The 140824-nt window shown below is 53.3% G+C and overlaps 2 protein-coding genes and 1 long non-coding RNA gene across 6 annotated transcripts; 2 read left to right on the top strand and 1 right to left on the bottom strand.

Moving 5' to 3' along the window:
- The first annotated feature begins 68272 nt into the window (after positions 1-68272).
- RUNX3 (RUNX family transcription factor 3) lies at positions 68273-133333 on the top strand. 4 transcript variants are annotated; one of them, XM_030942210.1, is made up of 7 exons: positions 68273-68377; positions 68724-68875; positions 103415-103677; positions 105562-105718; positions 114417-114521; positions 125491-125649; positions 130220-133333. In XM_030942210.1, the coding sequence occupies exons 2-7, from the start codon at positions 68818-68820 to the stop codon at positions 130762-130764; spliced, it is 1287 nt and encodes a 428-aa protein (XP_030798070.1). In that variant the 5' UTR covers positions 68273-68377; positions 68724-68817; the 3' UTR covers positions 130765-133333. The 4 variants fall into 4 exon arrangements, with proteins under 4 accessions (XP_030798070.1, XP_030798071.1, XP_010354020.2 ...); XM_030942211.1 differs by lacking the exon at positions 68273-68377 and adding an exon at positions 68412-68560 and having other exon boundaries at positions 68727-68875; XM_010355718.2 differs by lacking the exon at positions 68273-68377 and adding an exon at positions 68412-68560.
- On the bottom strand, positions 76798-102150 carry LOC115900710 (protein transport protein SEC31-like). Its single transcript, XM_030942213.1, has 4 exons — positions 101224-102150; positions 94348-101049; positions 92034-92114; positions 76798-78080 (listed from the first exon to the last, which is right to left on the bottom strand). The coding sequence occupies exons 1-2, from the start codon at positions 101500-101502 to the stop codon at positions 100351-100353; spliced, it is 978 nt and encodes a 325-aa protein (XP_030798073.1). The 5' UTR covers positions 101503-102150; the 3' UTR covers positions 76798-78080; positions 92034-92114; positions 94348-100350.
- Positions 102732-103392, top strand: LOC115900711. The gene has a single exon (XR_004060384.1). It is a non-coding gene; the product is annotated as an uncharacterized LOC115900711 (long non-coding RNA).
- Positions 133334-140824: the final 7491 nt, after the last annotated feature.

Below are 140824 nucleotides of genomic sequence, written 5' to 3'. Positions count from 1 at the left end.
GTGGGAACCCTGTGGGGAGCAGTGGCCAGGAGCTGGACTTAAGAGGCAGGGCCGGCCCTCACCAGGGAAAGGAGGAAAGTGAGTAACGGTGACAATAATATGACAACTTCCATGACTGAGCACAGTGAGCTGGAAACTTCTCTCAAATGATCTCCTTTCATCTGCAAGACCGCCTTTCGCATGGCAGGCAGCAAAGGCCAGGGCATCTGGAGTCGGGTGGGTAGGGTTCATGCCAAGCCTCACACCGTCGTCTCCCACTAGGGATCCTCAGAGCCTCTACCCTAGAGGGTGATTGGGACGTGTCAGAGAGGAGTCACTTGGAAGAGTGTCTGGCAGAAAAACGGGGCTCACATCATGTGATTATTATTAGTATTATCAATGCAGATAATACTGGAACCTCAGAGAGGTGAAGTCACTTGCCCAGGGCCACACAGCAAGTAAGTGGTGGGGCCAGCATTTGATTTCAGACTGTCCTGTTCAAAACCTTGGTCCTTCCCCAGTACCCCCTGGCTTGGCCTCTATCTTATATCCCTTCTGGTCCCTCAGAAGGACAAAGCAGTTAAAACCACAGATGGCAGAGAATTGCCCTTAGGTCACATCCATTTCAGAGGAGAGGGACTTGCCAGAAGTCACACAGATAGGCCCGGCCAGGACGGAACCCTCAATGGGCAGACTCTCACGCCAGAGCCCCACAAGTGTATCTGTGGAACCTGACAACAAGGTCACCCCCTTTCTGGCCCCCTGTTCCGCTACCACCTCCCATGGGGCACGGGAAGTGATGGCTGAGATCCATTTCAAACCACAGGGGAAATTTTTTGTCTGGGCTATACTGGAATCCAGCCAGGGCTTCAGGTCAGAGGATCTCAGTCATATGCAAAAGACAGGGGATGTAGAATGGGCTGGGGAGGGGGCATTGCATTCCCACAACTACTTGGCCTTGGGATTCCCCTCGCCTGATCCGGCAGCTCTGAGCTAGGCAGGCTTCCGAGCCTCCATCCCAGACCTGACTGCCCAGATCTTCCTGAGGTCGTGGTGGAGTCAGGCCCTGGGTCATCTCAGCTCTACCTCTGATCAGAGCTGAGTGCTGGGTGAGGCATGGCAGACCAGCCTCCCCTGCTGGCTCTGCACACTTGCTGTGGGACCCTGGACAGGTCTCTTATCCTCAAAATCATCCACTCCCCACTATCTCAGAAACCTTCCCAAACTTCCCTTCTGGGATTTCCAGGGAAGCTCGTCACAAGCACTTCTGCTTCTTCAGGACCAGCCTCCTGAACCCCAGCACCAAAAGATAAGCCAAAGACCATTTTTAAATTTTTTTATTTTAAGCAGAGTAGGTGCCTGTGGCTTCTTTCTTGTCCACCCTCCTAGCGGGCATGAGGATGCAATGAGCTTGGAGGAGAAATCTTTGCTCTATAAACTGTAAAGGGCTGGAAAAGAACTGCAGACCGTTTCTTCTTAGGCTGAAAACTTCTGGAGGACAGCTGTTGGCTCCCTGCCGAGGCCTAACAGAGCACTGACACTCAGGGCTTTCCTGGGGGCAGCTTGGCTGGCAATGGGCAGTGTCCAAGTCTACAGCACACAGTGTGCCCCTGTCCCTGAGGCTGACAAGGCTGAACCATAAGGCAAGGGTTAGATCAAAGCAGGAATCAAATCTGGCTGGCACAGGTATGAATAGTCCCAGACAGACCAGAGCTAATTTCCAGGGCCCTCGATAAATTTATTATTATTATTTCGAGACAGGGTCTGAGCTCTGTTGCCCAGGCTGGAGTGCAGTGGTGCAATCATGGCTCACTGCAGCCTCGACCTCCTGGGCTCAAACCACCCACCCGCCTCAGCCTCCCAAAGTGCTGGAATCCTAGGTGTGAGCCACTGTGCCTGGCCTGTTGTTATGATGATGATGATGATGATGATGATGATGATGATGAATATTATTTGGTGACCATGGTGGGGGCTACTGGGCGGGGAACCACAAGTCAGGATGCTAGCCCCTGCTTTAGCGTGGCCTCCCTGGGAGGCCTTGGACAAGTCCCATGCCCTTGCTGGGCCTCAGCTTTCCACTCTGTACAATGGGGGATGCCTATGATTCTGGGGCCAGGGCAGAAATTTGGAAATGGGCAGAGCAGGACCTCAAGTTTTCAGTGAATTTCTGACTTTCAGCTTGGAGACAGGCAGCTCTGGCCTTGGTGGAGATGGTTCTCCCAGTGTCTGTGTTTCAGAAGATGGGCTGGGAGTGAGGGTGCTCAGCCGCAGTCTCCCATCCTTCCCCAACATGCCTAAGCCTCCAGGTACTGCCCCGCCCAGTCAAGCAGAGTTCTCCTCCCCAATCCCCCACTGAGTTGCTGTGTGACCTTGGCTAAGTCATTCTACTCTCTGGCTTCCATTTGGGGTAACAGAGTCACAAAGGCATCAGCAAAGGGCAGCCTGTCCTGGCCACCCACTCCCCTCCCTTTGGCCACCTATCATCACTCCTCTTGTAGAACCACTGAACTGGGAGAACCTTGGGGGATGGTGGAGGCCAGGTGTCCAGTTTCACAGGTGAGGAAACTGAGGCCCTGAAAGGTCTGCTCAGGACCAGCCATCTCCAATCCTCATGTCCTGTTTCTCTGCAGCATCGCTCTATAGTAATAAAAGAACGCACCCAAATGATGGCGGCCTGCAGCTGGAGTTCCAGCCGACTTCCAAATCCCCAGTTTCCACATTCCCAGCCTTCTTTGAGCCCCCGTGTCCTTGTCTGTGGAACTGGGATAGCAGCAGACTCTGCTCACAGGCAGGATAAGACCTGGAGGGAGGAGGAGGGCATGAGAAGCATTCTGAGGACACCAGTGTCCAGGATGGCTCTCATTCTCCCCACTCCCCACAGGCCCCGTGCAGCGGCCCAGCCTCTCTCCTGCCATCCTTTGGCTTCCTGACCTCGGTTTCCCCCTCGCGCCTCCCAGCCCGTGCTGCCTCTTGCTAGGCCTCTGAGGCAACCAGGAGAGCCCCACAGAGGAGGCAGCAGTGATGTCAGGTGGTGGGCACTGAAGCCCAAGCCCCTCAGCAGTCCTCAGAGCATTTGATGTCAGAAGGGAGTATTTGTTTCCAAGGCCAGCTACACTACTGCTTGGTGTGCCCCTGCTCCTCTGCACGATTGCTACTTGGCGTGGCTGCTGCTGTGGCCTCTTCCGTGGTCATCTATCCTTTCCCCCCTTGCTGGCCTGGCTGCACCCCAACCACTGCATTGCCCCTGTTGGCGTGGCTGCTGCAGTTACTATAGCCCTTATGCAGGCAGAAAGGGCAGCGCCTTTGCTGACATGGCTGCTCTGTGGTCAGATAAGCTGCTCTCCACCCACCCTGGCGTGGCCACTGGGAAGCACACTGTGGTCCACTGATGGCCTCTGCTGCCAGGATCCAGGTCCGAGGCCACAGCTGTCTGCATCAATGGCAGTGCTCGAGGCACTCACTGGACATCTCTAGACAGCGGTTACTGTTCGTTCAATGGGGGCAGCCCAGCTTCACGCTGAAGTCCGTCACTCAAGGGACCCCATCTCCTCCAAGGTCCTGGACCCCCAAGACTCTCTGTGCCTACCTCTTCCCAGAATCTCTCTCTGGCCCTGGTGATCTTTTGACTCCCAAGGATGGAGCTGAGTGGTCCTTTCTCATGGGACTTCAGGGTAGCAGGGAGTGGCAGCAGGACAGGGGACTCTCCTCCCTGCTCCCATAATGCTCCGAGGCCATCACAAATAGCCCAGGGTCTCCAATAGCCCATGGCCCTGCTGCCCTGGGAGAGTAAGCTCCTCTGAGACCCTCCTGTCTCCCCTAAACCCTCATCAGGCAGCAGGTTCAAGGCCTGTGTTCTTCAGGGGTCATCAAAGGGATTTCTGCATAATGACAGAGAAACTTCTGGAAAATTTTCATCGTGACTGCTGCTCCAGCCTTCTCCCAGCTTCTGACCACCTTGCTGGTGCTTATTCACAAACCTTGGGGGCCTACCGTGTGCCAGGGTCTTTGCTTGCCGTGGGGATGGGGCAATAGGGGGCCAGACTCATCTCTACCCTGAGGACACCCACAGTCTGGGTGAGGACACAGGCGGAAACAGTGATTTAGCTGCCATGGTAGTGAGTACGCAGAGACTCTGTGTGTCACCAGGGTACCTGACAGATACAATCCTGGAGAGCTCCTGGAGGAAGTGACCGTCAAGCCCATCTCTGAGCCTTGGGGAGGATATAGTCAGGCACGTGGGGAAGGGTCAGTGCTTCAGGCAGGGGAACAGCATGTGCAAAGCCTCTGAACAGAAGGGGCATGCCCTTTGTAGCCTCAAGTCCAAATCCTTATTAGCTACTGTTTGCCAGGGACCGGTTGGCACAGTGGCTAATGGCTGGGGCTCTGGCGTCACATGGCCTAGATTTGAATCTCACTTTGCTACTTACTAACTATGACAATGTATAAATTACTTGACCCCCTCCCCATCCCTCAGTTTCTTCATCTATAAAATGGGAATATTACGTTACATGAATGGGCCTGCTGAATCCCAGCAACACTTCGCAAAGCTGTTTCAACGCGACCATTCGTGGAAAGCACTTAGCACATAATAAATGCTCAATAAATCTTAGCACGAGTCTCACCTACTGAGCATCTGCTGTGTGTTCCGCAGTTCATCTTCACACAGATCTGTAAAGCTTGGGCCCACTGCTCCATTTCATAGATAAGAAGACTGAGGGTTAGAGGACTGAGTCGCTAAGGTGGAGGTCGATTGAGGTTTTGGAGAAATCAGGGAGGCTTCTTGGAGGAGGCGGTGGCTGAGCTGGGTGTTGAGAATGGGCACCCCCCGCCCCCCACCAGTCAAGCAGCCTCACCCTAAGCAGAGTATTTCAGCCTCAGGGGCTCCATTGGCCCCGGGCTTCCTGGGTCTGGGGATGGAACAAAAGGGCTGCCCTGGGCACTCCCAAGGCCTCCCAGGAGTCCCAGCAGGGAAGGCCCCATCAGGCCAGGTTCTCAGGCTACAGAGCCTCCAGCGAGCATCAAACAACAAAAAGGCTTTTCTCACTCTGGATGAGTCACCAGAGTGAGCAGACACCCCGTCCCTGTGCTGAAGAAGATGAAACCACACATCTGAAGAAGTTTCCCACGGCCACCACTTGCTTTAAATAGCTGCAGAGAGAAGTGGAGGAGGGAGGGAAGGGGAGAGGGGGTAGGGAAGCAGGGCTGTCCAGACCAGGCCCTGGCTGGGGTCTCCCCCATACCCCAGGACCCTGACACGCACCCCTTGAAGCAGGTTGTTGATGAGAACTCAGGCCCCATGGGTGCCAGGGGAGCCCAGCAGAGGCCCAGAGCCCATGGTGGGCCAGGGCACAGCAGACAGATAGGCAGACAGCGGGAGACACATCCAGCTGGGCCGTGGGGTGCACACCCCTGTGTCAGGGTGCAGGCCCGGGAAGGGGGAAGTTGACCTCACTGTGCACCCCGGTACAGCCTCTAGGCCCCCAGCCAAGCTTCCTCGCAGGTCACCTGACACCCCTGAGTGCTCCGACTGCGCCCCCCTGCCTGGCTAGGTTCGTGACTGAGCCCTGGGCGGCATTTCCGGAGGCAGGTCGGGAGCTGGGGCTGCTGACGCACTTGCCGTCCCCCTCAAGCAGGGCTGGGTGAGAAGAGAGCCCCCCATCCCCCCTTCCCGTAAATGAGCTCACCCCTACCCCAGGGCCTCGCAGGGATTCTAAGAAGTGGAAGCCAGGCACCTGCTCCTTGCCCACAGCAGGGCAGGGGGTGGGGTGGGCTAGGAGTGGGAGGGGCAAGGGAGAGGCTGGGGGTCCTCATAACCCCTTGGCTCAACCCTCAGGCCTAGGCCAGGGTTCAGGGGCGGCCCCAGGGGCTGGCAAAGCTTCTTTCCCTTAGGTACGGAAGAACGCCCTCTCCGTTCTCTATGTGAGACCAGTGCAGTTCAGGATGCCTCCATGGCCTGGGCCCATTTTTCAGAAGGCAGACTGAGGGAATCCCAGAGATGCCTTGGAGGCCAGTCTGGTTCCCTCCCAGGCTGGGAGTAAGATCACCTCCTGGGTGTTCAGGCAGCCCTTGGTGACCATCAGTGGCTCACTAAATATCTGCCTTTAGAGACCCTCTAAGCCAAGGCCCAGGGAGGGCAGTGATTTGTCCAAGGTCACACAGCAGGCCAGGGGAGGCCCAGGCGTACCTCTAGGTGGGTCCATGCCCTGGCCAACCCACCAGTACTGCCAGCAAACATTCATCTGGCATCTACGGGACCCTTTGCAGGGACATGGGATTAAATAAGACAGCATCCCGCTGAGAGGGTCCAAAAAATAATCATGAGCAGTCGCCAGAGCCTGGGCCAAGGGCTCTCAGTTCTGCCTTCTCATCTAGGTCTCCAGGCTTTGAAAAAATACAGATTCCAGGGCTCCAGCCCTGAGATTAGGATTAAGCAGACTGGAAAGGAGCCCAGGAACCTGCATTTTATAAAGTTCCTCAAGTTGATCTGATGGATTGAGAAGCTCAGAACAGACCGTAAGCAACTTGAGGGCAGGGGCTGCCCCGAAGGAGGGGAGGGGGTTTCCAAGGGCTTCCAGCGGGAGGCGCACACCACAGCCTTCCCCTCCCGCACCAACCTCTGCCTATACACAGGGCCCAACCCAAAGAGGCCTCCAGGAACGAGGCATAGCTGAGAATAGTTCCAAGAGGCTGAATGATGGCTCCCACCTCTCTCTGCTGTCCCCATCCCCGAGTTCACATGCAGGACAGGGTGACCATGCTCCAGGCAGCCAATGAGGTGGGCGATCCCGCTGTGGACAGCTCTGCCTGGTGTTAGGGGCCTGGCCTGTGCCCTCCGTCCCCGTCTGCCCCCTCCCTGAGGTCCCTGCGGCCCAGGCTGGGTGGTTCCAGGCCTCTGTAGGCTGCAGGTCCTGGGGTGAGGGGGGGTCTCTTGTCTGTCCAGAGACTATGAGGCTGGGAAAGGCAGAGGTGCTAAGGCCTGCAGCTAAGGTGTATGCTGGCTCTTTTCCTGGCACTCAGGGAGTTTGGTGCTCCCAGGCCTGGTAGCATGGGAAGCAACGTGGAGTCCCTGGGCTGGACTGTCCCTGTGTGCCTGGCACAGCCTCCAGCCAGGACCAGGCTCAGTGAGGACTCATGGACCGATTGATCTGGGGATGTGGGTGGCAGGAGCTGCCCCCTCCCTGTCTCTAACCCTTGTGGCTGAGAGGGCCTGGTCCTGCACGCAGTGCCCAGCTTGGCCACCTCACGAGGCCACTGTCCTCTCAGTCTCTGCGTCTGCTTCTGTGCAATGGGCAGCAGGGGTGGGAAGAGACAGGCTTGTCCAGGGCCACAGTGGGGCAACAGGGAGCAGCCAGGCCCCTCAGCAGGCCCGCTCCTGGCGGCCACATCCCCACAGTCTCCACTTGTGCAGAGGGTGGGGGAGACAGAAGTCACCGAGAGGAAGCAGAGAGCCCTTCCCAGACCCATCTGAGTGGGGCTGCCGCTCGCTGGCTCTGGGGCTTCGAGCAGGGCATGGTGCCACGCCTCTCAGAACCCCATTTTCTCATCTGTGCCTCAGAGAACCCCTGACTCCAGAGGGCTGCTTTGAGGGTTAAATGAGCAAAAGCTCGTGAATGTATGAGGAATCATCATTATTGCGATAGGCATGATTGACCTTTTTCTCACTAGAGCGTGAGTTACAGGGGCGGGGGTTGTGCCTGACACTGGTAGGTGCTCATTTGGTTTGTGGAGTGAATAAATGAGTGTAGAGGGAGCCGTTCTCTCAACCTGTGCTGGAGGCTTCTTGGGGCTTTGTTCAGTATGTGTGTGTGCTCACGTATGTGTGTATGTGCCCGTGTGTGTAGGCATGTATGTGCATGTGTTTGCAGGCATGTATGTGTGTGCACATGTGTGTGCAGGCATGTATGTGAATATGTGTGTGCAGGTATGTGTGTGTGCAGATGTGTGTGTGCAGGTATGTGTGTATTGTGTGTGTGCAGACATGTGCGTGTGTGCAGGCATGTATATGTGTGTGCGGGCATGTATGTATGTGTGCAGGCATATGTGTGTAGGCATGTATGCGAATGTGTGTGTGCAGCCATGTATTGTGTGTGTGCAGACATGTGCGTGTGTGCAGGCATGTATATGTGTGTGCGGGCAGGTATGTATGTGTGTAGATGTGTGTGTGTAGGCATGTATGTATGTGTGTGGGCATGTATGTGTGTGTGCAGGCATATATGTGTGTGTGCAGGTGTGTGTGTGCAGGCATGTATGTGTGTGTGCGGGCATGTATGTATGTGTGCAGGCGTGTATGTGTGTGCAGGCATGTATATGTGTGCGGGCATGTATGTATGTGTGCAGGCGTGTGTGTGTGTGCAGGCATGTATGTGTGCGCACAGGTGTGTGTGTGCAGGCATATATATGTGTGTGCAGAGGTGTGTGTGTGTGAGCGCAGGTGTGTGTGTGTAGGCATGTAAGTGTAACAGTGTGTGTGCATGCATCCACATGCCTGCACACTCCTGCATGCAGGTCTGGCCCCGGTGTGGAAATGTGGGTCTGTGCATGGCCTCTCTGGGTCTGTGTTTTGCATATGGGTCTGGCATGTGGCCATTTGCATGTGCGTCTCAGTCTGTGGGCCTATAGCTATGAGTGTGCTCACCCCACAGGTGTCCAGGCCTGGTCTGGAGTGAGGGTGTCTGATTATTTGTGTATGGGGGTTATGGGAGGTTGCCTCCTGCTCTCCTGACTCCCTCTCCCCGCCCAGGACTCCAAGTTGTGAGCCCACCTGGGAGTGCCAGACTATGCAAAACAGAGGCCAGGCCCAGGGAAGCCCCTGCAGAGTGGCCCCTGGGGACTTCCAGGTCCCTTATCCTTGGGTGCCCCTCCCCTCAGTAAAGCTTTCTGCCCCTTCCAAAGTCCCATGACTCTCCACTCAGGGGCTTCCTCTCATATCTGGGGGCTGCATGCAGTGCTCAGATTTCCCTGCCTGCCCTCCCTCCCACCACGGCTTTCAGCCCCTCTTGCAAGGCCAGGTCTGGCATCTCCCTCCTTCCTTTCTGAGGCCCCCCGCTTCACTTCTGCACAGTTCCCCGAGCTGCTTTTGTGAACTCCACTGTGTGCCAGGTGCTGGGCCCTGGCCATTCCCCTGTGTCACGGTTACCACTGAGAGAGCTGCTGGCAGGAGCCCTCATTTTACCAATGAGGAAACTGAAGCTCAGAGAAGTTAAGGAACTTGTCCAAAGTCACACAGCAAGTGAGTGAGAATCAGACACAAACAAGACTCCAAATCCAGGTCTCTTTCCCATACAGCCACACCACTACCATGCTTCAAGTCACATCAATGGCCGAGCCTCCCTGGGAGAACAGTGTAAACCCCTCCCCCAGGTGGACCCCAGGGGTTCAGGCACCTCCCATATCCATGGCTCATAGGATGAAGGCTCCTGGCTCTGGAAAAGGCCTCCTGGCCTCCTCATGGAGGAACTCAGGCTCACCCTCTGCTCCTGGGCTGAGCCATATTTGGGCCTGGAAACCTCCAAGCCCAAATTGGGCCAACTTGAAGCCCCCAGGCCTTCTCAATGCCACATAGCATTTGCCTGGTGGGCCCCATGGAGAGATCAGAATCCCCTTCCGCAGGGTCATTACTGTTTCCCCAGAACACGCTTCCATTTGGCAAGGACATGTGTGTTGGGGGAGCCATGTGGCTTTGATTTAAATTTCACCCTGGAAAAACAATGGTTTGGATTAAGGGAAGAAACAGTTGGTGAAATGTCATGGAAAGAAAGGAGGGGAGAATGGGGAATCTTTGTGGCAAAAGCAGGCCCCAAACTTTCAAACCCACATTCCAGAGGTTTCTCAAGGCCTGCCATGCAGATCTGACCTCCTACCCCAGCGCGCTCCTGTCCTCTTCAGTAGCAGTGGGGTTTCCTCAGGAGATATCCCACTGGTTGTGCTCCCTCCTCTTACAGAAGCTGAAACAGAGGCTCAGGGAAGGCTGGCGACCTGCCCAGGATTATGATGAGTTCTGGTGGCTCATGGAGCTCAAAGAAGGCTAGGGGTGGGGTGAGAAGAGAGACATGAGGCTCTGCTTTCCCCCACTCTGTTGGCACGGGGCTTGACCTCTCTAGGCCTCAGTTTCCCCAATGAGAAAGGAAAGAAAAGGGAATTATAGTATTTCCAATCTCCACTGGAACTGTGCGAAGCCCAGGAGCACTGTGGCAGGCTGGTGTGCTCGGCTCTGACTTCCTGACCCTTTACTTATGCTGGGCTTGGCGCCGAGAGCGTCCCACACATGGCCTGCGCTGAGTTCCCAACACCCACAGTCCCCACCCCATAGACAGCTGACTGAGGCTCCGAGAGGCTAGGAAACTTACGAGGCTCCCTGGCTAGGATGCGGCCCCAGGAGCTGTTCCTAACCACTGGACGGTGAGGCTGAGGCTGGGATAAGAGTGGAGAGGATTTAGCCCAGGGCAGTGAGAGCCGGGAACAACCTGAAGTCCACACCCCCAGGAGCACCTCACAGTTTCTAGGTCACCAGCTCTGAGCCAGGAAGGCTGTCAGTGTCATCCATTCATTCAGAGGCGGGAGCTGAGGCCAAGGCGGGGGGATGTACCCAGGGGCACACAGTGGGGTGGTGCCACATCTCCGGACAGCCAGTGGGAGCTCTGTTGTGTGGACCCTGGAACCAATGCGGGATGACACTCTGATTCGCCAGGCTGGCCTCAGGGACTGTGCAGCCCTGCATCTCCATCTCTGTAGTGGCTGCTTGGGGTCAGGACCCCAGCTGTGGTTATGGGTCCATGTGAGACCAGGGTCAGGGCTCAGTGTGTGGCCGGAGCTATGTGTCAGCAGTGAGGGCTTGGTCTGTGACCAGGGTCAAGTCCTAGGAGTTTAATGCAATGAATTGGCTGTAGAAGATCAAATGGACTCGAAACCCAAAGGACAGAATCGCTGATGAGGGTTGAGGGCGCTGTGATGGGCCAGGGAAGAGCTGGGCACAGGGGCTCTGGAGTCTACAGAGGCAGGAGCTGGGGCACTTTGACCCCACGAAGTCCTCTTCACACCCACCACTGCCTGGTGCAGCCCTCCCCCTTCACCCCTGTGCCCCCAGGACAACCCCATCTCTTTCCTCTGGGGAGAAGCCACTGGAAGTCATCCCCTCTCCTGACTTGACGCCTAAAGGGGCCAGAAGAGCCATCTGCCCCCCAGTGCTGGGTTCCACCTGTGCTCAGAGCCCAATCTCACCCCACAGGAAGGGAAGGGAAGGGAAGGGAAGCATCTGGAGGCCAGGAGAAAGGCCGCTCTGCACAGGTGGTGGGGGGGGTGCTGACGCTGCGCTGTCCAGAGCCAGGACTTAACCTGGACAGGTTGGTTCTTGAGTTTGTGCTTTTAACCCACCACCACAGATTCCCATAAACACTGATAAAAGGTAGTCTTAGTATTATTTTAGCCAAGTCTGGCAGTGTGTGGCAAAATGCACAGACTCAGGGGCCACCCTGCGAGAGTCCTGAGCAAGTCACAGCACACCCTGGATCCTGGCACACAGTAGGGGGTTAACAAATGGGAGCCAGAGATGATCCGACAGAAGTGGCTTTCAGGCCCCAGGGCCCCCAGGTCAGGAGACACCACAGTGGGGGAACGAGAAGCCAGTTGGAGACCACTTCTGTGCCTGTCTGGCATGGGAACACAGCTGGCGTTGCTTGATTGACTCTGCCTGAGCACCAGGGTCAGATAACTGGGTGCTGCTCTTCTTTTTTTTTTTTTTTTGAGATGGAGTCTTACTCTGTTGCCCAGGCTGGAGTACAGTGGCATGATTTTGGTTCACTGCAACCTCCACCTCCTGGGTTCAAGCAATTCTCCTGTCTCAGCCTCCCCAGTAGCTAGGATTACAGGTGTGAGCCCCCATGCCTGGCTAATTTTTGTATTTTTAGTAGAGACAGAGTTTCACCATGTTGGCCAGGGTGGTCTTGAACTCCTGACCTCAAGTGATCCACTCGCCTTGGCCTCCCAAAGTGTTGGGATTACAGGCATGAGCCACTGCGCCCAGCCGGTGCTGCCTTTCTTGACCCTGTCTGCCCCAACCTTGCGACATCGCACTCTCTAAAAACAGACAGAAAATAACCCCAAACAACTGGGTGAGAAGGGACCCTAGAAATCACCACCCCTCATTTTACTGAGAAGAAAATTGAGGCTTAGGGAGAGGAAAGGACTTGGCCACAGTCATACAGTGCTGTGGGAACAGTCCAGAACAGGGGCCTTGCAAGCGCGCGGCTGCCCAAGGGACAGTGCCTGGTGATGATAGCCAGCATTTACACGGGCCTGTGGGAAGCTCCCTCAGGCCTCTTCTCATCTAATCCTCCCAGAGCCAGGTGACCATCAGGGTGGGTGCTTAGGGCTGCACTCACCTAACAGGCAAATGGAAGTGGTGAGGTCTGAGCCCGGCCACTGAGCGCCAAGCCAAGTGCACCCGTGCTGTGCCACTGGCCTCACTCACACAGCCCAGGCTAGGGGGCCTTAGCAGGCCTCAGCCTCTGCGCCAGTACCCTCACCCCAGAGTCTTTGCAGAAGTGCAGCCTCTCCTCCTTCAACCAGGAATGCTGTTCTCTTTACCCCCTAGGCCATCTCATGAGAGGTAAGAGGAAGAAAAACCCACACAGACAGAGGCAAAGCCATCCCACACCTGCCACCATTTCCCCTGGTGGATTTTCCCTCTGTCTCTGAACGCATAGGCACCAGTTAACTTGGAGGAGAAGTCAGACTGGGGGCTGGGGAGCTGTGGCCTGGGGCGACCACAGGCCAGGTCTAAAGGTGAGCAGCATGTTGACCAACTAGATGCATTTAATTCATTCAGCACCGACCTTGAAAAGTGTCAGAGGGACTGCAAGAGCCAGGTCTAGTATCACCGGCTTGAACACGTCACTTGCCTTCTCTGGGCCTTTGTCATCCCACCTGTAAAATGAGAGGCTTGGCTCCATCAGTGATTCTCAGTCCCAGCTACCCTGGGGATCTTTTATTTTTATTTTTGTTTTTATTATTTTTGAGATGGAGTCTCGCTCTGTCACCCAGGCTGGAGTGCAGTGGAGCGATCTCAGCTCACTGCAACCTCCGCCTCCTGGGTTCAAGCAATTCTCCTCTCTCAGCCTCCCGAGTAGCTGGGACTACAGGTGCAGGCCACCACGCCCGGCTAATTTTTGTATTTTTAATAGAGACAGAGTTTCACCATGTTGGCCAAGCTGGTCTTGAATTCCTGGCCTCAAGTGATCTGCCCACCTTGGCCTCCCAAACTGCTGGGATTACAGGCATGAGCCACGATGCCCAGCTTGGGGGTCTTTTGAAACACATATTTCATTGATTCTGGGATGGACACCATTTAAACTCTTCCAGTGATTCAACCGAGCAGCCGGGGTGAGGGGCCCTGGGCCAGACTCTATGTCAGGGCGACTCTGGCGCTGAAGTTTCACCACAGTATGGGGGTTACACGTGTGGCTGCAGGTGTCAGACAGACTGAGGTTGGTGTCTGTGTGCTACTTGCTGCTGCATGTGCCTGGGCAGGCCATGTCACCGCTCTGTACCTCAGTTTCTCCATCCGTGGCTAATCATAGCCTTCCCTGCACGGCATTTTTGGGAGGATTAATTGTCCTGGTTGTGTAAAGTTCTGGCACATACAGAGGTAGGACTTGATAAGCCTGTGTGGAAATAGTAGGGATGACAGTTCTGGGAACGGGGCCTCTGCTGGTCACCTGCTCCCAGGAAAATGGGGAGGCTGCAGTGGGCTTTGCCCCTGGACTTTCCTGGACCAGATTCTTTCCCACCAGCCAGCCTGAGCCCCTGCTGCCCTGTCCCTGTGGGATCCTGTGAGCAGTGCTGACCTGTAGTGCAGCAGGGGCTGCAGGTCAGAGGCTGACACACCGCTTAGCGGAAACTGGGTGGGCTGGCTTGGGTACCTGTGGAGAGGGTTGGATGGATGGGAGCTCTGGAGCCATGATCTCTGAGAATGTCTGCTGCTGCCACTCCAAGATCTGGGGAGCCTAGAGTCCCTTTGGTCAGTTCTAGGTCTCTCCCTCTTGGCATCTGTGGCCTCTCCCTCCCCAGGCCCTCCCAATTGGCCCAGTGTCTCTGTGGAGGGGGGTGCTAAGCTGTGGCGGGAGGGAGCACCAACACCAAGCATCCCCATTTCACAGGTCAGAAACTGAGGTCTGTTTTGTTTACTGAGCACCTGCTCTGCACTCAACCCTGAGAATGGGAAGGCAACTGTGCAAGGCACTGCAGCAGCAAGAGCCACAGCCCGGGTTTGAGCTCAGGAACATCAGACACCAAAGCTCTAAACCCTCAGAGCCCTGGGTGGACTGTGATGGGCAGACAGGCCCTGGCAGGGTTCCTGGAGTGAGGCAGCTGCTGTGAAGGTGGCAGTGGGAGGTGACACCTGTCAGAATCCAGAAAGCCTGGGCACAAGCCCTGGGCTGTCAGTAAAGAGGAGGTGAGGTGTCACCGCTTGTGCCGGACACAGGCTGGTGACAGGACAGCAGGAAGTGTGGGTTTTCAGGTCCAGAGAACGCCTCAGGCCTGGTGTGGGTAGCAATGGTGACTGTGACGTGTCACCTGACACACGACTCCAGGTGACTGAGCATTTATTGCCTCCCCACCTCTGTTCCAGGCACTTCCTGTCCACTAACTCACAACTATCCAGAAAGCAGGACTACCACATCTCCATTTTACATATGAAGACGCCAAGGAACAGAGAGGTCTAGTCAATTGCCCGATGTCACAAAGCTAGGAAGGAGCAGAGTCACCGTCAAAGTCCAGACCCCACCCTTGAACAGCTGTGCCATCGACCTCAAGTGTAGACACCTGCATGAAACCAAGAGGATCTGACATCTAGACTCTTGAACCTGCTGCCTGAGTTCAAATCCCAGCTCTGCCACTTATTGCCTGTAGGACCTTGGGCAACCGACTCAACCTCTCTGTGTGTTCCAGTTTCCGCATCCATGAAATGGGGATAAAAATCAAGTACCTCCCTTAGGGGCTATTTTGATGCTTAATATATCAAGTAGCCCGGCCCACAGCAGGCCCCAGGGAAGAGTGGGCTGTGGAAATTCATGCGGGGATTTTTCATGTGAAGATAGTATACACGGGATGGTCAGCAGTGGTTACTGTGGGAGTGGAATGGCAGGAGGCTTCCGCTTTGTAATCACCACACTTCAGCGCATTTTCTGTTTTTACCTATGTTGTGATATATATTTTTTAAATAAAGAAAACTGTCTGAGCTGGGTGTGAGTGGGTGTCAAGAGGTCTCTTGTGGCTAGTAAGTTGCTCTCTTTAGAGAAAAAAAAGAGTGGCCATTTTGATTGTACTTCACATAATCTGAGACACAGCTCATGGGGGTGCACAGAGGCCATGGCATTTCCATTCAGAGCGACAGGAAACAATCTGGCCCTCGCGGGGCGCTCCGTGCACAGGGCTGCGGGAGGAACGCCGGCCCTGGAGCCCGGGACGTAGGTATGAGCCTCCTGTTCTGCCCCAACTTGTGATGAAATCTTTATTTGTTTGCTCAGCAAACTCCACCTGGTGCTTCCTTGGTGCCAGGCCCTGGACCCCAGGAGTTCTGAGTGTCCACTTCTCACTGAGCCTACTGTGAATCATGGAGACAAAAGGTGGGCCAAGGCGGAAGCAGTCCCTGTCCTTCTGTGACCTGCAGTCCAGCAGGGGAAACCAGCACTATCAAATCATCCTACAAGCAAGAGTCAAATTACCACCTAATGAGTGTGGGGGTGGGGGGCAAGAGGGGTGGAGAACAGGCGCTTGGAGAACCTCCCTGGGGACAGAGAATGATCAAGACGAGAAGGAAGTGCTCCTAGAGAGGAAGGGCGCTTTGCACCGGGAGCCGGAACGGCATAAGCAAAGGTCAGGCAGTGCAAGGCATCGTCGTGAACCTGAGGGAGTGATAGTGCCCCTGGAATGAAGAGGCTGAGGGGGAGCTCGGCGTGAGACAAGAAGGAGGGGGACAGGGCCAGGCCACAGAGGAGGTTGTAGTAGGGATCTGATCTTTATCCCAAGAGCCAGAGGCCATGAAGGAGACTAGGGACGGGGGCTAAAGATTTCATCCAAGATCCCTCTAGAGCATGGGGAGAAGGGCATGGGTGGAGGGTCAGAGTAGACCTCTGCCAATCTCCAGTTCTTCGAACTGCACAGGCCTAGACACAGCAGCATCAATAAATGACTCTTTCCTCGAATCCATTCTTTTTCAACTCATGGAAGTAAAAGTTAGATCTCAATTTTTATTATTTATTTAATAACTTTTTTTTCTGAACACAAAATATGAAGTCTAGAATGCAAAGCGATAGGGAATTATCAAATTTGATGAGCTGCTGTGGGAATTAGGGGTTTGGCTCACTTCCTGAGGTTTTCTCAAAGGGAGAACCAGGGACAGAGGGTGCAGCTATGAGAATAAGGAAGAAGCCCTAAGCCTGTTTTAGGAGCTGTTTTAAGATTCCCAAGTTCCTTGATAGGTAGTGAGTTCCAGATTCCTGAGGGACATGTAAGCTGTCAAAGTATAATTTCAAAAAAAAAAAAGAAAAATAGAGGAAAAGCATAACTCTCATTCAAATACAGGTTGAACACATGTCAAAATTTGTTTAACTCCTGAATGAGGGAACCAGTAAGAAGATAAAGCTGATTCAAAGGAGACATAGAGGAAATAGCACTACAGAATACTGAGGAAAGAATACTGGAACACTACAGCTCAGTGAGATACAAAACTGGTTAATGTCCTGATGGGCCAGAAGTCCGTAACTCTTGGGGATTTTCTAACGTATAACTTCTAAAGTCTGGTCTTTTAATGGCTCATACTAAGTCAAAGGTACCTTCATCTAGATAATTAAATACTGTCTTAGTCTGTTTGGGGAGCTATAACAAAACACCATAAACTGGGTAATGCATAAACCACAGACATTTATTTCTCATAGTTCTGGAGGCTGGAAAGTCCAAGATCAAGGCACCTGGTGAGGGCCCTTGTTCTCACAGATGGTGCCTTCCTGCTGCGTCTTCACTTGGTGGAAGGGGCAAGGCAGCTTTCTGGGGTCTGTCTTATAAAGACACTAATTCTATTCATGAGGACTCCACACTCATGACTCAATGACCTCTTAAAGGCCCTTCCTCCTAACCCCATCCCACTGGTGATTAAGTTTCAACATATGAATTTTCAAAGACACAAACATTCAGACCATAGCAGATACCCTCAGTGGGCCTGTTAAACAACGCCCCAATATGACATTGAAAAGACCTGCTACCCTCTCTTTGGCTATTTCCAAGTTTTGGATAATTTTTCTTAACAAAGCGGGAGCAAATGGCCGCAGTGAGATGCTGCAGGAGAGTTCTGGTGGTAGAAGGGCTGGCTGGCATGTTATCTTTTGCTGTGTAAAAGATTACCCCAAAACCTACTGGCTTAAAACAATAAGCATTTATTATGTTGCAATTTCTGCAGGCCAGGAATTCAAGAGCAGCTCAGCTGGGCATTTCTTGCTCAGGGTCTCTCAGGAGGCTGCAATCATGTGTCAGCTTGGACTACACTCATCTAAAGTCTTGACTGGGACTGGCAGACCTGCTCCCAAGGTGGTACACTCACACAGCTGGCAAGGTGGTACAAGCTGTTGGCTGGCCTTGCCATGTGGGCCTCTCCGTGGGTTGCTTGAATGTCCTCATAGCATGGCAGCTGGCTTCTCTCAGAGCAAGTGATCGATCCCAGAGAGAAGTAAAGCAGAAAAGTAGCAATGCCTTCAATGACCCAGCCTCAGAAGTCACACTCATTCATTTCTGCAATAGCCTATTGCCTACAGAAGTCGGCCCTGCCCAGTGTGGGTGGGGACTTTGTAAGGGAGGTGATTAGGAACCTTGTCAGTTTTGGAGACTGGCTCATGCACTGGGCACCTTCAGGATCCCTCAAGCCAGAGGCTGGGGTTGGTGCCAGTAGCAAGCAAGAATTGCCTTCAGCTGTGTCATTGCCCAGGCTCCTTCCTATTCACCTGCTTGCAGCTCCTACACAGTATAAGGCCTGGGACAGATGGCTCTGCTTTGGAGTCTCTCATTGTAGCACCTAGTTGTGTCTTCCGAGTAGCTTTCCCACCCCAGAACAAAGTCTGTCTCTGGGAGAGTGCAGACGGTCAGTCATTCACACCTTAGTATGAATGAGTTCATCAACCTTCACCTCTGGCAGTAGAAAAAGTGTGGGATTTGGGATGGGAGCTGGGGCAGAGGGGTGTCAAGGTTGTAGGGAGGGTGGGCTGAGCAGTAGCCTTTCTGGGGAGTGGCAGAGGGTGCTGTCTTACAGGGAGCATTAAAAGGGGGACACCTCAGGCAGTGCATGAGGGACTCCCTGAAAGTCAGTGGCTGAGAGGAGGACCCAGGAGGCTGCCCATTGCCGAGGGTCACGGGAACCACCAAGTACCCAGGTGAGGGCATCAGGAGAGGGCAGAGCATGGCAAAGAGAAGCTTCTGTTCCTGGTGGTTTGACCCTGGCTGCCTGTCAGGACATGCCTGGCTGCTGCCTGTGTGTCTGATTGAGGGGTAGTCCGCAGGCCCACCAGTGACCAGCAGAGCCAGACACAGCAGCTGGGCCACCCGGGCTCCCAGGGAAGTGAGGAAGGAAGGAGGATCCCACTTTGCCCATGTGGACTGGCAACAGCTGGGGTTGGGAATGTGACCAACCAAGAGACGCATTTCCCAGAGGCCTCCCAAGGCTTCAGGCCCAAGGCTGACCCGAAACTTCCAGGCGAGGCAGCTGGAAAGAAGAACCGGCGGTCCAGAGTGCAGACCTGGCCCTGTCCTCCACTGCACTGTACTGAGCCATCAGACGGCCTCCTTCCCCGCCCTGGTTCCCAGCTCCCATCTGTGGAGCAGCTCAGGGCACTGCGATGGCCAGCTCAGAGAACATTCCCTCCTCCCTCCTCTCCTCTTGGCCAATCCTCATTGGAGGAGGAGGTGGGCAACTGGGAGAGAGGGTAATGGCCCCAGGGGACCCCATGCCCAGCGGATGCCCAGGGTCTGATCTGAGGTAGGTAGCCTCAGGGAGAGCCCAGGGGCACATCCGGCTGGGATTTAAAGCCTATGGAAATGTCGCAGAGACGTTCATTTGAGGAGAAAGGGGGAGGAAGTCTGCCAGTTTGGGGGGTAATTATTTTGCAAAACTTTATGAAGTTTCGGAAAATCTTGTTTCCCCCTTCACTGAAACCATTGTTTTTCAAGGGAAATTGAATTAGAAGGTGGTGGCGGCTGGAGGGGGCAGGAGAGGGAAGAGTAAGCCACATGTTTTTCTAACTAACTGGGCATCTGTCCTGTGCCAACAATTCCAGCAGCTCCTCGTGCTCTGCATCTGGGACCACCAGGGCCGTGGCTGGGGCCAGGAGAGAGCCCAGCAGCTCTGGGGACAGTGGCAAGGCTGAAATGCATGCCCCAGCATCAGCCGCCTTCATCAGGGCTGGGCAGACATTCGGAGTTTAGCTGATAAGTGGGGTCAGGCCCTTGGTGCTGGGCTTTAAGGGCCTAGGAGAAACTTTTGCAGAAAGCTGAGTGACCTTGGGTAAGCCTAGCAACCTCTCTGTGCCTCAGTTTTCCTCCCTGGAAGACAGTAGCCAGTAATGGGTGTCCTAAGTGGTGAGTCAGACAGAAGGCAACATGAAAAGTGAAGAGTGCTACAGGCTTCATTACAATTAGCACCACTGCCATCATCATCTAGGTGAGAGACAGCCAGTTACCACCATCCTTAAGGCCAATTCCGTCTAATTGGTAGAGACTGGCTGGAGCACTCTGGAGCTGAATTGGAGCTTGATGCGAGAGAAAGTGCAAGGATCGACTAGTGATGCCTGCTACAGGTGCAGACTGGGAAGTAATGCACCTGTAATCCCAGCACTTTAGAAGGCCAAGGAGGGCGGATCACGAGGTCGAGAGATCGAGACCAGCCTGGCCAACATGGTGAAGCCCTGTCTCTACTAAAAATACAAGAATTAGCTGGGTGTGGTGGCATGTGCCTGTAGTCCCAGGTACTTGTGGGGCTGAGGCAGGAGAATAGATTGAACCTGGGAGGTGGAGGTTGCAATGCAAGATGGCACCACTGCACTCCAGCCTGGCAGCAGAGCACGACTCCGTCTCAAAAGAAAAAAGAAAGAAAGAAATAGAGGGGCTGCCAGGTGCAGAGGCTCTCGCCTGGAATCCTAACACTTTGGGAGGCAGAGGCAAGTGGATCCCTTGAGCCCAGGAGCTCAAGACCGGCCTGGTCAACATGGCGAAAACCCATCTCTAAAAAAATAGCTGGGTGTGGTGGCATGTGCCTGTAGTCCTAGCTACTTGGGAAGCTGAAACCTGAAGCTTGCCTCAGCCCAGAAGGTCAAGGCTGCAGCGAGCTGTGATTGTGTCACTGCACTCCAACCTGGGAGACAGAGCGAGACCTTGTCTCAAAAAAAAGAAAAATAAAGAAAGGGGCATTAAACTTTCAAAATGTGCCTCTTCCTGCTTCACACGCTTCACATGTCTGCACTCAAAAACCTTCAGTGGCTCCTGCCACCTGTAGAATGAAGTCCAAAATCTTTAGCTGGTCATTCAAGACCCACTCTGATCTGGTACCAAGCACACATTCCAGATGTTTCTTCCTTCCCTAGAACTGGGTTCCAGCTGAGTAGGGCCGTATGCCCACCCCCTCTTCCCCACCTTCCCTCCTGCAGTGTCTGTGCCTGGAATGCCTTTCCCACATCTCACCTGATGGGCTTCCTCTCCCACCACCCCCATCCTAAAGCCCTGCAGCCCTCCCTCTCTGTTTTCCCTTGCAGTCCTGATCAAACTTTATATCTCAACAAGATTCCCGTGTGTTCTCTCCCCTGCTGAATAGTGAGCTTCTGTAACTGACCAGGTCGGCTTGGTTTTTCCCTCTCCCTTTCCTGGCACAGGGTCAGGCATGTAGTTCGTTAGCTGGTATTCACTGTGTCAATGAAACGAATATTGAAGCAACAGAACAAGGCAGGGAGCTCCTCACGCTGGACCCTGGGTCTCTGACTCCCTGGCTAGTGCTCCTCCCAGAGCCCCAGCTGTTCCTCTGAAAGTCTGACTTTCATTCACATCAGCTCTTTCATGGCTTCCCAGGGCCAGCTAAACCTCCCTTCTCGCCCTCTCTCCTTCTCTCCCATCCCCCTCCTAGAATGCTCTGGTCACTGCCTGGCTGTGGGACCAAGAATAAGGAAAGTAAGCCTGGAAGGAAAGCCGTGACTGAAACCCTGCCACTGTCATCTCCCCAACCCCTTGGCCCCTGGCATTTGTCAACTCACATGTCAATCCTTCCAGTGGGGTAGACGGGGGACACAAGGACACCTCAGAGCTCTGACTAATCCTTCATCTCTAGGTGCGAATGAGCCCAGTCCCGGGGAGAGCGCCCTGGATTGGGAGCATCTAAGTCACACGCTGTGACTGCATGGCTTCGGACAAGTCCCTTGCCCTCCCTGGGCTCACCTGCACAAGAGATCAAAGGATCCCTCCTGCACTAACACACAGGGCTCATCCATGCCTCCCAGGAGAGTGGCAGGCCTGGGACTGTCTCCTGGGGGTGAAGGGGCCCGCCCCGCCGTGCTCTGAGGGCCTGGCCTCTTGGCCCTAGTGCTTGAGCCCCCTCTTCCTGGGCTGAGTGTCTCCGGCTGCCTTGGAGGCTGTTTCTCCTAAACCTCAGCTGTCACAGGGACCTCCTGGGCCAGACCAATGCCTGAAGGGAAGACCGGAAGATAGCTCTGGTTTCTCCACCTATTTTGCAAGCAGAAATACCTTTGAGGGGGCCAGCTCTCATGGAAGACGTTTACTTTGTTAATATATTTATTTATTTAGAGTAAGTTACATTGTAAAAATAAAAATAAAAAGGTTATCCAAAGAAGGGAGGCTCCATTCCAGAGAGACAGAGAGAAACAAACAGAGACAGAGGAACCAGACTCTGATGATCTGGGCATCTCCAAAGGCGCCTCAGCCACTCGCAGGGATCCTGACTGGCCGTTCCAGCCCTGTTCCACTTCCTGCTCCTCCTCCTCCCCAGCTCCATGCTCTTTCCAATTCCCGCTCCTCCTCCTTCTCCCCAGCTCCATGCCCTTTCCACTTCCTGCTCCTCCTCCTCCCCAGCTCCATGCTCTTTCCACTTCCCACTCCTCCTCCTCCCCAGCTCCATGCTCTTTCCACCTCCTGCTCCTCCTCCTCCCCAGCTCCATGCTCTTTCCACCTCCCACTCCTCCTCCTCCCCAGCTCCATGCTCTTTCCACCTCCCACTCCTCCTCCCCAGCTCCATGCTCTTTCCACCTCCCGCTCCTCCTCCTTCTCCCCAGCTCCATGCCCTTTCCACTTCCCACTCCTCCTTCTCCTCCCCAGCTCCATGCTCTTTCCACCTCCCACTCCTCCTCCTCCCCAACTCCATGCTCTTTCCACCTCCCGCTCCTCCTCCTCCCCAGCTCCATGCCCTTTCCACTTCCCACTCCTCCTCCTCCCCAGCTCCATGCTCTTTCCACCTCCCGCTCCTCCTTCTCCCTAGCTCCATGCCCTTTCCACTTCCCACTCCTCCTTCTCCCCAGCTCCATGCCCTTTCCACTTCCTGCTCCTCCTCCTCCCCAGCTCCATGCTCTTTCCACCTCCCACTCCTCCTCCTCCCCAGCTCCATGCTCTTTCCACCTCCCACTCCTCCTCCTCCCCAGCTCCATGCTCTTTCCACCTCCCGCTCCTCCTCCTCCCCAGCTCCATGCTCTTTCCACCTCCCGCTCCTCCTCCTCCCCAGCTCCATGCTCTTTCCACCTCCCGCTCCTCCTCCTCCCCAGCTCCATGCTCTTTCCACCTCCCGCTCCTCCTCCTCCCCAGCTCCATGCTCTTTCCACCGCCCACTCCTCCTCCCCAGCTCCATGCTCTTTCCACCTCCCGCTCCTCCTCCTCCCCAGCTCCATGCTCTTTCCACCTCCCGCTCCTCCTCCTCCCCAGCTCCATGCTCTTTCCACTTCCCGCTCCTCCTCCTCCCCAGCTCCATGCTCTTTCCACTTCCCGCTCCTCCTCCTCCCCAGCTCCATGCTCTTTCCACTTCCCGCTCCTCCTCCTCCCCAGCTCCATGCTCTTTCCACTTCCCGCTCCTCCTCCTCCCCAGCTCCATGCTCTTTGCACCTCCCGCTCCTCCTCCTCCCCAGCTCCATGCTCTTTCCACCTCCTGCTCCTCCTCCTCCCCAGCTCCATGCTCTTTACACTTCCCGCTCCTCCTCCTCCCCAACTCCATGCTCTTTCCACCTCCCACTCCTCCTCCTCCCCAGCTCCATGCTCTTTCCACTTCCCGCTCCTCCTCCTCCCCAGCTCCATGCTCTTTCCACCTCCCGCTCCTCCTCCTTCTCCCCAGCTCCATGCTCTTTCCACTTCCTGCTCCTCCTCCTCCCCAGCTCCATGCTCTTTCCACCTCCCGCTCCTCCTCCTTCTCCCCAGCTCCATGCTCTTTCCACTTCCTGCTCCTCCTCCTCCCCAGCTCCATGCTCTTTCCACTTCCTGCTCCTCCTCCTCCCCAACTCCATGCCCTTTCCACTTCCCGCTCCTCCTCCTCCTCCCCAGCTCCATGCTCTTTCCACTTCCTGCTCCTCCTCCTCCCCAACTCCATGCCCTTTCCACCTCCCACTCCTCCTCCTCCCCAGCTCCATGCCCTTTCCACCTCCCACTCCTCCTCCTCCCCAGCTCCATGCTCTTTCCACTTCCCGCTCCTCCTCCTCCCCAGCTCCATGCTCTTTCCACTTCCCGCTCCTCCTCCCCAGCTCCGTGCTCTTTCCACCTCCCACTCCTCCTCCTCCCCAACTCCATGCTCTTTCCACCTCCCGCTCCTCCTCCTCCCCAACTCCATGCTCTTTCCACCTCCCACTCCTCCTCCTCCCCAACTCCATGCTCTTTCCACCTCCCGCTCCTCCTCCTCCCCAACTCCATGCTCTTTCCACCTCCCACTCCTCCTCCTCCCCAGCTCCATGCTCTTTCCACCTCCCGCTCCTCCTCCTCCCCAACTCCATGCTCTTTCCACCTCCCGCTCCTCCTCCTCCCCAGCTCCATGCTCTTTCCACCTCCCGCTCCTCCTCCTCCCCAGCTCCATGCTCTTTCCACCTCCCGCTCCTCCTCCTCCCCAGCTCCATGCTCTTTCCACCTCCCGCTCCTCCTCCTCCCCAGCTCCATGCTCTTTCCACCTCCCGCTCCTCCTCCTCCCCAGCTCCATGCTCTTTCCACTTCCCGCTCCTCCTCCTCCCCAGCTCCATGCCCTTTCCACTTTCTGCTCCTTCTCCTCCCCAGCTCCATGCTCTTTCCACTTCCTGCTCCTTCTCCTCCCCAGCTCCATGCTCTTTCCACTTCCTGCTCCTCCTCCTCCCCAGCTCCATGCTCTTTCCACTTCCTGCTCCTCCTCCTCCCCAACTCCATGCCCTTTCCACTTCCCGCTCCTCCTCCTCCTCCCCAGCTCCATGCTCTTTCCACTTCCTGCTCCTCCTCCTCCCCAACTCCATGCTCTTTCCACCTCCCACTCCTCCTTCTCCCCAGCTCCATGCCCTTTCCACTTCCCACTCCTCCTCCTCCCCAGCTCCATGCTCTTTCCACCTCCCGCTCCTCCTCCTTCTCCCCAGCTCCATGCTCTTTCCACTTCCTGCTCCTCCTCCTCCCCAGCTCCATGCTCTTTCCACTTCCTGCTCCTCCTCCTCCCCAACTCCATGCCCTTTCCACTTCCCGCTCCTCCTCCTCCTCCCCAGCTCCATGCTCTTTCCACTTCCTGCTCCTCCTCCTCCCCAACTCCATGCTCTTTCCACCTCCCACTCCTCCTTCTCCCCAGCTCCATGCCCTTTCCACTTCCCACTCCTCCTCCTCCCCAGCTCCATGCTCTTTCCACCTCCCGCTCCTCCTCCTTCTCCCCAGCTCCATGCTCTTTCCACTTCCTGCTCCTCCTCCTCCCCAGCTCCATGCCCTTTCCACTTCCTGCTCCTCCTCCTCCCCAGCTCCATGCTCTTTCCACCTCCCACTCCTTCTCCTCCCCAGCTCCATGCTCTTTCCACTTCCTGCTCCTCCTCCTCCCCAGCTCCATGCTCTTTCCACTTCCTGCTCCTCCTCCTCCCCAACTCCATGCCCTTTCCACTTCCCGCTCCTCCTCCTCCTCCCCAGCTCCATGCTCTTTCCACTTCCTGCTCCTCCTCCTCCCCAACTCCATGCCCTTTCCACCTCCCACTCCTCCTCCTCCCCAGCTCCATGCCCTTTCCACCTCCCACTCCTCCTCCTCCCCAGCTCCATGCTCTTTCCACTTCCCGCTCCTCCTCCTCCCCAGCTCAATGCTCTTTCCACCTCCCGCTCCTCCTCCTCCCCAGCTCCATGCCCTTTCCACTTCCTGCTCCTCCTCCTCCCCAGCTCCATGCTCTTTCCACCTCCCACTCCTTCTCCTCCCCAGCTCCATGCTCTTTCCACCTCCCACTCCTCCTCCTCCCCAGCTCCATGCCCTTTCCACTTCCCACTCCTCCTCCTCCCCAACTCCATGCTCTGGAACGCAAATTCCAGACTCCGAGCCTTTGCTCCTACAGCCTCCCTCACCGGGAGTGTCCTCTCTGTCGGCTCAATCTTGTTCCTTGGGGAAGCAGGAGAGGGTGGTGGCTAAAGGTGAGTCTCTGGGCTTGAAAAGGCCTGGGTCCCAGCTGTGCCTCTGCCTCCTGCCTGCCACTGACTGCACCTCTCTGAGCCTCAATTCCCTGTCTGAAGAGATAACAGTAAATCATCCATTGGCTTTGAGGAAATTTAAATGCTCTAAAATGCTGAAAATGGTGCCTGGTATATATTAAGTGCGTAACTTTAAGATGTTAGCTATTAAATCATTATAAGGTCCATAAATGCTCCACTGACAGCATGCCTCTGCTGACTGCTCAGCCCCCAAGGCTTCCGCCTCCCGCCTGCATCCCTCAGCACTCATGCCACACTGGGATGCAAGTGCCGCCGCAGCAGGAACCACCTCTCCAATTCCCAGGCCACATAGTGCCTAACACAGTGCTCCATCAGTGGGAATGAATGAAGGAGTGCTCAGCCCGGCTGCTGAGGGGCCCAGTTCATTAGAAGAAACATGGATTGAGCACCTGCAGTGTACCCTGGCTGGGATGCATTAGCTTCATCTATGTCATCTCCTCTAATTAGGCTGGGACCTCTCCCACTCGCCTCCTTGATGGCCTCTTTTAGGAATGCCAAAATTGCCCGTGATGCAAAGTATCCAGTAGGAGCTCAGCAAATGTTTGTTGCTGGTGAGGCTACAGGTGGAGAGGAGGGATGGGGAGGCTGTGGCATCTCAGCAAAGCCGCAACCTCGGAGCAGTCCTCACCCACGGCCGATCCCAGATAGTCTTAGACTTTTTTGTTTTTGAACCACTTGAATGTGTCACTCGTTATTCCAGTTGCTATTGCAAGACACATGACTCTAAAACATAATGGCTTAAAACAACATTTTATTTTGCTCGTGATATCGCGGTCAGGAATTCGAGAAAGGCAAGGCAGGGTCTCTCTTGCTTGGGGTCACCTACAGTTGTCATCAGAGGCTGGCCAGGGCTGCATTCATCTGAAGGCCTGGCTGAGCTGGATGTTCAAGTTGACTTGTCACACCACTGGCAATTGATGCTGGCTGGAGGCTGGAGCACCCACCTGTGGCCTCTCAGCATGGTGGTCTTGGGCCTACTCAGGTGTCTTACGTGGAAGCTGACTTCTCAAGCAGGAGTGTCCCAAGACACCCAGCCAGAAGCTGCACAGCCTTTTATAACCTGACCATGGAAGTCACGTCATGTCACTTTCATGACACTCTTGGTGGAAGCAGACACAAGCCTGACCAAATTCATGGGAGGGGGCATAAAGCCCACCTCTTGATGAATGTCAAAAAATATGGCCCATGTTTGGATATACCACACTGATTTTTAAAATTGGATTAATTCATTTTTTTAAATGTTAAAGAAACATTTTATCTCCACACTACACAGAAAATCAGTTATCAGTGGCCAAGTGCAGTGGCTCATGCCTATAATCCAGCACTTTGGGAGGCCAAGGCAGGTGGATCACTTGAGGCCAGGAGTTTGAGACCAGCCTGGCCAAAATGGTCAAACCCTGTCTCTATTAAAAGTACAAAAATTAGCCAGGTGTGGTGGCACATGCCTGTAATCCCAGTTACTCAGGAGGTTGAGGCAGGAGAATCGCTTGAACCCGGGAAGCGGAGGTTGCAGTGAGCTGAGATTAAAAGCAAAAAGCACTATTACTTTCCTACCGCTGTGTATGAGTTTATCAGCTTACATCAACACAAATGTACTCTCTCACAGTTCCCATAGACCTGGAATCCAGGCATGAGTCAGCTGGGTCCTCTGCTAAGGGTCACACTAGGCTGAAATTAAGGTGTCAATGGAGCTGTACTCTCACCTGCTGTCAGAGTCCTCTTCCAAGCTCACTGGTGGCAGGATTCGGTTCGTCATAGCTGTAGGCCTGTGTCTCTATTTCCCTGCTAGCTGTCAGCCAGGGACCACCCTCAGCTCCTAAAAGCCACTCAAAGTTCCCTGCCACATGGCCCCCACATGGGTTGTTCATAACAAGGCTATGGCTGTCTCCCAGGCCAGCAGAGCACACCTCTTGACATTTCACCTTTTAAAGTTTTCCTCTGATGAGGTCAGGCCAGCGAGAATAAACTCCCTTGTGACTGACTCAAAGTGAGGTTCATGGGTTCTGCCCACACTCAAGGGATGTGAATTACACGTGGTGTGTACACCAGCAGCAGCAGGGAGGGGGGCAAATTAGAATCCTGCCGACCACAACCATTATGAGCCCCCAGCTAGACACTGTCATCCGTTGAAGGCCCTGCCTGGGAGGCTCTGTTTAGGTGGGCGGTTAGCAAGTCCAAGAGTACAAGGACCCTCCAGCACGTAGCTGGAACTTCTGCCCTGATGCTAATCACAGACAAGAGCAAGAATGGAAAAGCACACTCCACACTCACCCAGTGAGTCAGTGCCCATCAGCAGCTGCCCCAGAGCACCCCATAGACCAGCTTCAGAAAGCACAAGGCCAAATAACCACCAGACCCTTCCAGCGATAACATCCTAAGATGTTGTCTATCAATCTCAGCTCCATTCTTTTCGGTCACGTGGTCTTAGGCTGATCATGGCAAGCCTAGGATTTGAGAATGGGCTCTGCAAACTGTAAAGTCCTGTGCCAATATATGGGGTTTTTACCATCGGTCCCGCCTCCTGAGCCAAGCCAAGCTGGACTCAGTGTCTCCTCTGGGTACTCATAAAGGCGGAGCAGAGCAGAGCCCATCAACCTTCACGACACGGAGTAGCTTTCAGTGTTCTTGTAGCTGGGGGTGGCTCAGAAGGGACTGACTGGGCTGTGACATCTCAGAGGCCTGAGAAGAGATGAACTCAGGGATCCTTCGTGTGAATAATCCTTTGAATCACTCTTCAAGGACAGCATTATAGATGGCTCACCAACCAGAATTTGCTATTTTCATGGTTATCTAATATGTTTTAGAAGAAAAACATCTCTAGGGAATTCAAACTATGATTTGACAAATAAGGGTTTTAGGATGAGGATAAATTTGTTTAAGTAGAAAGAATGAATTCATTAATATAGATGTTATATTACAATATATTATATATTATATAATATAACAGATTATATTATGTTATGTAGAATATATATTATACATAACAATATATTATAACATATAATATTCATGATGTGAATTAACAAGAATATAACATATATTATGATATATGTTATAATATGTGACAATATAAAATATATATTATGTTATAATATAACATATATCATATATTTGTTATATTATATATTATGTTACATATATAACATACATTATATGTTATTTTATATATTTTATATATTTTAAAATATATTATGTATTTCACATATTGTAAAATATATATTTTATATTATATATTTATATTAATATATATTATATATTTATACTAATATAATAACATATATTAAATATAATATATGTTGTATATTTTCCTTACTTTATATATATTTTCTTACTTTATGTATATGTTCTATTATAATATATAATAGAATATATAAATATACTGTAGTATAACACATTTAATATGTTTATACGCACAGTATGAATTCAGGGTAAGAAAAGTCATGAAGTTGTTACTGGAATGATTAAAATTTGGAAAAAACATGTTTAGGAGGACAGTTCACCACAGAGTGGCCACAACGCCGAAGGTTGTGGGGTGTGGCTGTTTCTTCCTGAGTCATCAAGCCAAAAGGCACGAGTTGAAGACGGGTCTTTAAGATGGGTCACCGGCCCCAGCCCCAACTCCCCAGCCCAATCCAGGATCCTGGTCTCTAACAATGGTCAGAAGTGCCCGAGGCATAAAGCATCTCTTTGTAGACCGGGGCTGCAAGGCAGTGACTCCCTGTGTTCCGGAATAGCTGACCAGTGTGTAGTCTGCGGCCTTCCTAGTTGGGCCAAAGGACGACCTGGCCCAGGCCAGTTGCCCTTGGGTGCCAACTTCCTACTGAGGGAGAACCCGAAGGCCCCCGGAGGCTTCTGAGTCTGATTTCTGGTGGCCAGGGAGGGTACGTAGTGGGAGAGCTTGTGGCCAAGGTGGAGGGGCCCCAGGTGGGGTGGCTGGAAGACATGGCAACCCAACACCGGCCAGGGAAAACCCAGGCAGGAAACATGGGCACCCAGCAGGCCTTCATGTCAGCAACAGAGAAACCAGCCTCGGCAAAGAGTAAACACATCCAGCCCTGCCCAGCCCAAGCTTGTCTCCTGGGGCCATGGCCAGCAGCAGCCAGAGCAGGGGGCACAGGAGGGGCGGCTTGGGGGAGCCCAGGCAGATGGTAGTGAGGCAGTGGTGTGGCATCTTCCAGATGCCCAAGGACAAGCCCACAGGCCCTGGCGTGTTCTAGGGACCACAAGTGCTCCAAGCTGGGTCTCTGGAGGCTCTGTATCACTGGGGAGGGCCTGGGATGAGGGAGCTGCGGGGAGGAACAAGAGGCAGGATGAAAAAGGAAAGGGAGAGGAATTCGCGCAGCCTGAGCGTCTCCTGGAGTGTTCATGACTGGAGAGTGGCTGACACCCGCTGACCACTGACCATGTAGTCTCCCTGCAGGATCTTTTCACGAGATCCTCCCCAAAAGCCCTGGGAAGGAGGTATGGTTATAATGCCCAGTTTACATGGAAACTGAGGCCCAGAGAAATTAAGAAACTTGCTCAACATTCCACAGCAAGGAAGTGGTAGAGGCCAATGGCAGGCTGTCCCCTCTGCCCTCGAGAGTCAAAGTGCATTTCTAGTCAAGAAAACTTGTCCGGCCGGGCATGGTGGCTCACGCCTGTAATCCCAGAACTTTGGGAGGCCAAGGCGGGTGGATCACTTGAGGTCAAGAGTTCAAGACCAGCCTGGCCAACATGGCGAAACCCCAACTCTACTAAAAATACAAAAATTAGCTGGGTGTGGTGGCATGCACCTGTAGTCCGAGCTACTCGGGAGGCTGAGGCAGGAGAATCGATTGAACCTGGGAGGTGGAGGTTGCAGTGAGCTGAGATCATGTCACTGCACTCCAGCCTCGGTGACAGAGTGAGACTCTGTCTCAAAAAAAAAAAAGAAAAAAAAATGTCCTTCATATGAATATAATTTCCCATATGCTCACACCTGCATACTGTGTTGTAATCAGCTTCGGCCCTCAGTGTACAGCAAACCTCTTGCCACATTATTGATTTTGATCCTGATGTTTCTCAAGGATGCAAGACCAGGCCTCCATTGGGTCTCTGCTGTGCACCAACACCAAGCCAGGTGTCATGCAGCGGGGGTGACAGGCAGGGAAAACAGTGTGTCCAGGACTCTCAGAGGGTGCAGCTTGGCCCCTGGCGAGGGCTCACATGTTCACTTTCTTCAGTGGACATTTGGTCTTCTGTTCTCCACACCAGGCCCTGGGCTGGGCAGTGGGGTACAGACATGCACCTGCCACGGCCCCTGCCCTCAGGGAGCTCTTAGTCTAGTTGGAGCATGAGCAGGGAATCAGAGAATTCCTGGAGAATAAATTAAACAACCTGAGAAGAAGACTTTTATCCCTCAAAACACCTGGTAGCTAAGTAGGAACCCATGATGGGCCAGGGCTTGGCTGGGTGGGACAGACAGGGTTGTGGTGGGAAGTCAGAGGAGGGGAGAGGTTTCTGTGGATGAGCTGGTCAGAGGCAGTTCCCTGGAGGTGCTTGGTCTGGGAGCCTTAGGAAGGTTGGCCAGGCTTAGAAGATGGGAAAGGAGTGGCCACCGGGAGAAAGGCCTGTAGAAGGAGGAAACCTGGTGAGCATCTGTGTCATGGGAATAGTCGCCACTGTGTTTGCTCAGGGCTGACCTGGGCCTGGCATGGGGCTGAGCCGTCAGCACACAGACTCTCACATAGCCTGTGACAGTGCTGTGGGGAAGGTAACCATAGTCTCCTTTTACAGAGGAAGAAGCTAGCGTGACCAACGATCCTTGTTGCCCTGGACTGTCCCAGTTTTAGTACTGAAAGTCCCACGTCCCAGGAAACCCTCCAGTCCCAGGCTAACTGGGACAACTGGTCAGCGTGGAACAGTTTCTGAGCTTCACCCCCACTGACGTTTAGGACCAGACAATTTTTTTGTTGTAGGGGGTTGCCCTGGGCACTGTTGGATGTGAGCAGCGTTCCCGGCTACTACCCGCCAGGTGCCATTGCACGCCCCGAGTTGTGACAACCAAAAATGTCTCCAGACATTGCCAAATGTTCCCCCAAGGGGCAAAATCACCTAGGGTTGAGAACCGTTGCCCCGAAGGAAGCTGAGGCTGAGAAATGAAGACACTGCCCACGGCCACACAGATGTAAATAACAAGCCTGGGACTGCTGGACTTCCCACCGAGCCAGGTGGCTGCTCTTGGCCTGGGCAGTCAGGGCAGACGTCTAGACAGCAACCCTCGCTCTGCCTCCAGTGCACCATGCATCCTAGGCAAGCCATGCTCCGACTCTAGGCCCCAATTTCTTCGTCTCTACAGCATGAGCTTAGATTTGACAACCTCTGAGGCCCCTTGGGTTTCACTGCTCTGCCTTTCCAGGGACTAGGGCAGGGTCATCGGAGCTGGTATGGGTGGGGAGGTAGGGTGTGGCGCAGAGCAGAGGCAGGGAAGTTAGAGGGCTGGGCAGGGGGAAGGGAGGGTGCTGGGCTGCAAGTGGTCGGCCCTGCTGTCTGGGCTTGGCCACCATCATGTCTGCCCACAGGGCACACCCTGTCTGGGCACAGGCAGACTCCGAGCTGCCCACACTGGGTCGCTTCAAAGGAGCAACAGAAAGGGGCTGAGCAGAGGGAGTAAGAATTCAGGGGACGGCGTGGCAACACCACCCTCCAGGAAGCCTCAGCCTCTCTCTGTGGCCATCCCCATCTCTCCTTCCTTTACCCTTATCTGCAGGTCTTAGAACTTAATGAATGCTCAATAAATAGTTTTTTGAATAAATGAATGAATGAATGAATGTCCACCCAGATCCCGCCATAGCTGTGCAGAAACCAAGGTCTCAGACACTCTTGACTCTCCCAGACCTGTAGTTGAACCATCACCCCCACCTCTGCTCCTGCCTCCCCACAACCCTTCCTTGTCTCAAGCCCCTGCTGGGCCTGGCACATTGGCGGTGCCAGGGCTGCTGTAGGGGAGGGGATATTCCCCCTACCGCAGGGTCAGTATCTCTCACTTTGGCAGAGAGCAGCTGGCACCTAAGCTGGGGGATGCCTGGCAAGGCCTGCCTGGCTCCTGTGGGGAGACTCAGAGCCCCCAGGCTCCCTCCTCTCCCGCCCCCAACACTGTGGTTTGCTCACAGAGGAAGCAGCAGCTGGGCCCGAACACAAGGCCTAGAGACGTGCCTGCTGGGGCTGTGTGGAAAGTTACAGCCGCCACCACTGAGGTCTTTGAAGACCAAACTGTTTGTGCTCCCCACAGCTATTTGTGGCCACGGCGCCCACCCCCTACCCCCCGCTCTGACTTAGAGCTGGAGACTGAGCAGAGTTCAGAGGGCTGTGGCCATCCCCCCACCAACCCAGAACCCAGCCAGACCATAACCCAGCCCACCAAGCCAGCCTACCCCAACAGACAAGCCAACCAACCCAACCTGTGTAAGCCAGTCCAGTTCTAGAAACCCAAGTGACCGATCTCATCCCACTAGCTCTACCCAACTAACCCTGCCCAAGCCAACCCAAATCAGTCACCCAAGCAACTAAACCAACCCAAGGAATGGGCTCAACCCGTCTAACCAAACCTAACCACCCACCCCAACCCAAGGAGCCCTGCCCTACTACCTATCCAGACTAACCAACTGATTAGCCCAACCCAACTGAACCAGCCCAATCGGCCAATCCAACTCAACTCAGTAGCCTAACACAACTAACTTGCTGAATGCAACTAACCAGACAACTCCAATTAAACCAGCCCAAACCAACCCAACTGAACTAACCCAAACAAAGCCAATCCCAAAACCCAGTTCAACTAGGCCAAACCAACTCAGTTTACCCAGCTCAAACCAACCTGGCTCTCTCAGTCCAAATAAGCCAACCCAATTCAACCGCACAGGTCATTTCATCTAACCAGGACAACCCAACTAATCCAGCCCCACTCTACTAACAAGCCCAATCTAACTAACTCAGTTTAACTAATCCAGTTGAGCTCAGATAACCCTGCCTAACCATCCTGGGTGGTTGGGCCTAACTCAACTTAAATCCACCACATTTAGGATAAATCCTCCTAATCCAGCTCACTCCTTTTAACCCAACCCAGTCCCAAACAAACTACCCCTGCTCTCTCTACAAAGGGTACCCCAGCAGGTTCCAACACCATACTACTGTTGCGCTGCTACTTTTCTTTATTCAAGGAGCCCCTCCGGAAAGATGGGGACAACCCTGCCCCTGCCCTTAGGGACCCCACAGTCTCTCAGAGTTTAGAAGAGGACACCAGCCTCCATGGAGCAAACACTCTCTTGTGGGGGTCACCTGGAATCTGACCCAGGCCTGCTGGGGGAGTGGCTGTAACCAGTGCTATGGGAGCTCTAAAGGGGGCACACCTGGTCCCATGGCTGACATGACATGTGAGTGGGTCTTAAAGCATTGTTTTGACCAAGGCAAAAGGGTAGGAAAGCACTGTAGGCAGAGGGAAGGACAGGTACTGAGCCTGCAGGTGGGGAAGCCCTGGGCCCACCAGACAACAGGAACAGTGTGCCAGGGCTGGAAGCTGGAGGCCCAGGGAGGACGACTAGGAGGAGGCTGGAGGGCCTCAAATGCTACCTGAAGGACTGGATCTCTGTGTCTTGGGCACCAGGGAGTCAGGGAGGTTGCTGAGCAGGGCAGAAGCTGATCAGACATGTGCTTTTGATGGCTCATCTTAAAGGAGAGTGGAACAGGGGAGAGAAGGGCCAGCCTAGGCCAGGAGGCCAAGCAACAGGTGAGACACAGGAGGAGGGACCAAGAGGGGAGGAGCAGCATGGAGCGGGGAGGACGGAGGGGGAATCAAAGACATGTGCAGAGCAGAGAGAGAGAGAGGAGGGCATGTGAGAATATCAGCCTGGAAGGGCCCTTCAACCCTTCCCAACTCAGGGTGCCCATTTGCAGATGGGGACACTGAGGGCCAAAGATCAGGGTATGCCCAGAGCTTAGGACCCAGCACAGATCTCCAGCCCAGTGTTCCTTGCCAAAGCAAATATTGGAGCCTAGCTCCAGGGGCCTTTGTATGGCCCCTGTCTGTGGGCCCAGCAACTGAGGTCCCCTGCTGAGGGACAGCCCTGCCCCCATAGAGAAGGCCAAAGATGCAGGGCCCCTTTCCTGACCCCATGGGGAGCTGCAGCCTCCTTGGGAGACAGGCAGGCCCTGGGGATGTGTGTGGGATGAGGTGGGCATATCATGAGGTCTTTGGAAAAGAACTTTGCCAGGAGAGGATAGATGTGTGTGGGAAGGGGCAGTAATTGACACTGGGATGGCAGGGGCTAGGGTGTGAAATGGGCCCCGAAGAGCCATGACTACCCCATGAGCCATCACTGGATGGGGGCACAATGTGCCCAGACAGGAGGAAATATTGTCACCATCACCCTTCAGGGCAGAGCTGGACTGTCCTTACTGACCATTGGTCTGACCTCATCCTTTGATGCCTGGGGACAGAGACCTTCCCTAGTCTACACAGCAGGTCAATGTCTGAGGAGGGGCTAGAGCCAGATTGATGACCCAGCCCAGGGATGTCAGGCCTATACCACCAGGCCACGCATCAAGTTCAGGGTCCAGGGCTGGAAGGGGGACAACCATGAGCTGAAGCACAGAGCATGTGGGTGGGCTCTGAACCCGGAAGGGGCCTCTGGCCCGAGCCTCTTCCCAGCATGCTCTGCAGGCCCGCCTTGCCAGCTGACCCTCAAAGCAAGCTTAGTCTGATCTGCCCTGGCCTATGTTTCTAAAACTCAAGGGGAACTATTTCCTGGCTCCAAACCCTCTGCCCCCATCTGCTAGGCCGGGTCCCATTGATTTCAGATTGGGAAGAAAACAACTGCTTTCCCTGTGCTGACAGTGAAGATCAATAGAAACGGCCCTGTCCCTTGCCAGACAGCCTTGTGTGGCTGGTGGGCAGTGGATCTATACCAACCCAGGACCTCTGGATCCCACCCACCCAGACTGCCTGCTTCCCCCATTAGAGGAGGGAGGCCAGGAGATAACGCAGCTCGCTGGTTCTAAGCGCAAGTCACCAGAGGAGGGGTCACAGTTTGGAGCAGGGAGGAACGGACACCTTGGGGGCAGGGGTGGAGGGTAGAGGGGTGCTAAGAGCCTAGGTGCTCCCAGAAGGTGTAAAGAGCTTGGAGCACCAGAACCCATCTCTCCATAACCAGGAAAACTGAGGCTCAGAGAAGAGCAATGAGCTGCCCAGGCTCTCATGTGAGTGAGCTCAGAGCTAGGATTCCCACTGTGCCTCCTTAAGACCAGAGCCAATCAGGAAGCTGGAGAGTGGGGCCAAGGCCAGCACCCTTACCACCCTTGCTTGGTAAGGACACCCCATCCCCGCTTAGGAGGGATAGGAAGGTCAGCAGTTTAAGAGCATAGACGGTGAAGCAGATGGCTGGGTTCCATTTGCAGCACTTATTGCCCCTGCGAACTTTTGGTGCCTCCGTTTTCTTGCCTGTGAGATGGGAGTAAGCACTGATCTCAGATGTGATCAGAGAGACGCAGTGAGGCTTCCATGTCGGGGCCACAATGACTCCCCAGCATCCGCGCTTAACAACTGTCTGTTGAGTGAATGGAAGGGCTTCCTCAAGTTCAAGGTGAGTCAGAGGCAGAACCAGGAGCTGGAATCAGGCTTCTTGACTCCTGTTTCCTCATCTATACCATGGGGAGAGCAATGCTGCGAAGGGACCAGAGTCATGCACAAGCTTGTCTGCAACAGCACCCAGCACGCGACCCACGCTCAAGGAAGGCCAGGCTCCCCTCTGTCCAGCTTGGGTCACATGTCCCTCCACAAACCAATCACCTTGGCCAGGGGGCGGGAAGCCCCAGTGTCCCACCTGGGTCAGGTGCCACCCGGAGACGGGGCTGCGGCAGGTCCCTGAGCCCCAGGGACTCGACCTCCAGGCCCTGATGCCCACAAAGGGACAAATCCCTGTGCATCCCCCACCGGTGGAATCCGAGCCTGGGACAAGAAGGTACATAATCCCCACCATGGTTTCTAAGCACTGCCCAGGGATGCTCACGCCAAGATGCTCACTATCAAGTGGGGACTGTTCCAGCTCATGTCACCGGTGAGAACACCAGGGCAGCATAGGAGGTTAAAACCCCTTAATCATGATGTCTTGGAGCAAAATGTGTGGCAAGTGTCCCCGTCAGAGGCCTTCTTGAATTTGAGAATTATTACATGTTCTCCTGCTGAATGGCTGTTAGAATCATTTGAATAACTGATAATAATAATAGCTGACATTGAGTAAGCACTTACTACATGCTTGGCATTGTCCTAAGCACGTTTCATCTATTAACTCACTTAATCCATGCAATACTCCTATGTGGTAGGTCCTATTATCAACTCTGTTTTAAGGATTAGGAAACTAAGGCATGAATAGGTTAACTCGCCTAAGGCCCCACAGATAATGATTGGAAGTTTCCATCAAGACAAATTCAATTAATCATGGTTTTGCCATATAATGGGGGAAGACTTCAGTTAGCATTTATAGGGAACACCTCCCTTTCTTCTGCCTCTTCACCCGCTCCCCCCTGGACTAAGGTTATCTCAATACTGCCTACTTACCAGGCATTCTGCTAGGTGTGTTATCTACATGTAGTCCCCCTGGCAAGACCCCCAAGTCAGCTTCATCATCCCCATTTCACAGATGAGGAAACTGAGGCTCACAGAGGCACAGAGACTTGTCCCAGGTCATACCCACGGCAGGAGGAGGTGGAGCAGGGCCTTGACTTAGGGGCTGGGAGTGGGGTGGGGGGCCTCTTGCCCTGCGGTGAGGACCTGGATAAATGGGGCGCGACTGTGGTGTGCGGTGGAACATTCTGTGCCCGTCCCAGCTCTCTCCCCAGCACACGTCTGGAAAACTCATCCCCAGGGAGGGCAGGAGTGGCCTGGGCATCCCGGGGGGCTGCACTGCCGGAGACTAGATTCCAAGTGACCTTGGCATCGGCTCCTTTAGGACCACAGCCTGACCCTTGTTTTGCTCAGAAAGCCCACACACCATTTCACACAGGAAATTCAACCTGGCCTTCTCACGTCCTGTTCTCAAGAAGAGGGGAAAAAAACCTGTAAATTCAGTCGCTGTGTTGTTTTTTAAACAGACTTTGAAATGTTTCCTGAGAGGGAGGAAGAGTTCAAGAAAAGGAACGACAGAGAAACCTGCAGATAGAAACGGGAGGGAAAACACGCCATGCAGACGAAGAACCAGAAGAAGGAGAGACCCAGCAGAGAGGGCATCTAGGATGGAGACCTGGTGTGGGGAAGCATCGGGAGTGGCCAAGAGATTGCTGCAGAGGCAGAGGGATGGGGAGCCAGCGAGACACAGAGCAGCACAGGAAAGCTTGAGGCTGGTGGAGGTCCTCACCCCACCTCCATCCCCAGCACCTCCCTCTGTCCAGCGGCGGCCAGTCCTCCCGCCCCCAACCTCTTCCAGGACGGTGGGAAGAAGCCTCGCTATGGGGTCAGAGAGACTATCAGTGGTGTGCTGGCCATGGCTGACCTGGGCTGTACCAGCTTGCACGAGGCAATTGCGAAATATTTGGGAATTTTACAGGCCCGTGTTGGAAGCTTGAAAATGGCCTTGATGGAGAGTATTTACACCACAGGAATTGGCAAACACTACAGATTGGGGCTTTCTGTTTTGTTTTGTTTTTGAGAGCCAGTTTACCACTAGCATACCATTCATTGCCTAGAGCCTAGGGTACAATTCCAGTCATGTCTCTGAACAGCTATGTGACCTTGATCTTGTCATTCCAAATCTCTGAGTCTCAGTTTCTTCACCTGTGCAATTAGAAGACCAATACCCATCTCACACGGCAGTACAGAAAATAAACTCAGAGTGTGTACGGAGCATCCACACACAGCAGGCACTCAACCAATGTCCCCTTCTTCCCTGGAGAACTCACAAGCCTGTTCTCTTTCACCCTCCTCACTTCCCTTTTATGCCTGAGGTTCTCCTGCTTGAGAATAATGGAGCTGAGCCTTGCCCTCTTTCAGTAAGAACATACTGATCATCCAGAGAGCAGAGGGCACTGGTACGTTTACGAGGCCTTTAGTCTTCTTAGGTCAGCAGCCGTTAAGCCCCTGCTGGCACAGCATGCCAGGGAGGGCATAGGAGGGGAGGAGGAGGCAGGAGGAAAAGAGATGATTAAGGCATGTTTCCTGGAATCACAGGACAGGGAGATGAGGCGGCACATCCAGAAATGACTGGTGCTGAGAAATAAATCACAGCGGACTTTGAAAATGGGATTCAGGGGACTCTCCCAAGGAAGGTAATGTTCGAACTGGATAGTCCTCCCTCTCTTTCTCTCCCCTCCCTCCATCTCTCACCTCTTTCTTTCATCATTCAATTATAACTTATTCATTCATCATTCATTCATTCAGTCAATATTTCCTGCTCACCTGCCCAAACTAAGAGATGAGGACCAGAACGTGTGTTTCCCCTGCCCTCCAGGAGCTCTTGGGTAAGAGGGGACACAGGCCTGCAAGCAGCCAATTCCAGTGCAGGGCTGTCCCCTTTGCAGGCTGGCAGGATTGCAATGCATGGAGATGGTAAGGAGGGGGCATTCCAGGGAGAAGAAATGGCATAAGCAAGGGCCCAGGGGCTGGACTGGGCAGAGCATATTCAGAAGGAGTGAGGAGGCTGAGTATCTGGAGAGGAGGGCGGGATCCAGAGCCCAAGCTGGAAAAGGGAAGTCAGATCCCTGAATGACTGGGACAGGACATTTTTATGTCACCCAGCAGGGTGACTTCCATGGACTGGCAGAAGAGAGAGAGGACGTGGAGGAGGAGGGTCCTGAAGCCCATGCTCCCTGACACCATAATTGTCTTCTGGCAGCCGCTTGTCTATATGCCCATCCTCTTCTGCAGAGCTGGGCAACTGCCACCCTCCGCAATGGCCATCTGTGGTTTGGGCACCCCCAAGTCCCTTTCTTCCCTCCTTTAAAAACAACATCTGGATTTTCTTGTGAGGAGCCGCCCCTCCCTGTGTTCCCTCCTTGTGGTGTGGGAGGGAGCTGATCCCCATCAAGTTCCAGGGGAGGGCTCATGACCCGGGCTACCCAGTGACACTCAATCCTGGGGCCATGACTGCATTGTCAGCCAAGAAGTGTTCTCTTTCACCGAGGGTGGAAGCTGACAGGATGAAAGCCAAGTTGATGGTGACCCTTTATGACGTAGGGTCAGAAAAGCCTACCTGAGAAGCAGCTAAAGTAGAGAAAATCATAATGGAAGGAGGAACAGAGGGAGTTTCTGATGATACCATTTAAGCTCCTGGATCCATCTGTGCCTGAAGCAGGCCCTACTCCTGGACTTTTCAGTCCTATGAACCAATAAAATATTCCTATTGCCTGTTTATTTTGCTTTGTTTTGTGAGAGCCAGCTTGACAGTCACTTCTGTCACTTGCCACTTATCCTGACACGGCGGCTCCCCTAGTCCTTGCTAATGTCTGGCATCTCTTTCAGACTCAGCTCTGGGCTCACTACGTGGAGCTGGAAAAGCCGCTTAACCTCTGTGGGGCTCTGTTTCTCAGCTATAAAGTGGGTGTGACCATCCCTGCCAACCCCGTAGGATCACCGAGTAGTGGATGTGACCGTGCCGGTGAAACTCCACAGAACTGGGACTTGAAATAGAGCCTGTGTTTAAGTGGTTTCGGTCAACGACCGCTCCCTCCTCTGTGTCTCTAGCCCACCTCCCCTCCTTCGACCTCCAGGCTCCTCTCCAACTGTGCCCTGTGTCTCCACTTGCACCTCAAACGGATCATGCCCAAAAGAAAATTCTTGACTGTTCTCCCACAAGCCTGCCTCCTGCAGTCTTCCCTCCTCAGGTAGCAGGCACTTCATCCTTCCCCTCGCTCAAACTGAAACCTCCCTATAGCCTTGCCACCCGCCAGCCTCCGCCCTGGTCCCCGCAGTCAGGAAGCCCTGCTGCTTCCCCCTTCAAGGTACAGCTCCCCGCCTCCAGTGCTTCCTCCCTGGCCAGCCCCCATCACCTCCAGCTTGTGTTACTGGTGGAGCCTCCTAGGGTCTCCCTGCTTCATACGTTCCCTACAGTCTAGTCTCAACAGTAGCTAGGTAGTCCACCTGGATCACCTGATCAGGAGTCTGATGAGGTCACTGCTCTGCTAAAAACTCTCCAATGGCTCCCACTACCATGGGAAAAAAAGAAAAAAAACAAGGCTGGGCGTGGTGGCTCATGCCTGTAATCCCAACACTTTGGGAGGCTGAGGCAGGCAGACTTTTTGAGCTCAGAAGTTCAAGACCAGCCTGGGCAACACGGTGAAACCCCATCTCTACTAAAAAAAAAAAAAAAAAATAGCCAGGCATGGTGGCTTATACCTGTAGTTGCAGTTACTCGGGAGGCTGAGGCAGGAGGATGCCCTGAGCCTCGGAAGTTGAGGCTGCAGCGAGCCGAGATCCTGCCACTGCATTCCAGCCTGTGCAATGGGAGTGAGGCGCTGTTTGAAAAGAAAAGAAAAGAAAAAAAAACAAGAAAAACTCCTCACAGTGGGCTTCATCCAGGCCCTGCACACCCTGGCCTCTGCTTCTCCCCGACTCCTCTCCTCCCACCCTCCCCCTCTGCCTCCTTGCTATTCCCAGAACTTGCCAAGCCTGTTCCCACCTCAGGGCCTTTGCACGTGCTCTTCCTCTGCCTGGAATGTCCTTCCTCCAGATGACAGCACAGCCCATTTCATTCAGGCCTCTGCTCAAGGGTTCCTTTATCCAAGAGACCTTTCCTGACACCTGTGTACCTTTCAATCCTCTTATCCTGAATATTGTTTCCTTTTTAATGCTCTCTGCCATCTGACATATTCCATTTTTGTTTGTGTCTTGTGGTTTGTTATGTTTTTCTGACTCACCCACCAGTGTTGCTCTGTGAAGGCAGGGTCTGTTTGGCACCAAGCCTACAGGTGCCCGAAGTGGCCACATAGCAGGGCTGGCTAAGGTGCCACAGGCTGGTCTCATTCATTCATTCCACAAACATTCACTGGGTGTTGCTCTAGGTTGCAGAGGACACAACAATGAACAAGGCAGACAAAGACCTTGGCCGCCATAAGGCTTTCATTTGAGTGTAACAAGATAGGATGTCAGAGGGACACACGGACGAATGCTAGACTTGCGTCCAAAGCACAGCAGGAAGAGGCTGGGCTGAACTGCGGTGTATGGGGCAGGAGTCAGCACTTAGAGGGGCATCAACTGGTGACATGGCTGCGAAAATTGACTTTGGGATTCTTGACTGCATTACTAAAAGAAGGGCACCCAGAGAAAGGAAGTGAGTGAGCTCACATACCCACACCCAGTCCCCAGCAACAGGGAAAAAGAAATTTTGGCTCAGGAGTAGACTTCTGTGTGTGTGTCTGCCATCCATTTTCACTTCTTCTATGAACAGCACCTTTATTCTCCTTTGGGGAACTCCCCCAGCAAACACACACATACTTTTGATCCATGTGATTTGGGTGGAATGATGTCACTCCCCAGCTCAAAAGATGAGCACATGACCCAGGCCTGGCCAATCAGCACTGGATCCTGAATCTAATCATTGGTTTAAGGGACAGCACGTGACCCAAGCCCAGCCAATGATAATCAGTCTTGAGACTTTGCCTAGAAGAATGGAGAGGGGAAGCTCTTTCACCTGGAATTGTTAAACTGATAAAATATAAAGCTTCAGTTGCTGAGGGCCACTAAGGGGAGAGGCCTGCCTGAAAGTGAGGCTAAGACAGAGTAGAGCACTGTGGAGAGCTTCAAGGGAGAATAAGAGGATCTGAGCCCTAATCGTGTTGTTTGAGCTTCTGGATCCAGCCATGCCTGAAGCCATTTGCCCCTGGAATTTTCAGTTATTATGAGCCAATGACTAAGCCAGTTTGCAATGAATTTCCATAATACAGAACTATAAGAATCCTGACCCTTATAATTCAGTTGTGGGTACCCCACTTTGGGAAGCTTTGATCTACTGGACCATTAGCAAAAGAAGGGTTTTGGGGTAGCAGGATGTTCTCAAAACCATGTCATTTGAGGAACAGTTGAGGGCAGGGTACCTGATGGCAAAGACCATGGACTTTGCAGTCAGAGCTGGCCTCCTGCTTAGCCTTGTATTAGTTGGGTGATCTTAAGCACGTCGCTTCATGTCGCTGATGCTCCATCTCCTCTTCTGTAAAACGGGCACAATAACAGTGCCTGCCTCAGGCAGGAGGACATGAGATAACATGAGCGTCTGGAGAGCAGCTGATGGGAGAGCTGACTTAGAGGCCCGTATAGTGTGAATGAGGGATTAGCCTAGTGCCTGGGCTGAGGCAGGCAGGAAGCGGCAAGGGAGAGGGGATGGGTAGAGGGCAGAATTGGGACTGATGAGTAGAGATACAGAGGCTGACTTCAGCTGGACATAAAGGAGAACTTCCTCCCAGTCCAAGCTAGCCCGAAATGGCATGGGCTGCCATGACAGGTAATGAGCTCCCCATCACCAGAAGTGTGTGGCCACTTCAGAGTGCTATAGAGAAAGTTCAAGCATTAAGGGAGGGCAGGAACTAAAGGAGCCCTGAGGTCCGTGGAGCCTGGGGCTTGATGGGGAGGGGGAATCATGGGTGAGTTCCCTGGATGTTTCAGTTTTAGCAAACTCCCTGGGAGGATATGTGAAGCTTGATTCCCCCCAACCCCATTCCACCAACCCCAGGGCTCCACTATATTCGCATGCTTTTTTCCTTCAGATTTGCAGTTCCCCTTTCAGGCTGGTCCAAGTCCAGGGATCTGCTTCAAGGCAAACATGTAGGAATCATTGTCAGACCACAGAAGGGAGGGCTACCTGGCCCCCTGGCCCACCAGAGCCACGGCAGTTGACTCAGGAATCAATGGTCATGTGAACTGAGCCAGGCCGATGAGTGTCAGCCCCAGAACTTTTGCTGGAATTATTGAAAAAGCGGCCCTCCCTTTCTCTGGTTTGCTTAGCTTGGGCAGTAAGTTAGAGCTGCTGGCTGCCTTATTTGCACTTTGTAAGAAGAGCCTTCTCAAGAATGAAGCCAGCACAGAGGAAAGCAGAACAAAAGGGGTGGAGGGGAGCCAGGGCCGGGGAGGGATTTATTTTAAGGAATTGGCTTATGCAATTGTGGAGGCTGACAAGTCCAAAATCTGCAGGGTAGGCCGGCAGGCTGGAGACCCAGGGAAGAGCTGATGTTGCAGCTTGAGGCAGATTGCAGGCAGAATTCCTCTTCCTTGGGGAAGTCAGTCCTTTTTCTCTGAAGGCCGTCACCTGATTGGATGAGACCCACCCACATTATGGAGGGTCACCTGCTTTACTCAAAATTGACTGATTTAAATGTTAATCTTATCTAAAGAGTACCTTCCTAGCAGTGTTTAGACTAGTGTTTGATGATATATTGGGGGCATTCTGGCCTAGCCAAGTTGACACACAAAATTACCATAAGAGTTGGGCTTTTGTCGCTTGCAATAACCAAATCGGTCCTAACTGATAGAGTCGGTTGCTTGGAGGCAGGGGGCATGGACCAGGTCACCTTCCCTGCCTTTTCTGACTCAGGGAGTACACCTGAAACAGAGGCAGTGGGGTGTCTTGGAAAGAGCACTGGATTCAAGGGTCAGACCCGAACATACATTTCTTTTGTTATAAGAAAAGAAATAATGAAGAGTGGTTGAAATCAAAGTAAGCATGGAAACAGCAGGTTACCCTTCTCTTTCTTCCAAGACCCAGTTACATAGAAGAGTTACAAGGTGTTCCAGCTGGACAGACGAAGCAGGGAGTAGAAACAGCCAGACTCTGAACCCAGAAAGGCCTCGGCATAGGCCCAATTCTGACACTTCTTGACAATGTGACTAGGGGATGTCCCCTGGCCTCTCTGAACCTCAGTTTCCTGACATGAGGATGGAGGCAGTGATACTGACATCACCACACCATTATGGAAATTTAAGGAAGCCCAACCCAGTATGTGAAGTTTTTAGGGAGGCCTGCCTGGAGTAGGTTCCTAATATATGTGAGTTTAAGCTGAACAGGGTAAAAAATTCAACGAAAGCATTTATGGGTGCCCGTGCCACATACCACACAGTGCTGGGCACTAAGCGGCAAACAGATTCCTAGAAGCTGACATCTTGGCTGCAAAGAATAGATGATGAGCCTGGCAGCTGGGGACTTCCTGGAGGAGGCATATGCAAGCTGGGTCGTGAAGGATGAGCAGGATTTAGACAATGGCAGAAGAAGGGAGGGAATTCTGAGAGGAGACAGCCCTGTGGACAATGACCTGGAAGTTGAAAGGCACAGAGCGTATTCCATCCTGGCCAGTGTAAGGTGTGTGGGGAGAAACAGGAAGAGGGTTATCTAGAAGGACCCCAACACCAGGCTGAGGAGTATAGTGGTGATGCTGTGGTCCTAGGGAGCCATGGGAGATTGTAGACCAGGAGAGGACCAGGTATTTTGCATTCCCTGGGGCTTTAATGGGGCTGAGGATCCCACCCCAGCCCAGGATCCATGGTGAGTGGTCTCTGCCTACGTCCTCCCCAGGCTTCCTGGAGGCCCAGGCAAGCAGTGAGAACCACGGAGGGAGGCAGCCAGCAGCCAGCCCGTCTGACACTTTGACCACATACAAGAACAGAAGCTTATCTGATGTGCCTTAACGTGCAGAGTCTGCAGAGCCGTGAGGGAAGTGTCTTGATTTCTCTCTTGCTCTGGCTGCTCTGCCTTGGAAATGCCACTGTAGCTTTGGTGAGGATTTGGGGCAAGTACTCTGCTGTCATTATTCGGTCACATGGTGTGGTAGAATCCCAGAATAACACAGGGGAATCAGGCTCCCAATGCAATTGCAGTAGCACGCTCTGCACCACTGGGAGGATCTCTCCCTGTCCTCTGCTTCCCGCTGCCTGGAATCCACCAGCACAGCTGCCTCCCCTGGCCCAGGGCCTGCTTTGGCCCTCACCAGGATCCAAGTGTGCGCCTGGGCAGGGGGCTCCGCCATCCAGCAGGCCTCATAGGGAAGGCATTTCCATTGTTTTCTGGGAATGGATTCTGGCAGGGAATGGATAGAAAAGCATAGGGATTCTGGGGGGTGAGAACAGGAGGCATCAGGCAGGAAAAGGGACAGACTGGGGGCCCTGGGACTTCTGAAACCAAACTCTGTCCCCTTTGGCCCAGATTTCCCCTGCCCATCACTGGAGCTTCCTGTACCTTGACATACTCTTTCCTCTTCACACCAAACCTTGCCACAGAGCACCTTGGGTCCCCAGGCCATGGTAACCAGCGTGCTGAAGATTCAAGGTCTTCTGGGAGTTTCTTTTCACATCCCACCTGTCTGAAGCTGACTGTCTCTAAAGACACCACCTCCATGCAGCCCTCCAGGAGAGGTTGCTCTCCATCCACTCCCCACTGTCAAGGGCTTACAGATGCTGCCCCAGACAGTTCTCCCTCTCGTCTCCCACTGAGCCCTCTGTTCCTCAGGGCCATCCCCTTCCTATCCCTACTCCCCAGGCTCCTGACCACACCCCCTTAGCCCTTCCAGCCCTGGGCTCCTGGGGGTCCATGTTCCTCTTTGCCCCCAGGCTGAAAGAAAGAACGAATTCTGTGAAGGCATGAGTGAATAAGCGCATGTCGTCTGCCTTCTGCTGGCCTCTCCTGTGAGACCCACTCACCACCTGAAATTGTCCCTGATTACTTGCCAGCTGATCCTGGTCACTGCATCGGCTGATGTGGCATTCACCCTACTGATGACCCCTTCCTTACAGGCCTCCCTGGACTCCCCTCATCCCTGAACCCACCCAGTCACCTTCTGTGCTCACCCCGCCCCACCCTCAAAGACTGACACATCCCAGCCTCCTGCCCTCTGACCCATCTCCCTAGGCATAACGTTTCCATGGCCATGTCTGGACAACTGATGGATACCCAAACTCCTATCTTCTCTCGTGGGCTCCAGAGCTGTAAGAGAGACCTCTTTAGACATGTCAGGGCCAGTGTGAACCTCTCACACTCTAACCTAACAGGCTCCGCCCCCATGTTCCTAAAGGCTCCACCCTCATCCCACCACACCCCAATAGGCCCTGCTGTGCTCCTCACCACTGTCCAGTCTCCAGGCCACAAACCCGGGCCAGCCTTGACTCATTCGACTCAGCTTCCTAAACCCTTCTTAAATCCATCTCTCCCCTTTCCACGAACCCACTGTGCTGTCTCAGGCCTCAGTCCTAGTCCTGGACATCACAGAAGCCTGGACATCTCCTGCCACCAATCCTCTCTCCCCGCCACTCCCCCTCCAACGCCGCCCTACAGTGACTCAGGTGACTTTTCTGAAATGCAAATTGGAGCCTGCCTCTCCCCTGCTCAATACCCTCCCGTGGCTCCCTACTGCTTGCCCAGGGCTAAGTACAAATGCTGTGTCAGGAAACAGCAGCTTTCCCTTCTAAATCAACCTCTGTCCATGGTCCAGATCCAGATGAAATCACCAGACAAAATACAGAATGTCCAGTTAAATTAGAATTTCAGAAAGGCAACAACTATTTGGTATGGGCCAGGTACGTCCCACATTTTTTGCACCAAATCAGCCAATCCTAGGTCCAAAGTCATCTTGAGCTGTGCCCCTAAACCACCACCATGGCCTCAGCTGAGGACTGGCGAGATGAGCCCCCAGCATTCTGGAGCTGACCTATAGGCTTGGAAAAGCGACATGGGGGCTTCTTCCTGTCCCTCCACACACCTGTGTTTGCCGTTCCCTCGGCCTGGAAGGCACCCCCTTACCCCATGTATGAGGCTCACCCCTTCCTTCCTCTGGGTCTCTGCTCACATGTCCCTGCTGAGAGAAGCGTCCCTGACTACCCACCTAAAATAGGCCCTCCCTCACTCCATCCCTTTTCCTGTTTTATTTTCCCCAGATCCTGGATGCCACCTGCCATGGCACACACTCCTCCGTTCTTTATCATCCCTGCATAGGACCCAGCTCCAGAGGGACAGAGACCTTATCTGGTTCACTGTGAATCTTAGACCTGAGATTTGTGCCTAGAACATAGCAGGTGCAAAATAAATACCTGTGAGCTGAAGAAAGTCATCTGCCCTCTGTTTCAGCACACTGCCCAGGGGAGCCACTCCGGAAGGGGCCAGTGCACCTCCCTGGCTCTGCAAAGCTCAGAAACCAGAGGGCACGTTTCTGACTTTTCCAAGTGCAGGGAAGTGGAGCAGCTGGAGGGTTATGGCTTGCACTTGAGTGGGCAGAAGCTGGTCTGCCATTCCGGGAAGCTGTATTTTCACAAATACCAAGTGTAGGGGGCCCACGGACCTCCCCCGCAAAAAACACTCCTGTCCTCCGGGTCATACTGCAGAGAACCCCCTGGCACATCCATGACCATGCTTGTGTGGCGATCACCTCCCTAGAGCGAGCGGGCCCAGTTGGCAAGCCCCTTCCACAGTCACAGCCCCTATCTGTGGCCTGGGCCAGCAGGGGCCCATCCCAAAAAACCCAGGCAGTGGAGAGGTTCTTAACCTTCATTTGGGTTCCAGGACCCTTTGGGAACTTTATGAAAGCCAGGGACCCTCTCGCTGGAGACTGCACGTTTGACATGCTTCTGTGGTGGGTTTTCAGGGTCCCTGAAGATGGTGTGCTCTGGCGAAGAATGCCAGTTGTGTTAAAAGAGAGTCTGTCTCTGTGGGGGAGGAGTCACGAAAATCTAGGTATGGGGGGACATTTGGAAATATGGGGGGGATATTTGGAGAAAGAAAGAAGGAAAGATGAAAAGACAGCCTGAGCTCAAGAGGAAGAAACACCCCAAAACGTTGACAGTGTTTCATTCTGGATAACAGGACAGGAGTGATTTTAAAGATTTTTTTTTAGTCTTTTCAACTGTTCAGCATGAACCATGTGTCTCATTTGTTACCAGGGAGGAGAGACAGACAGTGCTATCGGGAGGGGAGAAAAGCTGGTGGAGGGTGCAGCGGGGCAGGCCTGGGGGAGGCCACGAGGGTCGAATCCCAGTGACTGGGCTCAGGCCTGTGGAGCAGTCCCAGCCCCCAAGGTCGCTGACGTGCTTGACCTAAGCCTCAGTCTTCCCATTTGGTAAATGGGGACTGATAATGACACCTCAGTCACCAGGTTAAGGGTGAGGGTGAGGACGAGGGTGAAGGTGAGACGTAAAAGGGGACATGTAGGCACATAGTTGCCTCTCTGAGGCCTGGGGAGAGGACACAGCTGGCAGGCTGTTTTCCTTTTTGTGGGAGGCAACTTCAGGTTGTTTCATCTGTTTCCTCGAAAGGGGGAAATCAAAGTTCTGTGAGCAGAGGCAGGGCGGGGGGGAGGGGAGTTAGGAACAGGGAGGAGGGGGAGTGTGAGCAGGGCAGGGCGAGGGGGAGGGGAGTTAGGAACAGGGAGGAGGGGGAGCGTGAGCAGGGGCAGGGCGGGGGGGAGGGGAGTTAGGAACAGGGAGGAGGGGGAGCGTGAGCAGGGGCAGGGCGGGGGGAGGGGAGTTAGGAACAGGGAGGAGGGGGAGCGTGAGCAGGGGCAGGGCGGCACGGCGGGGAAGGGAGTTAGGAATAGGGAGGAGGCAAAGCAACTTCTCCTCAGCACCCCCCCACAAGAAGCCTGGACGGCAGCTCCCCCTGAGTGACAGGACCACTTTCTGGGGGTCCCTGACTTCGAGGCCCTGTGAGGGGCTGAGGTCAAGGGAGGAGACGCCTGGGGTGAGTTGATGGGCATGTCCAAGCCCGTGGGCTGATCCCTGAGGTCCAGGGGACGCTGTTGAAACCACCTGCTGATAGCTGCCCCCAATCCAATTCCCTGATGCCTTCCAGACCCTCAGAGGGCCACACCGCTCCAGAGAGGGTAAGACATCGGTCTCAGGTGCACAGCCAGCATGCGGCAGACCTACATTCAAACCGCATGCCGTCTGATACCAAAGGTGATCTAACCCTCGCAGCAGACGTCCCCTCCTCAGGGCCTGGGCCCTTCCCATTCCCCGCCTCGTCTAGGAGACGGGTGCTGGCATCACACTCATTTTACAAGCGGGGCTTGAGTCACTCGCTGTGGGTCACATTGCTTAAGTAACCGGCAGAGCCAGGACTTGAATACAGGTTGCTTGGTTGACAAGCCCAGCCTTGTCCACTTGCAAACTCTCCTCAATTTGATTCAACAAATGCACACTGAGCAATGGAGGTGCAGCAAGCCCTGAGCTGGGCACTCCGGACACTGGCCCAGCCAGGCCTCAAGCCAGCGAGGTCCAGGACATCAGACCCATTTAACAGAAACCCCAACCGGTGAGCGGGATCTCTGCCTGTACCTCTCTGGGGCTGCCGCGGCATCACACCACAAGCTGGGTGGCTTGGGACAGCAGCGGCTTATTCTGTCCTGGCTCTGGAGGCCTCAAGTCTGAAATCAGGGTGTAGGCAGGCCTCGCTCCCTCTGGAGGCTGGAGTGGAGAATCCTTTGACTCGAGGCTGCACCTCTCCGATGTCTGCCTCCATGGCCCCACCACCTCCTCCTCTTGTCTGTTACTTTCCTTTGCCTCTTTATATAAAGATGCTTGTGATGGTGTTTACAGCCCATCCAGATAATTCCATATCATCTCACCTCAGAATCCCTAACTTAATCACATCTGCCCCCATATAAGGTAATATTCACTGTGTTGCCATATAAAGTACTATTCACAAGTTCCATAGCTTAGCATGTGAACCCATCATTTTTGGGGTCACCATTCAAGTTGGGAAAGGCCACCCCTTTCTCCAATGATGTGGGGCAATGAGGGAAGCTCATAAAGGGTATGTGGGGTCAGGGGGTTCAGAAGAGACAGGTTTACCTCAAAGGTGGTGGGGACAGGAGCCCAGGGCTACCTTAAAAGTAAGCCCTTACACGGGGCATGGTGGCTCGTGCCTGTCATCCCAGCATTTAGGGAGGCAGAAGCAGGAGGGTAGCTTGAGCCCAGGAATTCGAGACCTGCCTGAGCCATATAGCGAGATCCCGTTCTCCACCACAAGGAAAAAAAAAAAAAAAACAACAAAAGTAAGCCCTTAGAAGACACTAGGGAGGCTCAGGGGAGGGGTGGAAGTGGGAGTCACCTGCCTTCTGCCCTTGGTGACAGGGGGCTGCAGGCTGTCCCTGTGGATGTGTGGACACCCCAACCCTACCTCCCAGGCCCCCTACAACGAGTTCTCCAGAGAGAACTTTAAGAATATAACTGATCATGTCATGTCCCTACCTCAAGATCAAATTAAACCCTTCAGGAGTTCATCAATGCTCTGCTCACCTGTGGCCACCTTGACCACCTGACCATGCTGGCCCCGCCTGCCTGTCTGTCCTCTCCTCACTGCCCCAACCCCTTTGTTCAGTTTCTAAACCAGGCTGGACTCTTGCCCTCCTCTGAGACTTTGCCCATGCTGTTCCCTCAGTAAAGAGCACTCTTCCCAGACCTCACCCGCCTCCCCATACTTGGGTCCTTTCCACTCCTGACTCTGTCTGTGTAAATGTCACATCATCCATGAAGCCTTCATGATTAAAATTAAGTAATTTGTGAAGCTACTTGTTGAATGTCTGTGTATTAGTTCGTTTTCATGCTGCTAATACAGACATACCTGAGACTGGATAATTTATAAGGAAAGAGGTTTAATGGACTCACAGTTCCACGTGGCTGGGGAGGCCTCACAATCACGGCAGAAGGCAAAGGAGGAGCAAAGGCATGTCTTACATGGTAGCAGGCAAGAGCGCATGTGCAGAGGAACTGCCCTTTATAAAACCATCAGATCTTGTGAGACTTATTCACTACCACCAGAACAGTATGAGAGAAACTGCCCCCATGATTCAATTATCTTCTCCTGGCCCCACCCTGGACTTGTGGGGATTATTACAATTCAAGGTAAGATTTGGGTGGGGACACAGCCAAACCATATCAGTCTGTTTCCCCCATTAGACTAAGTCCCACAAGGGGAGACATCCCCTCCACAGTGTTAATGCCCTATCCTTAGCACCAAGCACAGGGCCTGACACCTAGTAAGTGTACAGTACATAGCTATCAAAGAAATGAAATGAATGACAAGCCCAACTATCTGAGCTCTCTCTTCTTCAATGTTTCAGAAAAGCAGGGCATTCATTTGATCCCCCATTGGGTCAATGAATCAAATATTTATTCAACAAACATTTGTGGATGTCTGCTTTGTATGAAACCCTGTACTGGGAGCTGGGGACACACTTCCTGTTCTCAGGACACTCACAGACTGATGGAGGGGGCCAGACATGGGAACAAAAGCTGCTACAAACCACAAGCCTGGAGAGGGTGAGAAGCCTGAATGAAGTTTAGAGACAGTAGCTCCTCCATGGTTGGGAAGCAGGTGCAGGGAGGAGCCTGGTCTCCACAAGATTCAAGTCAGCAGGTGTAAAGTCTAGAGCTCTGGAGGCCCCATGCATGGTCTGGAGGGCTGGGGCTGGGAGGGGTGGGTGGAGGAAAGACCAGGTTTTCCTGCAGAAAGTGGAAGTTGTGAACGCTTCAGCAGGGTGCTAACCGATTGTCCACCTATCTGGATGAGAGGTGGGGAACGAGTTGCTCATACCACCAGACGAGAGGCGGAACATGAGGAGTGGACAGTGAGGGAGGATGTCGCTTGGTGATGGAGTGAGTGGCATTCAGTAAGGCTTCCCCTTCGCCCTCTGAAGGGTCACTGAAAATGAACCAACAAAAGGCACATTACCAGGGGAGGAAGGCATACAGATTTATTTAACATACGTAGCGTGAGACAATCGCAGGGGAACGATTACCCAATAGCCCAGTGAGGTCCAGATGCTTATATGCCCTTCTTCATGAGACAAGAGGGAATAGGGGGCATAGGAGTAAACAGTTTTTAGGGGGAATGAAATGAATGGACCCAGGAGGCAGAAATTTTCTTGTGAATGAATCTCTAGAAACTGAATGGAACAGGAAAACAAGCAATGGTTTGCGACAAGATTCGAAGTTCAGTTTAGGCTCTATATGTGGTGTTTAATTTTCAGTGGCTTTCTCTATGGTTGGAGTTTTAATCTTTCTGGTTAATAAAATGTCAGAGAAGGGATGGAAGGCAATCGTGTTTCTCTCAGGGGGTCCAGTTTCTGGAGAGATAAGGGAACTTCAGAGAACGGCTTTATCCTGGGCTTTGACAGCCAGGAAGGGTGGGGAAGGTAGAGAGAGCTCGAGGTTGCGTCTCCCGTTCAGCATGTCGAGGTGCTATGTTTATTATTACTATTATTATTATTATTTTGAGACAGGGTCTCACTCTGTTGCCTGTGCTGGAGTGCAGTGGCACAATTTTGGCTCGCTGCAATCTCAACCTCCGGGGCTCAGGTGATCCTCCCACCTCAACCTCCCAAGTAGCTGGGACTGCAGGTGTGCACCACCATGCCTGGCTCATTTTTGTATCTTTTGTAGAGATGGGGTTTCACCATGTTGCCCACGCTGGTCTCAAACTCCTAAACTCAAGCAATCTTCCCACCTCAGCCTCCGGGATTACAGGCATGAGCCACTGTGCCCAGCCGCCTTGCTCCCCCTTTACAGAACTGTCTTGGCTTTTCTTGGCCATTTATTCTCCTATATGAACTTTATTTTGTTGTATTTTTCAAGATGGAGTCTCACTTTGTCACCCAGGCTGGAGGGCAGTGGCCTGATCTCAGCTCATTGCAGGCTCTGCCTCTAGGGTTCAAGTTATTCTCGCCTCAACCTCCCAAGTAGCTGGAATTACAGGTGTGTGCCACCATGCCCGGCTAATTTTTGTATTTTTAGTAGAGACAGGGTTTCACCATGTTGTCTAGGCTGGTTTCGAACACCTGGACTTAAGTGATCTGTCCTCCTCTGCCTCCCAAAGTGCTGGTATTACAGGTGTGAGCCACCACACCTGGCCTCCTATATGAACTTTAAAAACCATTTGTCAACTCCTATAAAAGATCTGGTTGGGGATTTCATTGGACTTGCTAATATAATTTGTAAATTAATTGGAGAAGCAAGAGCATCTTTTGAAAATTAAGTCTTCCCAAACATAAGATACAGTGGGAATTCTTATCTCAAACAAAATCTTCCCCACGGTGTAGAAAACAGAAAGATGTGGTTTGAACGCATGCATTCACCTCTGCTTCCTCTCTACAAAGCACTGTTTTTGGTGGTGGTGGTTTGTATTGTTTTAGGCATAAACCTACAAAGTCAAAGAGAACAGGGAGAAGATAACAAAAACAAAGCGTAGGAACCTGGAAAGCAACAGCGTGAGAAGCCACGGACTTGGCAGATGTGAGAGACCTAAATCCCTACAGACAGCAGTGGGAAAGCCAGAAAGCCACTCAGCCTCTTACCCTGCAAAACCTCTGAAGACTCGGGGATTGGCAGCACGAGAGATATATCCGGAAATGGAAGTAAAGGTGGGTCTGACAACAGTAAAAGTCTGCTTAGAAATCAGTTAGACCCCCAGGTCTTCTCCTCACCCCAGTGGAATACTTGAGGTTGATTTTCTGAAAAAAGAAAAACAGAGGGACTCTGGATAGGAGGGGATAAGCCATGTAAAAGACAAAGGCTACTCTGCTGAAATGAAGGATCCAGTGAATGTGGCATACATATCTTTACAATCTTTTCACTCCAGAACATTGATAGCCAGTCCAGTACCTTCCAAACAGATCAGAAGAGTCTACCCTAGGGAATCCAAGCAGAATAAGATGAAAGCTATAAAGATACTCAGCAAGGAAATGACCTAACCAGACTCCCTCCATAAAGTCCAGAGTCTGGCAGTCCCACACAATTACACAGAGCTTCTGATCAGAGTTTAGTACCTTGTTATTAAATAAGGTGAAACAGCAAAGAATTGTCAGCCATATGAAGAAAACCTCTACCAAGAAAGACAAGACAAAATAGACAATTTTATTTTTAAAAAGTAACTTGAAAAAAACAGACTATGCAGGGAGATGAAATATTTTTTAAAATTATATCAACACTATCCTTAGAAAGTAAGAGAAGGGACTCCATCTATGCAGTAAGAAAAAGTAGTATGAAATGTAATCATTAGAAAACAAAATACAAATTCAAATTGTTATAATAGAAATTAAAAACTCAATAGAGGCATTCAAAGAAAAAAATTAAGATATCATCCCTCTCCCCACCTAAAGACTATAAAAATACAAAGAGAGAAAATAAGAAAGAATAAGAATTTTAGAATTCTTCAGAATCTAAAAAAAGAGAGAACAATGAAAAGGCACGGGAGAAAATGATCAATGAAATAATTATGAAAATGACCCAGGATTGAGCACTATAAATATCCAGATCAAAAAGATTAATTGAATGTCTAGAACAATGGAGAAGACAGGACTACATGGAGGCATCTCACTATGGGATTTCAGAACACTTGAGACAAAGAGAATATCTTCAAAACTTCAAGAAAGAAAAAGTAGGCTATTTTCAGATATTAAGAATTTGTGTCTTTAGACTTATCAACAGCAGCACAAGAAGCAAGAAACCAATACAGAAATGCCTTCAAAATCTGAAGAAACATCATTTCAATCGTAATTTCTATACCCAACCAAACTATCTATGATGTATGACCAAAGACATCAAATGCAACAAACTCCCAAATATATCTGCCTCTCATGTGTGCTTTCTCAGAAAGCTAATGGAAGATATGCTCCATTAATAAAGGTAGTAAACCAAGAAAGAGAAAGGATCCAGAAAACAGAGGGCTCAGTCTAAGAGAAGGCAAAGAGAACCCCAGGATGACAGTGAAGGGAGTTCCCAAGTTGACAGATAACAGCATTCCTTCAGAGCAATCGGTACAGACTGGATCAAGTTAGGGGATTCCAGGAAAGAGGACTCGAAAAAGATGAAACTGATAGAATACCTGAAGTTATTGAATTTCTTCCCTCCCTTTCCCTTTCCCTTTCCCCTCCCCTTTCCCTTTCCCTTTCTCTCTCCCTTTCCCCTCCCCTTTCCCTTTCCCTTTCCCCTCCCCTTTCCCCTCCCCTTTCCCTTTCCCCTCCCCTTTCCCTCTCCCTTTCTCTCTCCCTTTCCCCTCCCCTTTCCCTTTCCCTCTCCCTTTCCCTTTCCCTTTCCCTTTCCCCTCCCCTTTCCCTTTCCCTTTCCCTCTCCCTCTCCCTCTCCCTTTCCCTTTCCCTTTCTCTTTCCCTCTCCCTTTCCCTTTCCCTTTTGCTTCCTTCCTTCCTTCCTTCCATCTGTTTGCTTCTGTCACCCAGGCTGGAGGACAGTGGTGCTATTACACTCACTGCAGCCTCAATCTCCTGGGCTCAAGCAATTTTCCCACCTCAGCCTCCTGGGTAGTTGGAACTACAGGTGTGTGCCACCACCCCCAGCTAATTTTTATTAATTTTTTTTTTTTTTGGAGGGACAGGGTCTCATCATGTTGCCCAGCTGGTCTTGAACTCCTGGACTCAAGTGATCCTCCCACCTCAGCCTCCCAAAGTGCTAGGATTACAGGCATGATTTTCTTAATAGGAGCCATGTACTCACTGTACTCAGCCATGAATTTCTTAATAGGAGATTTGGACGGCTAGCAGAGAGTGAAGGGATGTATCAGTGGCAAGTACACAGAAAATCATGCTAATGAAAAACTAAACAAATAACAACTCTAGGGAAAACAAAGCTGTGCAAGGAAGGAAATGAAATCAGAGCATACTACATGGCTCAGCTGTGGGAAGCATTTACCCAGCTGTAAAAATAGAAATACTAACAGTTAATCTAAACAAAATTATAAATATCCAGTGAGGATGGAAAGGTGCTTGGTAAGGAGGGAGCCAGGTGAAACGCAGCCCAGTCCCCCTCCGTGGTGGAAAGTTATTAGATAACACCAAAAATGTTAAAATCACAATGAGCTTGGGAAACATGCTATTTAGAGAAATCAAGTAAATACTAAAAGAAACAGTTCAAAGAATTGAAAGTGATTTTTCTCTGGGGCTGGGAAGGACAGCCTTCTAGAAATATTTAAACCATGAGCACGTGTAACTTTGAGGTAGAAAATGAAGGCTAAAATAAAAATGAAAAGATAGGCCGGGCGCGGTGGCTCACGCCTGTAATCCCAGCACTTTGGGAGGCCCAGGCAGGCGGATCACAAGGTCAGGAGATCGAGATCATCCTGGCTAACATGGTGAAACCCCGTCTCTACTAAAAATAGAAAAATTAGCCGGGCGTGGTGGCGGGCGCCTGTAGTCCCAGCTACTTGGGATGCTGAGGCAGGAGAATGGCGTGAACCCGGGAGGCGGAGCTTGCAATAAGCCAAGATCACACCACTGTATTCCAGCCTGAGTGACAGAGCCAGACTCCGTTTCAAAAAAAAAAAAATGAAAAGATAGACAAAGCAGGTTTCTCTGGTTAAAGTGGTGAAGCGGATAGAGTCCGCTTCCCCCATCCAGACTAATCCTTGGGGGCATCCTGAAGCATTGGCTCCCAGGGTTCCAGGGGACACTATTTAAAAACTAAGGCCTCACATGCTGAAGCTTGGGTAGGAGAATTTCAGGCCCTGGGCCAGGGGTGACGGAGTGATTTTGTCCCCTATCTACTGTGCCAACACATCACTTTCTTGGTGGCAGGGCAGCTCAGAAGGGTTGAGTTAGAATGTTAATGAAGATGCATGTGAAATGATGAGTCCTCATCTGTCAGAGCTGGGAAACGTCTTAGAAATCATATGCCCTGGCCAGGCATGGTGGCTCATGCCTGTAATCCTAGCACTTTGGGAGGCTGAGGTGGGTAGATTGCTTGAGTCCAGGAGTTCAAGACCAGCCTGGACAACATGTCGAAACCCTATCTCTACTAAAAATACCAAAAAAAAAAAAAAATAGCCAGGTCTGGTGGCTCATGCCTGTAGTCCCAGCTATTCTGAAAGATGAGGTGGGAGAATTGCCTGAGCCCAGGGGGCCAAAGCTGCAGTGAGGTGAGATTGCACCACTGGACTCCAGCCTGGGCGACCAGAGTTTTCCTTTTTTTAATTTAAAAAATTTTAAACACAAACAAATGGAAAACACAAACAAATGGAAGAACATACCATGCTCATGGATAGGAAGAATCAATATCGTGAAAATGGCCATACTCCCCAAGGTTATTTATAGATTCAATGCCATCCCCATCAAGCTACCAATGAGTTTCTTCACAGAATTGGAAAAAACTGCTTTAAAGTTCATATGGAACCAAAAAAGAGCCCGCATTGCCAAGACAATCCTAAGTCAAAAGGACAAAGCTGGAGGCGTCACGCTACCTGACTTCAAACTATACTACAAGGCTACAGTAACCAAAACAGCATGGTACTGGTACCAAAACAGAGATATAGACCAATGGAACAGAACAGAGTCCTCAGAAATAATACCGCACATCTACAGCCATCTGATCTTTGACAAACCTGAGAGAAACAAGAAATGGGGAAAGGATTCCCTATTTAATAAATGGTGCTGGGAAAATTGGCTAGCCATAAGTAGAAAGCTGAAACTGGATCCTTTCCTTACCCCTTATACGAAGATTAATTCAAGATGGATTAGAGACTTAAATGTTAGACCTAATACCATAAAAACCCTAGAAGAAAATCTAGGTAGTACCATTCAGGACATAGGCATGGGCAAGGACTTCATGTCTAAAACACCAAAAGCAACGGCAGCAAAAGCAAAAATTGACAATTGGGATCTAATTAAACTAAAGAGCTTTTGCACAGCAAAAGAAACTACCATCAGAGTGAACAGGCAACCTACAGAATGGGAGAAAATTTTTGCAACCTACTCATCTGACAAAGGGCTAATATCCAGAATCTACAAAGAACTCAAACAAATATACGAGAAAAAAACAAACAACCCCATCAAAAAGTGGGGAAAGGATATGAACAGACATTTCTCAAAAGAAGATATTCATACAGCCAACAGACACATGAAAAAATGCTCATCATCACTCGCCATCAGAGAAATGCAAATCAAAACCACAATGAGATACCATCTCACACCAGTTAGAATGGCAATCATTAAAAAGTCAGGAAACAACAGGTGTTGGAGAGGATGTGGAGAAATAGGAACACTTTTACACTGTTGGTGGGATTGTAAACTAGTTCAACCATTATGGAAAACAGTATGGCAATTCCTCAAGGATCTAGAACTAGATGTACCATATGACCCAGCCATCCCACTACTGGGTATATACCCAAAGGATTATAAATTATTCTACTACAAAGACACATGTACACGTATGTTTATTGCGGCACTATTCACAATAGCAAAGACTTGGAATCAACCCAAATGTCCATCTGTGACAGACTGGATTAAGAAAATGTGGCACATATACACCATGGAATACTATGCAGCCATAAAAAAGGATGAGTTTGCGTCCTTTGTAGGGACATGGATGCAGCTGGAAACCATCATTCTTAGCAAACTATCACAAGAACAGAAAACCAAACACCGCATGTTCTCACTCATAGGTGGGAACTGAACAATGAGATCACTTGGACTCGGGAAGGGGAACATCACACACTGGGGCCTATCATGGGGAGGGGGAAGGGGGGAGGAGGGAGGGATTGCATTGGGGAGTTATACATGATATAAATGATGAATTGATGGGTGCTGACGAGTTGATGGGTGCAGCACACCAACATGGCATAAGTATACATATGTAACAAACCTGCACGTTATGCACATGTACCCTAGAACTTAAAGTATAATTAAAAAAAAATTTTTTTTTAATAATTTATTTTAAAAATTGATTTAATTTTTTAATTTTTATTTCAAAAAAATAAAAGATAAATCATACGCCCTAAATCGACAGCTCCCCATAAGGACAGGTTGGCCTGAGGATGTTTTCTGGCTTTGAGTGAGCTTTGCTCAGTGGTGCAGCAAGAATTGCCGAGAGTCATTATTGTCAGAGCAACCCTCGACCAATGAGATATGGGAACTGGTGGATACATACCCCAGCTCCCACTCCCCAGGGGAGCAGCTCTGTATTGCACTCCACACAGTCCCTCTGAGCATCCCTGGTGGGGTTGAGCTCCAGATATCCAGGAGGGTGAGCCACCCCATCCTGCACCCTGTATGGGCTGCCTTCCCTTCCCTATGTCACTCATCACTTGCCCCCCTCCCTGACCCCTGCTTCCTGGGATCACCCCCCAGATAAACTGTTTAGACTCAGGGTCTGCCTGTGGGGGAACTCAAACTAAGACATCGATCTCAGTTCTCCTTTCCCAGATGAGGAAAATGATGCAGAGAGAGAAAAGAACTTTTCTGTGTGCACACAGCAGGTTACTCCCAAAACCTGACATTGTAGAAAGAGAACTGGACTGAGTCGGGTGATGCAGATCTTGGCCTTAGCTGTGTGGATCAGGACAAGTTCCTGTACCTCTCTGAGCCTGAGTCCTCCAAGTGTCAGCCTCAGCCTGTAACTTCATTGGCCAGGGCTCTCTCCTCACACCAGGCAACTCCTCTTTCCACACGCTCTTATGTGCAGATGCTCAAAGCATCCTAGTTTAATGTCAGGAAAATGCACACAGAGAGAGATGGGAAGCCACAATCCTGGATGGGAACTCATTCTGTCATTTCCTTGAGGGCTGCTGGAATTCCTGGGATGCTAAGTCGGTGGCATACAAAATGCCCCACCATTTCCCAACCACATAATGACATCCCCCCTCCTTTTGCCTGGGTCAGCGAATTTGCTGGCCGGCACACCCCTGCAAACAGGGTCATTATTGTTGAAAGAGAAAGAAAAAGAGTGAGATAGAAGGGGGGAAAAACCCTGAAGATCAAATTATTTTTTAAAATTACAACCCAATCCTGACATTTCCTGGGACCCAATCCCTCAAGGAAATCAGTAGGGCCTGGGAGCGGTGTGAGAGCTGCGGGTTGATATGTCAGCTTCTAGCAAAGGCTTTGGGAATTCCAGCAGAATTCAGACATCGAATCCACCACTTCCTACCTATGCAAGCCCAGGCAAGGCCCTTTTCCTCTCTGGGCCTCAGTTTCCTTCTTAGTAATATGAAGGAGGGCAAGATAGAAGGACTTTCCCTCCACACATACACATGCATCATTTGTTAGGAGAATCAGAGGAGGTTATAGGCACCACACCATGGAAGCCAGGAGATCGGAGAGAGTTCAGAGGGCTCTGGGAGATGGGAGTGCGCTCAGAGGGTTCTGGGAGATGGGAGTGAGCTCAGAGGGCTCTGGGAGATGGGAGAGAGCTCAGAGGGCTCTGGGAGATGGGAGAGAGCTCAGAGGGCTCTGGGAGATGGGAGAGAGCTCAGAGGGCTCTGGGAGATGGGAGTGAGCTGAGAGGGCTCTGGGAGATGGGAGTGAGCTGAGAGGGCTCTGGGAGATGGGAGTGAGCTGAGAGGGCTCTGGGAGATGGGAGTGAGCTGAGAGGGCTCTGGGAGATTGTAGAGACCTCAAAGGGCTCTGGGAGACAGGAGAGAGCTCAGAGGGCTCTGGGTCTGACAGCCCTGTCACGGATCCTGATTAGACATTTGTTTTAGGTTATTTTGAGCAAATCCTTCAGTTTCTCCAAGCCTTTGCTTCTTCTGCTGTCAATGGGACTAATAATAATAATAGAGACTGTCTGGGTTCAAATCTCGGTTCTGTCCCTTCTGAGCTGGACTTGGGCAAGTGATTTGACCTCTCTGAACCTCAGTCTTCTTATCTGTTAAATGAATTACGTTGATTTATGCAAGGTTCTTAGAAGAGTCCCTAGTATGTGGTAGGTGCTAAAGAAGTGAAGTGCTAGCTTGTGATTATTGTTAGTTATTACTACTAGGTTTGTAGCGAGAATGCACTAAGAGGAAACGGTGAGGGCACAAGGCCTGGCCCCAAACAGATGCTCACTGAATGGGATGGGAAGGAGCCCTGGGTCAGGCATCCAGAGAATGGGGCTCTCGGTGGCTCTCTCCCCACTCTGCCTGCCCTGAGGGTGGGGCTCCCTTCCTTGTGCCCTCCTGCCCCATCCCGGCTGAGGAGTGCCTGCCTCTGAGCCACGCTGTGGTCACACAAAGCCCTTCCCTTACCAGGTCTAAGCCCATGGCAGAACCTTTTGATGCTAAAAATAGATTATTCCACCCAAAGACCCAGAGAAAGATCATGTTATGAGCCAAAAGGACTGTCGTTTGGGATTTTTCTTATTCTTCTGAGGGTCCTGGAACTCTGAGGGAGGGAAGCATCTTATGGGCAAGACTCCAGGTCTCAAAGAACACAAGAGAGGCCCCTGAGCTGAACCGCATCTAAGGGAGGTCGCACCGAGTGACTTCTCCAGCACCCCATCCTGCAGTCTGGTACCCAGGTTCAGGCAGCCCTTGGCTGGGGTCGGCCTCCAGAAACTACGGGAGCTCAGTGCTCCTCACAGCAGACTTTGGAGGCAGTGAGTGGGAGGGCAGGAATCTGCTGGGGGGCACTAAGGCCCTGGCAAAGTGGTGAGTCAGACACACGCCTCCTTCCACCACCTACCTCTGCCCTGTCCTCCCCTACATGCATGTGTACATGTGTACGCACGCACACACACACGCACACAGACACGAGCTCACACTCTCACACATACACACCCACACACATGCACACATACACAAGTTCACACACTCATACACACGCACACACACGCACTCACACTCATGCATGCTCACACATACGTGCATGCACACAAACATGAACTTACACAACACACACACACACATTCACACACACAAACTCACACACACCCCTACACATACTCAAACATACACACACATTCACACACAAGCTCACACACACCCCTACACACACTCAGACACATGCATTCACACACACGCTCACACACAGCCCTACACACACTCAGACACACACCTTCACACACACAACCTCACACACACCCCTACACACTCAGACACACACAGACACGACCTCACCCTGGCTGAATGCCCACCGCATGCTCTTCCCAGGAGGTCCCTGGGAGATGACAGGGGCTTATTTTTCCCATTTTGCAGGTGAGAACAGTGAGGTTCCGATAGCCCCGAACACTAGCACACCCTTAGGCGGTGCCAGAGCTGGGATCTGAACCTGGCTCATCCATTCGACTCTACGGCCCCAGCACCTCCACCTCCCTGGAAGGGACTTTAGGGAGAAATAGGGAGTGGAGGGGTATCTTGGGGACACGACGGGATGTGGCTGCAGCAAATCTGCGGGCGAATCCTTCTGACTCACTGTGTGACCGTGTGTGAGGCCTGTTCCCGGTGAGCCTCAGTTCCTGGGCTGGACACTGGGGAGAGTCATCTCCACCCTGTCTACCTCCCAAATAGCTTGCTCTGGAAACTCCCCTAGGAGGCATTTGTGCGTAGGTGGCTGTGGGGTGAGAGGAGCATCACTGATCATTATTTAAGCAAAGACGACACTGGGTAGAAGGAGGCTGTGAGCCCTTTCCTGGGGGAGCGGGACACATCCCAGCCTGCACTCTCCCTACTCAGTCAGCTAATCTCCCTGGGGCGAGGCTGCTCCTTCTCCCGATTCCATCTGCCTCTTAAACACAGGACTTCTCACTGAAACGTATTCAAACCCAAACATGCACTGAGGGAACTTCAGGCAGGAGGAGAGGCAGCAGGTGGAGCTCTTGGGGTCCCTGGTGAGGAAGACGCTGTGGGTGGAGACAGTCCTTAGGCTGTCCTCGGTGCCACCACCCTTGTGGCACAAGAGACACTGAAGCAGCTGTATGAGGTGGCAGCTCGAGGCTCGGCCAAGAGCAGGGCCCGAGGCAGGAGGTGAGGACAGGTGGTTCTCGTTCTGAAGGGGGCGCCGAGAGCAGTTTTTCAAAACAACAGGAAAGAGAAGCGGAGGGCGGGCTGGGTTTGAATCCTGCTTCCTCCACTGGCAAGCTGGGGGACCTTGGGCAGGTCTCTTCACCTCTCTGGCTCTCCCCCAGAGACTGACTATCAGACCGCTTAGGCACGTGGTGCCCTGTCCTCAGAGCCCACCCCTGGAGGGACCATGCCTAAAGCTTTCAGCATGTATGCCCCACACGGTAGGTCCTCAGCTGATAATCCCTTGGCTTGGTCTGGGTGTCCTGGTCCTGGGTGGGTTACATGGCCCTGCAGGCCCCATTCTCCACCCCCGAGGAGGGGCTGATTTGGCTGAGTGGCGGCATCTTAGTGTCCCCGTGCTAGCCCTTGAAAGTGTAGTGCCCCACCCCCACCCCCAGCCCGCAGCAGATATCGCTCCAGCAGCTTCCCTGGGCTCACACCAGGATCTGCTGATGAAACGCCAGAATTTGAACTCCAAGGCCAGTGTCCACCTGAAATCTGCTACCTGCCCAGTCCAGGCCGACCGGGCTGACTCCTGGAGGCTAAATCTTGGGGTTAATCCCTGGATTAGTCTTTTCCTCCTCTGAAAAGTGAGGAGGGCCACACCTGTCCTGCAGGTTGTTGGGAGGATCTGGTGGTTTGGGGTGTGCTGTCATCGTAACCATAACATTCAGAGGCAGGGTCTGCATCCAGTGCTCTTCGTGTTGACATAACCTCAGCCCTGCACGCAGGTTAGGGAAATGAATATCATCACCATTCACAGAAGATGCCTTCTTAATTGACCCTCGGGGTATCTCCCAGGATTCACCTGTACTTCTCGTATAAAATGCCAATGGATGCCCTCAGCTGGCAGGCCCTTCTCTGGAATGCCACATCTCCTCCCACCAGCCACTGAACTGTCAGCTTACCAGATGTGAGTTGGAATGCATCCCAACCGGTTGGTGCCAGCTGGGTTTTCATGGCTACAGAATGTCATTGGAGATTATGCCAGTCCTGGGCCAGTTTGCCCACAGATCAGCTCTGCCCATTCCCCTGTTTGGCTCTGTCACACAAAGGTTTGATGGCACGGGCTGCATTCCCCAAGCTCCTTGGCCAGCTGGTCCCCGCTACATTCAACCAATGGGAGACCCTAAGGGGAGATGAAAAATGAAAGCAAGGGAGAAGCCGGGGTGTTTCTCCCCTCTATTCTTTGTCTCAGGTGATGTCTCCATGTGGCTAAGTCTCTTCTGTGACTCTAGCAAATGCCGGACTGGCCCACTAAGTTCCTGCTTCTGCTGGGGGCCCTGGTAACCCCGCCTCTCTCCGTGTCCCTCTTACCCAAAGGGCGGCAGTGGGACTCACGCTGGGACTCCTCACTGTCTCTGTTTGGCTTCTCAGTTTGTCCCTCACCTGTGTTGCTAACACTCCCTGGATTAACTTCCAGGACTCAATGTGGCTCCTGTTTTCCTGGTTGGACTCTGATGAATGATAATACCATGAGGCCAATCGTGTGATGCCAAACAGGAGCCTCTGTTTCTATGAAAACTGGGAAGACTCAATGAAGGCAAGTTGCTAAAAAATAAATTGAATTTGGTATGGGTGGGACATTGTAAAGGATGGGAAGAAATAGTAAAATCTAGATGATGCCACATGCTCATTCCTTCCTTAGCGTCTTCACATTCATGTTCCACTTTAAATAAATCAAAACTACGCCAGGCATGGGGGCTCACACTTGTAATCCCAGCACTTTGAGAGGCTGAGGTGAAGATCACCTGAAGCCAGGAGTTCGAGACCAGCTTGAACAACATAGTGAGACCCTGTCTCTACAGAAAAAATATTTAAATTAGCTGGGCGTGGTGGTGCACACCTGCAATCCTAGCTACTTGGGAAGCTGAAGCAGGAAGATTGCTTGAGCCCAGGAGCTCAAGGTTACAGTGAGCTATGATTGCACCGCTGCACTCCAGCCTGGGCAACAGAGCAAGACCCTGTCTCTAAAAAAAAAAAAAAGAAGAAAAGAAAAAAGAAACCCAAACTAGAAATTGTTAAGCTAGAAGAACAAGAGGAAGGCCATTTAATGCACACTTACAAGTTTAAAGCTAAAAGAAGGGTTTAAGACACTATTTTTATGATTCCCTTTTATTTTTATATAATATTTCTTATGATTCCCTTCTTCAACCACATTTTTTATTAACCTGATTTAAGTTTTTTTCAGTGGAGAGCAAGAGGAAGCCTGGCTTCCCACTGCATGGCAGGGGGATGCGCAATCAGAATTTCAAGGGAAGGGAGTCCCTGGAAATTGAGCACCTACTATGTGCCAAGCACACTCACAATTATTTTCTCATTGAATCCTCTTTATGATTTTGGGAGGTGGGCACTACCGTTGGCCCCATTTCACAGGCTAGGAAACCAAGGCTCAGAAGAGTAAAGCCTCTTGTCCAGGATCTCACAGTTCATAAGAAACAAAGCAGGCTTCAGGTATGGCTGGTTTCAGCCTCCTTGTCTTTTCTGCTTCCCCGGGGCTGTTTAAAGCTTAGCACATGCTTATGAGGGGGCATGTAGAGATGATAAACCCCTTATGATCCTGGCAAGGATGATCCTTGGCAAGGACCAAGCTTGGCTCTCATTTGCCACATTGCCCCGAGAATGCATTGAACTACTCGGTGCACAGACGCGTCACTGGGCCCTGCACAGCCTCTTGAATTCCCTCCCATTCCTGGGCCTGGACTCAGGTTCCCAGGGGTGGGGAAGCCCCTCAGGGTGATCGAGTTAAAGGGGCTTAAGGGGGCCCACTCTTAGGTGTGGAAAAAACAGCAAAGCACGTAGGGTGGTATGTTCGAAACTGGAGGCGGTGTTGGTGGAATGGAAACAGCTCCTGGGCTGGGAAGCAGGGGCTTGGGTTCCACTGACTCATTGGGTGAACTTGGATGAGTCTCTGCTCCTCTGGGGGCTGCAGTTTCGGCTTCTGTATAAGGGGAGTCTTCCCAGCTGTCATTCTCCAATCTATTTCACACATGGCTGACTCCAAAAGGCATCAAATTCAACCAGGAGGTCAAGGCCCCTTGGCAAGTTCCCCCCGTGCCACTGACCCGCGACGGTCCCACGCAGGCTGGCCAGCTGATGAGTTTACGACACAGGGTGGGGGCGGGGCAGCCTCTCCCCCCGCATGACTGTCATAGCTCCTTACTTGAGCTGACTCATAATGGAGCCCAAATCGCGTCATGGAGGCTGAGCCAAGGAAACCAATGTTTATGATGCCCTCACTCCGTGCCTGTCCCTTCGAAGAAGGTGTTATCCCCATTTTAAAGGGAAAAAAACTGAGGCCCAGAGAAAGGAAGTGACTTGCCCCAAGTTCTGGCCGCTCAGATTCAGCAGAACTGAGGCTGGAAACCAAATCTGATTCCAGAGCTCTGTGGCTGTCACCATAAACTTGCTTCCTCTCTGGCCAAACTAGAACTCTTGTCCCCACCACCCCCACCCTCAACACCAATCGACTCACTATTCAGGGACAGAAGACTGAATCTTCATGAGGCTCAAGATGAGGCTCAGGGTGAGCATTTCCGAGGCCATCTTGTGCACCTGTGCCCTGGGCAGAAACAAGTCTCTTTGGGACCTTGGACCAGCCCATCCTCCTCCAGGGATTTCCCCACCTCCACCCCTGTTGGCCTACAGAGTCCACTGTGAGTCTGAGACTGGTGCTAGGGCCTAGCCCCAAGCCTGGGCTCCCTGGGACAGGCCAGGGGTGGTGGCCAGGCTGCAGAGGGGCTTTCCGAAGTCTTCATTTAAAGGGCATGGAAGGGCACTCTGGTGTCATGCCCAAGGTCAGGGCTGGTGAGTCAGAGGCTGAAGTTCCAATCGCATTCCAGAATACCACGTGACCTTAGACAAGCTGGCGTCACCACCCTGGGCCTCACAGCCTGGCCTGTGAAATGGGAGAGTAGAGCTTACAAGGGAAATGGTAAAAGCCGTCACCTTTCCCCCACTCTCCACCCTCTCTCCCATCCTGACATGACTTCGGGGAACATGCAAGTGTAGGATTCAATCATCTTCATGACTTTTCTACTTTTGAGCCTCTCTGGGCCTTGACTCCTCCAGGACATGAGGATACAAAATGGGCGCTTCAGGTGAGGGGAACAGCATGACCGAAGGCCCGGAGGCAGGAAAGCTCCTGAGCCTCAGGCTGGGGCAGAGACCCCCAAGGGGATGTGCAGGTGGGGGCAATAAGAGCCAAGGGCCCTGAATGACATGCTGGGGACTCGCCCCCAGCCCTACAGAGGGCGTCCCAGTGCGGCCAGGCCACCAGGTTTCACCAGGAAGGCCCTTCTCGGTGGGCAGGCCGAGGCCAGGCATGAGTGCTGGCAATGCCACTTCATGTGTTTCCCATTGTACTTAGTCCCAACTCCCATAAAAGCCCCAGAGGTGCCACCCAGCCACACATGTGGACACCTCTCCCTGGCAACAATAGTGGTGGACAATGGCAGGGAGTCAGCCACAGCCCAGGGGCGAGGCGGCATGGCAGGGAGCTCTCCGGCCGCTGGTGGATCCGGGCTCCGGGCACTCGGTGAGGGGCCCGTGGGGATCCCAGCCTGCCCAGGCCAATGCTGGCCTTAATTAAGAAGGAGTCTCCCACCCAGGAGCCAAACCACCCTCCCAGCCACGCCCACTCCAACTGCTTTCAGTTCTGTTTCTTGGGCCGCGTGCTGGGGCCAGCTCCACAAATAAAAGCCATCACTTTTCTTTCTCTCTTTCTTTTTTTCTTTCTTTCTTTCTTTTTTTTTTCTTTTCCAAAAAGAGAGGCAGCCACAAGATCTTCTAAAAGGCCGTGACATCACGGCCCAGGTGACCGCGGCCCAGCCAATGAGCCCAGGCGGTGAGCAGGCTCCTCGCATCCTGTGAGCTGAGGTTGGGTTGACACTGGGAAGGCCTGGTCCCTCAACCACAGAACCACAAGGCCAGGCCCTCGCCGCCTCCAGGGCCCTGCGCGGGAGCTGGTTGGCTCCTGGTGCTCCCCACCCCCGGCCGCCCTCGTACCCACCGGAGCCTGGGCTCTGTCGAGGGTAAGCCTCATTCATTCATTCCCTGTGGCACTGGAGGGGCCTGCTCTGCTCTGTCAGCCTCGGAGCTCCTCCACCCTGGCTGCTGAAAGCCCCTTCCCGCCATCTAATGATACACTCTGCATACGCTTCTGTTGAGAATTTGTGGCTAGACATTCCTGTGGGACCGGGAATCCAAATTCTTGGGTACAAACAGAAACTTACTTTCCTTGGGGATTTTTTTTCTCTCTCACTCACACACACTCTCGCGTTCTTTCCTTTTTTCTTTTTCGTAGCAGCAGGGGGGGAAAAGAGACAAAACAAAACAAAAAAACAACAAAAAGCAACACCCCCCCCTTTTTATTTTCAGAAGTAGCTAGGGGGGAAAAAAACAACAGCCAACCAAGTGAATCCCAACTCAACCCCCGAAGGGCTGAAAATTCTCGCCTTCTTCAGAGCGGGGCATGGCATCGAACAGCATCTTCGACTCCTTCCCGACCTACTCGCCGACCTTCATCCGCGGTGAGTAACGATTGCCCAGGGCCGTGGGTGGGGAGCTGTGGCCAGGCCCCGGACCACGTCCCTCCACCAACCGCCCCGGCTGCCCTCAAGCGCACTGCCTAAATCCTCTGGCCTCTGAAAGCCTGAGGTGGGAAGAGGGTTTGGTGGCCTCTGTGGTCTCTTGGCGTGGAACATCGCTGTGGCACTTTTATCCTCCGCTGGTGGAAACAGTAAGCGTGGGAGGCAATGGATACTCCAAGACCTCAAGACCTCAAAGTGCAGCCCTCAGAGGGGCCAAGGAGAACTCTCAGGGACCCTTGGCTTCCTGCTTCACTAACGGGGCCCCTAGGCCTGCAGCCCCAGCCCCTGTCCTGCCTGGGACTCCCCACCTGGGCTCAGGAGGTCACTGCTGACAGCTTCTGGAGAGAGCTGTGGGATCTAGGGGTCTTCCTGAAGACCACCGCCCACATTTTGTGTGTAACTCCTGGGGTATCAGAAACAAAGGGAAGAGAAGCCACAGGCTTTTGTAGAAAACTGCACAGAGCTGGGCTGTACTGAAGCTGGACCCGCACGGGGCTGGGGGACAGACCCTGAGAAAGTTCATGGATTTGGCCACGGAAGAGGAGAAAGTGTTTCTGGGCAGGTTTTGCCTTTTTTGGTGGCTGCGGGGATGCAGAGTTCTGGGTTGTGTCTCCCTGCAAGGACAGGGAGTCTGGGATCCCCGACCTGGAGCCTCTAATGGGGCTGGGACTAATGGGGAGACTTCTCCTGCCTCTGTCTGGCATTTAGGGCTGATGCACCCTGGCCTCAGACACCCCCTGCTGCCTTCCTCCTCCCCAGCAGGAGCCCAGATGAGGCTGTGACACCTGAGACTGGGGATCAAGAGTCCCTGAGCTCAAGTCCCACGGCTCAGTGGCTTCCTTGCTGAGAGACCTTAGGACGGGAGTCACTTAACCCCTCTGTGCCCCAAAGAGAGTCCCCTCTGCTTGTAGAATTCTCATTGTCTGAGCCGAGGGGTGGACCGTGTATAAGGGCCGTGCCTCCGGATGGTTCTTGCGGACCGGTTCGCCTCCAGAATAGAGGGGCTGCACGAGATTTAGAACTTCAGGGTTGGGGGCTGGTGCTGCCTTTCCTCAGCCGAGGCAGTCAGCAGAGATGCAGAAGTGGGTCTGCCTGCCTGCCTGCCCTCCTGCCCATCGGCCTGCACTGACACTGGCTGACCGAGTGATTCAGGGCTGGTGCCTGGGTGGCAGGCTCGGGGCAGGGACCCAGGCAGGTTTGGGTGTTTGAGTCCGCAGGCTTCTGGGAAGGCTCGTCTGAGAGCGGGGCCTGTTCCTCTTCCCTGGTGGGGCTGAGAAAGGCTGTGCTGCTGCCGATGGGGACTGAGTCAGGGAGAGAAGGGGGCCTGCTGTCCCCCGAAGTGGGGGCACTCCCATCAAACCTAGCTTCGGCTGATGACGAGAGGCAGCCCCAGGTCTGAGATCCGAGAGCCGCGGCTGCTTCCTCAGAGTTGCTGCTATTATAACGTTGTTCCCTTTGTAGTCCTTGGAGCTAATTAAAGGCAGTTCTGTGGCAAGAAAATAAGAGTTTATAAAATCCATTTGCCAGGTCTTTGTAATCTGTATTTCTCCTTCCGTGTGCAAGATGGAGAAATGTAGGGTTTAAAATAAAGAAACCTTGGGAGACAGGGCTAGAGCCCCGGTCGATCTGGGCTGGGTTCTGATCCTCGGAGCCTGGGAAGTGGCTGGCAGTAGCATGAAGGGCACAAAGGGAGAGGTGGCTTTGGCTCAACATGTAATGTATGTGCCCAGAGACAGGAGGCCACCAGGCAGAACGGGCTGATCCTGGCCAGCAGCGGCATAGAGGGCACCTCATAGGCTGGGGTCTGTGGGGAGGCTTGGAGTCTGGGGTCTGGGGTTCAAGGGCCTTCCCTGTGCTTTCATGGAGACCTGTCTCCCCTCTTCAACCTTCTCTCTCCTGTCCAGTTCTGCTCATGACGTGCACGTCGTGGGGGCCTGTCTCCCAAACCCCATCCCTGGAGGCTCACAGGGCTCCAGCTGCCAATTCCTTCCTCAAACAGACCCAACCCCACGGTCCTATCTGCAGGGCGCCAACCCCATGCTGCCCCTTCAGGGCCCCTAACTTGCTCTGGGTCACCGACCCTTGGCAGTCTCAGGAAACCTTCAGCTTCCTCCTCGGAGTTGCGTTTTTAAAGGCATAAGACAAAATCCAAAGGATTACAAAGGAAAAGAAAGCGACAGAAATACCGTTGTCAAACTCAGAAAGCAAGCTGGTGACATAGTGAGTGACTCGCTCTGTGCCTCTTCAAGAACTCACTGAGTGACAAGACCCCACGGTGGGCCATGCAGTTGTGATGAGCATGAACAATATTTCAGGTCATCCTTGACACCCCTGTGAGACCAGAGAGCACCTGTGATTTCCACTGGTGGAAAATTGCCGTGGAATACGATGCTAAATTTCAGCTAGAGGCCGGGAAAAGTTAAGACACCGTTATCTCCAGCCCAATGTCACAGACCCCCTAAATTATATGCAAGACAAAAACTCTGGGTCCATCTGGGTCTCATGTTTTCAGAATCTTACTCAGGCTGTTCTCTCGTCCATAGGCTTTTAACAGAAGGGGAAGGCTCTCCCTTCGCCCCCCACTGCCTCCTCTTCCTCCTACCTGCGCCCTCCAAATGCCATCCCACCTCAGTCCCTGAGCAAAGTGTGATGGAGCCAGCGGGTTTTCTGAGATCACCACCCCTAGAGAGTTTTAAACACCGAATTCCCAGTTCCTACCTCAGGCTGCAGAGGAGTCCCCATTCCCACCTCAGGCTGCAGAGGGGTCCCCGCTCCTACCTTAGACTGTGGAATCAGAATCTTTAGGGTTTGGGCCTGGGCAGGTGTGGTTTTGAAAATCTCCCAAAGCGATTCTGATGTGCCTCTCAGGCAGGCCTGGGGACTGCTGCCAGGGGAGCCCAGTGCCCCACCTGGCTCTGCTGCCAGTGTGCTGTGTGACTGCGTCTGAGCCACTTGGCATCTCTGAGTCCCTGTTCTCTTGTCAGTCAAACGGCACAAGTGAGTTGCATTTGGTGCCTCCTGTGTGTCTCTGTCTCCCCCACCTGACAACCCAGGGTGGTCCCTAGCATTATCACCAAGCTCCTACTACCCCAATTTCCCCATAGGCCAATGGAAGATGACTTCCCTTTTGTCTTCACTGGCAAAAACAGGCTGAGAATGAAGCATCCCATCCATGCTCCTGCCTTCAGGCACCTGTACTCAGCCAGTGCCACGGTCTGCACAGGGGCCTTCGAGGCAGCAAGGGAGAGTTCCAGACCCCTGAAGAGTCTGACTGCTTGTGCACGACGTTCCCACGACTCCCGCCGAGCCCTCTCCTCTTGGTTTCTCTGACTTAAAAGAGTAGAGGTATTCATTTTGTGCTAAGGGATCCGAAACTTCCCTCAGTTCACTGTGGAGAGAAGAGGTGTGGGAAAAGGGTAGAGAGGCATTTGGTTCCCATCCTGCAGTAGAGACGTGAGCAGGAGGTGAGAAGAAGGCAATGTTTACTCTCAAGGCTGGTGCATGGATGGTGGAATTCTAGAAGCTAGAATGGAAGGTGTGAGAGTGCACAGGGGCCCCCTGGGGTCTACTCCCAGGCAGGACAAGGTGGATTTATTCCCCCTGTGTGACAAATGGGGAAGCTGAGACCTAAGAGCTGTGATCCAGACACTCTGTGTGACTAGGGACAAGTCCCTTCCTCTGACTGGGCCTCAGTTTCCCCATCTGACAATTATGGGCCAATGGTCCTGAGGACTCCTGAGTGCCCATGCGCAGCTCCATTGGGGGCCATACCTTCGTTCTGAATCTGCCTCACAAGACCCTCCTCTGCACCCCCTGGGGCACCCCTCACACCAGGTCAACTTTGCTGAACCCTCACTCACAGCCCCACAGGCAAATGCTCACCCTGAACACTGGAGGTGGGTGCCCCTCCAGGGAGGGAAGCCGAGGAAATGGGCCCAAACTGCCACATGTAGGCTTTAAGGGGGCTCTGGGGGGCAAAGGCATTCATCCGTTCAGTCAGTCATTTCCCGAAAACTTATTGAGGTGTAGACTATCAAGATTCCAGCTCGGGCTTCAGAGCCAGGCTATCCAGATTCAAGTCCTGACTCTGCCCTCTGCCCTCTGTCGTCACCTGCGTGAGTGACTTCGCTTCTTTTTCTCTGGTTTCCTCATCTGTAGGGGTTACACCAACCTTGCAGAGCTAAGGAGAGAATTAAAGGAGCGTGATGCCCGGCACAGAGTAGTTACTCAATAAGCGTTTTCCATTTGTTGAACACCATGAGCATGGCCTTGTACTGGGAGCTTGGGGAAGACTGGGTCAGGATCTCCATCCTAAGAGCTCACCATCTGGTGGAGAAAAAGATGGGTCAACAGAAAATTGCCTTGGGCCTGGGGCATGATAAAGGTTTTATGGGAGAAGAACCAGGGATGTGAGTTCAAAGCCCAGCCTTGTGGAAGAGAGAACAAGTCCTCTGGAGGAGTGACTTGGAAACTGGGTCCCCAAGGGTGAAGAGGTAACAAAGACAGGGAAAGGATGTTCCAGGCAGAAGGAGGGTCCTGGGCAAAGGTGTGGACACAGGAAAGAATGAGCTGGCTTGGGAGCCACGGGGAGGGCTGGGAGCATGGTGTGGTTCTGGCCAAGGTCCCCCTAGCAGTGGTTGGAGTTGGCCGGCAGCTCCTCCCCTGAAGATGCCTGGGAGAAATGGAAAGTGGACTCTCGGGTATGAGGTGGGTCTGTGTGGAGGCAGGGGGTGGACAAAATGGCCGTGGGCAGGTCTGGCTGAGATGGTCTGACTCAGAGGTCACTGGACAGGGAGGAGGCTGCCCAGACCAGAGAGGTCAGTCACTGTATCCTTTCCGAAGGTCCAGGAAGTTCCAATAACAGGGAACTCTCTGTTTTAGCACTGAAAGCCCCACGTCCCAGGAAACCCCTTCATCCCAGGCAACCCTGGATGGCTGGTCACCCTGAGCACATGTGTCCATGGGGCCTCCCCCTCCCCGCCATCCCTGGGAGAGGAACGGACTGACCGCTAGCCCTTCCGTGCCCACTATGGCGCTTGCCTGGCGCCACGTCTGCTAGGTCCCTTTGACGGCGGCTTCTGAGGCTGCCCTGCACACACCCGTCTCCTCAGACCACCCTGCCTGTCCAAAGTGCCCCCCAGGCTGGAAAAGCATTCCTGGGAGCCCCCCACTGCCCACAGGGTCTAGGCAGGCATGAGCCGGCCCCACACAGCGGGACTGTGTGTCCAGGCCTTACCGCACCCCCTCTGGCCGGCCGGAGGCCCCCAGCAGCCCCACTGGCCATATAGAGGGCCCATTGACGCCTGGGCCTGGAGGTGGCCGCATCAAAGAGGAGGCTCCCTCGGTTACCTGGGGGGAGGAGGCCGGGCGACGGAGAAGCAGAGCCTGAAAACCTGACCTTCCAGTGGGCTGTGAGAGGCAGGAGGAGAGTGGCGGCCTCTGACCCCAGCCTTGCCACTGAGCCAGTCTGGACTCCTCCATAGGTGGGAAAACTGAGGCCTGGGCTCTGGGTTCAGTGGAGCAGCCCCAACACCAGCTCTTACTGCCATCGCCTGGGGATGCCTCATCTGCAGACCCTTCCTCAAATCTGCCACCCAGAGTGTGTCCCCACCCACTGTAGTTTGGGAATCTCACCCAGTCTTCCAGACTGAACCCAAATACTCCCTCTGCTAAGAGTCATTGCTGGGACACCTGCAGCCACTGGGGAGCCGTGTCCTCCTCCGAGCTTCAGTCTCTGGGCCAGCCCTGAGACTCAGCGAGTAGTTCCCTACCTTGCCAGGTTGAAGAAAAGAGAAGGAAGGAAGGAAGGAAGGAAGGAAGGAAGGAAGGAAGGAAGGAAGGAAGGAAGGAAGGGAGGGAGGGAGGGAGGGAGGGAGGGAGGGAGGATTGCTTTTAGCCCTCTGTGGATCTACAGCCCAGGTCTTTGTCATCTGCCTTGAAATAGCGCCTCCTGGAGCCCCTGGACACAGTGGGGATGGGAATCTTGGGCCTGGGGCTGGGAGTGGGACTCTGGTCTTGCCTTGAGAAGTCACAAGAACAAGGAATAGTGAATCAGTCCAAGAGCATGTCAGAGCCGGGAGGCAGAGAGTTCCCCTCCTCATTTCATAGATGAGAAAACTGAAGACTAAAGAGGCATGTGGTCTTGTAAAACGTCAAATTCAGCAGCAGAAAAACTGACTTTCCTTGCCTCTCTGGGGTCCAATCATCTGCCTTGCATACAGTTTAGGAGTCAGAACAATCTAGGTTTAAACTGCACAGTAGCTGGGTGACCCGACGTGTTAATTCGCCTCTTAAGGTCGCAGTTTCCTCCTCTGTAAAATGGGCTAGTAACACCAACTTCAAAGGGTGGTTGGGAGGAGTGACTGTGGCCCTGCCCTGAGCCCCGCATGTGGCACCTGGTACACAGTGAGCACTGGCCTGGCACAGGCTGGCCTCCTGATCGGCTCAGGCCTCTCCACACCAGCGTGATCCCCTGCCACTCAACAGATGTTTCCTACATCTCACCCTCCTGCTCTTTCTCCAGCACCAAGCCCTGGATTTTTTAGGGCTAGAGAGGGCTGAGCAGGCACAAGACTAGAGGGACTGTCAGACCCCTTGTCAATGGCTCCCGGGATAAAGGAAGGCACTCTTTGGAGAGAAAGCAATGTAAAATTCAGCTATAAGCCTCAGCTGCAGCCAGGCTCTGCCACTTCCTTGCTGTGTGGCCTTGGGAGAGGTGCCTCACCTCTCTGCGTTTCGTTTTCTCACCTGTAAAATGGAGAAAACGAATAGCACCCACCTCAAGGCTTGTTGGGTAGGTTTAATGAGATAGCATATATCATGTGCACAGCACAGGGCCTGGCACAGACAAGCCCTCACGGCATGCCAGAAATTACTAATATTTAATGTTCCTCCTCCTCTGCAAAAACCTTCTGTCTGACTCTAAGCAGGATGTGGAAGGTGAGAAACCCTGGCCTGTCTTCTCAAGGCCCAGCTTCATGGCCGCCCCTTTGGGGAGCCTTCCCAGCCCTTCCCTTTCTCCCCTCCAGGCGCTGGGGGTGCTCTGCCACCGCTGCCCCTCACTCCTCACCCCACAGGGATCCAAAGGGTGCTCTTGGGAGCAGGGGCAGGCTCACAGGTGACATTCAGCCCTTCTCACTAAATGGATAGAGGAAAGAAAGAATGAATGAATGGATGGATGGATGGACGGACGGATGGATGGATGGACGAATGAATGGGCTAACAATTGGTCAGCCTGAGAGGTTTCCAGCTTCTCCCTCACTTCCCCCTTCGCTGTCTGGCTTCTTCTTTGAAACACGTGTTGGCGCGAGCCTGAGCACTCCGGTCCAATCGGTGCAGGCAGCGTGAAGGTTTAGGTTCCTCTTTGGGGTTTTCTTTCGAGTCTGGGAAAAGTGTGTTTGGCAAAAGGTTCAGACTTACGTGTGGGCGGAAAGGGCAGACGCTTATAACTTATGATTTGAAGGGTGACCAAAGTCGGCCCCCCTCCAAACATCCTTCAACGTGGGACATGGTGACTGAGATTCCACCAGCACACGAAGTCCCTGTGGGGGTGGGGCTTTTGCAAATGTAGGTCCTTCCTGTCACGCACACCTGAGTGTCCACAGTCTGCCTGATTCCTTGGCCTTTGTTGAGAGGAGTTAAACAGCTGGAGCAGAGAAAGCAGAGGACATCTGGGGGATGGAACACTTGGAGAGTGCAAAGGGAAAGGCAGACGGAGTGGAAAGGGGTGGGGAGGAAAGGAGGGGTCCATTTTGGTCATGCCCCTGTTCCCAAAACCAACTTGCCTGGGTACCAGGGCTGAGGACCAGCACCTGTGGCTTGGCCTCCAGTGCTCCCTCCTCAAGCCTGAGCTCTGTCCCACTCCACCTCCGTGGGGAAAGCAGGGGCAGGAGGTGAGGCCTGCTGACATGCTTTCCCCAGCATTTCGCACCCCTGTGTCTCGGGAAGAGGTGCTGGATCCAGGAGGGATGGAGAAAGGACCTCAAAGTCAGAAGTGATAAACAGCCCACGGAGAGAGCCTGGTGCCCCCACATCTCCCACAGAGCAGCTATATCCCTTCCCAGGGGGAGAGGAAGCCACCTCTGAGAGCAAGGCCACCTCAGAAAAAAAAAACTAGAGGGAAACACTGAAATGTCAATAGTAGTTAATGCTGTATGGTGTGCCATTATGGCAGGTAACATTTATTTTACATTCTTTTGATGATTGTGCATTTTCCAAACTTTTAATACTTATAAATTTAAGGGAAAACAATTTTTGTTTTCAAAGAAAGAAAGAGGAACAGGCAGCCCCACCCTCCCAGGAACAGGCAAGCTGGGGCTCCCGTTAGCCTGAGCTCCAGCCTGGGAACGGCCTGCTCCCACCCAGGCAAGGCCCTGCTGGCCGCTCTGCTCTCTGTTCTTCTTCCCACATCACTGTGTCTGTCACCTGCCTCCTTGGCTCTGCCTGTCGGGCTATGGAGCAGGGTCTACCCTGGGCTGCATAGAGCCATGCATATAGTAGGTGTTCGTTCAGGAAATGCTTGTGACCTGAGGTGTGGTCCCAATCTGCAGACAGTTTCCCTGGAGAGGTGGGCTTAGGTCCCCAGCAGACTTAGGATGTGAGGTGGGCGAATTGGTTGCTGCTGATTCATTCAATGAACATTTATTGAGCATCTGCTGCATGCAAGCACTGTTCTGGGCACTGGGGATGCAGAAGTGAACACAATGGACAAAGATGCCTTCTCCCTGGGGGCCGACATTCCAGTGATGTGTGGAGAGAGACTGCCTCAGGAACCATCCTCCCCACAGTGTTTTTCAGTGTCGCAGCTTTCCATTTATAGATGGGGAAACTGACACTCAGAGAGGAAGCAGTCCTTGCCTGAACTTCCACAGCCAGGGAGTTGCAGACGCTGTTCTAAGCTCCAGGGCCTCGAGATTCAGCCCAGACCTTAGCCCACCCAGCCCTACTAAGGTAGGCTCTCTCTTCTGGCCACCCACACCCCTCTGGCTTAGGTCCTTCCTACCTGTGTAGAATCTTGGCCTCCTGGGACTTCTATAAATGCTCCGGATTCCCCATTAAATCCTCATCACAGCTCCGTGTGCTGGGCATCACCACCTCCATTGTGGAAATGAAAACAGACTCAGGCAGATGGTGGGACTTGCTGCAACTAATGTTTAAGAAGAGGAAAGAGGACCTTGAGTCATCCTGTGGTCTGTCTGACATCAAACCAGCCCATCAAACTCTCCCTTCTGCCTGGAAGGTGTCTTCTCTTCCTTGGCCTGAGGGCACTACCTCTGCGGAGCCCTCCCTGATACCTCTAGGTGAAGTGATTCATATCCTCCTCTACGCAACCACAGCATCTTCAGGCCCTTCTCAGATACTTCCTGAAGGCTTCCTAGAAAGGGTGGAATCTGAGATGGGTCTAGAAAAGGCAGATCTGGGAAGGAAGGAACCTTGCTGGTACAAGCAGAGTGAGCAGCATGGGCAAAGGTATGGAAGAAGGACCACACAAAAGGATTACATGGAGATGGAAGGATTATGGGTCCTGTGGAGGGCTTGAGGGAGAGGAGACTGGTGAGGAAGGTGGGCCAGGCCTGGGGTTGGTCATGGCTTCAGGACAAGGGGGTCTGGGACTGAACTGAGCTGGCCCGTGATGTGGGGCAAAGCATCCCATGATGCACAGGGCGGTTCTCTGAAATAGGCCAGTGTAGACAAGGCCTTGAGGGTAGGTACGTGTGTGAACAGAGACCACAGAGGCCTCCCGCACCCGCTCACAAGCCCTATTTTTGTCAGTCTCTAGACACACATCTGAGCAGCCTGAAACTGCACTTGCTCTCAGGCACGTAGAGGGCTCCGTGGATGGCCACGTCCGTGGTCCGACAAGGACAAGGGCGAAGGCTCAGAGCAGTCGAAGGGAAACCTGTCCTGGGGAGAATCCCAGGGCTAGTGACGGCGGCATGATTTTCAGGGCACGGTGCAAAATGAAAATACAGGATCCCTTGTTCAAACATCAGTGAGAATTTCAGGACAGCAACCACAGAACATGAAACTGAGCATGAGGCCCTTCTAAGCAAGGGGCCGTGTGCAACTGCACAGGCCTGAAAATAAACCTCTGTCTGCCTTTCCTTCCTTCCTTGGTCTTGTGTGGGCTTCCATTCTTCATGAGTCCACAGTTTTAAAATACTAATAATAAGTGAAGCCTTGGGTGAGAGCATAACTTGAAGATTTTAGAACCAGTAAGAACATTAGGGAAAACATGAATCCAACCAACGTCCCCACCCTGTCTGCATTTTATGTTGTAGAACACCTGAAGGATCTAAGAAATTTAAAAATAAACTCAGGTAATCTCAACACCCAGAAAAAACCGCTATAATTCGGTGTATTTCCTTCCAGTCTATTTTTATCCCACGTCTTGTTTTTGCCTCTGTGGGTCTCTTTCCTCCATGTGTGAGGCCATGCAGATATGTCTGAGAACTTCAACAAGAATAGCAATAGGTTGGGCATGGTGGCTCCCGCCTGTAATCCCAACACTTTGGGAGGCTGAGGCAGGAGGATTGCTTGAGCTCAAGAGGTGAAGGCTGCAGTGAACTATGATCGTACCACAGCACTCTAGCCTGGGTGACAGAGCGAGACCTAGTCTCAAAAAAAAAAAAAAAAAACCCACAGTAACAACATTAACAGTCATTACAGGTTGAACATCCCTCCAAGATGGCTGGGACCAGAAGCATTCGAATTTAGGATTTCTGATTTTGTTGGATTTGGGAATAGTTGCATTATATTATTAATCCAAAATCCAAAATTCTCCAATGAGTATTTCTTTTGAGTGTCATGTTGGCCCCAAAAAAGTTTTGGATTTGGGAGCATTTCAGATTTCAGATTTTTGAATTAGGGGTAATCAACCTGTATAGGTGTTAGGATATGTCTACAAAGAATCTAGAACAGCACCGTCCCATAGGATTTTCTGTGATGATGGTAATGTCCCATGTCTGTGCTGCCCAACACGGTAGACTCCCGCTGCAGGTGAATACTGACTACTTGAAATGTGGCTACTGTAACTGAGGAACTGAACTTTTTATCTGATTTCATTTTCATTATTTTCATTCAAATAGCATTTAAATATTTTCATTTAAAAGCTAATGGCTACTTTGTAGGGCTCTACAGATCTGTGGTTTTTTTTTTTTTTTTTTTCATTTTTCAACCCAAAATGTTTGAAAAGTTTTATGCATAACAAGCATGTACTGCTTTAGTAATCAAAAGAAAGGTACTAAAAATTTTAAGTTTTTAAAGCATTCGATGCTACCGGAAAAAAAAAAATACTTTAGATTTTTAAAAGCCTATGATGGGGGAAGATTGATCCTGTTAGAATAAGATCTATTTTTACTTTTCCAATCAACGTACAGAAGAACGAATGTGGGGTTTAGAATCAGAAGCTGTGAGTTTGTCTACCGGATCTGCCACTTACTGGCTGTGTGGCCACTTAACCTTTGTGAACCTCAATTTCCTCATCTGTATGATGGGGATATTGATGCTAGTGACCTCTCCAGGCCGCTGGGGGGACTGAATCAGACAAGGAAGGTGAGAACAGGAGGAACGGCCTAGCGATGGTGCACATGACTGGGGATGATTTCAGTAGGTGTGGAACGACTCATCCCTGTGAGGGGGTGTTCCTCATAGCTCTGACTCCCCTCGCCATTTCCTAGAAACCAGGAAATGAGGGTGGCTTCTCCCAACGTGTGTTCAGATGTTATCAGGTGGTGAGCAGAAATAATGGAGCTCTGTGGTCAAACAAGGTTGGGACTGGTTGTTTCAAACAATGTTCGAAGGTGTTTTGCTGCAGGACTTGTCAGAGCCTTTGATATGCTACTGGCTACCTTGTTGGGCCATGGAGATCTAAAAAAGTGTATGCTCAGCTGTTTATTGAGTTATCTCTTGGGGTGAGATGATGCATCTGGAAGGGGCTGGTGTGTGCAAAGTCCACTTTGGGAAAAGCTGCTCCAGAGAGCGCTATTGAATCCACCATGGGCTACAGGCACTGTGGGGGCGGGGAAATTACCTGTTCAAGGACCTAGGAAATTGTATTGAAACTTCAAAGGAAAATTTGCTGGATCCTAAATGCAAAAGAGAAAAGTACAACGTTGAAATGAATAAATTCGTAATTGACTGTCTAGAAAATATAAATTATGACTCAACCCTTAAATAGTTCCATTAGCGGTAAACATTTACATAGCTCTTAACTCTATGCCAGCCACTGTCTAAGTGCTTTACATATCTCTGTTCATTTTGTTTATATATGTATTTGAGACAGGGTCTGAATCTGTCATCCAGGCTGGAGTGCGGTGGCATAATCTTGGCTCACTAAAGTCTCTGCCTCCCAGGCTCAAGTGATACACCTTAGCTCATTTAATCCTCACAACCCTGTAAGACAAAAGTTATTATGAGGCCCATTTTATAGATGAGAAAACTGAAGCCCAGAGAGATTAAGGCATCTGCTCAGATCCCCCACCCAGGCAGCCTGCATCCGGAGCCTGTGTGGCTCGCCAAAGCACAGTAGCCATGAATTAATGGACGTTTCCTCAGGTCAGGGAGCATCCTTGGTCTTCTCTCAGCCCCTTTCTGGTAAGAGCTGGTGGTGCCCCCATGAGCTTGGTTCCCACGTCCTCCACCCACACCTAGAGAGGCTGGAGCAACTCAAGGGGTGAAGGGAAGCCAGGCAGAACCAGTTCCACCACTTTCTTACTGGGTGAGTCATTGCCTCCTCTGGGCTTCAGTTTCCTCATCTGAGAAATGGGCCAGTAATCATTTGTGGAACAAGAGAGGGGAGATTCATAAAACTCAGTGCATGGCCCATGCAGAAGGGATCTGAGGTGTGGTGGTCCTCTCCTTGCTCAGTGCATAGTTAGAGAAACTGAGGCACAGAGAGAGAGGGACAGGGCCAAAGCTGAGCTCAGAGAGCACCCTAGGGAGCCAGGCCAGAATCCCACGCAGGGAAAGGGTTTCTTTCTCTCTCTGTCTCAGCAGGCGCCCATGCTGCCTTTTTTTTTTTTTTTTTTTTTTTTTTTTTTTTTTTTGACAGAGTCTCGCTCTGTTGCCAGACTGGAGTGCAGTGGCAGGATCTTGGCTTATAGCAACCTCTGACTCCCTGGTTCAAGCGATTCTCCTGCCTCAGCCTCCGGAGTAGCTGGGACTACAGGCATGCGCCATGTCCAGCAATTTTTGTATTTTTAGTAGAGACGGGGTTTCACCATGTTATCCAGGAGGGTCTTGATCTCCTGATCTCGTGATCTGCCCGCCTCCACCTCCCAAAGTGGTGGGATTACAAGCGTGAGCCACCGCGCCTGGCCTATGCTGCCCTTCTTATGGCAGCACATCAAGCACTTTGGCGGGGACCTCTGGGTTCCTCTCCCCTAGGCTCCTCAGCTCTCCTGGGGCCCTTCCACCTACTGCAGGTCTGCCTTATCCAGGCTCATGCCCAGGCCTACTGCCCAGGCATGGTGCAGATGTGCCCTGGCATTACTTTGTCAGGTCCCCTCTTCTGAGCGAGGGGCAGGCACACAGGCATGGCCCTGTTCATGGCGCCCTGTGCTTGTCCAGGTACCCCAGATAGTCCAAGCAGAGGGAGGTACTCCACATCTCTCTACTCCAAGAACAGAGATCCACCCCACACTCAGCCACCTATGAGACTGCTGTGTTCCAGGGCTACCTGCCCACCCCCCACCCCCTGCATTTGAATTTAACGCTCAGCAGTTGCCATATTGAAATGCTGGATCATTTTCGCTCTGAATTAGTGTGTTGTAAGTGAAGTCTGATGGGCTAATGCAGCATGCCTGGGGACTTGGAGCCCGGGTCCAGTCTGCCTCTTGCTGCCTCCAGGGATGGGTCTTCAGCAGCCCGATACCCTGCACTGCCGCCCTCCACTGAGGCAGGCGTGGGGAGGAGAGGGGCATGGAATCTGCACACCAAGTTTTGGGGTGGCCCCTGAGCATCTGTGAGGGTCTACACTATCCGCACAAGTCTCCCCAGGTCCAAGGATGTGTGATATTGGATAGCAAATAAAAAACACCATCGTGGGTTGAGAGTCCACCGAAGAAAGGAAAAACTTTTTTTCCTGCATTTTGAAAAGGAGTCCTGTATTTTCTTTTTGCACTGGGTCCTATAAAGTAGGTAACTGGCCCTGCCTGAGGATTGGGGAGACATGCAGGGCCCCCAGAAATACAGTGAAGGCACGGGGCGAGCTCAGATGAGGCCTGCCCTGTTGAGTTTCTGCAAGTGAGAAGAGGGAGCAACAGCTCCTGGGGTCTCCTGGGGTTCCAGGGCCCAGGCAAAAAGAGGAGGCTGCAGGGTGAGGACCCTGGGACATGGAAGCCCCGCCCACAGGTACCCTGAGCTCAGCTATGTGGACCCCTCCTGGGGTGACCCCATGCTCTGACCTTCTGCCAAGCAGGGTGCCAAGGGCCAAGGCCAAAACCCCACTCCAGAGAGTCCTGGCCCAGAGCGGCAGGCCGGAGGTGGCGGGCGGGCTCCCGACGGCCTCTCTGGCCCTGGCCGCGTGGATGATAGGCCGGGTGAGGTGGGCTCCTGGCTTTCACACATGTCATGGGGAATGGAAAGCTCACAGAGCCCACTGCAGAGTGCAGGAGGCCGGGTCACAGTTCAGTCAGTGATGAGGGCCGGTGGGGGTCGGTGACGACTCGGACTAGAAATCAAGCTGTGGTCAAGGTTGGGACTCAGCTTGTGGCCGTTTGGGGAGTCAGATTGGGGCCTCTCTCTGTCTCGTTCACATCCGCCAGGTCCTCAGTGCGGGTGCTGGGTCGGGTCTGAGTCACAGGAGGTGCTCAGTAAACGCTCCTGGAGGAATGAATAACTGAGCGGTCCGCTCAGAGAGGGCATGGCTGGAGTGCAGCCCTGGACGCTGGACACGATTTGCATTTTCCATTTAGCCAGACTTGGATTCAAATCTTGCCTCTGCTGCTTACACCCTGAGGGGGATATTTAACCTCCTTTTTGCTGTTTCTTCATCCATACAATGGGGAGAATGACAGTACTTCCCTCTCAGGTTTTTAGAGAATTCACTAAGACAAACCTGAAGTGCTCAGCTCCACAGCTGCTCATGGGAAATGCTCGAGTATGTGGGAATGAATGTGATCATATCGAGAAGACCTGCAGACCCCCATGCCCTCAAAGACACTCACAGTGTTCACTGTGGTTATAAGACTTCAGGCTTTAACATTTTTTAAATGTGTTTTCTGTATTTTCCAAGATTTTTCATTGTGCTCATATTATTTGTATCACAGAGGCAAGCGGCAGGGGGCAGGGTGGGGGGCTCAATTAATGTGATTAATTGACAATATTGTTTAAATAGACAAAAATAAGCGGAGGTCAGGCAGAGTTGGTTCCCCCCAAGCATTCACTGTGGTCCCAGCTTCCCAGAGGCCCTGACAGCATTTGGGCCCTGTGGCCTCCCCACATGTAACCTTGTCCTGGATATGCCCCTCCCCCACATGCATGCCTGCCCTGCATTAACCCCAGCAATGCACCCCTGCCATGCACTAACCCTTCTCTCCATGCACCTCTGTCTTGCAGGCACCCCCACATGCACCCCTGTTCTGCACATGGCCCTCCCCCACATGTACCTCTGTACTGCTCATGGTCCTCCCCCACATGTACCTCTGTACTGCTCATGGCCCTCCCCCACATGGACCCCTGTACTGCTCATGGCCCTCCCCCACATGGACCCCTGTATTGCTCATGGCTCTCCCCCACATGCACCCCTGTCCTGCATGTACCCCTCCCCCTGCATGTGCCCACCTTCAGGTCAGACCAGCACCAGTTGAGGGTTTCCGGTAAGACCTGCGGGTGTGCTGGGGCCTCTGTCACAGGCTGTCCCAGCTCAGCAACCAAAGTCTGGCCCTGCCACCATGTCAGGCCTCCCGCCCTGTGTGCCCACCCCCACCCTGTGCGTGTGAACACACAGCACCCTCACACAAGCATACACACACTTCACAGGCCGCACCTGCTGCAACAGACACATACTTTTCAGGAACTCCTTCTGGGGGGACCAAGGGCCACCTGGTGGCGTGGTCGAAGGGAGGCTGCAGGGGGAGGCTGCTTAACCCCTACCCACGCTGCTCTTCCCATCTCTGGCCAGGAAATCCTTCTTCTTCCTGGGGGTCCCCAGACACCTGTCCTGAGCTCCTGTCCACTGGGTAGATGCTTCCGGAGTGCTGAGGCCTCCAGGAATCCAGTACTGATGTGACAGAGTCAGGGCCCCAGCTCAGAAGGAGGTTTCCCAGCTGGGAGAAGCCCCAGTGATGTCTGGAGGGTCCCATTATCTGACAGATGGGGAAACTGAGCCTGGGAGAGGGTGGGGCCTCCCCAGGTCACCCCAGGAAGAAAGGTAGAAGCGGAAGAGGCAGCCTCACCCGGTGGAAGCACACAGCAGAAAGGGCAGAGGAAGCCAGTCGTGGTCAAACTTCTCTGGGCTCTGGGTCCCTCGCCTGTCAGACAGGGGCCACTCAGGCCATGCCAGCGCTGGCTGTGATCTGCGGGGAGCTCCAGAAGTATTCAGGGAGCTCCAGGTGAAGCCCACACAGCTCTGTGGGTTGTGGGGAAAGGAGGATGCAAACAGGGAGCATCCCCAGGGGCCTAGGTTAACCCCCTGCAATCATTTCTGTCCTCTTCTTCCTGTGGGGTTAGTTAAAAAATAGCCACCCATCTGCTGGGGCGGGGTGGGCCAGCCTCCATCTGGGGCTGTCAGGTCCCTCCCAGCTCAGCCTTGGGCAAAGACCTGCCCAGTCCAACCCCTCAAAGACCAGGCTTGGCTGCCTGTGGTGAGCTGGTCCATCTGGCAGGGTTCTCTCTCCCTTTGACTCAGCACTGAGTATCTGCACCCACTGTGCTCAGAGCCGCCACAGGCCTAGAAGGCCATCTCTGAATCCCTGCTCTCCCATTTCACAGATGGAGAGGGTGAGCTGCAGAGGCCTCCCAGGGCACATATGGAGTCAAAACAGGGACAGGACCTGGCCGCCCAGCTTTTAGGCCAAAGCTTGTCCTTGCTTCTGGGTAGTGTTGGGACTGTGCCCCATTGGGTAGCAGGTAGCGGGTGTACTGGGTCAGCGCCTTTGCACCCCCAGGTGACAAGACCTAGGGCCCACAGCTCTCTGGAGCAACCTCAGTATTCTCACCTGTAAGATGGGAGACAGCCATCCCTAGCTTCAGGGTTACCGTGGAGACACACAGAGACGCAGAGGGTCTGGCACGTGGTGAGCTCCGTGGGTTAATCATTGACAAGTCTGATGTCTACACAGGCCTGAGGTCCAGAGCACCCTCAGACCACAGTGACCTCTGTGGCTGTTTTGGTTGGAACTAAGCATCTGGGCCTTAGACCTTAGACCATAACGTGGAGAAAGAGCTGAGTAAATGGGTGTTTTCAGCATTGGATGGAATCAGTGAGGTCTTGGGTGTAGACAGGGCTTTTCTCTGGAGGAGGTGGAATATTGCCCCCTGGCTTTCTGCCAAGCTGAGAAGTCCAGGTGGCTGGTGGGAGTGGGGCTGGAGAGCAGCTATGGGGAGGATATGGGGCGGTGTCCAGAGCCTCTCAGTGTCTATACTGGGCTCAGCACCCCAGTCCCAGAATCTGTGCTAAGGAAGGAACCAGGGATGCAGCCAAGACATTCACGCAGGGTGTTCCCTGACAGAAATCCGGAAACCCCCTAAACAGCCCATCACAAGGGAATTATGGTGGTCCATGAGTGGGGGGATGGCCTTTCCACACCCTGGCCCCTACCAGGCCTGTCCGGCAGCCACTTGTCCCCTGCCATCAGGGAGGGTTTAAGAAAACAGGAGAACACACATACACACATGTTGGCGGATTTCAAAAGCAGGTTTAAAGGACCCCATACTGTATGTTCCCAACACTCTAAAAGAAAGGAAGGAGCGAAGGGAGGGAGGGCGGAGAAGAGAAGCAGCAGCTAAATCTATACATACAGTAAGAAGAGCAGAAGGCAGAACACCCAGTGGGAACGATTGTTCTGGGTGGCAGGATTATGGATGGTTTTAATTTTCTTCTTCATAATTTTATTATTTTCCAATTTTTCTTTAATGAATGTGTATTATTTTTATAATCAGAAAAAAATGTGTTTTGTTTTAAGGAATGGGGGGGGTTCGAGATTGTTCTTCCCCTTTTATAGACTCTGAAACTGAGGCCCAGAGTGGAAACAAACAGCATTGGTTCATTCACTCAGCCATTCATTCACTCACTCATTCGTTCATTCATTCATTCATTCTCAAATGCTTCTGGGAACCCCACTAAAGCCAGACTCAGTTTGAAGCCCCATGCCAAAGAGCTGAAAGGGGCCCATCTCCGTTCCCAGGGAGGTCACCGTCAGACAATGTAAAGGACACAACAGCAAGTCCTTACAATGCATTCAGACAAGGGGTCATGGTGGGGAGGGGAAAGAGAGGGGGCCAAGTCCTCCTGGGAGTTTTAGAGATGGCCTCACAAAGAGGGAAAAGTAGGACAGGGCTTTGATGTATGAGGAGCAGTTCGGCAGTCAGAGAAAGCGGAAGCACATACCCTGAAAAGGAACTGGGGGCTGTTAGACAGAGAGGATCCATGGTGTTCAGGGGAATGGGTGGGGAGATAACATTAGAACATTCAATGAGCCACGTTTGCCAAAGGCCTGGAATTGCCTGGCTCTGCTGCTCGATGGTTATGTGACTTTGAACAAGTTACTAAGCCTCCTGGGCCTCGGTTTCCTCATCTGGAAAATGGGCTAACCACCTCATTGGGTTATTGCAAGAACCGAGTGAGTTAATAAATGTAAAGCACTCAGCCCGGGTCTGGCATATTGAAGCAGCTATGAAACTGCTTTTACTATTTGCTATGATTCACACTTTACCCTGTAGGCATTCTGGGAGCCAAAGAGGGTTTTTAAGCTAGAAGTTAGTGTGAATTCATTTGCTTATCTATTTCACTCATTCAATAGACATTTTTTGAGATCCTAATACGTACCTAGGAATGGTTTTATGTGTTGGGGATGAATTTGCCAGATAAAATACAAGACTCCTAAATTATTTTAATTTCAGATAAACAATAAATAATTGCAACATTTGGGGCAACTTTATACTAAAAAGGTCTTCATTATTTATCTGAAATTCAATTTAACTGGGGTGTTTTTTATTTCCATTTGTTAAATCTGACAACCCTATCTGCAAATGTAACACCAAGCAAGCAAAAAATCCCTGCCCTCCTGCAGCTGACCTTTCGTGAGAGAAAAGAGACAATTCATAAGTCAAGCTATTGTGTATCAGGCACTAATAAATGTGCTAAGGAACTGTCAATCAAGGAAGGGAGAGACATTCGTTTCCCGTGCCTGCCGTCATAAATTAGCCCACTATTAGTGTCTTAAAAAAAAAAAAAACAAAAAAAAACACGCATTTATAATCTTACAGTTCTGGGGATCAGAAATTCTCTATGAGTCTCCCTTGGCCAAGATCAAGGTCAGGGCAGGCTGTGTTCCTTGCTAGAGGCTCTGGTGGAAAATTCGTTTCCTTGTCTTGTCTAGCTCCTAAAGGCTGCCTGCTTTCCATGGCTCATAGCCCCTCCCTCCGCCTTCAAAGCCCACAGCTTTGGGCCACGTTTTTCCCATGCCGCCATCTCTCAGGTTCCCTAATCAGTTTCCACGCCCCATCTCCCTCTGACTGTCCTTTTCTGCCTCCCTATTCCATGTGTGAGGACCCTTGAGATCACATGGGGCCCACCTGGGGAATCCAGGATAATCTCCCATCTTAAAGTCTTTATCCTTCATCATATCTGCAAAGTCCCTTTTGCCATATAAGGTAACATAGCCGCAGGTTTGGGGATTAGAATGTGGATATCTCTGGGGCCATTATTCTGTCTACCACAGGAGACCAGAGAAGGCCTCTTGGTGGAGGCAGCAGGGACCTGAATGAAGCGGGGAGCTGAGCCAGGCAGACAGAATGGGAAGGGCTTTCCAGGTAAAGGGCGGCATAGGCAAAGGCCATGCAGTGGAGTATCATGGGCATATTTGAGGGCGGGGTGGCTGGAGCAGGGTGAGGGAGGGGCAGAGTAGAAGAAGATGGGGTCAGAGAGGTGGAGGGTGGCAGGTCATGTAGAATCCCATCAAGGCTGGCTGGAAGGGGAGAATCAGCTCCCTCCTGCTCCTCAACTGCCCCCAAGCTCTGCCCCGCAAGTACCACCCTGTCCTGCTAAGCTGACATGCATTCTAAGAGTACTCACGTTTTAATAAGAAACTATGTAAGGCCCCAAGGGCTAAGTCGCTAATGTTTAGGGCCAGCGATGGACAGTCAAGAAGATATTTTATGGCAGGGAGAGGCACAGTCTCACCTCCCACAACACCAGGGAATGGGTGATCTTCCCTAACATCAAAGGCCAACCTCTTCTTAGAAGAGTTTGCAAGATGAGAAGGAAGAGGCTTTCCCTGCAACATGAGGGATTCAGGTTAGATGTTTAAAAGAACTTCCTGTGTGCTAGCAAAAAACTGTCAGGGTTGGCAGCATCTGGGAGCCTAGCTCCTGGCTGAGGACCCTGCCCTCAGGGGCCTGACATTCAGGGACCAGCAGAGGTCCCACGATGACCTGAGGGAAGAATGAGTCCTGATCTTGGACTTCCCTGGGCCCCAGCGCATCACATCCCCTCTCCAGACCTGTTTTTCCGACACAAGGGGACTGGCCTCAAAGATCTTCGAGGGCCCTCCCAGCACTGGCCAGCTGTTTCAGGGCTCTTATTTCTTAAGACAAAAACCTGGTAGCTGTGTGTTTGACAGGCTACTTAACCTTGCCAAGCCTCAGTTTCCCCATCTGTAAGTGGGGATGATCATAGAATCCCCCTCTTAGGATGGAGCGAGGATGAAAAGAGTTAAGCTGTGTGAGTTCTCAGAACCGTGCCTAGCACAGTGAGCCCTCCATCAGTGGGAGCTACTGCGATGAAGATTCTAACATCCTCAGGGTCTCAGAGCCTCAAGTCCATGACCCTGTCTCCAGGAGCCTCACATTTGCTGGCTGTGGGATTCTGAGTCTCCAGACACCCCCCTCCACCCCACTGCCAGCATGCTCCCAAAGCCCTGGTCTCCCCCACGTGCTGGGTGGCATGCCTGCCCCACAACCACATGAAAAGCCATTCCCCCAGGGTGTCCCCACACCTGGGGAAACCGGCAGTCTGCCCGGCGCTGGCCCCGCCTGGTGGCTGGAACACCGGGCAAGATCAATGACGCCCGGCTCGGCTCCCAGTGCTGCCACCTTGTTCCAATCAGGGCTGGGCGCCTTCCGCTCCGGACCCCCGCCCAGTCCTGAGCCACTGCCCCCTCCTAGACCCTACCCAGCTACCCACGTTTCCAGCCCTGTGACCTCTCAGGAGTGGTGCCCACAGACTGGCTCCACAGTGGCTGCAGCCTGCCTGGACTTGGGTGGTTAAATAACATGCCGGGCAATGGGCAGGCTCCAAGAAGCACCAGGCTGGGAGGCGGGAGCCTGGGTCAGGTCCTGGCATTAGGATACCACTTGATGCTGCCCTCCCCACTCTAGCCTCAGTTTCCTCAACTGCATGTCAGGCTACTTAGACTCACCCCATCTGGCTCTCAGGGCTGCTGTGGGAGAAGCAATAGAGAGAAAGGGCAGTAAGAGTTTTAGGAACTGGGGATACCGGAAGTGCAGAGGAGTAGGAAGAAGGCAGGTGGGTAAAGCCAGTTCCACTGTACAGTGGGCCCTCTTACCAGCCCCCTTCTCCCTTCCTGGGTCCCTCTCAACCCCCTGGTCTCAGCTTTGATGTCACCTGCTCCGACAGACCTTCCCTGACCACCCTGTCTAAAGTACTGGCACTGAGCCCCTCTCCCCCCATCCACCCAGTCACTCTCTATGACTGTACCCCCATCTGTTTCCTTGAGTGTCCCAAGACACTATCAAATATTGGCTTGCTTACTTATTTGCCTCCTTGTCTGTCTTCTGTCTGACCTGCTGAAATCAAAGCCCCAAGAAGCTCCATGGCTTTCTTGTCCATTGCTTGTATCCCCAGCACCTAAAATAGCCCCTGGAACATAGTAGGTGCCTGATAAGTGTGTGTTGACTGCTTGAATATAGTGCCAACTCTTTTTCCTCTGTCTGTTTCTTACTTCTCTTTTTCCTTCCCATCTCATCTCTTCCTTCATCTAAGCTCAGAGCTGCTAAGGACAGGACTGGGAACCTTTTCCCCTGGGGACACGGATGGGGGCAGGGGCAAGCCCAGGCCTCCAAGCGAGCTAAAAGGGCCTTCAGATCATCCCGCCACCCTGGATTTCACTAAAGCTCAGAGGTGAGGCAGCGAGAGGGACCCCGATGAATGTCACATTCCTGCCAGTAGAAACTTACACCAACAGCAAATGACAGAGTGCCCAATGTCTGAGCCTGTCACCTGGACTTGCCAGGCAGGGAGTCCAAAGCCTGCTCTAGCTCTGTTTGGCTGTACCCACAGCCTCAGCACCTCCCCAGCAGCCACGACCCTGTAAGGAGGCAGGGACTCAGCTCATCACAGGGGGCTGGCATCACTCTGGGAGCAGGTCTCCTAGGCAGCATCCTCCAACCCCAGCCAACCACCCTGCTGGCCTTTGGTCCCTTGGGATCAGCTGTGGACCCTGGAGCCACCATTCTGTGTTTTGTTTCCATGAAGTCTGAGCTCCCCACATAGCCAGGCCAGGAAACGCAATCTGGGATCAGGCTGCTGAGGTTCAAGGCTCAGCTCTGATACTCACCTGGAGTATGAACTTGAACACGTTCCTGACCTTGCTACGCCTCAGTTTTCCTACTGTTACAATGAGGGTGATGATAAATGTACCTAATACAAAAGTGGCTCCAGGGATTCAACAGCGTGTGTCAGTGTACATAACATTAGTTACTATAATCGAGGGGCCTGGCTCCTGGGATGAGGTTGCTGCACAACTTTGGCATTGACAGAGCTGGTTCGAATCCCAGCTCTGCCCCTTCCTATGTAGGTGCAAGGGACTTCCTTGCCTGTAAAGTGGGCCCACTGACATACCTGGAGGGCTACTGGCGGCCATGAGGAGTGCTCGGGGAGCATGCTCAGCATGGGCTGTTACCTAGAAGTGCTTACCTAGGTGGGGGCTGCCGTGATGAGGACAGCTGCACGGGCCTGTAGAGATTCAGCTGAGAGTGTGATGGTACACAGGACCCTCTGGATGAAAGAGTGATTTGGCTGAGAATAAACACATCCCAGCTTTGCTGCTTCATGAATAATTATACAACATGATGCACATTTGAGCATACTGTCCATTTTTTTCAGGGGTTTGGGCAGGGGGACTTTTTCTATCTATTATCTTTTGCTGTCCTTTAAAAATATTTTTAAACGTGTAAAATACACGTACAGAAGAATGTATAAAATATAAGCATTGTTTAAAGAAGAGTAACACAGCAGACATCTGTTTATCCACCAACTGGCTTTAAAAAACAAAGCACTAATGGGACCTTAGGGCTCCCACCAGTGTCCCCTCCCTGACTGCATCCCTCTCCCTACTCATCATGGATGGCAAGGGGTGGGGACCACTCTGCTGATTTTTTTTTTTTTTTTTTTTTTTAGTAGATGCAGAGTCTCACTTTGTTGTCCAGGCTGCTCTCAAACTCCAGGCCTCAAGTGATCCTCCCACCTCACCCTTCCAAGTAGCTGGGATTACAGACACAAGTCACCACGCCTAGCTGTGATTTTTGTATTAACCATTCTCTTGCTTGTCTGTCTGCTTTTTGCCTTCGATGTCATTTTCTATTTATAAGAGCAGAAATTCTGGGACGACCTGAAAGGCAGCAATAGGGGATGTGACTTGCTGGAGCTCTTGGAAATAATTTGTTCTCCCCATTTCACAGACGAGGAAACTGAGGTTTGGAGAGGGCCAAGGTCACGCAGATGGCAAGGTGGGAACCCAGAGCTGGTATGCTCTGAATCACGGATGACTGGCTTAGAAATGGAGCTCTGCAGTCGCTCTCTCATTTGCTTAATATGTGTTTGCTATGAGCTGAGCATTTGAGACACTAGTATCTGGTCTGGCCCGTGTCCCATCCAACACTTGAACTCCCTCTATAATATCCTGGTCTCACCTTGAATACCTTCCAAAATGGAGAGCTCTCTACCTCTGAGGGGATGTGTTTCTATTCTGAGCCAGCTCTCAATACTTCTATTTCTGGTATGGAGCCCCCAGCATCCATGTGGTCCCTGCCACCTGGGAGCTCTTCATAGATCTGCCAGAGAAGTTCTTACCCCCAAAGCCTGCTGTCCTCAAGGACATAGTCTCCAGATGCTTTAATAGTTCATCATGTGACATGGTTTCAGTGCTCTTCCCCATGCTGAGGTCCCTGAGGGTGTCACATGGCCCTAACAGAGGGGGCTCAGAATGAAGCTCAGAGAGGCCATGTGTTGGCCTAGGGCATCTCAACCTAAACCCAAACTGAGGTCTCTGGGCCCCTAGGCTAGTGCCCTGCCCTTCCACCCATGCCCCCGTGGGGCACCCTAGCTGCAACCTTCCACTACTCCCCTCCCACTGCCTTTCTCTGGGCCGGCAGGACAAGCTCTCCTCGTCCCCATCGAACAATGAGGCAGCGGGTTAAACTCAGATGCTGAGGAATGGTTCGGAAGCCCCAGGGGGGCAAACCACCCAGAAAATCTATACCTCTGAATTGAGGAGAAGCAGAAACTTCCACAGCCAGGGTTCAACTCCTCCAAGAGCTGGTCTGCAGAGCAAATCCAAAGCTCTAAGCCCTGCCTCCACGCCTGCCTCTGTGTGTAAAGATTTGTCCACACAATGGTCTGGTGTTTACACAGCTGTGATGTGGGTTTCTGCCCGTGTGCCCACACCCCTCTATATGGGGCCTATCTGTGCATCTACACCAATAGGTCCGTGCATGTTGATACAGACAGATGCATCTCCTAGGAGTATCTTTGCACACACATGCACGAAACTATTTTCACCGTGGCTGCACTGTAACGATGCTGTCCTCCATGAGGGCTTGCCCATGTGGGTGTGAGTTGCCAGTGAGTGTGTGAGAGACTGTGCCCATGAGCATGGGTGCTGTGTGTGAGCGCACCCATGTAAGGTATAGATGTGTGTGTGTGCACCCTGCATGCCCAGAGTCCAGTGGAGACTTTCCCATCGTAGCCTCCTACTTCACATGCCTCTCCAGTCCTGGAATCTGGCCTTTCCTCCTCATTTTCCAGCCAAATTATAACCCCTGGAAAAGGGGTCTTTATTATGGAAATGCTAACACAGCCTAAATGCAACTGGGGAGAAAAGGGTTGCTGCCATCCCCTGGCCCACTTTTGTCTAAAGAAGGTGTCTTATCTTAGTTCATTCTGTGTTGCTATAACAAAATACCTGAGACTGGGTAATTTATAAATAGAGAAATAGAAACTTATTACTCACAGTTCTGGAGACTGGGAAGTCCAAGATCATGGCTCTGGCAGGTTCTGCATCTGATGAGGTCCTGGACTCCCTGTTTCCAAGGCAGTGTCTTCTGGCTGTGTCCTCCAGAGGACACAGAACAATGTGTCCTGAAGTCAGAAGGGCAAAGAGGGCCTAATCCATTCATGAGGGCAGAGCCTTCACCACTTAATCACTTCCCAAAAGGCCCCTCGCTGCCTCTTAATACCACCACGATGGCGATGAAGTGTTAATGTATAACTTTTGGGAGACATTCAAACCATAGAAGAGGAACTTTATTGTGTGCCAGGGACCCTTAGCTGTGATTTCTAGGCCTGAACACTCAGGGTGCCTGACAGGCCAAAGTGGGCTAGAGGGGGCGGGACAAGGGCAAGCTGAGCTGATGCTGAGGCCAGGTCATCCGAAGGTTTGTGCAGAGGCAGCCAGGCTGGCTGATAGGAGCCTCAGAGTCAAGTCCAGTTGTCAATAAGCACCTTCTGTGATGTTGGGCAAGTCTCTGATCCTTCCTGGGCCTTGGTTTCCCCAGCTATGAGCTGGGGAAATGAGCAGACCTGTTGTAGATTAATATGGAATTCTAGAATGTTGAAGACAGAGAGGCCTCCTGGGGTTCAGGCATTGTCCAATGCATTTATCTCCCGGAAGGGGAGTCTCAGGGCCAGAGAGGGAAGGGACTTGCTCAAGGTTACCCAGCAGGGAACAATGAAATGGCTCCCCTGGATCTAGCAGCTGGCTCTATGAACCTCAGGCCCAGACCCAGTTACAGGACATGGCAATCTTTGGACTCTGTTCAGTCCCAACTTTCATCAAAAATTTGGACTCTTTTGAGTTTATCAAGGTGCCAGATCCAACTGCTTCCCAACCAGTGAGGGTGGCAGAGGAAAACTACAGCATGAAAGAGTGGAAGAAGACACAAGGAAGGACTTCCAGATGTTTAGAATGGAGAGCTGTTGGGGAGGGGGAAGGGGTAGGGCTCCAGCCACATTCCAGACCAGACTCACGGCAGTGACCTGCATGGAAAGAGCTAATAAATTTACAAGTGGCACAAACAAGTATAAAACTGGGACTCCATCCCCAGCCCTATGGATCCAGGCCCAGGTCCACTGTTGCCCCGGCCCTCGGTTTGACTCTGACTTGAGAACCTTCACTTCTCCGGCCTCAGTTGTGCCTTCCGTTATCTGGGAATACAGCAGCCTAACTGTGTGTATCCCCATCCCCCTGGGCATGATGAAGATGAAATCATGCAGAATGTAGAGCTGCTAAGAGTACTCACTTTGGAGTCAGGGAGACCTGAGTTCAAATCTAGGCTTCCTTGCCATATGGAAGCCTCTCTGAGCCTCAATTTTCCACATCTGTCCAATTCACAGAGTCGTTTTGAAGTTCATCTCAGGTGATATAAGCAAAGTGGCCAGCAGGCGCTCAAGAAACCCTACTCCCCGGGATTGGGTACATGGCAGGGGCCAGGAGAGACGTGACAACTGATGATGGGCGGGGACACTCGTGGTCAGGATTGGCTATATAATTTGGGGGGCCGGTACAAAATGAAAACGCAGGGCCTTTGTTGAGCAAGTATTCAGAAGTTGAAGGCAGCGGTGGCAGGGCATTAAAACAAGCTCAGGATCCTTCTGAGACCAGGGCCCTGTGCGACTGCACGGGCCACAGGCCAGGAAGCTGGCCCTGCCTCTGGGATATCTGCAGTGGCTCAAATCCAGTTCAGGTGGAGGAGGTGAGGCTTCCCCCACCACACCGGGGGTCACCCCCTCTCCCCAGGACTGTAGCTGGGACCGTGACTGCTGGCCCTGCCTCTGTCAGTGGACATCAGAGGCGGCATAAAAGACCGACTGTTCCCCACCTCCGTATGCCCATTTGTATCTCATGCCATGCGTACAGCACATAGTTGATTTCTTTCCGCAAAGGGCTGCACTTTTTTTCTTTTCCAAGGGCCATGTGGCTTTTATTGCTGGCAGGAATGTCTGAGGCGTTCCTTCACCACCACATGAAATAGAGCCGCAATCTTCATCTGCATAAGGCCAAAGCCCCCAGTCTCCTCTGAGCCATCGGCCTCTGAGATTAATTAAGGCTTCACAAGGACTGACAGTCATTAGGACCTTTTCAGGGAGGTGGAAAATCCCTAATGGGCCTGGCTGGGCCCAGAAGCTGCCGGGTGGGCAGTGGGGAGAGGAGGGCCTGCAGGAGAGGAAGGTGCAGAGTCAGCGGGAGGTAGCTGGAGAGGGAGGCGGTGCAGACTCTGTCCCTGGCATGGGCTGTGACTTTGAGTGAGACTCGTCCTCCCTAGGCCTCAGTTCTGCCATTTGAGAAGTGGGGATTTGGATTTGATATCTCAGAGCCCTTTCGAGTCTGACATTGTAAAATTCTGAATCCTGCCCACAGTTCTTCTGCCAGGATTCAATTCTATTCCATGACTGTAACTTTGAGCATCTGGTTTTAGTCCACAAGAATAGAGTGTAATGGGCAGCAACGTGGGCTCTGGGGCCAGGCTGCCTGGTTGGAATCCTACCTCTGTGGTTTCCCAGTGGTGCCAACTTGGGCAAGTCACTTGAGCTCTCTGAGCCTCAGTTTTCTTTCCTGTAAAATGGGAGTGATTTTACACCTTAGAAGGTGTCCCTACCTTCTAAGAATACTGTGAAGCAAAAATGTGTGTAAAGTGACAGCCACTCAGAAGAGCCCTTTCTCTCCCTGCTTGCCAGGGCTGAACCCCACCCGGGGGCTGGGGGAAGGGCACATGTTTCCCAGAAGCCCCCTTGGCTCCAAGCTGCCCAGGTCCCTCTCACCACTCCGTGCCTCCCAATAGAAGAGTGCTGTGTTTGATGGCTCTGCTGGCAGGTAGCTCTACATCCACCTGCTGCTTTGGATGGAGAGCTCTGCCCTGAGAGCAGCTGTCAGACTGCAGATGGCCCTCCCCGATCGAGGAGTGGGGGTGCTGGAAGGGCTCCTGAGAACTTGATTGAACTTCTCAGATTCTGAGGCCCACAGAGGAAAAGCTCTTTACTTTCGGAGCCTGGGTTTCCCCATCTGTAAAATGGAGAGAATAAAATCCCTGCCCTGCAGAGGCACCTGAGGGTGAGTGACAATTGGCGGAAAACTCCCAGCATGCAGCAGGTGTCCAAAAAATTAGGGCAATTATTAGTCATAGACCAGTGATCAAAGTCACAGACCAAATACTGTCTTCTAGAAATATTTCCCTGATTTACAGATGACAAGAGTGAGTAGCAGGGAGGGTGGTAGGAAGGTCCCACCAAGTGATGGGATCTGAAACCAGAAACCCCTTCCCTGGCAACCGATGGAGCCAGTTTTTCTGCTCCACGCCCCCGAAAGAGAAGTCTCTTTTCTCCGCCCTTGCCTCCCTTTCTCTCTCCCATCCCCAAAGCAGATCACCCTCTGTCCACCCACCTGCAGAACAGGTTGGGGGTGGGTGTGGAAGGATCCGAGGTCACATGAACGCCAAGGGAGCTGGCGCCCCGCAGGAGGTGGAGAGGAGGTGGGTGGGGAGGAGGGGTCTTGGGTCACAGTGAAACCCTGGGGTCCTGCGGGAACCTGCCTGGCATGTAGAGGGGGCTTGTAAGTGCACCCCCAGCGTTCGCATGTGAACACTGAGGCCCAGAGGGAAACGCGACTGACTAGCACTTCCCCTGGGAGAGAGGCACTGAGAGTGGCATGGGGCCCTAGTGTATGAGGCCCGGGACTGGGCTGCAGCCTTCTGCAAGGCAGAGGTCCTGCCTGACTGCATTTTGCCTCGAGGTGCTCGCTCCTGGCCTTGCTGGAGCTCAGTTCAGATCCTAATCACGCCTCTCTGCTTTCTGGCTCGCAGTGTTCCCATCTGTAAACTGGAGACTACTGCCAATCCTGCCTCCTCACAGACTGGTTCTGAGGCCAAAGGACAGCAGGTGGTGGGTGCACCTCAGCTATCACAGGACCCTCCCGAATGACCCTGGCAAGTCCTTCCTGACTCCCTGCAGATTTGAAGAGTCTGCTGATTTCCGAGTCCAGGGCTGCTTAGCAGGATTTGCCACCCCAACTTTCTCTCCCCATCACAATAGCACTTTCCTCTGTATCTAGCTGCTAGCTCTTCCCCTTACTCAGCCACTAGGAGGACAGTGCTGACATGCTTGGCCAGGTGATGCCTTCATGCCCCACATTTTGAGCCAGAACAGGCTTTTAACCTGGGTCCGGCCCTCTCTAACCTGGCCGACCTCGAACAACATTCCTCTTTGCTTACATGGGCATAACACCTACCACATACGACGCCGTGGGAATTGAATACCGTGAGTAATGCCCACGTGCGGCGCCTGGCACAAGGTAAAGCCTCAGCATCCCCAGCTGTTACTGTTCTTCCCATTTTACCGTCGGGACCAAGGCTCAGGGGAGCGTGGACACCAGGCAAAAGTCTCAGACTGCACAGGCAGCACTGGGTCCTAACACCCTCACCACTCTGCTCTCCCCTGCTCCTTCTCCCTCCCCTCCAAGTCTGGCACTTTCCAAAAAGGAAGAAAGATCTCTGTAATTTGAGAAGCACATTTGTCCTCCCACACATTCTGAATCCTTCCAGAAAGGCTGGCCAGGAGAGACGACCCCAGAGTTGGACTCTCTGGGGCTAGACCCCTGGCCTGCAGGAGACAACCCCTCAACCCAGATGTATTGCTATTTTTCATTAACATTCCTCGCTTATATATTCAGAGATCATTATCTGAAATCAGGAAGCAGATGAGTCCTAGTTTACTCAGCAGCATTTTCTTTCTGTTTCTTCAAACCATCGATCACAATTTAGATACAGCGAAACACGATGCCCCTGCCCTCCTAGAGGGAATCCTTAATCCCCTCCTGTGAAATGGAGAGGTCAGAATGACCTCCATTGACAGAAGAGGCAACTGAGGCTCAGTGAGGGGCATGAATGTTCCCTTTGAGTTCTAGGGCACTGGGCAGGAGATAGGTTTCACCACGGGTCCCTCTGGACAGGGGATTTAGGGCCAGGCTGGGAGAAATTTTCAGTTCTAGAAGAGAGTCCTCTGTCCTCTTCGCTGGACTAGGCTCCTGTGCGATTCGGGATATGGGAAACAGAGGCCTCCTGGGAAGGAAATGGGGTCCCTGGCAGCGTCCGCTGAGGCCCAGTTGCCTACGGGAGGGCAGCTGGGTGGGGGCCAAAGTGAGGTTCTGAGAGGAATGGTCAGATGGGCAATCATCAAGACCCAGCTCCGGCCGCCCTGTGACAGTTGCTAGAAGCCCTGCTGTGAGCTGACTCCACATGGAGGTAGGTCACAGCCAGTCCTTAGATCCCCCAGGCAGCCCCTGGGCAAATCGAGGGGCCAGGACAGCATGGACTGGCTTGGAGTCCTGGCAAGCTTTGAACATGAGAACTGGACGTTTCACAGATGGAAGTGTGAGGCCCAGAGAGGGGAGGGGTGGTTCAAAGGCCCCCAGCAAGGATTGACAGGTCTTATTTTTTCATAATGACAGTGATGGCTCCCCATGGCTGGAGCACCCTCTATGTGCCAGACCCGTGCTAAGCACTTTACACACAATTCTATGGGGGCCACTATGAGTGCCCCCACTTTACAGATGAAAGAAATGAGGCTCAGAGAGGTTTAGGCAACTCTGCCTAGAGAGCTGTGGGCGAGGGAAGAAGACACGCCCAGGCAGAGGGACTGCGGACCCCAGCTCCTTCCACAGCCCGGGGACCTCTCGGGCAGTTTCCCAGCACACACCTGTCCCTTGTCTGGTATACCTGGGGATGCCTGCCCAGGCGCCACAGAGTCCCCATGAATCATGCCTGCCCTGGGAAGCCGGCACCCTCACTGCCAAGAAGGCACTTAGAGTGCACTCCTAAATGCTGGAGGGAGATGAATCCCCTTCCTGGGGCAAAGGAGCTGGCTCTATGTGCCCGGGGATGGGTTCTGGGTTTACCCAGCTCTAAGTCAAGGTAGGGGAGGGGAGTGTCCTGACCTTCCGCTTCCTAGCCCTGCTGTGGACAACTTAGGGTGCTCTTAGGTGGGGGCCACTGGAGAGAAACTGGGCTGTTTGTCCATCGATCTGATGGAAGAAGGAGAAAAGACCTCCATGCCAGCTGGGGATGCCAGCTGGGGAAGGGCGAGGGTGTCTGCATGCCCCAGGTGGGGGAGTGGGAGCTCTCCCTCCCATCAAACAGACGACAAAGTTTGTGGGTACGGGATGGGGAGGAAGCAGGTTGGCGATCGGTGGAAATTGGGAACCAGCTAGCCTGTTCTGTGGGTCTTCTCTCCCGGTGCCTGAAAACGCGAAGGCGGAAGGCGTCCATCTCATCAGAGGTGAGGAAGACGGTCTTGGTTTGACACACAGCCATCGGTTTGTCAGAGACCTGGCCGCATTGGTGGCAAGGAAAGGGTAGCTTCTTGTGGGGCGGGCGGACGCCGCGCCTGGACCCGGGGCCACAGCTGGCGCGCATCTGTAGCCTGGCCGGGCCCGCACCTCCGCGGCTGGCAGGGCGCGGGCGCCAACTAGCGGCAGCTCCCGCCACCGTGCCTGCCAGGCGGCCGGGCGACCTTGGTCTGCGGACGCAAGGGCCTGCACCCCGCCCCCCAGTACCTTGGATCTGGTGCCCATGGAGAGCCAGCGCTCTACGGAGGGCCGGAGCCGTGCTGGGCCCTGCGCCAGGTGCCAGGGCTCACAAGAGCCCCCCATTCTCTGGAACCCCGTCTGTGAACCCGCCGTAAGGGGAGAGGGAGAAATCAGGCGGAGGGACAAGCAAAGGGCACGGTGCAAACCCAAACCACTCGACAAATGGAATTTACCACCACCTGAAACAGCGGGTCATGGTCCCGTAACCGCTCCAGGGCAGCACGTGTTACCCGCCCCCGGCCCGGGCCCTACCTGGCCACGACGCGCTGGGCCTTCCCGGAGACGTTCCTGGAGATGGGAGCGCCCAGGCTGGATCGCTCGCTTTCCTCTAGTTCTGCTGCTCGTGCCAGCGCGTCCGAGGGCGCGCGGGCCTGGGTCCGCAGTCGACAACTGCCAGGCGCAGGCTCTCTTAAAAGGTTCAGTAAGGGACCTTTGCCGTTCTTGCTTTCGAAATGGCCTGAGGGCGTGATATGAGGTCTTGAGCGAGGCAGGGGCCAGCTCTTCCGACGGTCGGGGTGAGGCCAGAGTCATTCACCCCTTGAGCGCACGAGGGGCTTGATTTCGTTTGGCGACGACGAAATGGCGCACGCTGGGCAGGGGTCAGATCCGTGATGAGATCTTGCGGCCACCGTCGAATCCTAAGCTTCTTTGCTTCCGAGGCTTGGAATTCATTGTTTTGCACCTGTCGAGAGCCGGAGGCAACGAAAATATAGCCCAGTCTCCAAAGCGGCGGGGAGGCTCAGCACGCGTTCGTTCCCCAGAGTCTAGGGAGGGGTCTGGGGCGATAATTCGGAATGATTGGGGCTTGATCTTTCCCGTTGCCCTCCCAGCTGTAGCCGTCCCCTAGGCCTGCTCGACTGACTTAAGAGGCGGGAGAGGAACGGGTTGTTTGCTGTGAAGCCCGGGAGAGGTTGGGCCACGCGGCTGGGAGTGGGAGCGGGGACGCGGAGCCAGGAGGGCAGGCAGTGCCTTGGCGAAACTGTCCGCGGTCCCTGCAGCGCAGCCAGAGCGCACCGGCCCAAAAAGAAGTGGGATTGGATCCGCAGAAGCCAGTTTCCACCTGCATGGAGAAAGAAAAGTTCTCTCCTCTGAAAGCCGGGGCCCTTAGCTTTGCAGCCACTGCTCAGTTTTTCTTTTGTCGCCGACGCGCGTAGTGTTTCACGATGCAGGACCGTAGTTACATGCGTAAAGGAAAAAAATCGGGAAAACGCATTTTGCAGGCCTCGTCGTGTTTTTCAAAGAGCCACAGGCCGCCACAACGAAGAACGACGCCGCGAGGCCTGCGAGATCCTGAAACTTGTTCTGAGGGGAGAGCAGAGAGGAAAAGGGTTGTTGGCCCCAGGCTACTTGGGGTCCCTGGGAGACTCCCTTCCGCCTGTCCTCGGTTTGGCACAGGGGCCACCGAGGCTGGGACCAAAGCCGCGCAGGGCTGGGAGCAGCAGAGGCCGCCGGCCGGGCGTGGACGGCGCACAAAAATCCCGTGTGGGTTGGAGGCTCTGGGGTCAGAATAATTTGCGGGAGGAGGGAGGTGAGTAACCTCTTTGGGGCGGCTCCCAGTGCGGTGTCACCGGCCCTAGGCTCCCGCGGGCCCCAGCCCGGGGTTGCAGAAGTCACAGGCCCGAAGCAGCAAGAGCTGGGGAAGCCCGGCCGCGGCCAGCGGGGAGGAGGAGCGAAGGGGTTGCGCCCCAGCGTCAGGGAGATGCGACCCGGGAGAGGGCGACAAGGGCGCCTTCTGTGGGACCCGGACGTTCTAAGCAAATTTCTAGCATCTGCCCCGGGCTCCCAGAGCTCTCGGGGGCCCTGGGCTGTGGCACGGGGGCCTCCTCCGCGGGGTGGCGCCTTCCGCCCCTCCCCGTTGGGCGGCCTCCGGCAGGCCCCGTTCCTCCCCGCGAACGCCACCGAGGTGCCCGCGATGGGGGCTCCGCCGATTGGCTGTGCGACGCGTCGCTCGGGCCGGCCCCGCCCCGCGGGCCCCGGGGGTACTAACCCCGTGCGGGCGGCCGCGGCCCCGCCACTTGATTCTGGAGGATTTGTTCTGGGGCTGTGGCCGCGGAGTCGAGGCGGCCGCGGGCAAGCTTCGGGGAGGGAGGCGGCGTTGGCGGGGGCGGCGGCACAGCCCCGCGCGGGCCCCGCCGCGGCCCAGGCAGCCGGGACAGCCGCGAGGGGCGGCCACACGCGGTGCCGCGCGCCGGGGATGCGGGACTAGCCGGGCAGGCTGCGGGCGGCCGTCGGGCTAGCGAGGCCTCGCAGCGGGCGGGCCCTGGCGAGTAGTGGCCGGGCGCCGCCCCCTGCGCCCTGAGGCCCGGGCCCCGCCGCTTCTGCTTTCCCGCTTCTCGCGGCAGCGGCGGCCGAGGAGGCGTCCGCGCCGGCCGCCCCCGGGGGAAGCCGCGCAGTCGCCGCCCGCCCGGCGCCCTGACGGCCGCTGTTATGCGTATTCCTGTAGACCCAAGCACCAGCCGCCGCTTCACACCTCCCTCCACGGCCTTCCCCTGCGGCGGCGGCGGCAAGATGGGCGAGAACAGCGGCGCGCTCAGCGCGCAGGCAGCCGTGGGGCCCGGAGGGCGCGCCCGGCCCGAGGTGCGCTCGATGGTGGACGTGCTGGCGGACCACGCGGGCGAGCTCGTGCGCACCGACAGCCCCAACTTCCTCTGCTCCGTGCTGCCCTCGCACTGGCGCTGCAACAAGACACTGCCCGTCGCCTTCAAGGTGAGTGCGGGACCCGGGGCGGGAGGGCGCCGGCCCTGGGGCTCCGGGCGTCCAAGCTGCGGGAGCCAGAGCCTCCGGAGCAGTGGGGAGGGGAGGTGCCCGAGACGCCGCGGCGACACCTGAGCACCCGGTTCAGTCTTGCTGCGCACTTGGCTCGGGGACATCGGCGTTCCGTTTTGGATGCGCCCTGCACGGATGACTTTTAAGGGGGTTACCCCGCTCCACCTGGGTTTTAGGGCACCCTGCGTAGAGACGTTGGTGCGGAAATGGGCGGATGGGGTTTTGCACCCCCCCCAACCCAGATCGCTCAGACACAGCCCTGCAGGTAACGGAGAAGAGAATCCCGGGACCGGGGCAAGGACACCGCGGGTGGGGTGCGAACGGTGAAAGGGCCTACCCTCCGCCGCCAGCACCCCTCCTCCCGCGCCGCTTCTCAGACGCTTCCTCCTCACACCCTCGGGCTTCCGAAATTTTACCGGACGGCGCTAGGCCGGGATCGGGGCACTGCTCTCCAGACGTTTGCTCGGGGATATTCTGCGTCCTGAATGGCGGGTTGAGATTGGGGGACCCCTAACTCTGGCAGCCCCCAGCCATTTGGAGGACCTTTTTCTTTATGCCAGGGAGTAGGCGACTGTTTCATTTTCATTTTTTTAAGGGGGCAGCGAGATGAAACGAAAACGCCTCGGTTTTCCCCTAAACCTCTCACAGCTGCCGTGAGAAAAGGGCAGGGCAGGAAGGGCCGGCGGCTGGGGGTGGTGCTGCCTGAGGTGGCTGGAAGCGGCGACCGCTGGCAGCTGAGGCCGTCCCTGCTCCCATTAAGACGACTCCAAATTGGAAAAAAAGGATGAGTGGCTCTTTGAGGTCTCTCGGGTGACATCTTAAAATACCAGTGGGGGAAATCTCCCCGGGAGGGGGGGAGGCCCGTGTGACTTTAATCGTCAGATCGTCAGATCGGAGGTTTTACTGTCACTTGGAGCTTAAAAGGAGTCTTTGAAATTAAAAGAAGACAGGATGTTGACAGGAAATCTGGCCTTTTTAATCAGATCCCAAACATTTTCTCCTTGAAATTTTTACCATATGGATCCCCGGTCCCTGCACGCGGCGGCCACGTTTAAATGGTTGTGACTGTGTTTAAAGTCTGATTGTTTTTCAAAAGGCATCTGCCTCTCCGTGCTCCTGGGGGTGGGGGACTTGGGGGAGACGGTGCTTAGGGGACATCACCACCCCCATCCTGCAGTTCCCAGCAGGTGCATCCTTCCATTATCAAAAGACCCCCTCTCACTTTAAAGGGGTTTTCTAGGTGACCTTTTTCAAAACACCCGTGAGTTTTGCATTCTGCATTTTCTCTGCATAACGAATTTAGGCTCTGCAGAGGCCAATAAACCGGTCCTCGTCCACATTTCAGGGCCAAATTTCATGCCCTAAACAGCTCTTGCATAAATTGAGTGGGGGTAGCAGCCCTGTTGTTATTATTGTTGATAGTCTTTTTCGCTTGGAGACTTCGTTGCTAGGAGCATGTTGATTCCTCTTTCGCTCCAGCCGAAGACAACAGGGGAACTGCACCCCACATCATAGTGACTGGGCTGATTTCACAGGTCTCTGGCTGAGATTTCACTGAAAGGATGATTTCTTGGAACACAGTTTATGTCAGCAGTTGATCTAGGATTTTGGTGTAGAAGTCCGAGATTCCATCTTCTTGTTTTCGTGATATTTGAGGGAAGGTCTTTATTGTTTTTAAGCCTCTTCTCCACCCTGCATTGGAGAAATACGCAGTGCGCCTGGGACCTAGGGGAGCTGCCCAGCCCAGCCCCTCCCCTCCTTTCCCTGGCCTCCCTCTTCCTTTCTAAGCTGTCCCCCTGCATCCCCCCTGCCCCATGTCTTCAGGTGGTGGCACTGGGGGACGTGCCAGATGGCACGGTGGTGACCGTGATGGCAGGCAATGATGAGAACTACTCTGCTGAGCTGCGCAACGCCTCGGCCGTCATGAAGAACCAGGTGGCCAGGTTCAACGACCTTCGCTTTGTGGGCCGCAGTGGGCGAGGTAAGTGGAAGGGAGGCCTCGCCAGTTCAGCATTGGCAATGGCAGGGGCAGCAGGGAAGGAGGTTGAAAGAGGGGCCTTAGAATCCCTTAGGTCTCTAGTCGCAGCTCTGTCTAAAAACAGCAATTTGTAATCCTGTAGGACGTTACAGATTGCTTTGAGGGGGTGAGGAAAGTTATGGTCTCTCGCCAGAAAAAGACACACTTTTCTCCCAGTTTCTAGGGTTTACCAACTCCTGAAACCGTTCATGCCACCCCCCTTAACCTCTGGTTAAGCACACTTGGTCTCACAAAAATTGCTGGCACGAAATGGTGGATTAGCAGGCTCAAAAAGGGAGCTTATAGGTCTTTCAGCAAGGCGGTTGCAGGACAAGTGCCTGGTCTGTGGGGCCCAAGCACCCCAGCCACCCTCTCCATATGGGGCAGAATCTCCCCCACACCTCAGGCTCTGTCTCTCCAGCTGTGGTCTCCCAGACCCAGCTTCCCAGCCCCTTTGAGCCCTAGGTGGTCTGGAATGGAAGCTAATGCGGCTAAATGTTGGAAAGCACAGCTCGAAGGCTGCCATCTCCTGCCCCAGAGTCAAGGCTGGTGTGCCACCCTGCCTGTCTGACCGACCTTGGGCAGTAGAAGGAAGGCGGGACAGGGGTGGGGGGCTGTTGAATGGGAGGCTTCTGGGACCTGAAACCCATCATCACTTAACTCCTGGGTGGGAAAGTCCTAGAAACCCTGCCTCTGTGGAATGGAGGCCTGAGGGTCCACTGGCCCTTTAAGACTAGGAGAAGTGGGAGTCGCCCTTCCCAAGCACCAGGCCCTCCTCCAGCTTTGTTAAGAAGTAAGCTGGGTTCCCTCTGCTCCCCAACTCCACACAGGCTGAAGCAGAACCGTGCTTTTCATCACCAATAAACAGGACCTTCTCAAGGTTCTAGTTCCTTCTGAGCTGCTAGTCCTGCTCTGAAATAGGCAGCTGGGCACCACTTTTTCCTTTCCAGTCATTGAATGTATACATACAAATGTCAACCATATTTTGACTTTTCAGCATTAATTAAAACCAGGACATTATTTGCATGTAATAAGTGTTTACTTGTTACTTTTTATGAAACTGAAATAGTTTACATTCTTTCAAACATTTCCTGTTCCTGTTGGCTCCCTTCCCCACGCACAGATTTCTTTCAAACGGTGCCCTTAACTGGTTGCAGGTTGATGGATGGAAAATGTTTCCTTTTATGAATTAAGCTTTCATTGCTGCTCCTAATTAGTCTCCAAGTCCCTTTTGTCATCCACAATCTCTCGAACCCTTTGCAATTTAATCCCAGCCCTGAGAGGAGAGTCACTGGTCCCTGGTCGGTGGCAGACAAGGCTGACGGCTCTGTTGACTGCGGGGCAGTGGCCAGGTCTGCTAGCCCAGGTGTGTGTCAGGGGCACTATAGCTGCTGCCTGTTGCGAGGCAGGCAGAAGTGCTGTCGATCGGGGAGCCCAGCAAGGCGTCAGGAACTTGATTCTCCCTTCCCACTCCCTCTCCTGGGAGGTGAGATAAAGAGAAGAGACAACGATTTTCTGAGTTACCGAGATCTTGTCTGGCCGTTCTGCACACTGAGAATGATTTTTTTTAGTGGTTTTCATACCCACAGACTTTGAGCCCCCCTCCCCAGGCCTGCAGGGAGGGAAACGGGTTTCCAAAGCATTGGTTGGGAGCTTACCCTTGTAGCAGGAATGGCTGAGGCTGGGATTGTGGCTCTGGGAGATGCCAGAGGCTGAGTTTATCAACCATTCTCTCATCCATCTCCTCTCAGTGGTCCATAACCAATCTCAGTGGTCCTGGGAGGCAGGAAGTGATCTGAGGAGGAGTTCCGGTATCTGAGGAACTGTGGCTAAGGCGTTCAGCCTTCAGAGGCTCGAGGTCTTTGAGAGCCTGCATTCTAGTATCGGGCACCCTGTATTTGAGTCCCAGCTCTGCTAATGACTTGCTGGATGACGTTGGGCAAATGACTTAACCACTCTGTGCCTCAGTTTCCTCAGCTGTGAGATGGGGATGATAATCGTACCTACCTCATGAGATTTTGGGAATGTTAGAGAAATTGATACAGGTGTATCAGCTGGCACATACTGAGAGCTGGATACATGTTAGAGATTTTGTTACTTCAAATGCTTGGGACTGGAGGAGGACATTGAGGTCCTTTTGAGCGGTGACAGCCACTGATTCTCTGATTACTGTGTGGTTTGGGCGGGGGTGGGGGAAACCCAGAAGGTGTGAACTGCTGAGTGGGAGAGGTGGAGGCGGTTGGCAGGGAGGAAGGAGGGTGCCGGGTCCGCTGGCATGCAGACACACATCTGCAGTGCCCATCCTGCCAACTGGGAAATTCCCACCTGAGAGAACAGTCAGTGGTTGACAGTGACAATCTGGGCGACTTTAGGAGATGGGACACTTTGGGACTTAAGGTCTGGGGTTGGGACCCAGAACCCTTGCCTGGCTCTCTGAATTCTGCCAGAACTGAGAAGTCTGATGGAAACCTCTGCTTGTTTCCTCAGAAACAAGTTCTACATTCTGTCTGAATTCCAGGAAGATGGCTTTCCGTGAAAGACATGCACCCAGTAACACCACAGAGCTCTTACGATAGGGCTGAAGGTGTGAACCAAGAAAAGGAAGGGAAGAAAACCAGGTCATTGCTGTCTCCTGCAGTGATTAGGGCTGAGGTCCCTGCCCTGCCAGACGCAAGGAGCCTATCTTACAATATATATTTTGTATCAAACCTTACTATTCTACATTGAAATGTGTAAATAATGTAACCTCCCTGTTTACATGCAGTTGCAAACTACGTTATTCCATAGCTATGATGGAGAAGAAAAGGAAAAGTAATTTATAATAAAACCCTGATTTGAATATGTAAATGTTGAGGCCAGAGGACTCCATGAGGTGGACGAATGCCCTCTACGCAGAAGCCCACAGCAGAGGGAACAGGCAGGGTGGCAGAACTCAATCTGAACCTGGCCTTGCTGCCAATACCATGACTTTCTGAAGTTGTCAACAACTCTTGGCAAAGCGCTGAACAAAATTTAAAAAGAAAAAGAAAAAAGAACTGTCTTTCCTTCTGGAAAATTCAGTAGATACTAAAAGTGCAAAAAAAAATCCTTTATTTTATGTCATGAGTTAGGTTCATGACTCAGAGAATTTTTTTCTTTTACTTTTTTTTGGGACAAGGTCTCGCTCTGTCACCCAGGCTGGGGTGCAGTAGTGCGATCACTGCAGCCTCAACCTCCTGGTCTCAAGCAGTCCTCCCACCTGAATAGCTGGGACTATAGGCATGTGCCACCACGCTCAGCTGATTTTTTAAAATTATTTTTTGTAGAGATGGGGGTGTTCTTCACTGTGTTGCTCAGGCTGGTCTTGAACTCCCGGACTCAAGCTATCCTCCCGCCTCAGCCTCTCAGAATGTTGGGATTATAGGCATGAGCCACCGCTCCCAGCCAGAGGACTTTTATAAGCAAGTTTTTCCCTCCCAGGAAGAATGAATCTTCACCACCCTGGGCAGTGCTGGGTGCTGGCGTACCCCACCACATACACACACCCCACCCCTAACGCTGCCAGTGCCACCCCAGCACTGTGGTGACCACACGCCACTGCAAATCCCAAAAATGCCCCTCTACCAGGCGGCCACGGGCCTAGGTGAAAATGAAAAGCACATGGTCTCCTGAGCTGTGATCAACAAGTTAAAAAGCAACCGTATGTCCACAGAGATTCAGGGTACAGTGTGCTGGTGCAGGCTGAGGGAAACCACTGGTTGGGGGAGAGATGGATGGCTTCTTGGCTGAAGTTGAGAAAACCCCGAGGTCCCCTGAGACAGACCCGTCCCCTCCCCCACCCATGCAGCTCCTGTGGGTGGGGCGGGGACCTTCTACACATAGGAACCAGGCAGAGAGGCTCAAGGACTTGCCTGAGGCCACGCTGCCACCCTGGCTGGTTCATGATGGGTCCTGGAGGAGTTTTTGGAGCCCTAAAGGAAACCCGTTTCCGAGACCGAGGCTTCTCCCCTGCAACCAGGGCCAGCTCTCGGAGAGCCTGGGTTTACACTTCCTGGGCTCCTGACAGATTGCAGGTTTGCCCAGGGCTCCTGCACGGAGTTGTATCTAGATGCTGAGAGAGAGGGATGGATGGGTTTGCCGCTGCCGGGCAGAGAGAGAGCTGGGCAGGGCCAGGGGAGCTGAGGGGCACTCAGGGCGACAGCTTTCTCCCACCCCTGCTCCCCAGGCTCCCTGTCTCCTGAGATCCCGACGCCTGCCCCTCCCTCTCACTCCTCCTCTTAGGCCCCACACTCCTCTCCTTTGTACTTGGGCGGAGGTGGTGACAGGTTCAGAAGCTGGTGGAAGTGGCCGAGGAGTGCTGGTGACCTCAGGGGTGGCATGTGGTTTGCTACCTGGTGGGAGTGGGGGCTTCTCACTTCTCAGGAGCAGGACCTTAGTACCTGTGTGGAGGGGCATGCTCTGGCACATTCTGACTTTTCTGAGTCCTGCCTGGATACTGTGTGACCTGCTCAACTCACTGCTCCTCTCTGAGCCTCAGTTTCCTCATCTGCAAAATGGGAGCCATTATCTCTGCCCTTAATTTGTTTAACAAATGTTGTTGAGCACCTACTATGTGCTAGATGCTGTCCTAGGGGCTGGAGACACCGCATGAAAAAGACAGAACTTGGGCCCCTGGGGAGCTTATAATCTAGTAGAAGGAGACAAAATGAGTAGATGGATTATTAAAAGCATACGCATCATGAGAAAATTCCAGCAGGTGCAGGGAATAGAGAAAGGGAGTAGGAGGGCCTGTGGTACTTCGGGTTGAGCTGCTTAGCCCTTTTTTGTTTTTGTTTTTGTTTTTGTTTTTCTATGGGCCCCTCTGATATCTGGTGAAGCCCACACACCTTTCTCAGAATGATTTTTTTAAGGTATAAAATTAAATGCACAGTATTACAATGGAAACCAATTCTATTAAAACATAGCAAAATACTTTAAAAATTGTGGTAAATGTACTGTTTTGTTCAGTGTATTAAATAAGATCTAGCATTGGGTCTAATGATGACCATGGTTTTGAAGTTGTGACGAGCATAAAAGATATTTAGAGAAATCTGCAGCAACTGTAATGTGATATGTAAGTATCTGTGACGTCTGTTGGTGACAAGGTCACAGGTACGGCTGATAATACCTCTGTGGTTTGTTGCCTACGCTCATGCTTAAGAGTGATGCTAAATTTCAGTTAGAGGTTAGGGACAATACAGTTGTAATTTTTTCCTATCCCAGTTCTCAGGCTCGTTCAATTCTACGGAGCCAAGTTAAAAACGCCTTCTAGGCATAGTGACTTACACCTGTAATCCCAATGCTTTAGGAGGCCAAGGCGGGAGGATCACTTGAGCCCAGGAGTTCAAGACCAGCCTGGGCACATAGTAAAAGCTTGAAAAAAAAAGAAAAAGAAAGAAAGGAGGGAGGAGTGAGGGAGGGAAGGGAGGGAGGGAGGGAGGAAGGAAGGAAGGAAGGAAGGAAGGAAGGAAGGAAGGAAGGAAGGAAGGAAGGAAGGAAGGAAGGAAGGAAAAAAAAAAAAATTAGCCAGGCGTGGCGGCGCTCACCTGTTGTCCTGGCTACTCAGGAGGCTGAGATAGGAGGATCACGAGCCGGGGAGGTCCAGGCTGCAGTGAGCTATGATCGTGCCACTGCACTCCAACCTGGGTGACATAGCAAGACCTTGTCTCAAAAAAATAAATTAAAATTAAAAATGCCTACTTTAGATAAAGTAGATAAAGTGACCAGGGAAGGCCTGACTGAGAAGGTGGGTGACCTGAAGGAGCATTTTAGTAAACTTTCAAATGCTGCTGTGGGCCCAAGGCCCTGTGACAGGGAACTGGGGCCCATTAGTCCTCCGGGTCTGGAGTCTGGCCCCTAGGGCTCTGGGCTGTCTGCCTAAACTCCCCATCATAACCAAGAAGGTGCTGGACAATGCTGGCAGGGTCAGAGGCTCAGGGACCCCAGGAGAGTGCTGGGCTGGTTAGAGGAGGAAGGGGTCCAGGAGAGAAAAGACCTCAGAGTGAGGAAAGGCAGTAGGGGGTGGTTGGGCAGGGAGCCCAAGGTGTCTGCCTGGCACTTCCCTAGACCATCTGCACTTTCTGCTTCCAGAAATCATGCAAAGTGGCCCTGTGACCTGGGAGTGAGAGACCAGGTCTGTTCTGACCTGGGGCCCCGGGGGCAAGTGCAGTCAGAATTTCTATCCCTGCCTCAGCCAGCTGGCTTAGGAAAAGGCTTCCAGAGAAGCGCCTCGTTTCCCAGTTAGAGTCACACCTCAGGCCGGGCGCGGTGGCTCAAGCCTGTAATCCCAGCACTTTGGGAGGCCGAGACGGGCGGATCACGAGGTCAGGAGATCGAGACCATCCTGGCTAATACGGTGAAACCCCGTCTCTACTAAAAAATACAAAAAACTAGCCGGGCGAGGTGGTGGGCGCCTGTAGTCCCAGCTACTCGGGAGGCTGAGGCAGGAGAATGGCGTAAATCCGGGGGGCGGAGCTTGCAGTGAGCTGAGATCTGGCCACTGCACTCCAGCCTGGGCGACAGAGCGAGACTCCGTCTCAAAAAAAATAAAAAATAAATAAATAAATAAAAAAATAGAGTCACACCTCAGTGGGTCTTGAGCTTTAAATTCCCCCTGGTGTCTCAGAGGGCCTTGAGTCCTGTGGCATGGCTCCTGGCAACCTGGCTGGTTTAATTTTGTTCTGGATTCTCCTGCCTCTGGGTCTACACTTTTCACTTGATCAGTTGACCAACAAGTACCCGGCCGTGCAAAGAGAACTGTGAGATTCTGGTCTCCACCCTGAGCTTATCTCCCACCTGCAACATGGGGATGTTGAAACCTACCTGCTTACCTTGGAGGCTTGTCAGGGGGACACCAGAGGGATGCGCTTGGGCAGCCTCCCTCGGTGACCATCCAGTGCCAGCTCTGGGGTACAGGTGAGAGTGTGAGACCATTGGCCCCTACCCACAGGGAGTTCCCAGACCTGTACGTGGGATCCAGAGGCAGGGATAGGGGGATAAATCTGGCTTGGGGGATCTGCAAATCTCCCCCACTCCCTGCCACCAATCTCACAGAGCATAAGGCTGTGGATCATAATAGAGAATAGGGTGAGAGGAGGACTTTTACCCAGACCCCTAAGCTCCCAGACACATCAGAGAATTCACTGTAGAAAGTAGAGAGAAGACTGTTGAAAGTAAATCTTCATAAACTGCTTTCTACACGGAGAAGCCTGTCTAAACATAAAACGACAGAACAAGAAATAGAAGTGAAAATGAAAAACCACCCAGCGTGCGAAGGCAAACTGTACAGGCCAGTGCCCCCGGGAAACTGATGGCCACAAATATAGCATGGAAAGTATTAATAAGCTTAATATATAGCAATTTTTAAAAGGCACTAAAACCTTCACAGGAAACTAAAAGAACATGAAGCAATAATACGTGTTGGATTATGATGGATAATAATCATATAAAAAGTTTCAGTCTCACTAGTAGTAGAAAAAAAGCCAAACAAAATCAAGAGCATGTAAAAGATCTTCCATCTTGATAGACACGTCCCTGGGGTGTGACGCAGCCTCACACGCAAGGGTGACGACTAAATCTCTCCGGAGAGTCATCTCACTCCAAGAGGGATCAGGGCCCGTAATATGTCCCAACCCTCTGCTGCCGTGAAATCACTCACCGCTTCTTGGAATCTAGTCTAAGGAAATAAGCAGAGATGCAGACAAAGATTTTTATAAACAGAAAGTCACTTTCATTTTATTTTAAATGGTAAAAAAAACAAAAAAACAAAACAAAAAAAAAACAGTATTTTAAAAGTTTTTTCCCCTCTCAGGAATTTTGAATGGAGACTTTGGAGCCAAATGTCTATCTAAAAATAGAACAACATTCTGGAAATAACAGTTGTGTCTACAGAAGAAATGTCTGCAGCTCCCAAATCAGTCCTTTTTCAGCTCCAGCTGCACACATCAATAAGAAATTAGCAACGATGTAAACACCCGAGAGTAAGGAGGTAGATAAATAAAAGATGAGGCTTCCTTGAGTTGAAATATTTTGCAGCCATTAAAAATGAAGTTTATGGAGTTTTAATGATGTGGGAAAGTACTTCTGATGTGATGTTAAGTGAAAAAAAAAAAAGCAGTATGAAAATCTGTATTTTAGTAGCACTGCAACTGTGTAAATATACAAACCCATACAAAAAGAGCTGGAAGGGAAAACGCCGAATGGTAATGGTGTCTATCTCCAGCTAGTGGAACCATGGGAGGATCTTTTCTTCTTTGTTTGTATTTTCTATGTTCTTGAATTTTTCTACGAGGATCACCAATTACTTTCAGAAAATAGAATATACCCATCCTGCTCCCTGCCGTAAAATCATGTGGGTTTCTGAATAGAAGAGACAGCAGAAAGGCCAAGAAGCGGGGAACGTAAGCCAGGGTGGCCACGGCATGGGGTAGGGAGGTGACAAAGTTGGCGTCAGACCCCCGGGCCTTGAATGCCAAGCCCAGCAGCTTGAGCTTCACCCAGAGCCCTATCTTTTGCCCAGGTTGAAAGAGGACAGAGTGCCCCTTCTTGAAAGTTAGGGCCTTCCAGGGTAGGTACAGGTGGGAGAGCAGGGTATTGTGGAAGCTCCAGGTGCCAACTGCCTGCCTCTGTCCCCCACTCTCCCCAGGGAAGAGTTTCACCCTGACCATCACTGTGTTCACCAACCCCACCCAAGTGGCCACCTACCACCGAGCCATCAAGGTGACCGTGGACGGACCCCGGGAGCCCAGACGTAAGTGCCACCGAGCCCCCTGAGCCCCTGCATGGGGGAGGAGGGTCCAGTGCGGGAAGGACGGCAGCTAGGTCAGACAGATGGACCCCTCCTGGGGGTCTGCAGTCCTTGGCTTTGTGCGCCCACACACTGCGTGCCTGCCAGCAAACCCCTAAACCCTCTGGGCTTAGCATGAGACTGTGGGAGGCCAGCGAGGAGGCTGGGAGTGGAGATGACTGTCCATGGAGACTGCTCAGGGAGTCAAGGAAAGGAAAAGGATGGAGAAAACTTTCAGATGTGGCATTTGTGGGGGTGCTTGTGTGTTTCTGGATGGAGGTTGGGCCAGGCTTGCCTTCCTGTGCCCCCAGCTTCTCTGCCGGTGGCTGAGGGATGGGTGGAGGGCAGGAGTGATCAAAAATCAAGGGCTGGCCTGGATGTGAGGCCAGGTGTCTTCCTTGGAAACTGGGTCTTTGAATCTTAGCGTGTGACTCGCTCAGGTCACCCAGAGCCCTGGCACCCGGACCCTACGAGCAGGGAGTTCTGGTCCATCAAAGCAAGTTTGTGTTTAATTCTCTCTGCTTGCTGAAGGTCAGATTAAGGCTGGGGAAGTGGGAGGGTAGGCCGAGGCTCTGTGTCCGCAGAATGAATGAGTGAATGAATGAAACAGAGGCAGCCAGCGTCCTGAGCTCCATCCCACCTCCCCGAGGCATTTTTCAGCTCGGTGCACTGAGGGTTGGCCTGCCCCTCTCTTTCTCAGAAATGTGACCCTTTGCAGTTTAGAAGTCACTATTGAATGGGATCTTCGGGACAGCAGAGCCAGAGGGGTCACCCAAGTTCTAGCGAGGAGAGAATCCAGGCCTGAGGGAGTTGGGTACCTGAATAGGACCTAATGCTGTGCAAGGTGCAGGAAAGCGCCCCAGGCTTCAGTCTTCCCAGATGCAAGATTCTAGGCTGAGCAGGCCTGGGGCAGGAGGCCTAGCCCTGGGCTGACCCCTCCCTTCTTGGGAGTCAGCTGGGCCTAGCACCCCATCTTCCAATTCCTGGGCCCATCCCAGCATCTGGCCACTTGGGAAAGGCTTGGAGCTGAGCCCAGCAGACCTGGAAGAGTCTCTCTCCAGGGCTCTCAGGGTCACCTCTGCCAGCCCTGAGCCCCTGCACACATCTTCAGGCCTGCACGGTCAGCTCCCAGCCAGCACTTGCTCTGACCACACTCCTGCCGGTTCCTTCCTGCAGAGATCAGACATGGAACAGCCCATGCTCTTGGCTTTGGGCTTCATGACCCTAGGCAAGTCATGTCTTCTTTGTGGCCTCAGTTTTGTCATCTGAGAACTGGATCAGTGACTCCCAGAGTCTCAAGGTAGTGATGGCTGGGAAGCCCTCATGAGCCGTAGACCACCATAGTGCAGAGGGCAGGTTGCAAGCCAGCCTTCCTGGCTGTGGGACCTTGGGCTAGTCATCTCCATGCCTCAGTTTCCTGAACTGAAAAATGAGATTCACACAAGCAACTACCTCATGATGCTATTGCGAGGAAACAATGGCTAAATCTATAGAAATCTCTTAGCGGTGGGGGTTGGCAGGTAATCCGTCACTTTAGCCAGGGCTGTTATCTGCAGTGTGACCTAGGGCAAGTCGCTGACCTCTCTGGGCCTCAGCTCCCTCCTCCATGAAGTGTAATGATGCCACCCACCCTGCGGGCCTGGAGATCGGGGCGACGAGTGGACAGCACATGGCCATAGCACAGAGGGGTTCCATGAGTCACTGGGTCGGCAGCGTTCTGTTGTCTTCGGTACCCAGCTCCCTTCCTGCACTCCTACCACCACCATTAGTCAACGGTGAGCTCTCTCATGGGCAGCAGCTGGGTGGCTGCCTTGGTAATAGAGCTGGAGGCATCAAGTCTCCATTGAAGGAGGTGGCAGCCCTGCCCTACGTCTCCAGGGGCAGGGTCAGCTTGGACAGGAGCCACAGTTGGGCTCAGGGTGGGGATGCAGCACTCAGGAGCCACTCCAGAAAGAGGGGAGCACCCAGTTGGTAGATGCTCGGGACGGGGTCTTGACGCTTGGTGGGAAGATCCCAAGGGACCGAGCAAGGTTGGCACCTCTGAGAGCCCTCCATGCTCAGCTCAGCCCACCCCAGAGCCGCCCACTCTGCCCTGCTGGGGCCCCTGGATGAGCGTGGAGACTTAGCCCTGCCTGTGGGAGATTCCAGCGGAATCCCCTGCCTGCTTTTCCTTGCCTGGGTCTCCCAGACCTGAGATGGCCCTTTCTGGGGTGAGCTGGGAGGTAGAGGGGTGACTCAGGACCAGGCAACAAGAGGGAGGGACAGAGGCTGGGTCTGGAGACCCGCGGCATCAGAGGCCAGGCTTGCTGCACCACCTGAGACAGGTGGCCTCCCTCTCTGGGCCCCGGAAGGGGCTGGATCAGTGGTTTTATTTACAGAACAGAGCAGATATGGGGTGCGGGGGGGCAGTCTACTAGGTCCCCCATCCTTAGGACCTGCCTACTCCAGTCCCTGGCATATTCTGGCCTTGATATCAGGCCCCCACGCCCTGGGTTGCAGCCCCACTCCTTTGTCTTTGACCTTGGACAAATCCTTGGCCTTTCTGGTCCTCAGTGTCCCCATCTATAAGAGTGAAGGGACCAGCTCGGTGGCTCCTGGTCACTGAGCAACCTCCTCCCTTGTGCCAGGCCCTGGGCAAAGTCCCCATTAACTGCTCTCCTGGGCAGCTCCAGGAGAGGGTAGAGGCCAGGGCGTAAAACCTCTTGCCCACAGTGACCGTCAGCATACCCTGGGGGCTCCGACCGGGGTCTCCGGGAAGTGAGGACCACTTGGAAGGGCCTTTTCGCCTCAGTGTGCTCAGCTGTCAAATGGATGGTATTGGTGTCTGCTCAGGGGAGTCGCTGTGAAGGTTGACTGGGTTGACTGGCCCCAGGAAGTGCCCCACAACCTTCGTGGGTTGTTACAGGCCTTTTGTGCTCCTGGACTTCCTTTCTCAGCTTTTTTCCTGTTTTGCCACCTCCGACCCTCTGAAATCTGAGCCTGCTGTGGGGTGAAGTGGGAGTAGGGGCTGGTTCTGGGAGCCAAGGACTGGGAATCTGTAGATCCCTGAGGCCGGCTGTGGGTTCTGTGGCCAGGTCGTTCCCCTCTGGTGCCCTGCAGAGCGTGCCCGGCCTGCAGCCAGGTGGCCAGCTGGGTTTGAAGGCTGGCTTGGTGGCTTCCTGCCTGTGTGGCCTTGGTTTCTGAGGTTCTCAGTGCTGGTGTCCCTCAGAGTCACTGGGGGCTGGTTAAGAAGCAGGTTGCTGAGCCGTGTCCAGGATCCCAGCAGGAGGGGTGCGACACCTGGCAAGTCTGGCATGGACCACGGTGGGGGAACGGACCTCACTCCCACCTAGCCTGTGCCCGTTACCCTCTGCCCTCCCTCCCACACCCTGCTCTGGCCACCCTGGCCTCCTGGCTGGTCTTTGAACTTGCCAGGGACACTCCTGCCCCGGGGGCCTTTGCACTGCTCTTTTTTCTACCTAGAACACTCCTCCCCAGACACCCCCAGATGCATGGCCCACTCCTTCACACCCTAAAGCCTCTGCACGTCTCAGCAGCACCCGTTTCAAGTGGCACACACACAGCCTTCCTCACCTCTCCCCTTTTCCTTCCTGGCTTTAAGGTCACCCCGAGCACTTACCACTACCACCTTCTAAGGTGCTACCTAGTTCGATAATTTGTTTCATTTGTTATTCATTGCTCCCGTTTTGTTTTGTTTTGTTTTGTTTTTTGAGATGGAATCTTGCTCTGTTGCCCAGGCTAGAGTGCAGTGGCAAGATCTCGGCTCACAGCAACCTCCACCTCCCAGGTTCAGGAGATTCTCTTGCCTCAGCCTCCCGAGTAGCTGGGATTACAGGCACACGCCACCACCCCCAGCTAATTTTTGTATTTTTAATAGAGACAGGGTTTCACCATGTTAGCCAGGCTAGTCTCGAACCCCTGACCTCAAGTGATCCGCTCACCTCAGCTTTCCAAAGTGCTGGGATTACAGGCATGAGCCACTGTGCCCAGCCCCCTATTGTTTATGCTCTACAAGGGCAGAGTTCTTTTCTCTGGTTTGCCAGGCCTTGGTATAGCCAGACCCCGGGAATGCAGGCAGGAGCTCCTGCATTCATAGCTGCTCCATAAATCGTTGATGAATAAGCAAATGATTCATTAATGTCATTTCGGGTAGTGCGAAGTCCTATGAAGAAAAACAAAGCAGGGAGAAGGAGTGGAGGGTGCAAGGGATGGGACAAGGGGTGGGGCAGGGAGGCCGCCTGAAGAGGTGATCTTTGAGCAGGGGTCTGAGGTGAGCAGCCAGCAGAGTGTGGCAGCCGAGGGTTTGGCATGGGCAGGAGTGACCCTAAGCCCACAGTTGGGCCTTTGAGGGCCTTAAGAGTTTCCGCAGTTTCTTCCTGGGCTGAGGAGAGGCAACTGCTCCAGGTCCCTGGCTCCCAAGACCGCCACAACCGCCAGGAGTGTCCGCTGGGCTAGGGGCAGGGTAGGGGAGTCTACCCAGCAGGAGGGAAGGGGTTAACCACAGACCTCCCGGATTCTCCTAATCAACCCCAGGCCGCTGGAAGCCCCACTTGGAGCCCTGGGAGGGAACCGCTGGCCTCCCTGCCCGCTGGCCCCCGGCCAGCCCGTTTCCCTGCCCAGCCACCGACCCGGCTTTCATCTGCTCACAGGGGGCCGATTCACAGCAGACCACCCCAGGCCCGGCACCCGCCTGCGATTCCGCGAGGCTGTTAAGAGTCGGGTGTAAATCTCCTGACAGGCCGCAGAGCCGGCCTCGGGCCCGGCGCCCCACCCTGCTGCCGGGCAGACAGTGGCTGCTGTGTCTGGGTCACAGCCGCACCAGGCGGCCAAGAAGGTTGCCGAGTGGCTTCAGATGGGTGAAGGGCCTGGTCACTGGAGCCCACACTGTCCCCAGCAGACGATGCTGTTCCTGTGGCCCTGCCCGACTCTGCTTCTCCCAAGAGGCTGAACACTGAGCTGGCCTCCTGCCTGTCGGACCTTATGGCCAGGTGACCCAGCTCTTCTCTCATGGAGGTCTCGGGAAGCGATGACCTTAGCAGCCGAGCTCCATAGAGTGTGTGACCTTTCCAGGTTTGAATCTCAGGGGTGCCACACACCATGTGACCTTGGCTGTGTGCCTCCACTTTTCCATCTGTAAAACGGGGGTGATAGTCACAGCCTGTCAGAAGGATGAGACCCTTGGAGACGAAATGCATGGCCCACCTTGCACAGTGCCTGGCACATCATGGATGCCTGCTGAAATGGCTGCCACTCCTATCATAGGGGCTTGTGTTGGGCCTGCATGGAGGCAGGGGGTAACCCTGATGGTCTCTTGGTTTCCCCAGAGGCACCTGGTGGGGGTGGGACCCCAGGCTAGCCAGGCTGGTGGTGGTGAAGGATTCCCTGGGGACAGTGGTAAAGGAGCCCCAACCCAGAATCCAGCCCTGGTCCTCTAGCTCCCACACTGTGTGACCCTGGTGAGTCCCCAGCCTGGCTGGGGCCAGCATTCCTGCCCCCTCTTTGGCCTTTATCATATGCCTGTGAGGTTGGTCACCCCCACGGCACAGATGCGTCAAAGAGGAGCTGTTTGCCTAGGAGCAGATGGCCAAGTCAGAATGGGAGTCCAGAACACCTTACCTTCCTCGAAGGCCAAGGCCTGGTGGGCTGTGTAATTGTTGAAACCTTTCCTGACCCACGGGGGTTAAAGGTGTGATCCGCATTTTGCAGATGAGACAGCTGAGGCCCAGAGGGCAAGAGTGGCTTGCCCAAGACTGTGACCACTGGTGGGTGAGAGCTGCCTGGTATGAGCTTGGGGCCACTGGGTCCTTGGGAGGGGCAGGCTGGGATCTGCCCTCTGTAAGTGAGGGCCGTAGGCACTAATCCAGGCCATGCTGGAGTTGCTGTCTGATCTGAGCCCAGCAGCTGGAGGCTGACAGCAGCCAGGACAGGCCCTGAGGGCCAACACAGGGCTTTCCCCAGCTGTCTCCATCCTCTGCTTTTAAAAACATGTGGCCTGTCCTCCAGCTCATCGGCACCCTCAGGGGTTAGACAGTATGATAACCACTTTACAGATGTGGAAACTGCGGTCCACAGGCAGAGAGGGACTTGGTGGGCTAGAGCAGGCTTTGATTGGAAATGGCACTGTCAACCCTGAGCTTCAGAGCAGGGAAGGGCCCCGGTGGAGTCCACTGAGACCTTCTCATCTTCCTCTCCCAAGTCTTATTCTCCTGGGCCTGAAGACGGCAGCTCTGGGCCCTGGGGCTGGACGGGGCCCTAACACCTATTGTGGAGTCCTGATGGTCAAAACACAGGCTCTAGGGAGAGCAGGTGGCCTTGTGTCTTCTGCATGACCTCGAGCTCACTGGCTGTCCAGAGCCTCAGTTTTTCACCCACATGATGGGATGGTGGCAGGCGTTACTTAAGAGGATGTTGCAAGGCAAAGCAAGACGGTGTGTGCCGGCAGCTTAGACGCTGCCGTGGAGGAAGCGCCCAGGGAGCGTCTGCTGCCATTCTGATGGCTTCCACTCCTGCTGGCCACTGCTTTAAACGGCAGTCCTAGCCTGCAGAGGTGCGATGGGAGCTCTCTTGTGGGAGAAAGGGGACTTCCTGGAGGAGGGGCTCCTGGACTGGGCTTCACAGGACAGGAAAGCATTGCTGGCAGAGGCTGTCCTGAGCTGAGGCTCTGAAGACTGGGGGGCAGAGAATATTCGAGAAATACCAGGAACAGTAGCAGCAGGAAGAAGTGGTAGTGGGTGGGCCCTGGGGCCAGCAGCCCTGCCTTCTTTTCTTTCTGGAGCCCCTCTGACCACCGGCTGATCTTTGCTACCTTAAATCAGCAACTTTCAAAAGGAAGGGGCCTCAGTGGGCAGACTGTACAGATGGGAAACTGAGGCGTACCAGGACTGGGCCGCAAGTGACGGAGTGGGTTAGGGCCAGAGCTCCCCACGCAGCTCTCACTCTGGGTAACCGAATGAAAGAGGCTTTTTCTGAAGGCCATCTTCTTTCCTCAGGCACAGGAACTTCTGTCCTCTTCCCAGTGTGAGGGCCCCAGCCCCGTGGCTCTGAGACTCTCTGGCGCCCTGGCCATGTGGGGCTGCCTTGGCTCCCCTCTGCCCCTCCCTGGCAGTGGTTCCAGCGTTCCATAGTAACAAGGAAGCAATTTCCGAAGGGCTGCTGGACTCCCCTCCTCCGGGAAGTCTGCCCTGTGGAGGGCAAGGGAGCATATGGCGGGAGCATGGGTTCTGGGGTCAGATTACCTGACCCACAGCCTGGGTCCTGGAACAGCCGCTCAGCATCGGTCTCATGGTGAAGCCTCAGTGGCCCCTTCTGAACAATGGGAACAAAAGGGAAAGTGTCAGGAGAAGAGCCCTGGGCTTGGAGTCAGGGGACCCGGGTATGAATCCTGCTTTGCTGCTCATGCTCTGTGTTCCTCACATGACTTTGGCATCCTGGCCTCCGCACCCCAGTCTCCAGCATGGGGATGATAGTTCTGCTTCCTTCGGGCATGAGCAGAGATAAAAGCGATGGTCATGATGGTGGTGACCCACGTGGCTAGAAAGTGTCCACACCTTAGGCCAGCGCCTCAACCCACAAAGATAGTGTGATGGGGACACCGCAGCCCGGGGTGGGAGAAGGGAGTGTGACTTGAGTGAGACCACCAGACTACAAGTGGCAGGACCCGTCCTCGAACCCAGGCTGGCTGTGAACCCCGCCCTCTTCCGCCAGGCCGCAGGAGTAACTGTAAACACTCTTTGTACACTGTGTGACTCAGAAACAGGGGACTTTATTCTCCTGTGACGAAAGTAACAAGGCCTGAGGTTTTGCACCAGCCCTATTGGCTCCCTTCAAGCTTGTGGCTAAGACACCCAGATCCTTTGCACTCAGGCTGTCGTCGCATCAGTCTGTGGTCCCCACGTCCACATGGCAGGCTTCGTGCCTGTTAAGATTCTTCTGCTCACTTGTCCCCCATCTCATCCACATCTCCCTGCCATTTCCAGTGGCCTCAGGAGCAAGGACAACATTTCCTCCAAGGCCTGTTAGGGCTGAGGACTGGGTCTGGAATTGGAAGCTCTGGCTGTACTGGGCCTGCCCTCCTCAGGGTAGCAGTCAGGTGCCTTCCACAAGGCACCCCTTCCCCATCCGCCCCAGGCCCCACCCATCCCACTTGCCCCATTCCCAAGGGCGTCTGAGTTTGCAGCCCCAGCGCCCCCTGCTGAACTCGCCCCCAGGCCATGTTTTCCCCTTTGTTGCCAAGGGTCCCGGGAGGCAACAGTGGGGGGCCTGGCCAGAGACCAAATGGTCTTATTCCTGCCACCAAGTGGCCCATGGATTCCTGGTCTGGGGCCTCATTGGAGGAGAAGGTGGGGCTCCCTGGTTCTTGGTGGGACTGGCTGAGCCCCTGTGGCTCCCAGGCCCCCTGCTTTCTTTCTGAGGCTCCCAGATGCCCGTTCAAGCTTCCAACAGGGATGCGTAGGGAGCTTGGGGGCCTACAAGTACCAGAATCCATTGCGTTCCCATTCTGAAAATCAGAAATCAGGCCTACGCGAGGCCGCAGGCTCTGTCCCCTCATGCCCTACAGTGGTTGACAGTCTTTTCCCACTTTTCGAGTCCCCAGGAATCACATGTCCAGGCCCCAGAAAGCGCAGTGAGTTCTGTTTTACCTCCCACCTACATCTTGCCTCTTCTCCCTCTGCCAATCTAGAAAGTGCACACGTCACTCTAGACCCAAGGCCTTAGGCAAACCTTCTGTTCCCCCTTAGCCCCTTCCACATCTTTTTTTTTTTTTTTGAGATGGAATCTTGCTGTGTCACCCAGGCTGGAGTGCAGTGGTGCAATCTTGGCTCACTGCAACCTCTGCCTCCCGCGTTCAAGCAATTCTCCTGCCTCAGCCTCCCGAGTAGCCGGGATCACAGGTGCCCGCCACCATGCCCAGCTAATTTTTGTACTTTTTTTTAGTAGAGATGGGGTTTCACCATGTTGGCCAGGCTGGTTTCAAACTCCTGACCTCACTCAGGTGATCCGCCTGCCTCGGCTTCCCAAAGTGCTGGGATTATAGGCGTAGCCACCATGCCCAGCCCACACCTTCTTTTCTAAAGGGTCCCAGGTCCAGGAAACCCCACCCTCTGCTCCATGTGTGACCTCCGACAAGCTTCCTCGCTTCTCTGCAGCTGCAGTTCTCTTACTTGTAAAAGAGGGCCTGGCCACCCTGCCTGCCTGGGAGCCTCCCTCCAAGTCATGTGAGGCAGAATGGTTGTGACCATGTTAGGGTTGATCAGCCGAACCCTGGAGTGCACAGTCCTCCAAGGGAGCAGTCCTTTCCTCAGGTCAGCCCTGGAGAAGCCGCAGCCACTTGGGGGGGTGTGAACAGGGACGTTCCGGGGAGCATTGTGTGTAAGGGAACTAAAGGGGAAGCTTGGGAAGAACTGAAGTGTGAGTGGAGGGGACAGCGGAGTGAACTGTGCCTCCAGTGGCCAGCAGGAAGGAGGGATAGCAGTGTCATCCTCACCATTTTGCAGATACTGAGTTTGAGCTCCAAGGTGTGCTACTAAAAAAGCAAGTTACAGAATGACACACCCAGGCTGAGACCGTTCAAGGGAGTTCCATAAGAAACTTACTCTGTGTTTTCCATTCCTGGAAGACGAAAAATGTCTGGAAAGAAACTGGTTACAGTGGGGACTCTGGAGAGGAGCTTAGAGGGGTGGAAACAGCCTTATCTGTAATGCTTTTATTTTTGTAAATATTCATATGTTGCTTGTGAAATGTAAAATTAGTAATTAAAAAAGTGTGTGTGGTGGGGGAGGTCCCTGCAAGCTTGACGTCACTCCAGAAGTGTCCCTCGGCCTCAGCAGGCTGCAGGAGGGTGGGGGCCTGGCCACCCTGACCCTCCCAGCACCTCTGAGCCCTCGGATGTGAGACTGGGATTCTTCCTGTGTGGGCTCTGCCAGATAGGGAGTGGGAAATGCTGGCAGTTTTCTCCAGGTGTGACATCTCGTCCCCTGACCCCAGCTTCCAGGCACAGATGGCCATCTAGTCCCTCACGCAAGCCCCCTACACCTCTGGCCAGCATCCTGGTGGAGTTTTTTTCTGCCAGAGGCCCAGAGAGAAGGCATGTTCTGGGAATCCCTGAGTGACTTAGGGCTGGAAAAGCCTGCAGTCCCATCCTGGGGCCAACTCCCATTATTCTTGTAGACATGGGAGACAGTGTGCAAGGCAGGCTGGGATGCTGGGAGGCAGAGGTGGGCAGTGCTCCTGGGTTCTCTCCCTGCCTCCCTTGGGGGCATGAGCCACTTTCTCATGTCTGTTGCCTCAGTTTCCTTTTTTAGATCTAGGGTCCTCGTTCTGTTGCCCAGACTGGATGCAGTGGTACAATCAGCTCACTGCAGCCTCCACCTCCTGGGCTCAAGTGATCCTCCTGCCTCAGTCTTCCCAGTAGCTGGGACTACAGGCTTGTGCCACCCCACCTGGCTAAGTTTTTTTTTTTTTTAATTTTTATACAGACAGGGGTCTCAATAGTTGCCCAGGCTGATCTCGAACTCCTGGGTTCAACTGATCCTCCCACCTCAGTCTCCCGAAGTGCTGGAATTATAGGCGTGAGCCACTGTACCTGGCCCTCAGTTTCCTCCTCTGCTAAACAGTGTGTTGTAGAGGTTTAGATCACCAGGTGTTGTAGAGGTTTAGATCACCGTATGTTGTAGAGGTTTAGATCACAGTGTGTTGTTGAGGTTTAGATCACCACGTGTTGTAGAGGTTTAGATAGGTGGGGCAGGACATAACAACCATTTTCTGTTCAGAAAGGCTTTTGAAAACCTCTGGAAAGAGGCCGGTGGTGACCTCAGGGTTCTCCCAGCAGAGGGCTAAGGTCAGACCTCAGGAAGAACTTCCCAGCAGAGTGAGGCATTTCTGTCTCCACTGAGACTTGGGAAGCAACAGCTGATGGGCTCCTTGTGCTCTGCAGGGCACCGGCAGAAGCTGGAGGACCAGACCAAGCCATTCCCTGACCGCTTTGGGGACCTGGAACGGCTGCGCATGCGGGTGACACCGAGCACGCCCAGCCCCCGAGGCTCACTCAGCACCACAAGCCACTTCAGCAGCCAGCCGCAGACCCCAATCCAAGGTACGGCACAGAGGGAGGGCTGCAGTGGGGCGAGGTGGGGGTGGAGGCCCTGGGTGTGGTCCAATCTACCCCAGACCAAAAACCTGTCTGAAGATCAGTCACTGCACCCCCTTGTTTTGTGGAGGAGCTGCTGGTGCTTATTGGCACCTGCAGACAGTTCCTCTGGGCTTGCTGTGTGCTAACCATCATTCATTCACTCAGCAAACACTTACTGACATTATTGACACATGCCCGGTGCCTGGCCCCAGGAATCTGCATACCAGGAGTTCACTGTGCCTGGGGAAATGGGGTTAACCCCATAGTGCCCCTATTAAAATTGGGGCATGACTTGTCCAAGGAGCCCTGACAGACTCGCCACTGCCATGTACAGTTTCCCCACCCCTGCCCCACAGCCTCCGATTTTTCATCTGAAAGTGGATTGGTGGCGGATGCCTCTGCCCAGGGCTGGGATGGCATTCAAATGACATTACTGCACTCACACAAACTTTGCAGACTGTTAAGTGACATTCCAACCTAGAGAGGCACATAGCATTCCTGGGAAAGGTCTCCCACCCTGCCCAGCACCTCCTCCCAAACAGGAGGAGCTGAGGTGGAAGGGAAGACACAGTGGGGGTCTCCATCTCCACTGCCTAGACGGATACAGCAAGCACAGTTGCAGCCACTCCTCAGGCAGGTCTTCTGGAGTTATCGAGGTGCCTGGCACATATAGTAGGCACTCATTAAACGGCTGCTGGCTGCATCTCTCCTCTGTTCTCTCAGTCAGTGAGCTGGGGACACGGGAGGCTACATGCACAACTGGCCGTCGGGCTAGGTGGGGTGCCAAGGGTGCTTGGTGGCCTGGTGGACAGAGGCAGGCGGCTGGCTGCCATCACTGGCTGTGCCCATTCTTTCTCACTTGCCCCGGGCCTGGTTAGAACCCCGTGACAGATGAATGAATTGAGAAGCCTAAGAGGTTCAGAGCCACCCTCGGGTCACACAGCCCATCTGTGGCCAGGTCCAGAGTCTCCACAGTACCTGTTCCCAAGAACTTTCTGTACCTCTGAGGGGACAGACAAGGGGGCCTGGAAAAGGGCTGCCAACCAGTCTGCCTGCCCCACCCCCTTCTCCAGTACCACTGGGTCCCTCTACTGACAGTCTTCCAGGCATAGTGCAGCAGCCAGGGACTTGATGCAGGCCCTCAGTGTAAAGAGAGGACCCCTCCCCTTCTGGCCTGGGCTCAGGACTTCCGGCCTTGGTCCGGCTGAGACACCAAGGTCGGCAGAAGCCCCAGGCCCAGCCTCTCTGAGCCCAGGAACTAGTGCATTTGAGACTCTCAGCTCTTGAGCCCATGAGTTGGAGGTCTGTTCTCAAGAGGCAGCGGAAGGAGCTCTGCACGCTGTGCTCACGCCCACCCCTGCCCTGTAGCTGCCCCTGCTCCTGCTGCCCACAGGCCAGCATCTGTCGAGTTGCGGTAGCCTGAGAGCCAGCCTTTCCCTGCCATGGACAGAGCCAGACCAGGGGATCAGGGCCCAGCAGGGGAGCCAGAATCCAGGAGGTGGGGTGAACAGTGGCTTCCTGTCCACCAGCCCCCATGGAAGGAGAGCCCACATCTGCCCATCCACTGCTGGGTGGGCACAGCTTGGGAATCAGTGCCTGGCCCCACAGCAGGCACAGCTGCTGCTTCCACCCTGGGATGGGAGGAAAGGAGCCCCAGCCTGTGTGGGGCAGTGGCTGACTTCTGCTTCTCTGCCGGCTTCTTCCTGAGGCTTGGCCCAGTCCCTTGCTAGGCCCCCACAGCACTGGGCCACAGGCAGCCAGACCTCTCCATCCTCAGGCCTATCCCCTTTGGGTGAGAGAAAGGGCCTTGGATGACTAGGACAGGCAGGAGCATGAACTCTGCAGTCAGCCGGACCAGGCTAGGAATTCAGGTTCTGCCAGGCATTGGCTGTGTGATCTCAGATAAGTCACTTAAACTCAGCCTCAGTTTTCTCATCTGTGAAGTGGGGAGAAGGAGGTCCCTAACAAAGAGGGGTTGCTGGCAGACCCAGGCTTGGGAAGACTCTCACAGACCCCCCTCCTCTGCCCTCAGACTCCCTCCTGGGGATCCCCCTCGGGACACCCCACCATCACTTCCCTCGGTGCCTGTTAACTGCTTTGACCCCCCAACCTTGGTCACTGGCAAGCAGTGCAGAGACCCCGGCCCCTCCCATACCCCAGCCCCAGCCCCCAGCCACAGCCGCCCACAATGGGGGCTTCTCACAGCTGAAAGGGTTCATTCAGCCACCACGCAGCAGCCGGGGCAATCTGGAGAAGAAAATAAACATTTCCTTCCACTGTTGGGATTGGCCGCTCGACAGTGCCCCAGCAGCTCGGGTTTCCTGGGGCTGCGAGTCTGCGGGGTGGGGGTACAGGAGCTCCGAGGAAGCTGCTGGGGGTTTCTGAGGGAGTGCTGAGGGCAGGTACTTCCCCCACCACCCCACAGGAGGAGTGGTGCCCCTGAGGAAAGAGGCTGGAGGGGACGGTGGCGGGTCCAGGGAGGCCCAGCCCAGCGCCCTGCAGCCCGCATGAGCTCTGAGGGGCACAGTCCTGCTGTTGCATCCTGGGGTCTCCGTTTGTTTCCTTCGTCTTGAGAATGGGGTTCCCATCAGGCGGCCAGCACCCACTTCCACCCCGCCCGTCTCAGCTGTGCTGACATGCCCGGCACCTGCAACGGGACCTCTCCCACCGAGGGGCTCCCCAGATGAAAACTGGCAGCCAGGCGCCTTGGAAGCTCTCGGCCTCAAGGGGCAGGGACCTACTAGGGAGCATCCCAGATATCCCAGAAGGCCCCTGCCACCCAGACTGCTGTCCCCACATCTTCTTACCTTAAGCCAGGAGCCTCGCTCCGTTCCGATCCACGCCCAGGGCCGGAGTCCGCTGCTGAGGGAAACATAACGCCAGCTGACTTGGGAAAACCCCAAAGCCCCGAGAAGTTCCAAGTCCCAGCCTAAGTCACACAGCACCTCAGGCTTATAGCTCTCCGTCCTCAGCCAAGCCGCGGCATGGCAGGCAGAGCCCACCCCGGCTAGCACCGGCCCTTATCCTTTGGTGGGTGACACAGAGGGGTTGCTGGCTGGACAGACTGCACCTCTGGACCACTGCTAGGGGCTCATCCACCTCCCCCCGCTGCCAGAGTACAAGGGAGGCCCCACACCAGGGGCTTAACTTGGCAGGGCCCTGAATAAACCAGTTCTCCTGGGTGCCCAGAGTAAGAAGCACCACAGCCACAGAGGCCTTGCAAAGCCTCATGGACCACTACTCTGTGCCTAGTGCCATTCTAAGTACTTGATGTGTATTAACTGAATCCCAATGAACTGTTATCGTCTCGTGTTTTATATGGGGTAACTGATGCACAGAGAGGTTAAGTGACTTGCCCAAGGACACAAAGCTAGTAAGTGTCCAAACCAGGATAACTGTCCGGCTCCAGAAGCCACACAGTAAGCCTTGATCCTATGCTGCCTCAAAGACAGACAGCTCCCACTCATGCATGTGCTGGGGATCAGGACCAGAGACCCTAGGATTGTGTGCCAGGTCCATGTGCTGTGTGACCCTTAGGCAAGTGCCTCACCCTGTCTGGGCCTCAGTTTTCCCACCAAGGGTGTTAGACTCAATCCCCGAGCCCTTTTGAATGCTGAGGTTTTGGGGGTCTGTGATGACAAAAGTGGGGGACAGAGGATGGAACACCCTTGCCTTGGAGCCCATTGAGAAGCCACATTCCTGGGGGAGCAGGGGCAGGGTCTGGGCCGGACACTGTGACCAGGTCGGGGTCTGGGTCCCCAAGTTTGTCTGACTGCTGTCTCACTTTGCTGCCGAGGCAGGTGAGGCTGGCGTCCAGTCACTGTGTGGCCACGAGTCAGCTCCAGAGACACAGGCCCAGGGTGAGGTGGAGGCCAGAGCTGCTATGACCTTAGTGCCCACAACCCAGGTGTGAGCGCATAGAACCTCCGTGTGCTGCACCTGGGCAGGAGAGGCATGTGTGTCCCCAGCAGAGGCCTTGTGATGAGAACCAGTCCTTTCTATGCCACAGAGACTCAGTCTTGCTCTCTCTCTGCCTCCATTTGCTTGCCTTCAAAAGCGGGTTCCAACTCCCAGTCTCACACGTTCATCGGAGCCCTTTACACATCCACGGCCTTGCCAGCTATTAACATGGGCTGGTGGGGCGAGGAACTTGCCTGGGCAGGGCTGCTGGGAGGCCTGAGCTGACCCTGCCCTCCGCCCCGCCGCCTCGTCCTAGGCCTGTCCTCTGCGAGGCTGGACAGGAGGATTTAAAGAGAAGAAAAGACCCCACCTCTCTTCTGCTGCTGCTGCTGGTGGGGGTGCTCCCATGGCCCCTCTTGGCCCAGGGCACGCTTCCACCAGCTCCCCAGCAGGTCTGTGTTCGGAGTCCTGGCAAGGGAGTCCCTGGGCAGCCTAGGGCAGGAAGAGGAGAGTCAGGTCTAGAACTAGGGGTCCTCCAAATGGGCCTTGGGAACCAGAGCCCAAGGGCATTCTTCAGGAAGGACTCCCGGGGTTGTCTTGAGCTGCAACTGACCTCTTCCTTGCTTTCCTCCAGGCACCTCGGAACTGAACCCATTCTCTGATCCCCGCCAGTTTGACCGCTCCTTCCCGACGCTGCCAACCCTCACGGAGAGCCGCTTCCCAGACCCCAGGATGCATTACCCCGGGGCCATGTCAGCTGCCTTCCCCTACAGCGCCACGCCCTCGGGCACGAGCATCAGCAGCCTCAGCGTGGCGGGCATGCCAGCCACTAGCCGCTTCCACCATACCTACCTCCCACCACCCTACCCGGGGGCCCCGCAGAACCAGAGCGGGCCCTTCCAGGCCAACCCGTCTCCCTACCACCTCTACTACGGGACGTCCTCTGGCTCCTATCAGTTCTCCATGGTGGCTGGCAGCAGCAGTGGGGGCGACCGCTCACCCACCCGCATGCTGGCCTCTTGCACCAGCAGCGCTGCCTCTGTCGCCGCCGGCAACCTCATGAACCCCAGCCTGGGCGGCCAGAGTGATGGCGTGGAGGCCGACGGCAGCCACAGCAACTCGCCCACGGCCCTGAGCACGCCGGGCCGCATGGATGAGGCCGTGTGGCGGCCCTACTGACCGCCCCGGTGGACTCCTCCCGCTGGAGGCGGGGACCCTCACAACCTTCAAGACCAGTGATGGGCCGGCTCCGGCTCCGAGGCTCCGGGCAGGAATGGGACCTGCGCTCCAGGGTGGTCTTGGTCCCAGGGTGGTCCCAGCTGGTGGGTGGCTCTGGCTGCATCTGTCTAGCCACATCCGTGCACAGAGGTGTAAGGAACCACCCCCACCCCCGCCCAGGACACCACCTCACCCAGATCCTGGCCGTCTCATCCCACACTTCTGTGGGGAATCAGCCTCCTGCCACCTCCCCAGAAGGACCTCACTGTCTCCAGCTATGCCCAGTGCTGCATGGAGCCCGTGTCTCCTGGGACAGAGGCCATCTCTTCCAGAGAGAGGCAGCATTGGCCCACAGGATAAGCCTCGGGCCCCGGGAAACCTCCCCACCCCTGCACCTTTGTCGGAGCCCCTGCACCCCCTGGGTCCAGCCCTCTCTGCATTTACACAGATTTGAGTCAGAACTGGAAAGTGTCCCCCTGCCCCCGCTGCCCTTGAGCGGGGTTCCCCTCTTTGTACAGACGGGGCAGGACCCAGCACGCTGCTGGCAGAGATGGTTTGAGAACACATCCAAAGCCAGTCCCTCCAGCCCAGCTTCCCCTCCATTCCTAACTGTTGGCTTTCCCCCAGCCGCATGGCTCCCAGGCCCCAGAGAAGATGAGTCTGTGGCATCAGGTCCCTAAACCCAGGAAAGCACCTACAGACCGACTCCTCCATGCACTTTACCAGCCCAATGCATCCACCCTTTGTTCTCTTGCCGGGGCTGGGTGGGTAGGAGGTCCCCTTTCCTCTAGGTGGTCTCATAATCTCCATTTGTGGAGAAAACAGGGAGGCCAGATAGGTCCTAGCAGAAGGCATTGAGGTGAGGGGTCACTTTGGGTCAGACATCAATGTCCCTGTCCCACCTAGGTCCAGCCAAGCTGCGACTCATCCCCCAAGCCTCCTGGGAGGATCCAGCCAAATCTTGCACCTCCTGACACACACCTGTCTGTCTTTAACCTGTTTTGTGCTCTGGAAGCAAACAGTCCTGAGCAAAAAAAGTTTTTAAAACTGATTTTAGAAAAAGAAGCTTAATCTAACATTTTCAAACACAAGGTCTCTTACAGGTATAGCTCCGTGATTATGAGCAACACCCTTGCCCCCTCTCCGTCCCCCGCGGAACCCCAGCTGCCTCCTGAGGATGTGGGGTTATTAGGGTCTCAATACTTTCTCAAGGGGCTACACTCCCCACCAGGCAGCATCCCACCAGCCTGCACCACAGGCACCCCTGGGAGGACGACGGAAATGAGATGAGACGCCGATGAGACGCTGGGCTCTCTCCTCTGTGGCTCTAGGACATCTGTCCGGGAGGCTGCGCGGGGGTGGGCAGGATATGAGAGGTGGGGAGCACTGGCTGTGCGTGGCAGAACAGAAGAACCGTAAAGGGCTCTCCAGCCACAGCTCAGCTGCACTGCGTTCCGAGGTGAAGTCTTGCCCCTGAATTTTGCAAAACGGGAAAGTGGGCGCTTGCCCAAGGGCCAGGCCACGTGGATTCTCACATCAGAGTTCTCTGGCCCTAGAAAGGTTTAGAAAAGGTGTAAGGGAGCTCAAAGACTAGCAGCATGTGGTATTTTAACTTTCTGCCTCGGCCTCTGTGGATGCAGAAATCTGCCCCGCAGAATGCTGTTCAGCGGTTGTCTCTGTGAGAGCACTGTCCCCACCCAACTTGTCACAACAGCCAGAACCATACACCAGAGACACCGACAGGTTAGGCAGTCCTTCTGGTGATCCTATTCCACTCCCTCCTGCCACGGTTTCCTCTTGGCCTGTCCTCACTGGAAAAACAGTCTCCATCTCTTCAATATAGCTGCTGACTCCCTGCACCCACGGGGCCTCTCCTACCTTCTCAGGAAGCAGCGATGAATCCATTGTCCTTGTAATTTCTTCCCTCCTATTCTCTGGTTGTAGTTGGTCCCAGGTCATCGTGGGAGGCACCTTTGGGCTCCCAGTGCCCAGCACTTTTGTAGTCTCATCCCAGATTACTACCCCTTCCTGATCCCCAAGCCCTGGAGAGGCAGGGATAGGAAATAAATTGCTCTTCCTACCCCATCCCACATCCCCTGACAAAAAGTGATGGCAGCCGTACTGAGTCTGTAAGGCCCAAAGTGGGTACAGACAGCCTGGGCTGGTAAAAGTAGGTCCTTATTTACAAGGCTGCTTTAAAGTTGTACTAGGCAAACACACTGATATAGGAAGCAGGAGGAAAGGAAGATGTTTTAATACAGTGTTACTGTGAGTCTGTCAGTAGTGGGTACCAATCTTTTGTGACACATTGTCATGCTGAGGTATGACACCTGCTGCACTCATATCCGATGTAAAACCATCCCAGAGCTGGCGAGAGGATGGAGCAGGGTGGAAACTGCTTTGCACTATCATTTGCTTGGTGTTTGTTTTTAATGCACAACTCGCTTGTACAGTAAACTGTCTTCTGTACTATTTAACTGTAAAATGGAATTTTGACTGATTTGTTACAATAATATAACTCTGAGATGTGTGCAAGGAGTCCAGTGCCAGGCTTCTAGGGCTATGCATGGAGGTGGGGTGGGGCCAGGGAGAGGATAGAGACCTCCTGCTGTCGCCCAGGAAGAACAGGAACAGAGACACCCAGCGCCTTCATCTCCTTGCTTCCAGCTTCTTCAAGAATGGCCACAGAGACCACCCTGGCTGCAGGACAGCCGGTGAGGCCTGCTCCTGTATGACTGGAACCCCAGGAGAGCATCAAATAGGTCTTCCAAGTGCCACCAATCATGAGCGGGCTGTGATTCTCTTCCCAGCCATGTTGGGAGGAATTCCTGCGTGTTCCCCAGATTCAGATTTGGGGAGGGGGCAGAGGCAGAGGGAGAGTCCAGCTGCCTTGGTGAGAGCCCCCTACTGAGGCTCGTGTTTCAAGATCTGTGGCAAGCTAGCAAAAACAGTGGGGATTGGGAGCAAGCAGCCATTTTAGTACCCCCATTTTGCAGATGAGACAACTGAGGTGCAAAGAGGGAGTGTCATCAGGGTCTGTGTCTCCCTGGGGTGGTCCATGGATGAACTGGGACCACAGCCCAACAATGGTAGCGTGGGTGTGATGGTGTGGTGGCCTGACTTGACAGTCCCCCTCCCACCTTGCCAGCAAGGAGGCCTGGTCCACTTGAGATTTGTACCAGCACACAGCCCAGAGAGTGGCCGGTTGGGATTTGTGAAGGGAAATGTTCATGAAACAGACCTTATTTTTGAGTGATGCCCACTGACTTCAAAAATCACTCCCAAAGCTTTGCGCTGTTCAGTTTGGTTGGTCTGCTTGAAACTCAACACCCAACAAGAAGCTTCCATTTCCCTAGCCCGGCATCCTCTTTTACCCAAGAGACAGCAGGTCCATCTCTGGACAGGACCTCGGCAGTAGCTGTAGAACTTCTCTGTGGGTCTGCTCTGGGCAGCCTCTGCCAGGGTTGGTCCTGAAATGGCATCTACACAGCCAAGACCGTTTCTATTTATGTTTATTTGGGGTCACTTTGTAGGGGATGGTAGCCATCCCTCACCGGGCACACTTTGGTGCCACAGCAGATGGGAGAGGAGCTGTGACCTCCAGAGTCCCTGACTCAAATCTCCATCACCTGCACCCTAGCAGGCACGAACCAGCACACCCAGCTTGCCAAGGGGAAACTCAAGGTCCAGAGAAGTCTCAGGCCTGCCTGAGGTCCCAGGGCTGCGGGAGGAAGCACTGCAGTAGCCACAGCGGCCTGCAGGTGGCGGCAGGGGGCGGCATCGCTGGGCAGCAGGTGGACAGTGGCCATCATCCCTTTTGGACAGGGGTGAGGAGAGGCTGCCTCGGCTACAGCAAGAATTGAGGTTAGGTATTAAGAAGAACTTTCCAACCTCAGGTGACGCATTCCCGAAGGGCCTGCGAAAGGTCTTGATGTGGGGAAGGTTTTCTCTTCCTGAGCTGCCTGGCGGTGGGAGGTGCCTGTCCCTCTCTGAGTCTCCCTTTTTGGCCATACGCTAAATGAGCACCAGCTGTATGCCAGGTGTGGAGTAGGATCCCACGCCCCATGATCATCTGCTTTGGGACAGGGGTGTACCTGGCTTGAAGGAAGGGTTGACTTTCATAGTCCTACAACCCTGGCCTCCTGGACCCTGGGCCCAGTCCCACGTGTCCCCTGAGCCACCAGCAGGAGCTTAGGTCATGCAGCAGCCAGTCCAGGCTGAGGAAGCCATTTGGTTCCACAGTCAGAGCCCCTGGACTCCAGAATTCCGCTTTGGAGGCTCTAGGAGTCCTGTCGATTTGGGCTGGACTTTGAGTCCCTCCAGTTTCTCCAGCCCCCACAGCTTGAAATTGGCCCAGAAGGACCCAGTGATGGACCCAGAGAGCCAGCTGTGTCCTGGGGGCTCCCAGAAGTGGCGTCCTGTGGGGTGAAGTGGCCCAGATGGACCCTCCTTGCCGGCCCCTAGGAGCAGCCCTGCCACTGTTGGGCTGTGGCCATAGGGATGCGTTTGGCTTTTATGCTGAGAAGTGGGTGTCCCAGCCGTGAGACTATAGGCCAGAGATGACACGTTCCCATGTGAGGGCCTGGTGAGGGCTTGAGGAGATGGTGCGGGGTGGGGCCAGTGCTGTTTGTCGGGGAGGGCAGGGCTGGCTGCAGACCCAGCCCTGCCTCCCTCCTCAGCCCTGGCCCCTCCCTTGCCCCAGACTGCACCCCCCATAAACGCGGCCCCCCAGCATGGCCCAGAGGGCAGCTCTTAGCTGCACCAAACACCCCAGCCTGACCACGTGAGTAGAGAATACACCTCAGTGTGTCAGTTCATTTTGGGGTCGTAAATGAAATGAGCTGTCAAATGGGATGGGGGCAGGAGGGAGGCCAGAGTGAAAGAATGAACTGTTCCTGGCAGAAATCCAGAATGCCCTGATTCCTTCCCATGAGGGCTCCGGAGCTGGGAAGGGTGAGGGGCCGCATCGCCCCGACATCCGCAGCCACACCTGTGTGGTCCAGCGGCTGGGGAAGCCTGGGAAGCCGGATCCCGCGCTTCCTATTTTTAGTTTTGCAGCTAAGAGTGCGCTGTTTGTTTTATATATTTATATTCACCCACAGAAAGGGCCTGCCCTGGGCCCAGCCCGGAGGACCTATTATGGGAAGGGAGTGCAGCGGCCCTGGAGCCGGCCTGGACTACCCTCCTTTGTGCCCACCCTGACGGCTGGTAGCAATGTGGGCTCTCTGGTGTCCAAAGACACCATCTGGGCCACACCACACCACGCAGGTCTTTGGGCTGGGTGTCTTCGAGGCCTTGGCCAGAATTCATTCACTCATTAACCAAACACAGAGCCCCACCCCACCCCCAGGTGCCAGACACCAAGAACAAGGTGAACAAGTCGCAGCCATGGCTCCGGGGATCTCACAGGGCAGACAGACAGGAAAGCAGGTTGTGCCAGCCCAGTGTGGATCAGGGCAAACAAGGCAGGCTCCTCAGAGAAAACGTCTCTCCCCCGAGATCAGATGGAAAGATGAGTAGGAATGGATCAAGCAGAGAAGTGGTAGGAGGGAATGCCATGTGCAAAGGCCTGGAGAACCAGGTGTCACTGAGCTGGGAGGATGGTGGGACAGGTGTAGCAATGGTGATGGGAGGCGGGAGAGGATCCTTGCCAGGGGTCAGTGGCACGGGGGAGCCAAGCGGAGATGTATGTTTAGGAGGGGAGCACCACGACGGTGCAGACTGGGGATGAGGGTGCAGAGACCTGTTCACAGGCTACTAAAATAGTCTGGGCAAAGGAAGGTGAAGCCTGTGCAGAAAGACAGAAGGAGGAGCTAAGAGGTGTCTCAGACATCATTAGTACCGAAGTCACAGGAAGGGCGCCATGCCCCAAACCTCAGGTTTGAATGTCTCTCAGTCCCTCAGGGTTAGCGGCATTTCATGTGCCACTGGGGGCAAGATCTTAACAATAGCCTTTGTTATCACCCAGTTGGCCCTTGCCCCCTCCCTCCCCACCGCTTCACAAGTGTTTAGTGAAGCCTTATGTCCTGCCTCGGTTTCCTTATAGAACCGTGTGACCACACTGGAGGTCACATGCAGCCTCTCAGACTTGTGGGCCCAAGATGCTCAGAGTCCGGCCGAGCTATCCCACTCTCCTTCATGGTCTGAAAATATAAAGGTTATGAGACTCTGCATCTGCGGTTCCTGAGTTCTATATATTACATGTTAAATAATATTTTTAGTTTTTATTTTTAGACAGGGTCTCACTCTGTCACCTAGAGTGGAGTGCAGTGCAGCCTCCAACTCCTGGGCTCAAGTGATCCTCCTGCCTCAGCCTCTCAAGGAGCTAGAACTACAGGTGTGGACCACCAGGCCTGGCTATTTTTTTGTTTAGAGGCAGGGCCTCGTTATGTTGCCCAGGCTGGCCTCAAACTCTTGGCCTCAAGCAAATCTTATGCCTTGGCCTCCCAAAGTGTTGGGATTACAGGGATGAGCCACCATGCCCAGACTAAATGACATTTTTAAATGACACAAACTAATATATAATCTTGAGAGGGAAAGTAGACAGTTCTGATGACCAAAAAACACACAAGAAAAATGACTGATAATCCCCCCTCCAAAGATACCCACTATTAATATTTTTAGGCTTTTCTCCCCCATTCAGATATTTATTTCCTATAAATACACAAATACTTTTTAGAAATAACATTTTTCTAGCCAGACACATACTGTGTATACAGATTATCAATTAATATAGTTAAAAATAGAGATAAAAGTAATCTAGAATGAAATCAATGCAAAGATGAGATTATGCCTGTTTTCTGTTTTCTTCTTTCTAGTTTTCTAAAATTAGCCCACTTGTTCAGGGTATAGCATATTAAACTTCTAGACTGGTAAACGTCCAAGCAGAGGAGTTCAAGATCATGCAAGGACCACCTCATCTGTCATTAGCTGAAACACCACCTCTTCCAGGTAGCCTTCCCTGATACCCTCATACTAGGTTTGATGCCTTCTCTTTATCTCTGGAATAATAATAATAATAGTTAACACTTACTCTATGCCAGGCACTATTCTAAATATTTTGCGATTTTTTAACCCAGTCCATTGAGGTATGTATTATCATTCTCCCCATCTTACAGATGAAAAAACTAAGAAACAGGTCGGGTGCAGTAGCTCATACCTGTAATCCCAGCACTTTGGGAGGTGGAGGCAGGAGGATCACCTGAGGTCAGGAGTTTGAGACCAGCCTGGCCAACACAGTGAAGCCCCATCTCTACTAAAAATACAAAAATTAGCCAGGCATGGTGACATATGCCTGTAATCCCAGCTACTCAAGAGGCTGGGGCAGGAGAATCACTTGAATCCAGGCGGCAGAGTTTGCAGTGAGCTGAGGTTGTGCCACCACACTCCAGCCTGGACCATAGAGTGAGATTCCATCTGAAAACAAAACCAAGCAAAACAAAACAAAATTGAGAAACAAGGACAGAATTCCACCTGATCCTGACAAAGGCAGAGCAGTCGCTAAAAATGTTGAGTTTAAGTCTCCTACCAACTAAAAGTATTGGAGGCTCAAAGTAAGAATCAAGTTGACTTTAAGGGGGAAAAAATGTGACATTTCTACACATACTTGCTTACAAAGATTGATCAAGGGGGAGGAAAAAAAGAAAAAGAAATGAGAAAATGTCTTTTTTAAAAAAACAGAGGCCGTTTCTCTGCATCTGAGAGGTATGCCTCTACCTTTCTGAGTTGTGATTCTAAGATTTCACAAAGCATGAAATCAAAAAACAGAAGTCACTGTGACTGTCTCTGAATCTGTCTGGGAACCCCCAGTCCATCTTTCCCCACCCAACGGGGGTCCCTTCATGAACGAGGCCTCCCCGGAGCTAGGTCCGAGCCTCTTCATGGCAGGTTCATCCCCCTATCCAAATATGCACACAGTGGGAGTATCTGCCCAGGCGGCAGTCTTGCCCTGCCACAAACAGGTTCTATTTCTTTTTCCATGAAAACAACTCCGTCCTAAATCACTGACGCCTGAAATGAGAAAAATACAAGGCCTATATTATCATAAAACTATTTTAACACAGTGGGGCCTCTTCGGTGGTGGGAGGGATGGCCAAAGACTCTGCAGCCCCTTCCAGTTATAGCCCCTGGAAATGCTCAGATGGATGAGAAATTTGGTTTTCATTAGCGGCAAATGTGAGGAGTTCTGTCGCTCTGAATGGACCTTTGATTCTGGCTGATGGTGGACTCTTTCCAGGGCCTGGTGAGTTTTGTTTTGTTTTGTTTTCATATAAAATGGGACAGGCCCTTCCAGCTTATATCTCCCTGTACTACACAAGAATTGGGCAACGCCTCAACCTCTTGACTTCTAAAGTCAACAGCTGGGGCCGGCAGGAGAGGCACCCGGGACCATTCGCCTTTATTGACTCTGAGGTTTTATTAAAAATGTTATGTTTCCTTGAGGCCTGTGCCAGACCCAACAAGCAGACTGGCCAGTGAGAGGCTGGCAGAGGCCAGGGGGTTCGCACCGCCTGGAAGACAGCCCACCTTGACGTGCCTTCTCCCACCCCAGTGATCCCCCAGAAATGGCCTCTGCCTTGGAATCTCCACAGAAAACCCTATTTCTTCCCCTCTATCTACTTCAAGTGAAAGAACGTTGTTCTGCTCTTTTATTCATTCAACACACATTGGTTAGGCATCCACTACAGTGGCGGGTGCTTGGGATGCAGATGTGAGCAAGTCACACAATGTACTTATTCCCCTGGAGCCTACACCCTAATTGGGGAGAAAGGCCACAAGCAAATAAATAGATCACATGGCTGCAGACAGTAACAGTGACATTAAAAAAAAAAAAACAGGATAATGTGATGGAGGAAGACTGGGAGTTGGAAGTCATTGTTAGATAAGGTGGTCAGGGAAGGTCTCTCAGAGGAGCTGACTGCAGACTACCATAAACATAGCCAGGCGTAGTCCAGTTTCACCCACTGTGCCAGATGTGGCATCTTGACTACAGCAGATCAACACTGTCTCTGGAATTTGGAATGCAGCTACCAATTTGGTAAATCCTTTCTTCCTGATATCCAACAGCAGAGAGGCACTAGAGCAGTTTACATGGCGAGGACAGCAGAGCACCTTCACGGTCCAGCCTCAGGACTCCCTCACTCCATCCTCCATCATGGTATCATTTAATTGATTCTCTGTTCCACATGGTTGGGGAGGCCTCACAGTCATGGCAGAAGACAAAGGAAGAGTGAAGGTGACTGTTGCTATGTTTTACCAAAGAGACCGCCCCTGCCATAGAGATTTTTGCCCCTGCCCTAGAGATCTGTGGAACTTTGAACTTGAAATAGATGATTTAGGGCACCTGGTGGGAGAAATTTCTAAGCAGCAAAGTGTTCAAGAGGTGACTTGGGTACTTTTAAAAGCATTCAGTTTTATTCATTCACAAATATATGGTTTGGAATTGGAACTTATGTTTAATGGGGAAGCAGAGCATACAAGTTTGGAAAATTTGTAGCCTGATGATGCAATAGAAAAGAAAAACCCATATTCTGAGGAGAAATTCAAGCCTACTGCAGAAATTTGCATAAATAATGAGGAGCCAAATGTTAATTGCCGAGACAATGGGGACAATCGCTCCAGGGCATGACAGAGACCTTTGTGGCAGCCCCTCCCATCACAGACCCAGAGGCCTAGGAGGACAAAATGGCTTCATGTGCTGGGGCCCAGAGCCCCCCTGCTGTGTGCAGCCTAGGGACTTGGTGCCCTGTGTCCCAGCTGCTCTAGTCATGTCTAAAAGGGGCCAAGGTACAGCTCGGGCTGTGGCTTCAGAGGGTGGAAGCCCCAAGTCTTGGCAGCTTCCATGTGGTATTGTGCCTGCAGGTGCACGGAAGTCAAGAATTGAGGTTTGGGAACCTCTGCTCAGATTTTACAGGATGTATAGAAACACCTGGATGTCCAGGCAGAAGTTTGCTGCAGGAGTGAGGCCCTCATGGAGAACCTCTGCTATGGCAGAGCAGAAAGGAAATGTGGGGCTGAAGCC

Source organism: Rhinopithecus roxellana, chromosome 12 (genome assembly GCF_007565055.1).
Source record: "Rhinopithecus roxellana isolate Shanxi Qingling chromosome 12, ASM756505v1, whole genome shotgun sequence".
Taxonomy (NCBI): domain Eukaryota; kingdom Metazoa; phylum Chordata; class Mammalia; order Primates; family Cercopithecidae; genus Rhinopithecus; species Rhinopithecus roxellana.
This window is presented reverse-complemented; position numbering and strand designations above follow the sequence as displayed.

Excerpts from the sequence above, each read along its gene's own strand:
- RUNX3 (XM_030942210.1), top strand. The coding sequence starts at position 68,818 with ATGGCATCGAACAGCATCTTCGACTCCTTCCCGACCTACTCGCCGACC. Across the intron at positions 68,876-103,414 it reads CTCGCCGACCTTCATCCGCG|ACCCAAGCACCAGCCGCCGC; the intron begins GTGAGTAACGAT and ends GTATTCCTGTAG. Across the intron at positions 125,650-130,219 it reads GCCGCAGACCCCAATCCAAG|GCACCTCGGAACTGAACCCA; the intron begins GTACGGCACAGA and ends GCTTTCCTCCAG.
- LOC115900710 (XM_030942213.1), bottom strand. The coding sequence starts at position 101,502 with ATGACTCTGGCCTCACCCCGACCGTCGGAAGAGCTGGCCCCTGCCTCG. Across the intron at positions 101,050-101,223 it reads GCCCAGCGCGTCGTGGCCAG|ACGGGGTTCCAGAGAATGGG; the intron begins GTAGGGCCCGGG and ends GCGGGTTCACAG.